At 38.5% G+C, this 129,059-nt stretch overlaps 3 protein-coding genes across 4 annotated transcripts in view; 1 reads left to right on the top strand and 2 right to left on the bottom strand.

Moving 5' to 3' along the window:
- Nucleotides 1–22,586: 22,586 nt before the first annotated feature.
- Nucleotides 22,587–78,839, bottom strand: BZW2 (basic leucine zipper and W2 domains 2). Of its 2 annotated transcripts, none has more exons than XM_043462772.1 (12): nucleotides 78,683–78,839; nucleotides 61,784–61,848; nucleotides 50,687–50,863; nucleotides 44,236–44,339; nucleotides 43,073–43,138; nucleotides 39,696–39,831; nucleotides 36,384–36,493; nucleotides 31,688–31,858; nucleotides 29,633–29,779; nucleotides 28,211–28,349; nucleotides 23,668–23,790; nucleotides 22,587–23,044 (listed from the first exon to the last, which is right to left on the bottom strand). In XM_043462772.1, exons 2-12 carry the CDS (start codon nucleotides 61,839–61,841, stop codon nucleotides 23,016–23,018), a joined length of 1,260 nt encoding a protein of 419 aa, XP_043318707.1. In that variant the 5' UTR covers nucleotides 61,842–61,848; nucleotides 78,683–78,839; the 3' UTR covers nucleotides 22,587–23,015. The 2 variants fall into 2 exon arrangements, with proteins under 2 accessions (XP_043318707.1, XP_043318708.1); XM_043462773.1 differs by having other exon boundaries at nucleotides 78,667–78,807.
- A 324-nt stretch (nucleotides 78,840–79,163) lies between these two features.
- On the top strand, nucleotides 79,164–117,919 carry ANKMY2 (ankyrin repeat and MYND domain containing 2). The gene is made up of 10 exons (XM_043462771.1): nucleotides 79,164–79,471; nucleotides 88,675–88,739; nucleotides 93,892–94,030; nucleotides 96,893–96,991; nucleotides 102,395–102,555; nucleotides 107,640–107,854; nucleotides 108,851–108,986; nucleotides 113,109–113,237; nucleotides 115,187–115,316; nucleotides 116,737–117,919. Exons 1-10 carry the CDS (start codon nucleotides 79,405–79,407, stop codon nucleotides 116,922–116,924), a joined length of 1,329 nt encoding a protein of 442 aa, XP_043318706.1. The 5' UTR covers nucleotides 79,164–79,404; the 3' UTR covers nucleotides 116,925–117,919.
- A 7,312-nt stretch (nucleotides 117,920–125,231) lies between these two features.
- LRRC72 (leucine rich repeat containing 72) overlaps nucleotides 125,232–129,059 on the bottom strand; it is a 145,726-nt gene continuing 141,898 nt past the window's right edge. Inside the window, exons 12-13 of the mRNA XM_043462769.1 lie at nucleotides 127,300–127,327; nucleotides 125,232–125,397 (exon numbers count right to left, since the gene is read on the bottom strand). Coding sequence (XP_043318704.1) covers nucleotides 125,232–125,397; nucleotides 127,300–127,327 — 194 coding nt within the window. The remainder of the gene's footprint in view (nucleotides 125,398–127,299; nucleotides 127,328–129,059) is intronic.

The following is a 129,059-nucleotide window of genomic DNA, read 5'->3' as shown; positions in this document are numbered from 1 at the left end:
TCTCACATTCAGTCATCAAGTTCTGCTGACGTCACTGTTAGGAAATCTGTCCACTTGTCTATACCTCCACTGCCTTTGCAATGCCCCACTCTGCCCTCCACCAATAACACACACACTCACACACTCGTTTTGCACTTGAATTACTAGGATGGTCTCTGAACCAGCTTTCCCTCTCCCACTCTTGTTCTCATAGAACTCATGTTCCACAGAAATTTGTTTATGACACACTCTTGCTGAATGATTTCGAGATCTTAGAACGGTGGTTACCAGGGTCTGTGTGGGGGAAATGGTGAGATATTAGCTAACAGGTACAAACGTCTAGTCATTAAGCTTAGCAAGTTCAGGGAATCTAATATTCAGCATGGTGATTATAGCTAATGATACTGTATTGTATACATGAAAGTTGCTATGAGAGTAGATCTTAAATGTTGTCAGCACCAAAAAATGGCAATCATGTGACAGGAAAAGGGCAAATAGATGGGGAAACAAGGGAAAAAGTGACAGACTTTATTTTCTTGAGCTCCAAAATCACTGCAGATGGTGACTGCAGCCATGACATTAAAAGATGCTTGCTCTTTGGAAGAAAAGCTATGTCCAACCTAGATAGCATATTAAAAAGCAGAGACATTACTTTTCTGACAAAGGTCTGTCTAGTCAAAGTTATGGTTTTTTCCGTAGTCATGTATGGATGTGAGAGTTGGACCATAAAGAAAGCTGAGCAGTGAAGAACTGATGCTTTTGAACTGTGGTGTTGGAGAAGACTCTTGAGAGTCCCTTGGACAGCAAAGAGATCAAACCAGTCAATTCTAAAGGAAATCAGTCCTGAATATTCATTGGAAGGACTGATGCTGAAGCCCCAATACTTTGGCCACCTGATGCGAAGAACTGACTCCTTGGAAAAGACCCTGATGCTGGGAAAGATTGAAGGCAGGAGGAGAAGGGGACGACAGAGGATGAGATGGTTGGATGGCATCATCGACTCAATGGACATGAGTTTGAGCAAGCTCTGAGAGTTGGTGATGGACAGGGAAGCCTAGCATGCTGCAGTCCATGGGGTCACAAAGAGTAGGACACGCCTGAGCGACTGAACTGAACTGACTGATGTGACAGGATGGAGTTATTAGCTAAGGAGGTAGTTGTAATCATTTTGTCTTATATAAATGTATCAAATTAAGACTTTGTAAACCTTGAATTTACACAGTGTTATATCTCAATTACATGTCAATAAAACAACTTGAAGGAGGAGGATCTTTCTTTTGCTCTAAGGATAAAGTCCCATTTGTTTACTTTGACCCACTAGGTCCAGACCACTTCTACAAGTTCATTTCCCACTCCCCTCCCCCACTAACCCTACCTTCATGTCTTCACTGATCTTTCTTCTTCATTTTTAGGCCACATCAAATCTCTGGTCTTCTGAAAGGCCGTCATGCAAGATCACTGTTCATCTTGCCTAAATTGCCCATTCTCACGTCCTTCCTCCCCCACCCCTCCCTACCTCAGATCTTTATACCACTTCCGTGTCATTTTCGGCCTACATCTTATGTAACTTTTAGTTCTCAAGCTAAACGTTATCTCATTCTAAATTAAGTTCCTTTCTTAAATCTATATCTAATCTAACATCCTATATTGTTCCCTCAAAGCATTTCCAATAATTGCAGTTAAATATTTGTGTATTTATGAATTTTTTTCCCCCAGTAGAATGTGAGTTTTACAAAGTCATGGATCAGGTCTGTCTTGTTAATGTGAAATGCCCACTGTGTATCACAATGTAGATCTCATAGGTCTCAAACACTAAATATTTGTTGAACACATGATTAAAATAGGAGCTTCCTTTTTCCATGTTAGCTGTATCCGTGGGATTCTCTTAACTCTGGACGACTCCTGAGCACCCATGATTCCCAGCTTGGCTCTCACAGGAAGAAGGTGAGGATGAGGAAACCAAGGTAAGAAGACAGTATAGATAGAATCTTAACTGGACAGGCTTACCACTCAAGTTTTCTAGTAATCTGTGCCTTTTTGCTCAGCCTTTGTTTGATAGATTGTCTTCCTTGATAAAAGCACATGCTTGCTTGCCCAACGGGTCCTGTTGGATTGCTGTCTTGCTGCTATTCTAAAGCAGAGATCTGGCATGCAGGATATGATGTGGCTCATGGGACATGAGCATGACAGCTTAGAGTGATACCTGGGTCAGCTCTGACAGCAGCTGAACTGGAGACTTCTGGTCACCGATACACCTCTGTGATTCCAGAGCCTGTTCAGCATTTTCAATAAATCTCTCTTCTGGAGGAGCTCTGCAGCCTAGAACTGTCTTTACCTTCCACTACATGGACATTTCTGAAGTTACTACACTATTTAAAATTTCTATCTAATTCATATGGTTGACTCTTTTCTGTTTCAGAGGCTACTCAGAGAAATATAAAATGCTTCTGCTAGTCTTGTTTTGGCCCCAAAATATATGTTGTCGTTCAGTTGTTAACTCGTGTCTGATCCTTTGTGACCCCATGGACTGCAGCACACCAGGCCTCCCTGTCCCTCACCATCTCCTGGAGTTTGCCCAGGTTCATGTCCATTGAATTGGAGATGCCATCCAACCGTCTCATTCTCTGTTGTCCTCTTTCCCTTCTGCTTTCAATCTATAATTTACTTTTTGATTTGGCAGTTTACCCAATCATCCAATTACCAATCAAAAAGCAATCTACTTTTTTTTTTAATAGTAATCAGTCAAAAAATATATAGTGAGATCCTAGTAGCTAGAACTGTGAAGACAGCACAGTCATAATTTCCTCCAGCCACTCAGCACTGACACAGTTAACAGGGCTCTAGATCTGACCAAGGAAATTTCTGGGGACTTCCAAAGGGATTACCCAGCAGAGGTATGCATAACCCTCATCCTTTCAGGCATCTGATACCATGAACTCATTTAACTGCACGAGGAGCTGCACTTTTCAAGTTATTCAGCACCTCCACTCAGCAAATACTGCACAGGAAGCAATCTTAGGGCAGTCAACCAGTAGAGTCATCCACAGTTTGGAAACCATTTTCTAGCGCCAGGGGATCCTAGAGAATGAGACTCAGGTCCTAAAGCACGGGTAGGCACCCCATGCAACACCAGTGACAGTAGCATTCTGGGTCTCTTGTCTTAACCTCCTGGGGGTGTCTCTACTGATAAATGGGTAAAAGTATAAAGAAAAAGAAGTTATTTATTGTCCTGCATCTTAATTCATTGAGCATAAGCAGAAGATTTATTACCATTCTTTTATCATTTAATGAACTATCAGTATATACCTGATCATAGCTCTTTACAACATAAATCTCTGTATTCATTATTAAAAGAATCTCATCTCATTGTTAACGTTATTATTAACAACTAATATGTAGTGAGGGTTGACTAAGGGTTGACAATGTGTTTAAGCATGTTATTTATTGATTATCTCATCTAATCATGACTAAAATTTTGGGAGAAGCTAGGTAATTTGCATATGAGAGGATCTGTATTACAAAATAAATTTTATCTCATTCAACTGTGACAGCAACCCTGTGAGATGTTAATAAAGTCTAGTAGGGACAACAGTAATATTAATAAAGGAGGTTAGGAAACATTTGTGGAAAAGTAATGGGTAAAATTTTTGATAAGTAAGAACAGAAAAGTTTGTTTTAAAGCATTTGGTAAGGAAAGACAACAGATTTTAAACAGGACATAAGATTAGAGACCTCTGTATTAAGATGGCACAAATATTCTAGTGAATCAGTCATAATAAATAACAACTTAAACTTCCAGAACACATTTTATTCCATTCTATATAATTCTTAAAATATGAGATGGAAAAGGATGAGATCCTAAGTAAGACCCTGTTTAAGAATCCAAAAGAAATAAGCATCCCACCAATGAGTTAGAAATGTTCTCTTTAGTTGTTTTTCTTTAGTTGTCTACTTAAAAAAATACTCACTGAGAAAATAAATATAGAGTTGATTCTTTAACAATGCAGCGGTTACAGGCGCCAACCCTCTGTGAAGTCAAAACTCTAAGTGTTATCTTTGTCTTCAAAACAAAGAAATTGATGAATGATTCACCCAAGGACAGGAAGCTAAAACACTTTGAATAAAATCAGAACTCAAATTCTAGTCTTTTTGATCCCACATATTGTGATCTCTAATCCAACACAAGTGCTTCCCCCACGTTCAGCTGTAAAATGAAAACACGAGTACTGACTATATTTATTGAAAAGAATCAAGGTGTAAATGGGTCAATGCAGTTTAAATCTGTGTTGTTCAAGGGTCAGTTTAATGTAATCACATAAAGAGCCAGCCTTTCAGATATAGAAATTCTAAGAGTAATTTCCATTTTAAAGTTTTTTATAAAAATGATAGACTTGTAAAATAAATTTATTAAAATTTGTATTTTGAAATTTATGCATTTTCTTTAAGGGTGGTATAGCATTTAAATACCCATACCCAGAAGACACACAATGACTTGTTATCTGTAAAAATTTGGATGAGTAACTTAGCTTTGCTGATCTGGTTAATCAGCTGTCTAGTCAGATTAACAATTGCTTTACCCTTTATTGTTTTGAAAACAATATTGTTTTGAAACAATTTGCTTTACCCTTTATTTACCTTTATCGTTTTGAAAATAAAAATTAAATTGATAATTGGGCTTTCGGGAATTAAGTATAATGACTGAAATGACAATTATATTTACCTAGTCACATAGAAGAAGTGGCAAGAATACACAGACGAACTATACAAAAAAGATCTTTATGACCCAGATAACCTTGATGGTGTGATCACTCACCTAGAGTCAGACATCCTGGAATGTGAAGTCAAGTGGGCCTTAGGAAGCATCACTATGAACAAAGCTAGTGGAGGTGATGGAATTCCAGCTGAGCTATTTCAGATCCTAAAAGATGATGCTGTGAAAGTGCTGCACTTAACACGCCAACAAATTTGGAAAACTCAGCAGTGGCCACAGGACCGGGAAAGGTCAGTTTTCATTCTAGTCTCAAAGAAAGGCAATGCCAAAGGATGCTCAGACTACCACACAATTGCACTCATCTCACACACTAGTAAAGTAATGCTCAAAATTCTCCAAGCCAGGCTTCAGCAATACGGGAATCATGAACTTCCAGATGTTCAAGCTGGTTTTAGAAAAGGCAGAGGAACCAGAGATCAAATTGCCAACATTTGCTGGATCATCAAAAAAGCAAGAGAGTTCCAGAAAAGCATATACTTCTGCTTTATTGACTATGCCAAAGCCTTTGACTGTGTGGATCACAACAAACTGTGGAAAATTCTGAAAGAGATGGGAATACCAGATCACCTTACCTACCTCTTGAGAAATTTGTATGCAGGTCAAGAAGCAACAGTTAGAATTGGACATGGAGCAATGGACTGGTTCCAAATTGGGAAAGGAGAACATCAAGGTTGTATATTGTCACTCTGTTTATTTAACTTTTATGCAGAGTACATCATGCAAAATGCCAGGCTGGATAAAGCACAAGCTGAAATCAAGATTTCTGGGAGAAATATCAATAATCTCAGATACACAGATGATCGCACCTTTATAGCAGAAAGTGAAGAGAAGCTAAAGAGCCTCTTGATGAAAGTGAAAGAGGAGAGTGAAAAAGCTGTCTTAAAACTCAATATTCAGAAATCTAAGGTCATGGTGTCCGGTCCCATCATTTCATGGCAAATAGATGGGGAAACAATGGAAACAGCGACAGACTTTATTTTGGGGGGGCTCCAAAATCACTGCAGACAGTGACTGCAGCCATGAAATTAAAAGATGCCTGCTCCCTGGAAGAAAAGCTATGACTAACCTAGACAGCATATTAAAAAGCAGAGACATTATTTTCCTAACAAAGGTCTGTCTAGTCAAAGCTATGGTCTTTCCACTAGTCATGTATGGATGTGAGAGTTGGACCATAAAGAAAGCTGAGCGCCAAAGAATTGCTGCCTTTGAACTGTGGTGTCAGAGAAGACTTGAGAGTCCCTTGGACTGCAAGGAGATCCAACCAATCCATTCTAAAGGAAATCAGTCCTGAATATTCATTGGAAGGACTGATGCTAAAGCTGAAGCTCCAATACTTTGGCCACCTGATGCGAAGAACTGACTCACTGGAAAAGACCCTGATGCTGGGAAAGATTGAAGGCAGAAGGAGAAGGGGATGACAGAGGTTGGATGGTATCACCAACTTGATGGACCTGAGTTTGAGCAAGCTCCAGGAGTTGGTGATGGACAGGGAAGCCTAGAGTTGCAAAGAGTTGGACACAACTGAACAACTGAACTAAACTGATGTACTTATTTGATTATTACGTGTTTTAATTTGGCAAATATCTGAATTAGCTCTGACTGGCAAGATTCCCAATACTGAAGCACATTAGAACACAGTTTACACTCATATTTAAATGTATTTGTTTTATTCATCTATCTCTAAAATTAATATCTGATCAATTTTTTGATGCTCAAAAATTTGACATTTATAATTATCTTCAATCTTTTAGAAGAAATTTTTATGTCACCTTGATTTCAGACACTCAGTAGGGCTATCTGTACTTCACATTCAACCTGGAGTTCCATGTTGGTTACCCAGTATGATAGTTGATGTCTTAGTCAGCTCAGGCTACTATAAAAAATGCAATAGACTGGGTGGTTTAAACATAAGACACTTCTTTGTCACAGATCTGAGCTTGGGAATCCAAGATCAGGGAGGCAGCATCCTGGGTTCTCGTTAAGGAATTTCTCCCCACTTTGCTGATTGCTACCTTCTTGCTGTGTCCTCATAAAGCAGAGAAATAGAACAAGAGAGTGTGAGCTCTCTGATGCCTCTTCCATAAGGATGATCATTCCATCTTGGGGCCCCATCTTCAAGATTTCATGCAAAGCTAATGACCTCCCAAAGGCCCTACTTCCAAACACCCTCACAATGGGCAAGAGGACTTCATCACATGAATCTTGAGGGATGCGAGAGTTCAGTCCATACCATTTGGCTAGGGTTGCCATGACAAGGTACCACAAGCAGGGTTGCTTAAACAATTTAAATATATTGTCTCACAGTTATGGAGGCTGGAAGTCTGAAATAAACATGTTGATAGAGTTGGTTTTTGCTGAGAGTCATGCAGGGGAATCTGTTCCGAGCCACTCTCTCAGCCTCTAGTGGTTTGCTGGTAACATTTGGCATTCCTTGACGTCTCTGGGTGTGTGTCTCTGCATGCAATATTCTCCTTCCAATAAGGACACTGGTCATATTGGATTAGGAATCCATCCTACTCCAAAATGACCTCATCCTAACTAATTACATCTGCAATGATCCTATTTTCAGATAAGGTCACATTCTAAGGTACTGGGGGTTAGAACACCAACATATGAATGGAGAGGGGCACGATTCAATATGTAATGCTTAGTTATCCTTCCTATCTATAAAGCATAAAGATATGAAGCATTTTTCTGAGCTCCTTAGGATATATTGTTTTTCACATTAATATAAAATGTTATTTAAAACATTACCTGGTCAATGTTTGACGTATTGGCCATACTGAAATAAAATTCTGAGCTTTGTGAATTAAAAAGGAACATTCATTTACAGAAGGAAAGTGAACCTATGTTTCATCTGAGAACACTTTACCAAATCAAATTTAGCAATTTGTTGAGTTTCCTGGTATGGTACTTTGAGTGTTTAAAAGTGTTTTCTCAATTAGCTATTAAAAAGCATTTAATTCCACATAAAGCAGATTTCTCTTCAGAACCTTAATTAAAAGTCAGTATTCAATTATTTATGTACCACTCAGGGTATCAAATGATTTAGAAGGGATAGCAAGTAACATTCCACAGATTTGGGCTCATTTAAAATATGACTGAAATAGCATATATATGATAACACTTAAAACATGGTTATGACCTTCCTTGTTTAGCTTTGTTATCTGTTGGCCTTTATAGAAAGCTGCCGGCTAACGTGGTCTCTGATGAGATCAGCAGCCAAGAAGATGCTGGAAATATTTTGAATACTCAAAACTCCAGAGAAATTTGAAGCTCAGAAAGTTGTACCAGCTTGCAGGAGGACAATTAGATTGAGACATCACTTTAAGAGCTAAGTAATAATCATGCTGAAAGAAAGAAGACTTGGTTACCTAATGTAAAAGGACAACTGCACCTCCTTGGTGACCAAGCAGGATCTGGGGGCATTACACTCCCCAATCTGGGGGCCTCCAGCCCTGACCAACTGCCTTAGACACTTCTGAAACAGCAGGAGTCTAAGGGCATTTCCATGGTTCCCCAAACAATGAGTGACGTAAGTACTCATCACCCCACTCTGATACCTTAGTATCTACTGCAGGGGACAGCTACCAAGGGTGACACTGCCCAGCACGGACAAGCCGCCCAGGGAGGAACTGCAAGAGTTGAATCCCAGATGGAAGCAAGTCAAGTAATTTCAAGTGATGCCCAGAGGCATAGTGAGACTCTGACCAGGGATAGCTAAATAGCAAAACCTTCTCTTTTTTAACATACGCAGGATCTCAAAAGTCTTAGTTCAGTTTTAAGTTTTAATATCTTCACTAGTATAGATGTCATAAACTTATAAAATCAGCATGATCTGGAAGACTAGCTGTACTTATTTAGTTTTTAAATCTTTGAAAAATTAATTTTTTGGTTCTGTTTTAGTTCATCTGGAGATGGCAGACACTAAAATAAAAAACTAAATTAAAAATGTATCCTTTGGCCAATAAGCATATGAAAAGATGCTCAAGTATCACTAATCATTAGGAAGATGCAAAATCAAAGCCACAATATCATATCACCTCATATACATTAGGATGGCTACTATAAGTAAACCAAAAATTAGCATGTGTTGGCAAGGATGTGGAGAAATTAAAACCCTTGTGCCCTGTTGGTTGGAATGCAAAATGGTGCAGTTACTATAGAAAACAGCATGGCAGTGTCTCAAAAGATTAAAAATAGAATGACTATATGATCTGGCAATTTTGATTCTGGATATATATCTAAAGAATTGAAAGCAGGGTCTTGAAAAGATATTGATACATTCATCTTCATAGCATTATTGACAAAGCCAAGAGGAGTTAGCAACTCAAATGTCCATCAACGGATGAACCAATAAACAAAACACGGTATATACATATAATAGAACATTATTCAGCCTTAAGAAGGAAAGAAATTCTGATACACGCTACAAAGTAGATGAACCTCGAGGACATTATGCTAAGTAAAATAAACCAGTCACAAAAAGACAAATACTGAATTATTTCATTAACACGAGTTATCTGGAGTAGTCAAATTCATCAAAATAGAAAATGGGAGGGCGGTTGCCAGGGGCTGTAGGAAAGAGAAAATGGGTACTTGTTTCATAGGACAGACTTTCAGTGTCCCAAGATGAAAAAGTTCTGGCAACTGGCTGCACAACTACAAATACCCTTAATACTAAACTGTACATGAAGAAATGGTTAAAGTGGTAAATTTATGTTATGGGATTTTTATCACAATAAAAATTTATTATTCAAAGTTTCTCAAAACTGTATGATGTGATAAATATAAATAATTTACATTTTCAATGTTTTTTCTTTTGAAGCATTTATACTTCTGAGATTATGAAAACTTAAGAACATCTAACACCTTTGAGATACCCTACGTTTGGGGTCTTCCTTCCATTTATGGCTGATGATGCATACTATTTGGTTTAGCCAAGGTGTTATATACACATGTTGTAAATAAAAGCTTTAATATTATTTTGAAAAGCTTGATATTTCAAAAGTTTGTATGGATTTGAAATCCATTTGCATTGTCAGAGAACTTTCAACATTACCAACATTTCTTTGGCAATGAAAGAAGTGAAGTACCATCAGATCTTAAAATATAATTTCAAATATATATTTTAGAATCATTGTAAGAACAATTCAAGTTGTTTCACTTTTAATTAAGAAAAATTTCAACTGTATTAAAAAAAGAACAGAGATGCTGGGAAAACTGGAGGCCTATGTTTAAGATTCAATTGCACGCTATTGAAAGTTATCAGAAGAATCAGAAGACTCATAAAACTACTATGTTATGAGAAATAAAGAATGGTGTTATTAAAAAATACCTACAGTTTTAAATGAAAATTAACTGTTTTTAAAATAAAAAAAGTGTTTACTTGCAAAATTAAATTTCACAAATAAGGAGACCATAAGGTACTCTTTTAATTTAAATGATCAAATTTTTCTTTATCTTTCTTTCTTTTCTTTTTGTTTTTAATTGACTGAGTTGTTTCCAGCAGATCAGTGAAGTCATATTGGTTATCAGGAGCCTGGTGAATAAATTCAACCTCCTGAAGCAAACACTGTCCACAACTTTAAGTGAATACTGTTCTCCAAAACAAATATTTTTAGAAACACTGTTTTCCAGAAAACAAAACAATTCTAAGGTCAACAATGCTTAGGGAATCTCTAATAAAACAAAAATAAAATATAAATATTAAAAGCAAGTTAGAAAATTGAAATATTGGTGGGAAATTTCCTTCCCATTTAGTAAACAGATGAAGATATTCACTTTTGGATGCTAAGGAGCAGACTAAATGTAGATTTAACTTACTTTTTATGGTTGATAAAGGGTAAATATTGTCCTCTATCTTTCTTTCTTTCTCTCTCAACATAAGACAATGACTAACCTAGCAATGTAAATTCATCATCAGTTGTTTCAGCACCTTTCTATTTCTCCATCTCTTTCACTGAAGCATTTTTGAAGAGAAGTGAAGTAAAAGTTGCTCAGTTGGGTTGAATAGGGACTTTTTCCTTTGACTTAATCAAGGCTGAATTAAAGTATCCAGGGCTAATAATTTTCTTCTCTTAGTTCTTTGTAAATGATTGACATTTTGACAATTGTTGTAGATTGAATGATTATCCCACACACTTAACTCCTGTAAGATATCCACAACCTCATCTCCAGAACTTGTGAATATGTTACTTCCATAGCAAAAGAGCTCTGCAGATGTAACTGAATTAAGGCTTTTGATATGGAGAGATGAACCTCGATTATCTGGATGTAACGCAACCACAAGAGTCCTATAAGAGGGAGACTAGACATGCATAGACCAGGGAATATGCCACTGCCTTTGAAGATGGAGGAAGGAACCACAAGCCAAGGTATGCAGGCTTGTCTAGAAACTGAAAAAAAGACTCCTCCTTAAAGCTTACACAAGAATACATCTCTGCTGATCCATGCTAGACTTCTGACCACCAGACAGTAAGATAATAAATTTGTGTGGTTTTAAGCTAGTACATGTGTGGTGATTTGTTTGCCAATGGGAAATTAATCCAACAATGGGCTGTGAGCAGCTTTCACTCATCTCTTTTGTGGCATCTACACCTGTTACCTCTGGTGTTGCTTTTAGGTGTGGTTTTGAAGCCAGCATCGCTCAAGCCTGCACCTCTGGTTGCTGTCCTAAAGGTGACTGAAACCCCAGGTGAATGGTGTTGCCTTAGCTGCCTTATAAAAAAGAACTCGGTCTCTTTGTGTGTGTCTACCTAAGATGTAGATTAGAAGGCTATTCACCATAACAGAAACACTAAATAATTAATTTTAAGTAAGATAGACAACCTAGAGGAAGATGCAAGGGAACATCCATAGTTAAGTCCAGTTAGTGACTCGAATTAGTAAGTGTTAGCCCTCCTTCCGGAGAAGGCCCACCCCAGTGTTCTTGCCTGGAGAATCCCAGGGATGGCAGAGCCTGGTGGGCTGCCGTCTAAGGGGTCCCACAGAGTCGGACACGACTGAAGTGACTTAGTAGCAGCTCTCCTTCATCACGGCTTAAGCCAATCTGAGTTTCTATAAATTTGAGTACAATAAATTCATCTTGAACCTATACTGTTCTGCCGTAAGGCTGGAGCTATCAGACCAAACTGATATGAAAAATGTTTCCTAACTGCAAGACCCTTATGCTGTTTAATTAAATATTGATCTGTGAGGCTTTCTCTGATTATCGTCTCTCCTATTTGGTTCAGAGCCCAGACTACCTGTGGTGTGCTTTGCTTCCATGTAGAATTGAGAATATCATTCGGTCTCCTTTCATTCTCCTGGGCTGGGTTCTGTGTTTGCTTTTACATCTAATCCCTCATTTACCTTGCAGGATAATAACTTCAGAGCTGCTGTATGTGTGTGTGTGTCTGTCCAGGTCTTCTAGCCTTTTCTGCTAAAATCCTGCTGAAAGACAGCCTGTAAGAGATGATCAACTTTTTAGAAAAGGCGGTCACATTTAGGTCACTCTGAATTCTGCAATTCTGAAGGCCAGCACCACCTCTAAACATTCCAATCCAGTTTCAAAAATTGAATCTTTAGTGCTATATGTTTTACTTTGTAAGTTCTTTTTCAGTGTTTATAAAGTGAAGAAAAGAAAACCCAATTTACCCAAAACAGATAGTAATATGTGCAGCATCTGCGGATAGTAGAGGGTGTAACTGCCTCCCCAGACAGACACTAAGAGGCCATATTCTTTAGTTGGCTATTGTGTTGGGCAAATCAAGTTGGTAACCTGAGTTTTTAAAAGCTGAAAGGTACAGGGAGTTATCTAAACTACTCCATATTTCTTAGAAAATAGGTTATTGATCTTTGAAACAGTACCCTGTTCTAAGGCCAATCCCTACCCGAGAAAGACAAATAGTAAGTTGGTCACTGAAACAAGCACTTGATTAAATTAGCCTCAATTCTTCCTTTTAATTCCTCCACTCTCTATACCCCGAGTTCCCTTTACTCTTCATTTTTCCATTGTGAAAATACAAAAATATGTCCAAGGGAAGGAGAAATGGCCCCCAGGATGAAAACGAGATGCTAGCAGGGGACTCTGGTGTTGACAATGGCACATCCACTCCACAAGAGCGGGCTGTCTGGCTATAATTATCTGCCTGAGCTACCTTGATACCTCTCTTTGGCAAGCTCTTGCCAGCTCCCTGCTATTTTTTTTTTCCCCAGAAGCAGCATTCTTTTGTGAGTTCTATGTAATTTCCCTGAATGCACACATTTCTAACATATTTTGCCGTTCAATCTTTAGCAGTGTCTATTTTATTCATATAGTTCCTAGCAAACCTTTCACTATTAGAATCATTCTTTATTTTCAGCGTGATTTTAAACAACAAGAATATTTTCCCTATATTTAAAATAATACAAAAATGGACCTCCAGGGAGTGTATTTACTTGCTTGAAGCTTTGTTAGTCATTGTACATGAAAAATAACATTTTTTAATATACAAGCAGAAAAAAATAAGCCTTTGGACTTCATCTAACTAACATGACTTTAGGAATCAATATTTGACTTACATGATTATTTTAATCCACAGGGTGGCAGAGGAAGGTATCAGTGGCTTTTATGAATTTGATTGAGCATGTAAAAAAATGTGATCTGTGGCTTTAACAAGTGTTACATTTTTCTATGACAATCATTCTTTTAGGGTGTCCTAAGAGCTTATTGATAAGGTTTGAAGAGGTCAGAAGGCAATTCTGAAGCATCTCCAAGAATTATGGAATCATAGACACTTAGAAAGATCTGTGCTCTTAGAGGTCATTATGCTTAACCCTCTGATTTTGCAAGAAGAAACCAACCAAGAGAAAATAAGAATGAAGAACAAAGGGACTGTGGTCTCTCTCTTTTTTTTTAAACTAAAAAAAAATTGAGACCATGGTCTTTTGAATCCTGATGCACTGGTTCCCAAAACCATGCTACCGTAGACTTCAAATGTAAACATCATCCCCTAAAACTATTCTAAGAATAGTTTGAAGATTTTCCTTGACAGTTTGGGCATTTTAATCTCAAGACCAACTGAATTCATACTATTTCTAGCACTTTAAAATGGAATTAAATAATACAATTTTATTATTTCATGTAGCTTTCATGCACAATAGTGTATCTATCCCCATGTATGTATATATATATGTTTTTGTCTATATTTATTGATATATCTCTATCTGTCTGTCTATATACAAATTCTACTGGTTCTATTTCCCAGGTAGAACCCTGACCAGTACAAGATACGGTGTCCTTATATCTTGATATACTTCAAGAGAAAACACTGAATCATGGAAGAAGTTCTGGTATGCAATGAAACCCACAGTCTATTTCTAAAGTGGTTTATCATCATTACCTTTAAGTGATTTGAACAAACTGCCAGTAGAGGTGGTATTAAAATTAACAGGAAATGTGTCAATATTTGTAATTTTGCTTTTCTCTATGAGCTAGAACATAAGTTATAATAGGTTTAAAGGTGTCTATAATGATATGAAACTATTGGAGACCTGGTAACTAAACCCTCCACCCCAGGTGTGATATTGATGCTCATTCACTGTGATATTAATTTTGTGATATAAATTATGACCTAAAGGCACTCTCTCCTCCTGTGGCAGCAATTTCCAGTCCCTGATTATTATTTATTCAAGAATCTGTTTCTGGTAGTGGCCGATTAACTTCTACAAGAGTATAGCTGCCTTCTTGATTAAGTTTTAATACAGATTTGTTTCCTAAGGAAACTACACTGGTTTTTACAAAACATTAGACTTCTCTTACTTCTGCCAAAGTAACTAGTAGCTGACAGAGCTGGTAATCTAAGGTGAAGGAGGATTTCTGGAACCAGAGTCTTCTCTTTGGAACTGTGAGCAGTCAAGTTAACCACGGGTTAACAAGACTCAGTTATGTTGTGAACAAGAGTCATACTTTAAATATAAATGTACAGATTGAGAGGACATGAATGAAAAAAGATATGCCATACAAATATTAATAGCATGCCTTAAGAGGGTGGAGTGGCTGTACCATCAGATAAAGCAGATTTCAACACAAAGATTATTACTAAAGGTAAAGAAGGACATTTCATAATGAAAAATTGGCCATCTCATGAGAAAGGCACATTAATCATAAATGTGTACACAATGGATAACAGAACTTCCAGATATATGAAGCAAAGTAAGTCAAATTAAAGAGAAAAATGGATAGTTTATAACCAAAGTTGATTTTAATATCCCTTTCTCAGAAATTGATGCAGCCACTGGGCAAAGAAATCATTAAAGAACATAATCTCTGAACACCATCAACCACCATGTTCTCATTGATATTTACAGAAAATTCCTGTAGATCAGACCTGTAGATCACACACTATTGTCAAGAATACATGGTACTTTCATGAAGACAGACCAAACACTGGACTGTAAAACAAGCTTCAATCAACTTAAAGCTGTGAAATCATACTGTACAAGTTCTCTGATCACAGTGAAATTAAACTAGAAAGTAGCAAACAATATCAGAAAAACAAATATCTGGAAAATTTTAAATGCACTTGTAAATAAGTTCATTGACCATTGTCACAGTCCATAATATTTCAGAAGTCATTGAGTAATCACTATGATGTGAACATGCTCTGATGTGAACAGAAGACTAGAGCCTGTATTGGGCAAAGTAAACACCTTTTCTATAATCCATGGAAAAGCTTTAAGATTTGGTGAAAAAAAGATAAATGACCAGACATTTCATTTGCAATTCTATCCTCAGCATTAATGACATTAGAATTTTAAAATCTTTGTTTACAAGCCAGTTAGCCTAAATGTAATCCTATCTAGACTCCTATATGCATGTACATACAAAATTCATCTTTCCCTCTTCTGTTGCCCCTACATTCCTATTATCCAGGAGTCTACTTTGAGAATACTCATCTTCCAATTCTATTGTATTTAGAAAAGCTGCTTCTCTTCTAAACCTATTTCTATGCTTATTGATGGTAAGCTACTATGAAGAAGAAAAACAAAAATCTGAATAACTTTTCATTTCACTGCTCAATAAGAAGATAAGAAATTGAGGGAAAAATAGTTTTTAGAAGAACTATAACTTTTCAGAAGGTGTTTATTCCCATGCACCTGGGTAATGCGTTCATACAGGATAGCAGCCACTTCCATAGCTTGGTCTGAGTTATGTAGTTACAGGGCATTGACATCCTCTATTCTCTTAAATCAGGCAAGAAGGAAAAAAAAAAAAAAAACAAAAACACCCACTTACCTGAAGCATAATGGGTCATCTTGCCCCCAAAGATAATCTCCAGTCTCTGATCCAGCCTTCAAAAAGAGTAGTGAACTCTATTGTTGTCCTAACCCCTTACCTTGTGCCAAACCTGCTCCTGCCTTTGTTCTAATTGTCCTCCTACCTTCATGTCTTTTATGGATGTGTTTCAAGATAATCTGGTACCTGATTTTAAGTTAGGCCAGTGGTTTTTTAAATCTAACGGTGGGTCAGAGTCACCAAAAGTGCTGGTTAAAATAGATTGCTGGGTTGACCTCTAGAGTTTCTGGAGTGGATCCTGAAATTTTCCATTTCTGCCTCCCTCCCAGGAGATTACTGCTGCTGGTGGTCTGAAGTCTACACTCAGAAAACCATTGGGCTTTCCTGTTGAAGAGGAAAGAGAATGCTAAGAAAGGTTCCAGGATTTCCTCAAAGGAGTTTTTGTATTGCAAGAAGTCAAGACTGTCTGAATTTAGATTTTTCAAACTTTCTCATACTTCTTAAGAACACTTAAGGATTCAGGGAAGACAGGAGCTTGAGAGAGCTAGGGAAGAAATTATACAAATTCAGTAGCTTTTGAGTTAGTCTAAATTAAAGTCCCATTCTGTGAGGCTGGGTTGCTTCAACATGCCTACTCCTAAGGGTAGCTAGCCCAGTGGGTCTCAACATATGGTCACTGGTTCAGCAGGAACAGCATGACCTGGGAACTTGTTAGAGAATGCAAATCCTCAGGTCTTAACCCAGGTGTACTGCGTCAGAGACTCCGGAGCTGTTGTTTACAGCCCATAATTAACAAGCCCTCCACGAGATTTTGAGTGACTAACACTCACTCTGCCATGTGATTCAGATGGTTTTCAGATAAAGTTTGAAAGCCAGTAATCTAGTGCAGTTAGAGCTTCCCTCTCTTAGACCTGTTGTAGGATGGAGAGATCGGGCTGAGGGGTTCACAGTTGGTCAATATCCACAATGTACTGGTGCAGATAGAGCCTGGTTAGACAATCCTCATGAGAAAGTATTTTTGCCACTTTTGGAAAAAATAAAAATAAACGACAGGGTCAGATCATTTGGTAAATTATGACCCCACATTTTACTGGCTCTGCTTCAGAGAATGCCACAATCAATAGTCGTGGATTTCTGTCTAGCTCATTAATTCAAATTCTTACTAAGTAGCAGTCAGACAGTGGCCCCAAAGCTGAACTTTTCAAAGAAGATATAGGAACACATTAGGATGAATTTATGACCAACACTTTAAAAAGGAATTCTTAATGCACATTTGTTCATTTATTCATTCAAACATTTTTTCAAACACCAACTTCCTGCAAAGGTATGCTGAATGGCAATACAGAGGTGAGCAAAATACAACCCACCTGCTTTATTGAAGACCTAGTGGACTGCAGATTGCCGCACAGGAGTGGACCTTGGTAACCATCTGGCTCTGTGGCTGTCAGTGTGGTCCTGACACCAGGGGAATCAAGGATCACTGAGAAGTTGTCCTCAGACCTTGCGCCACACCTACTGAGTCAGAAACTCAGTGGAGCCGGGAGGCGAGGTCAGCAGTTTTCAGTCATTTGGGTGCCCCTGATGCATGCTGAGATTTAAGAACCCACAATCTAGCCTAGTTATATTTTACCATTTTCAGGTCACAGACCTAAGAATCTGAGCATCTGATGAAAACAGTCTTACTTTTCACTTTGGATGTTGTGAACTGTGAGGGCCCAGTTTAAGGACTGATCTCGTACAAGCCTTTATTTTACAATTAAGCAATGTAAATAGCAAGAGTTGAGCAAACTCGGGGAGATAGTGAAGGACAGGGAAGCCTGGCGTGTTGCAGTTCATGGGGTCACAAAGAGTTGGACATGACTTAGCAACTGAATAAGTGACTTACTATTTAAGCTAATCAATTAATTAATGACAGAATGGTGCCTCCAGGCTCAAACCAACCAATTCCAAATTCATTTCTCTACTCTATTTACACAGAAGGAAAAGCCAAAATATGGGTGCAAAGACACCCAATTCCTGGTCACAGGAATCTATGATGTCATTAAAAAATCTATCCTGCCAATATAAAATGCAACTAGTCCTTCAGAGAAGGCAGGCATAGTTTTCTTTTTTTGTAATGACTACTATAAGGAAATACATGCAATTTCCAAAACGATCTCTGATGAGCAGAAATGCACCTAGGAATTCTTTTCTGTGCTAAAAGAAAACAGGGCAACATTTTGGCTCAGTAAAAAATAGTGTCCTTATGTTTCTTATGTTTTTGCTGAAAAAGCTGGGTATTATTGTCTGTAGATTGACAGGGTCCACTTAATCACATACCAGAAAAGAACTCAACATAGAAACTGACAACAAAACTAGGTAAAGTTGAACAAAAGAAGGCCTAAGTGAACCGATACTATATGCAGTCACTTCAAACACAGGGGAAGTGAACCTATGCTGTCAGAACTCAGGATGACGATCTACCTAGAGGAGGGAGAGGCGGAGGCTGGCAGGGGGCGTCCCCTAGGACTGTGCTCATGTTCATGGTCTTCACTGGAGCACTGCTCACACAGGTGTGCTTAGCTTCTATTCAGTCCACAGACTGCATTTTCCTTTCTTATATGTAAATATACAGTTGAAACACACACACAGAACAAGGTGTTTAAGGATGCAAAGATTAGCTCTAAAAAGTTGTTTTTCCTGGAAGAAATATTTTAATCCCATGGAGGTGTAAAGGCATCTATCAAGAGGAACCTTGAAGTTAGTAATTTTTCAGAAAAACTTAGTGTAAAGAAATAATTGCCTATAGCCATGTTGGACCTGATGGATTTCCAGACAGCTGCTTTTCTTGGCTTAAAAAAATATTCTCTGTATTGCCAATGCAGGGCACCCAGGTTTAATCCCTGGTGACAGAACTATATCCCACATGCTGCAACTAAAGATTCTGTGTGCTACAACTATGACCTGGTACAGTCAAATAAAGATTTTTTAAAACGCAAATTCAAAAGTAAGACTCCATTGTGTTAAAAGTATTCAAATCCCTTGACCCATATTCCATTTCTATTTTTTTCTGAATAACCATAGATGAACAAAACCTTATGTCAGAATATTTTAAATGGTTATTTTTAAAAGCAAAACATTTAAAGATGTCTTGAACATAAACAGTAGTAATTGAACTTACATTGAACATAAAGAGCATTATATTATGCTCCATCCATACCAAGGATAATTATATATATTTTAAAATCATGCACTTGAAGGATAGTTATTGACGTGGCAAAATGGTGTCAAACACTACTTAATAAAGAGCAGGATAAAAATGGTACAGAATAGACTTAAGTTTTTAAAGAATTAAGCAAAGCCATATTTGTAAAAAGCCACTGCACTGCCACGGCAGCCTGTGCTCTGGAAACCGCTCGCCACATGGAAAGATCCCACAGGCCCCAGTGAAGACCCAAGGCAGCCAAATAAACACATGTTATAAAAAGGATATTTCCCACATTGTCTTTTAGTGCTTTCATTAACATTAGTTTTAATCTATTCAGATTAAAAACTCTGTTTACATACAGTTTTCACCTAACTAGAAACTATTTTAGAATGTATTAATAGAGACATCCTACTGCGGTCACCAGCCTCCAAGAGCGCCCTCGACCTCCCCACTGTCTGGAAGCCACACCTCCTGTGGGCCCCTTCCACACTGTACCCGAGTTGGCCTGTGCCACCAGCAGAACCGTGACTATGGCAGGTCACTTCAAATACTTAGTTATCAAAGCCAGCTTCCTTCCAGGGCTGCCTTTCTCACACCACTCATTCTGGGGAAAGCCAGGGGTTACGCCGTGAAGACTCCCAGGCAACCTCAGTAGAGGACCTGTGGTTAAGGGACGCGAGTCAACAAGGAGCTGAGGTCCAACCCCTGCTTTGGGGCTGCACCCCCAGGCCTACAGCCCCACACTCACCCAGCCTCAGGACTGAACAAAGGGCTCCAAGGCAGCAACAGGGACATGAATGTTCTAACGGATGGGGGAGCTTCTTTGTCTGAAGCAGGATCCTGGAGCAAGACCCCACCGTGTCGGTAGACAGCAGCAAAGACACCAGGGCAAGACGCGGCAGTCTTTGGGACCAGGGGCAAAGGGAGGGTACCAGTTCCAAGGGAATTGACGCCAGGTGTGCGCATCAGTTACCAGGGGAACCAGCAGAAAGGCCGCCCCTTTTAAACCGTGGGAGTAGAGGGGTCTGATCTAATGATTAGAACAATCAGCCCCTGCGGCCTGGAGCAAGGAGGCATTTACTGGCTAGACTAAGACAGAAGGTGTCATGTGATGAGGGCACGTGGGAGGCAGGGACTTACTGAGCAGGCGTTCCCTGGGGGTGGCTCAGACATAAAGAATCTGGGACCCAGGTTTGATCCCTGGGTTGGGCAGATCTCCTGGAGGGCATGGCAACCCACTCCAGTATCCTTGCCTGGAGAATCCCATGCACAGAGAGGCCTGGCGGGCTATAGTCCATGGGGTTGCCAAGAGTGGGACACGACTGAGCCACTAACACTTTCACTTCCTTTTCCCCAATCTGGACCTGGCCACACGGTAGGAGGTGGGAGGCCAGCAAGCAAGAGAAGCTTCGTCTTTACAGCCACATGCTATTGCTCAGGTTACTGCCTGAGCTCTGCTTCCTGCTCAATGAGCTCAATAAATGTAACCCACTTGAATCATGCTGAAGCCCCACCCTTGCCCCCTGTCTGTGGAAAAACTGTCTTCCAGGAAACTGGTCTCTAGTTCCAAAGTGGTTGGGGAACTGCTAATGTAGACAGAGCAAAAGAGCAGGCATCTTGAGCGGCCTGATCTTAACACCACAGTCAGCTTGGAAGCAATGCTGCCTTCAGAGGGCTGCACACCCCACCAACAGCCTGACTGCAACCTCAGGAGAGGCCAAGCTGGAAGCCAACCTGCCGAGCTGCTCATGGATCCAAATCACACTGAGCCGATAAATGTCTGTTGTTTAAAGTTGCTAAATGAGGGGATAATCTGATGTGTAGCAATAGATAACTAATGCAATGAGTTTTACAATTAGGACAAGTTTTATTTTTAAGAAGTAAAAGAGACACTTGTCTTTCAGAGAAAGAAAGGGCTTTGGTTTGAGGCTTCCCTAGGTTTTTGCTGATAGGCATCCTTCCTCTCCCCATGACTGGGCATGGCTGCTCAGTCACGTCGGTCGTGTCCGACTCTTTTTGAACCCATGGACTGTAGCCCATCGTGTCCCTCTGTCCGCGGGATTTTCCAGGCAAGAATACTGGAGTGGGTTGCCATTTCCTTCTCCAGGGGATCTTCCTGACCCAGGGATCGAACCACCTCTGGCGTCGCCAGCATTGCAGTCAGCTTCCTGACTGCTGAGACACTTGGGAAGCCCCTCACCCATGATTACTTACCTGAAAATCACTATCTTAAGCTCTGTTTGGAAAAAACATTATGTGCTAGAAGACATTACGTCATTTATACATTAGAAAACTGACTTCCCGGATGTTTGCTCAGTAGAAGTGCTACTGAACCTTCTTGAAAAAATCTTCTGATTGAACTGTAGAAACATACATTTCATTATAATTTGACAGCAGAAAATAGGGGCAAAACGGCATAGGTGTGGAACTCAATAATGGGACTTTTAGTTCCATCTTGGTCACTAATTTGGTCACTAAGACCTAGGACAGTAGGTCTCAGGTGGATACTTTGGAAATAGTGGGGCAAAGTCAAATAGCTTCTTCACACATCTTACTCAAGATCCCTAAAATGACAGGGAACATGCTGATTTAAACTTAAATCTAAAATATATAAAATTTGACATATAAAATTGTTATTACAAATTGAATGTAATTTTCAATATTTTAATCTTTAAATATATCTGTCCAAACATCAGAGATGCAGATTTAATTTGCGGAGTGTGCCTGCCATGTATACTAATTGGCAGTCAGTACTCGTCAAATTAGTTTGCCAAGTTTGTTTTCAATAAAAATTATTCATTTTTTCATGTCAAATAAATACATTGACTATGCACTCTATGACGTGAATACCATTTAACTTCATAATACTTATTTTTAGATAAGCAGAAGGAGAGGCAGATGGAGGCTTGCCATGAATTAATAGACTGGAAGAAATAAGATGCAGGCTGAAAGGAAAAACCAGAATGAAAGAGGGGCATTTCCCAGGAGAACAATTTTAGGAAAGAATATATAAGCGCCCCCTGGGGTATGCCAGTCACTTCAAGGGGCTGTAAAGCTCTTTATCCTGTGACTTCTAATCATTCTTGGGTACAGTCATTCTTGTCTTTATTATTTCCTGCATAATGAAAATGACATCCTCGCACACAGATAATATTATTATTGTCAATTTATGGTATTGGTGCTAGTGTGTCTATACTTTCGGGTGGATTTCTATTACACTACAAAGGTCAGTGAAATATATTTGCCAAAGATACAAGGAGTAGAAGTGCTTTTTATCGACAAGAACCATTCAGCATTTTGGATGAGAAAGAAATCCTGACACTGAAATGTCATCTGTACAAGAGGTCAGGATAGTAAAGAAATAAAAGCGTTGAAAATATAAGCCCAGATTTTTAAAAAGCCATTTATTTTAAAAAACTGGTTTGTCAAATCACATACACGAGCAGATACACAACTACCAAAGTGGCCCTGTAACAGACACCAGTGGGGCGTTCACCACACAGTACCTGAAAAATACAGCTAAAAAAAGAGGAGTCTGTGGAGTATTTCGCCTCAGATACTGGACTCCCTGCTGAATGGCTTTAAGTTAGCGAATAGTGAGTGAGAGGTAGAGTCCCAAGTATAATCGCTGATGCCTCAGGGCTCCATTTAAAAACAAAACAAAACAAAAAACCATTTCCCCCTCGGCAAAAGGGAAGCCTATCCTATTTTTTTTTTTCCTTTGTGAAAAACGGAAGCCAAGTTTCTCTTCTCAAATGGCTCAGCATTCCCAATAAAAGTGTTGTGTGGTGACCTAGGTATTGTGCTTCTTGAGCCACCTAATTCTCTTCACCTTCAGATTCAGATTCTACGAGAGAAGAAAGAGAAAAGTCAGGTCGTTTCTTCTGAGACTGTTAAACAAGGTCAGGAAAGTTTCTACTCTTATCTCCCTATCCCCTAAAAAAAGACATTTTTGCCTGGGTGACCATTGACTAAGATAGAGTCACAGGGCAGACAGCCAACTTTTCTCCTTTTCGATTTTTAAATGAAATTGACTTTCTAAAAAGGCAACATACTCAGAAATATTATTGGTGACGATAACTACTTGTATGTTTCTGGATCATCAACTTCTCATGCCTAGTTGGATTAAGTCTCATCATTATTGCTCTTCCAACTTGTATTCCCATTTTAAGCACCAGTCAACCAGTAAAGGCGCTATAAAAAATTGATAAAATCCCATAAATGTAATTATTTTTTTCCTTTCACATCTGATTATTTCTTCTTCTTTGTCCTCCACTAGGGATAATTTAAGAGATTTTGTTTTGTATATCATGCAGATATTTTCATTGCCTTCATTTAGAAATGAAGGCTCAGAACTTCAGTTTTACAAAGCCAAAAAACACAAAAAAATCTGTGGAGGGAGGAGCTATTTTGAATTACAGTGAGAAAGGATCTGCTAAATGGCCACCACGTTGTTAAATACAATCATACCTTCTTCTGCGTTTTGTAACCATTCCACAAATTTCTTCATCTGGTCAAGGAAAACACTTTTGCCTTTGGCAACATGTGCTTCTTTGTACCACTTCAATATCGCTTCTTCACTCAGCACATCAGCTGCAATTTCAAATCAAACATCTCAAAGTTATTACATACATATCATGTTTTAAAGCAAGTTCATGTCTTAAGAGTTTAATAGAAAGCAATCACTTCAAATATTAAAACTCTGTTATAAAGAAACTCATATAGAAACTTACCGGAAGACAAGAACCAAGCTTGTTCCCACATAGCACAGTGGCCCGTGTATGTTAGTAGTTAGGGCGGTGATGTTGTTTAGTTGCTCAGTTGTGTCCAACTCTTTTGTGACCCCATAGACTGTAGCCCTCCAGGCTCTTCTGTTCCTGGGATTTCCCAGGCAACAATTCTGCAGTGGGTTGCCATTCCCTTCTCCAGGGGACCTTCCTGACCCAGGGATGGAACCCTTGTCTCCTACATTGGCAGGTGGGATCTTTACTTCTGAGCCACTGGGGAAGCCCAATAGATAGGATCATCAGTACTTTAGTGATGATGGTGGGACTGGGACTTGGAAATCTTACAGTGCTAATTTGCTGGGAGGAAACTGGGTTATTTTGTAATTCTGCCAATGAATCAGCAATTTCAACATTTCAGAATACCCTTTGTCCTGCCAGTTTCAAACACATCTTGATTAAGCAGTGACCTCAAATGACTGGTCTTTTAAGGCGATTTACTTTAGGAGAAAAAAAGGGCAAATGAAAAAAATATATATTGTAGATAGAATGCAATAATGATAATGTTAATGATTAAATATAAAGACGAGCTTCCTGGGTATACCATGGGACCAATATACATAGGATCCAAAGTTCTACATCACTCTATCGCTGTCCTAAATTTATTTTCCCACAATATCTAAATCACATGAGCAATGGTTTCCTTGTACACTATTCAGAGAGAAAGACGTGTTAGACTTCCTACAGGTTTTTAAGAAAAAGTGTTATCTATTAACTATCTACTACCTAAAAATCTAAATTCCACAAATATACCTTGATACCCTCAAGTTATCATTAATTTAGAATGTTAAGAATAGAAAGGGGAATGTGGAAACAATAGCCTACATACTTTGCCAATGTTCTAATGGGTTGTCTTTTGGGATTTTGGAATGTGAAATGAAATGGAAAACATATAAAAAGGATTTATTATTATCCCCAATGCCTGCCCAATCCATTACAAATGCTGATAAATCATTCTAATGATGTTTTTGTAGTTAAAATATACCTTTAACTTATAAAAACAAGAGAAATGATTTGATATTGTTTTCATTCATAACATCACTGATCTTTTCATAACAAAAGCCTTGTTTTTTAAAATTAATAACTGGCTCTCAGATTCAATTGAAGAGATTAAATTGACTAAAAACGCACATGATTGGTTTTAGAAAATATAAAAGTGTGTTTTATTTTTTATTTTGATCATTAAATACACTACGTTTTGCAAAGGAAGACAGAAATCTGGGTTTATTCACTTATAAGGACTAGACTTAGAAATTATAATCAGGAGTCCTAAGGAATTACTCTTAGCTTCTAGTCTTTTAGTTTCTCGTGTTTCCAGCTCTGCACTCTCCACTCCCAATAATGAAACAACTTTCCTACCTCTGGGCATCAAAGCCCAGTTTTCATAGCCGAAAGAAGATGGTTCACAACTCGAGGAAGTGATTTGTTACTGGGTAAGAACGCTTTGCAGAAAATTTCCAGGAACACTAATTATCTCAAACATGAATTTTAAAAGTCCCTTTTATAGAATTTGTTTTTATGACATCCTTAAGATGGCTGTGATTTATACTAGTAATTTCCAAACTGTTTTCATCATGTTCTCCTATCAGTATGACAATTTGGAGCACATACATTCCCAATATATGCATATTTTTTGGTTTATAAACTATATGCATGTACTAACAACTACTATTGTTAATGGTATAAAATAAAATAGAGAACTAAACATGTAAAGGGAAATTCTATTTTTTCTTCTCACCATAATGAATGTTATGATACAATGTATAGGTTGCTAAGGTGACAAAGTCTAGCTTAGTGACACTCTGTCTCCTGTCTTCCTTATGAAGGGTGCGAGCTCACTCCTGCGTTTGATTGCCCCACAGAGGCCAAAAGAGACCATGCAAGTCCTAGAATCCTTGTCGGTGACTGTGCTTGTGAAAAGCACTGTACATGACCGGTAAAACTTACCAGATATATCATCCACTGAAAAATCAGACCAACTTTGTGCAGAGCTGAGCTCTTTGAAGAATTTAATAATAAACACCTGTAGCAAGACCAAATTTCTAGGGAAATAAATAATAAAGAAGGGACAGAAACAATGACACAGGGAGACTTTGAGGCAAAGTGTGAATATCAAAAAGAAAGTTAACTGTTGTGCAGGAAAAAATCTAATCACAAATGGAAGGAGTTCCTTGACAAATGTAGGAGAGAGAGAACTTGTGTTTTCCACTAAGGAAAAGTAGAGAGAGGAGTTCATTATAACCGGGAGATGGAGATGACAAAGTGTTGGGATCTCTCCCAAATACCTACTAGGAACACAGAGGATCAGTAAAAGTGCAGTAAGAAAGGAGACATTCCACAATTGCACTAAGGCCCCTCATATTACAGTGCGTTTCTCTCCCTTCTACGTGGTCAACTTCTTCATCACCTCTGGGGAAAAAACTCTGGTCCCTTGAGAGCCTTCCCTTTTCCTTCACCAACTTAGCTTCAGCTCTGAGTTAGGGGCCCCTCTGCTGACATCCGTCCACTTCTCATCATTATTTATTGGTACCAGCCTTATTTTAGCCACTGATATGGTGATTACAGGAGAGGGAAATGGCAACCCAGTGCAGTATTCTTGCCTGGAAAACACCATAGGCAGTGGAGCCTGCCAGGCTACAGTCCATGGCGTCGCAAAGAATCAGACACGACCAAGTGGCTGAACACACACACACACTGTGATTATAATTTTGGGTTTTCTTCTATTCTCTGAAATCCAGGCAGACAGGGACTATTTTGTTCATCTCATTTCCAGCATTTAACATAAGACTTGGCAGCTAGTTTGCATTCAGTACATGCATAATAATGCATGCAAAATCTAAACAGGTCTCAATGCATAGAATTTCAATTCAAAATTTGGGTTTTCATGAGGGTCAAAGAGACAATATCCTAAGAGTGTTATGACAACTGCATTGGGTGATGTCAGTTATTCAAATATTTAAGTTGAAGACTATGTCACTTGAAACTTATTAAATTCAGTACTTTTTATGAGCAGTGTCATATAGGGACACGAGTCAAACATAATTTACCGTAAGAAAGCTGGGACCATATGTGAGAAGGTCAATATTATCTTTTAGAATAAGAAACTTCTTTTAGAAAAATGTGTGTGAGGAACAGAATTTAACCTAAGAAATATCTGCAAACAATAAAAGCCATAATAGAGATACTAACGGTACTTGAGGAGATAGTTTTATATTTTTCAGACCTACATGCTGAGAATACAGTACTTAGCTTTAGGAAGAAAAGAAGAAAGAAATTTATTTTAGAAAGTGACTGTAGCCTGCCAGGCTCCTCTATCCATGGAATTCTCCAGGCAAGAAAACTGGAGTGGGTTGCCATTCCCTTCTCCACAGGATCTACCGGACCCAGGGATCGAACCCGGGTTTACTGCATTGCCGGCGGATTCTTTACTGTCTGAGCCACCAGGGAAGGCCATTAATTTATATTTTAGTTTTCTTCTGTGTTATGCCATTTAAGATAGCAGTAATTTCTAATAAACATTTCACCATGTTCAAAATGTATCATTGTATAAGTGCTCCTTCCCCCCTCCCCATAAAACTACACAAAGCTAGACCAAAGAATAGTCTAGGATCATTTTTTAAAAATATACTATAGGTATGGAGATTGAGATCAGTTAAAACCCTAGAGCATTCATTTTTTAATAAACTGGCAGTACCAGTTGTCATGGCAACCTAATCCTATAAACACAAAGAACAGACAGTAAATGTGAAAATCTAAAAATAGTCATTTCCTGGCCAAACAGGAGACTGGGTGAGCCAAATAACTAAAACACAAAGTTTAAAACTAATTTAGAGCCAGCTTGATGGTATCTGAAAAGGTTTGAACATGCTTCTGGTGATCACTGTTGTTAGAACCAATCCTTACAATTGAAACACATACCTTCTTTTTAGTAATTACAGTCTTTTTCACCATCCTCCCCAACATCTCCCAAAATCAGAAGTTCATCACCAGTCTTCTAGCCATTTCCATCAATGAGAAGTGCACAGGGGCCTAATCAGACTGGGACCTGGGGCCACAGGCGTCTATGGGGTTTGTATTAATACCTTTTCTCTCCACATAATGCGGCTGCCTCACTAGAATTCAGAGATGAGCAGAAACCCATGACCCCCTCTGCATCACCCCTTACTCTGGCCCAAAAAGAGCTTCAACAAAGCACGGGAACACAGTGGCAGAACAACCCAGATACATACCTTTGTAAAAGAGAACCACAATCTTCTGAAAGGCTTTCATGAAATGGATGTTGTCGTAACAGTATTCCTGAACCTTCTGCAGAAGGATTAGCTCTGACTGGCCTTGGGAGCTGAACACAGCCAGGAGTGGAGCGTATTGCTGGAACAGGAGAGGGGAGGAAGACCGTTCACTCTTGTGGGAGGTGCGGGGCTGATGCCACTTGAAGCACCGCGGTCACCTGGAGATGTGCTTAGAAAACTTCCGCTTTGAGGATTATCTTATTATAATATTGTGTCCAACCAAAATGAATTTTTTACTCCTGCACCATATCAGATTTCTCTCATTGTACCCGCTAAAAGGGACCAAATAGGAACTCCTGACTCCATCAGAGACAATTGCTATGTTACTGTGTTTGTCTAATGGATATTGTGAAAATGAGACGGAGAGCCTAGGTTCTGAAGGCTCCCAGGACTGCTCTGATTCCTCCACTCCTGGAGGATGGCTCTGCCACTGGAAGATCCCCTCACAGAACATCTTTATGGTTTTGTTCAGATTGCTCCTCTTGTCTTAAATGACCTTGGCTTCTAGTTCTTGATGTGTGTGTCAGTCTCTCGTGACCCCATTGATCGTGGCCCGCTGGGCTCCCCGGTCCATAGAATTCTCCAGGCAAGAATACTGAAGTGGGTTGCCATTCCCTTCTCCAGAGGATCTTCCCAAACCAAGGATCAAATCCAGGTCTCCCGCATTGCAGGCAGATTCTTTACCCTCTGAGCCATCAGGGAAGCCCCTAGTTGTTGATGTTTGGCTATTATTTTCTCTAAGAGTTACTGAGCTCAACACAAACTCCTCCTTTGATCCTTCCCTGCATAGGCTACCCACTGCTCTGTTCTAAATATTGAAGAGCTATCTGATTTACATCCTGCCGAGTGTATACTACGTAGGTGTTCGCTTCCCAATTCAAGTGTAAACTCTGAAGGCAGGTTCTAAGTCTTCTACATTTCTTAATAGTTTTACAGGGAGAGGATGATAAAGGTAAACACGTATGTATCCCTGTACAAAAATATACAATTTATACAATCAGTTGGTTTCTTCCACCACTCACTTTTCAAATTCTAATGTCAATTTGTAGCTTACTTAAAAAACTCCTTAAGAATTTTTGTGAGGCAGAAGGAAAACTAACAGACTATATTTCTCTTTAACTAATACTGAATATATGACTATTCTGTGGATTTTCTGATGTTGTTTTTAGTAAGAACTTACCCTCAGGTATTTCACAAGCCCTTACATCTCAAACATTTCAGGCGGTGGCATATTTGACAGGAAAAACATCAGGAAATATATGTTTGGACTGAACCTGGGAGCATTATGCTTAGAACCCGCCTGTCACACTGTTGAAGCTGCAGCTGGCGGGCGGCCAAGACAGCCTTGCTGGGACCCTGTACCTTCAGGTGTTTGAGGGCCTGCTCCGCCACGAGCTCCTCCTTCTTGTTCCATTCCACAGCGTTCATTATACAGGTCCACAGAAGTCCAATCACTGCCGTTTCTGGAAGATCATTCCTTTTCATTTCTTCTTTAACATAGAGAACCACCTACATTTCACGAAGAAAAGAGTCAAAAGAGGAACAGGCAGGTGGGGAGATCCCCCTCTCTCCTGCTTAGTCAGTAAAAGGTTGGAGGCAGACAAATACTCTGCTCAGTTCCTCCCTTCCTGGCATATGCTCTCGAGTTCCAAGGCACAGGAGAACACAATGGTTTGTTCTCAGAGAGGATTTATTTTTAGTCTCCTAATTAATAGGCTTAGCTCTGGCCAGGAGCTGCTGGGTAATAGAAAATAACAGCGAATCTCGGTTTCTCAGGGTTAGTCTTTTACAGGCAGGACCCCTGTTGAGTCCAGCAGGACAAGGATTATTTAAGCCAGTCTGACTTTCTGGGCTTTGAAGAAAGCAACAGAGCTGTGAATGTCTACTCCAATCCTCAACTTAAAACCTCTTGATGAAAAAATGCCTTGGGTTGGTACAAGGCATTCTCTACAATTTATTCTTTAATTATCACTTTTGAATATCCTCATGCCTCATGTAAATAAATTGTAAAATTTTATATTAAACTTGTTTGAAAAAATCTTTCTCCTTTTGAAATAAAATCCCAAGTAGAGCTGAGGACTTCAGTGCATGCACGAATGCTAAGTCGCTCAGTCGTGTCCGACTCTTTGCGAACCCATGGGCTGTAGCCCACCAGGCTTCTCTGTTCATGGGGATTCTACAGGCAAGAATACTGCAGTGAGTTGCCATTTCCTTCTCCACAGGATCTTCCCGACCCAGAGACTGAATTTGCATCTCTTAAGTCTCCTGCATTGGCAGATGGATTCTTTACCACTAGCGCCACCTGGAGGGCTTAATAAGTAATTAAAAACCATAATGAATCTTCTGTACCACTCTGTGAGCAGTACAACTACTTTTCTTGCTTCCTTTTTAAAATGAAAGTACACTGCTTTCTTTCCTGCCAGGCTGGATTGCAGTGGGTAAAGCAGCCTTCAAGAAAAGAAGGAACTGAGGAGTCCCAGTCCTCCAGCTGACAGGGGGAAGCTGCAAAGAAATGTAACATCTCTATGCCAGGAAGTACCACAGTGTTAGTTACAGTTTGCTTTTTTCTTTTTTTCACCATGGAAAATCATGTTCAAGATTTTTGCTTGGATAAAGGTTACTGAATATATTGCTGACCTTAATGTTATGAGACTTGGGACCAACACCTCCACCTGCTGGTCAGAATCCATCTTGAAATCTCAAATTTTAAACCATACACAGTACCTTGCAAGGCTCTAGGCAAGCAGGGTGGTGAGGGCTTGGGACTTGAGAGTAAGTGGCAAAAGGAAAGGACTCTTAATGCAGCTTTTGAATTATTACATAGAAGTTTTTTTAAAGTTCAAATGGGAAGTTTTCTTCAGGCATGACTTAAAAAAAAAAAGATACAGCCATAGCCACAAGAACTATAGCTATACAAAAATATAGCATTTCCATTATGCAGATATTGTGAGTTATTGTGAGTGGGAGCCAGCAAGTCAATGGTCCAACTGGTCTTTATCCATGATGTGAATGCAAAACCGCCCCCTTTTTGTCTTAAAATCGAAATCTATATTATATACATTAAGCTAATACTTAACCATATTATACAATCTGCAATAAAATGGGAAAAATCACCTTAAACTGAGGTATAATGCTAGTGGATAGCAGTGGACAGTGAATCTATTAAGCAGATGAAATATTTTGACAAGCACAGCAACCTGGTAAATAAGTCCTTTGTGTGGAAATAATCATTATTTTCTGGAACATCCTGGAGGATGTTTTTGATATTGAGCTCATTTAAATGGTATGAAAAGGACCTCAAGTTCATAGCAAGGAACGAGGGGCAGTCTCCTTCACGGGAGGTAAAGTTTGTACTGCACAGTCTAGGATACGCCCCTCGCCCGTGGTTTTGCAGGGAAGTGAGCCCATGGCCCTCACCTCCTTGATCGGGCATTCCTGAGAAAGACGCTCCTGGAGTTCCTTCTGCAGCTCCTTCCTGGTGCCCAGGGACTGCTGGACTCGGAGGAAGTCGGAGAGCTCCTTCAGACCTGCATCAGTGAAGTATTTAGCGAAATGATCCACACTCTGTCTGTTAACTGGAAAGAGTTCCTGAGAGATAAAAGACGAGAGACTGTCATACAATAAGCCATTCACATTCAGCAAGCATAAAGAACAACGTTTTCATAGTAAAGTAGCGCTTAGACTGTCTCATGAAGAAAAGAGTAAGGATTGATTTTTCAAAAGAATACATCTCAAGGCATATTTCTTGAGCACTTGCTAAGACACCTTTCAAAATTATGCAATTTGACAAAGAATAAAAAATGTTAATCAACTTATATAAACCAGTTTCCCTCATTTGGAACTACTATTTACTTCTTTTACTTTAATCGAAGTGTAGCATATGCAAAAACTGAGGCAAGTTTGCTAAACTAAGTACAAATAAGGTGATAACTGAGTAAGGCTGGGATTATTTTAAACCGATAAGAAAAACTGAAATTATCAATCATACTGTTTCCTTAACTGTGAGTGAATAGACAAAAACCAGTTTTAGTAATGCTGAAATGATTTGAGATACTGTTTAAAAAAAACCCAATATTGACTACTATCATCTCATAGAGCTCGATTCACATTCTGAGAAAATGCTGCTATTAGTCTAAAATAGCTCAGAGCTACAGGGAATTTTTGCTGTATCTCTTAATGATGGAGGCTCTAAATTAAGTTCATGGTGAGATCTAATCTAAACCTGCCCCACCGCTCTTCAATCCATTATATAATTCTGTTGGAAATTTTTAAAAACAGCAGCACACCATGGCTGCTCTTACATTTTTACTCATTTCCATTTCACCTTATACAGCTTGGCAGGGGCTTAGGAACACTTAGTCATGTTCTAATCCTGTGTGACTCCCAACACTCAACCAAGAAAGCAAGGCAGTTTGCAAAGCTCTCACATTTTTCAGACCGTTGAAGAGTCTACAAAATAGATCCAAACTTTTATGATGGCTAGATTTGCATATATATATATTGGCCAATGGCTGTATGGGCTTCAATAAGAATCTTTGAAGAAAGATCTGTAATGAGTTTGCCACCAAGTATAGGGATGTAGCCAGATGGTTTCTGTCATGATTCAAATTTCAATACTCTCTGTACCATCATCCCATAACTGCCTTGAGTTGAGTCATGAGTTTGAAAATGTCAGAACAGAGTTGGTGGGAACAGCATTAAAACATACATTCATGTTAAAGCAAACATCTCAAAACTGACTGAAGTTCTGTCATTGATATTTGTCAAGAGGTCTTCTAAATTTGTTGGGGGCAGGGAACTAACTTAATTTTTAGTTTCTTCTATGAATCTAGATATGAGGTATTTTGCTAATAATTGTATACAATAGAAGTTTTACAGAAAAATAAACTGAACCTCAAGAAGGTTAGACAGCTAATTAGGCAGCTAGAAATTTGAGGACATGGATGCATGACTCCAAAGTCAATAATTACTTGTGCCAGCATTCTGTATTCAATTTAGGAAGAATGTGACTGCAAAGTCTGACCGCAAGTTATGTTCAGAGTAATACATCATCAAAAGTGATTTTTTTAAATTTACTTTTATGAACTATAACCATAGTCCTCATGAATGACACGTAATATCTTGAAAATTATTATTCTGAGCTGATCTCCACATTTCTGCTCCTACTAAAATTCTCTCTTTTGCTGTTCCCAACATGCCATGCCTCAAAGGCTTTGCCTGAAATGCTCTTCCTGGATATATCTAGATAGTTAGCTTCCTCACACACGTCACCTTATGGGAGGCCTTCCCACACCACACAGACACACCTCACTGTTCCCCTACTTGGTTTTCCTCTCAGAGCACTTTTCACTTTTTACTATGCTACACATTTAAATTAATTATTCAGTTTATTGTTCCCCTGCAGTAAACTATAAGCCCCATAAAGTCAAAGGTTGCTTGTTTGACTTTCTTCAATAGCTTCAGCTCAATATCTTAATAACTGTTCCTTTTTCCACTGATGGGAGAATGATATCTCCCATCTCCACTCTTCTGGGAGTTGCTATATATTTTTCTTGCTTCTGTGTTACAGAAGTAGGTGATTGCTAAACTTTGAGAATATGCTATTTTCCCCCCAAATGTGCTAACGCAGAGGGAATTTTGCTAAGCAGGTTAGTGAAACAAAAATTTCCTCCTAGATGGCAGAACTGACACTCTAGCTCCTCACTCATTTATAAGTCAGCAAACAGCATGTAGGCACGGTCTAAGACATAGCCACCCTGTCCTCATGGAGTTTCTGGTAGAAACTGCTGCCTAAGCTTTGCACGCTCAAAATATAAGTAGACAAAGAACCCTAGTAGGAACTATTAAATGATATGCGTTTCTCAAAAAGGAAATACATTAAACACTTTTAAAATGAAGTAACCTAATCAAGTTAACCAAGCTGTGCTTACTGGTGTCTTTAAGGAACCATACTTTAAGTTAGAAGAGCAGAGCTTTTTCAAAAGTTTAATATGGGAAAGAAAGGGTCACTTTTACCCCCCACCCCACACTCATATACAGTGCCTTGTAAAACACCTGATAATAAGCATAAAGTTGTAAGGATGAATGAATAAAACAAATTGGTATTAAAAAAAATAAAATGGATAACCAACAAGGACCTATTTGTATAGCACATGGAACTCTGCTCAATGTTATGTGGCCGCTGGAATGGGAGGGGAGTTTGGGGGAGAACAGAAACATGTTTTAGTATGGCTGAGTTCCTCTGCTGTTCACCCTAAACTATCATAACATTGTTAATTAGCTATATCTCAATACAAAATAAAAGTTAAAAAAAGAGAAAGAACTGAGTCTTCTGTGTTAAGTAGTAATCAATTGTATGTTTTTTCCTAATAATAATTCGCCCAGCTCTCCTTTATTTATTTTTTATTTTTTTTCTTTAGCGCTCAGTTCCCCTGCTGCCATCCACTACCTGCTGACGTGAAAGGTCCGGGCGTTGAGAAGCAGAATCCTTCCAGAGGGGCGAGGCGCCTTCCCCCCTCTAGGAGATTCAAGCTACAAAGCCTCGGGGTGGCCTCAAATGAGGCCTGTCTCCTCAAAGTGAGGAGTTTCCCGGCCAATGCACCAAATGTTATAGCCACGCTTTCCGGGAAACAAACTCACTCAGAAGGACAATGCAGATAGTGGAGTGCAGTTTATTACACTGGCGGGCCCAAGGCAGAGTCTCCTCTTAGCCAAGGACCCCAGCTCTCCTTTAAACAAGTGCTCAGTGAAGTCCCTCCTTGCTGTATCTGTCTTCACAGGTGGAGAAGTAGCCCATGAGTGGATTAAATCTTCCTACCCTGCTGGCAGGCTTCTCACTGACTTCTTTTGGCCAAAGAAGGCGAGCTTCTACACCACCAGAAGGGCTCACTTCGGTGTCCTGTATTCCTGTCCTCTGACATGGGGACAGAATGGCTCTGGTCGGAGCTGTTGCTTCCCCGTGGGTCCCAGAAAGAAAGGGCATGTAGATCTCAGTGGGCCTCGATGAGCTAAGACACAGCTACAGACTCAGGGATGAGAATGCACTCTGGCATATGAACTTCCACCAACAGCAGCAACCTATTCATTCGTCCTCAGTGACTTCCATACACCCTACATTGCGAGACAGTAGGTTCCACAAAGGCAGGAAACTTTTCTATCCTGTCTCTACTGACTCTACAATTTCCAGGCTGGAACCTGGCCAAAGCAGGCGCTTAATAAATACACGCTAAAATGAAAAGTATTATCAGTGGCAAAAATCAGCAAGAATCGAGAGCTCAATTTTTCTTCTTTATCAAGTTCTAAAGACTTCCAACACACCAAGGGAGCTATTTTAAGGTAAATTTCAAAAGACAGAGGAATTTTAAGTCATTGAAAATGCAAAAGTTTACAATGAGCCAGATTTAGACTTATCCCATGGATCAATACCCTTGCACAGTAGGACACGCTGGAAGAGAAAGCAGATAAGAAACTAGGTAAAGAGAACATGGCAAGCATGTCTTTCAACTTTAGACTTTGTCCTAAAATTGTAAAGGCAATTTCACTTGGAGCAATCTCTGTCACAGTTGTGGCTTCTAGCAGAAAGAAATTATAGCGGGCAGATAGAAATTATGAGAGCAAATATTTTTCTTGATTTTCTTTGAAAAATACAAAGATACAGAAGTAACTACAGTTAACTTGTTCACTTTCAGAGGTATCTAAGCATTTCTAAGGAATCTTGGTATAAACAAGCAATCTTGTTTAAACTTTTATTTTGTTAACAAACTAACCTGTATTTGAGATCAGTGTCATTCAACTATGACCCAAGATACCCATAAATGTCTAATTAGGTGAGATCAATGTGACCTCAAATTTCATATTAAAACTTTAAATTTCTACAGTTATTAGCTGCAACAGAGGTAATTCTGATAAATGTTATCACTATGTCAACAAACTTCCAAATTTGAAAGTCTCCATATTCCCTGTGACTCTTTAATTTTATCATTCCATTTATGCATGCAACAAAGATTAAATTGGAATTAGTTTCTATCACTTCATTTGTGTATTACATTGAACACACTGACAGAGCCATGGCAGAAGCATGAAACATATAACCCTTTGCCCAAATAACACTTACAAGCAGCCTTTTGTCTAAGTTGGCTTTTCTCAAAGAGGAGGTAACAGAGTTGGCATCCTTTTCTGCCATCCATGCTTTAAAAAGTTTGACAGCAAATGAGGCCGCAATGCCTGTTAAAAATAAAAGAGAGAGAGTAAACCTTTTATAAGAAGAACTGGTTGTGGTAATGCATAAGGCAACACTTCCCATTAGGTGTCCTGAAATGACTAAATAACTTAGAGACATGATTTGGTAGAAAGGAAACATGGAAAGCTCTCTAGGCTATTCATTACTCAAAAGAGAATATTTTCATGAGAAGGAAAAAAAGAAGTTATAGTACTTTTCAAACTTGGACTCCTGAATTCCAACCTGTTTTAACTGTAAGTTTATTTTTACCTTGGTTAAAACCATATTCAAAGCCAAGGATGTTATAGTGTTTTGCCTCTATTTCACTCTGCGGTTTACCAATATTCCATGTTTATAACAGTTATCCTGAGGTACAACAAATAAATCATGAGCCATACAACTGAAATGTCAACATGTCAACTAATCTGCCGATAAATGATGCCAGTGAAAGAACATCAGTAGTGACAGGTATAAATAAATAAAGTTATAGATGAACATGCATCACTTACTTTACAGTTTTACTTTTTGTAAAAAGCATTTTAAAATATTCATGAGTTAAGCTATAAAAATGTCAGTTCTGTTTTCAGCTGAAATCTTTTCTGGATATTTTTAAAGAGATTTTAAAAATTGCTATGTTAATCAGGAATCCACTTAATTACATACTCATTTATAATAGGATTTATTTCTAAATATAAGTAATCAGATAACTAATAGACAGCTTTTCTGTGAACACTCTAAATGTCTAAATTAATGTTGCATTTATTTAATGAAAAGTTAAGGAGTAGTTGATATATTAAACTGATTTTTCTGAATTGAAGGCTTCACTATTGTTGGTGGTCTAAACAGTCTCTAGTCCCCTTTCCTAAGAAAATTCCCATCTTACTCAGGCCAGCTGACTTCTAATTACTCTAAGCCCTGGCATGACCCTCCTTCTGTAATGATTAGTAATGGGGGGAAAATTTGAGTCCTGAATGATATTGCTGTTCACCCTGAAGTCTGTTTGACTTTTATGTATATTGTTACATAAGAAATAAATGCCCTTAAATGGGGGAGGACTAAATTAGGAATTATGGGATTAACATGTATCTACTACTATACATAAACCAGATAACCAACAAGGACCTACTGTATAGCACAGGGAACTATACTCAATATTTTGTAATAACCTATAAGGGAAAAGAATCTGAAAAAGAATATATATCTGAATCACTTTGCTATACACCTGAAACTAATACAACATTGTAAATCAAATTTGCAAAAAATGTAAAAAAAAAAAAGAAATGCCCTGACACAGAAATTTATGTCCTATCTTCCAGTTACTTTCAGGTAAACAAGTTCAACTAATACAGACACCAGTTTTACCCAATGTTTTTCTTTTGAATAGCAGAGAAACTAAGCCCCTCCAGCCTAAACTTGAGCTAGAGAATTTTATGTTGTCAACTTGTTGACCTGGATTTTCAATATTATGATTACTTCATAGTCAATATAAAATTTAATATAAACTTATGATTAAAAAATTTAAAAAGGATCTTGTAATCCTCATTGTAGGTAAAAGAAAGTATGCCTGAAACTAGAAGTCTAAAAATAATCAGGCTCAAACCTATCACTTTGCAATAAAAGTGGCTCCTGGTGGAAGGATTGGAGAAACTTCATACTTGAGATTCTGCAGAGTGGATGATTCCCCTTAGCCATTTGTTGGGTGGGAAGTTGGGGAAAAGGCATAATTTCATAACCCTTTCCTATTTGGGAAGAAAAAGTTTAAGACTTAGTTTCTAAAGATGGTGGAGTATTAGGAAAAACCATGTGACAGAGGCCCTATGTCACTTCTATAGCAAAAGTATTCTTTCCTACCCCTAACATTTTACCATAAAAAATTTCAAGAACTTCTTACAGAAGAACTGAACAAACTGAAAAATACTCATGTACTTCACCATCTTGATTCTGCAGCAGTTAATATTTTGCTGTATTTGCTCTATCACATTTGTCCATTTATCTTTCTAATAATTTAATTTTTAATACATTTCAAAAGAAATTACATCATTAAAGTTTTTAACACAACCAGAAAGAATTATTTTCTGTTAGAAATGCTAGGGATAAATCTGATATAATTAACATTTACTGTTTACATTTTATCTTTTTCTCCTAGTATAAAATGGCTAGTACCATAAATAAAACATGAAGGATCACGAATTCTCTTCAGGAAAACATTTTAAAGTGCTATAATATTTTAACAATATATTAATAACAATTAGAGAGTCTAAAACTATAGAGAATCTCTAAATAATATGATTTGACTCTTGATTTACTATTCTTTTCTCAGTTATAAGAAAATTATAACTCATTTCACTGCAGGCATGAATGAGGCTGGGACTTCACATCTGTAGGAGTAAAACCCAATTCTAAGAAGAAACAGATGTTTTCACAAAAACTCTTTTAATTTCTCTTTAAGAAAAAAAATAACTCTTTGTTTAACACTGCATTTAAAACTTGAATATCATTATCCTCCTACAAGAAAAAAAAAAAAAAGCCCACTTCTGTATTATTCTATAACCAAGTAATTGTATGTATGCCCATCAAACTCTTAATGCCTTAAAATTAAAGCAAAACTCTTAGGCAGTCGTCTGGACTTTAAAAACAGACATAATGAATACTTTAAAAATGTGATCATAATGAACATCGGAGCATAAGATCTTGAGGGGGAACAGTTCAGAACAATTGCCCAAACTAGTGAAGTAACAGTTTGGGGGGCCTTTAGGGATGTGAAGGGCCATTTTTGGCTGTTCTGCTAAATGAAAGCAAGTGTTTTAGGCTGGCATTCTGTTTCTGGGGGCAAAAAAAGGCTACATGTCCCACAAACCATAAAGAGTCCTGCACAATGAAGCACTGTCCCAACAAAATATGTCAGTAAGCATCTATGTTGAGAGTAACAGTTTAGAACCGATCAATTTCAGGATCTTTGACCTAGGCACTGAGACTTATGCCAAAAATTCTAGTTTATTATTATTCTTTAATTGTCTTTGTATAGGTGTGCATATTTCTCTCTTAAATTCCTACAAGAAACACATACAATCCTTTTATTGTTTGAACACACACACAGTCTCTCTTACATGGAGCATGGATGGCCCTAGAGAACACCATGAAGTGGTACTGGTATTTATCTTTGGCTTTCTTTTCCCATCTGACAGGTGAGAAAATGAACACGCGTACCTTCTTTGACCAAGCTGTCAGTGAAGAGACTGGTGAGGATGGTGGCAGGCAGGGTGCCACTGCCCAGCAGGATCCCCGACAGCATTGCCAACTTTGTCTGCTCGGTTTCGGAAAAGGCTTTAAGGAAGAGGAGAAGCTGTGGGTCAAACAAAAGAAACCATGTCTATAAAGCAAAGGACTAAAGTAGGAAAATAACAAACAATGCACATCCACGGCTAGATGGCTCATGGGTAGCACACTTATTCATTGAAGACACACACATATGTTCCATTATAAACTGGATGCTATAGAAAGGGACTTCAAAAAAAAAAAAAAAGAAAGGGACTTCAGCAGGCCTTGTTCCTTTCTCCTAAATTTACTTACAATTTAGCTACAGATAACATTCATGGGAAGGAAAAGAGTCATTTAGAGAACAGTGTAAACAGGTCACATGAATAAGTTAAATTTGACTGTATATGACAAAGGGTAAATATTACCAAGTGTTTCCTGAATACACTATTGCCTTTCATATGTGTTTCATTTCTTTGCATGCTCCCTTAGGGCCCACTCCCCACTGCACCCCCACCCCATCATACATCTATCTATTTTCTTTGGGTTATAACAAAAAATAAATGACAATAACAAAAAAGAAGTCAATAAGCTTTGACATCTAGCATATACTTCTCTGAGCCCACAGCATACTTTTTTAAAACAAGACTGGGTGAAAAAGGATTTTCAAGGTTCTTGATGCCTCTTTTTAAAATGGTGAGATTCAAACTAGGTATTTCTTAGATCACAGAGTTTTACCACCAACCCTGGTGATCAGGTAATGGAGGGTATAAGATAAAGAAAAGTTACGAACGGAGAAAAGGCCACTGCTGCGGGTTGGAAAGAACAATTGTAACGAGAGGGTGACAGTGCTGTCTGGGTCCTTCTGGGTCACAACACTGCCAACGTCATATCCCAGCAGCAGAGGAAGTGACGGAGCCGCAACCCCAGAAAACTTGGGAGGGAAGGCCAAGCAAAGCGGCTAAACCCCACTTGCCACTGTGGGTTCTGACTGTCCAGGCGTGTAGAATGCCCTCCTCTTTCCTAACCCTCCTCCACCTAGTGCTCTGACTGTACTGTATTTGTATTTCATGGCTACTTTCCTCTGTTTCAACAGACTTTAGGCATGTTACTGAGAGTCCCCAGGGCCCAAAATCATTGGAGCTCTGCAGTGATCAGCTGGGGCTCTGCAGACTTTTTCATTACCCTGCACCGATGAAAAAAAAATCACTGGCATAAATACAGACTTATTAAGTGCTTTATGGCCAATGAAATTCTGTTAACTCTGTGCAGTGAATAGGGCTATATTAATGTACCATTCCCAACAGTTACAGAATTATTACAGAGAGGTCATGTGACTCTCCAAATATTTATATGATGAGTAAGTGGCAGAACTGGAATCAAACTAGCCCATTTCACTCCCCATTTATGCCTTTTAAAGTCTCAATGATTTAAAAGACGTCACTTTCTAAGCTCACAAGAAAAGAGGGAGTGAGGGAAATTGGTATCAATGGTTAAAGCTCCAGGGGGCAGCAGGAATGGGGTAAGAAAAAAACTGACAAAACTAGATACTTTATATCAATCTGGCTTTTTTCTCATTGTCAAAATAAGAAAGATTCAAATAAATAATGAAAAACAGCCAAGATAAAAATATTAACACTATTTAAGAACATTACTATACTCATATTCATCAAAAACTCAATTACATTAGCAAAATGGTACAAAAGTTATCTTTTCTTAAAATTAATATCCATATTGCTCAATTATACGAACAGGTATTAAAACCAGACACTACATGTATTACAGCAGAATTTTCTTTTAAAAAATGGATACTCTGAAAAATAAATAATTCTTGAAAGCATATTCATCAAATGAATCAAGTGGAAAGTTCTCAAGATTCAAATGAACTAGGAGAAGAAAACATGACTGATATTATTAGGCAAAGTGGTAAGATGTTTATTTGAATGCTTTAATATCATTTTTTGGTCATATCTATCCCTGTATTTTAATGACACACTTCTTATTTTCCAAGCATCTAGCCAAATAATGGACCACTTTAATCCATTCAAATGTTTTTCCATGGTAAAAAAAAGTAATACATGCTAGTAGAATAAATCTAACATAGAATAATATGAAAATGTGAGTAATCTCTTTAACCCTATTTCCTTAGAGTAAACATTATTAACAGTTTGAGATGTGTCCTTTCAGATTCTTAAATGTACTTCTATATGCCTACACTTTATAAATAACTACATGTATACACATGCTTTAACTGAACTATACATTGATAACAGCTCAAATTTGCTGAGTGGAGCAGAAAGTTCTCTGAACACTTTATGTGTATATGACTATTTAACAAAGTCTTGATCCTCGTTTTCAACAAAGAAATCTGAGGCACAAAGAAATTAAATAACTTGCTAAGGTTAAACTTCGGCCAAATGGTTGCTCTTTTACTTAACAATTTATCACAGACATTTCCTCTCATCAATTCATGTGGTTATGCCTCATGCTTTAACTGACTGCATGCTATCCCACTGTATAGAGAGACCATGATTTAATTAACCTCTCTCCCACCATGAAAATTTAGGTTACGTCTCAATACTGTGATGAACATCTGTATGCATATATAGTTGTATGTTGCAAAGTAACAAAGTAGATGGTTTCTTTATTCCCTTGGTTTATAATTTAGGCAGATGTCTAAAATCAGAAATGATGGCAAAGCAGCATACAAATCTGTAACTGCCATATATAAATAAAGAGGAGCTACAAATTAGAAAGGAACATACTGCAATTTCTGAAAAGAGGGCTTCTTTAATAAGGTGCTATTGCTTATTTGGCTATTTATTAGAGGTCAATTACTGTGCTAAGTACCTTACAGCTCATAGAAATTATCCCTACAACAACCATACATAAAGTCTATACTTTTACTGCAGCTATTTTATAGACGAGAAAAACCAATGAGATTTACACCCAGATACTATTTCCAAAGGTATGCTTCTATCTCCTTTGCTAAACAGCATCTTCTATAATTAAAGAATTTTAGTGATTAATAGCTGCTGCGCTATGCTCTTTCATAAGCTTTAACTAATTATATATTCTATAAAAATATTCCTTTGAACAAAGCATGCTGGCTTACATTAAACATGAAGGAAAAATTCTAGGCTAATCATGTATTTCTTTCTACAGCTATTAGCTAATGATCTGTCATACTCATTTCTTCACTCAACTAGCATTTACTAAAAGCTTAAAGAGGTCTGTGGTACTCTGGACTACCACTATAAAAGCGAAATTTTCATCCCTCTTCATGTCATCATTTTAGCAAACAGAGTATATTACATTTGAATTCTTACCTTTTTCATCTCATCCTCAAATGCTTTTTCCAAATACTTATATCTCCTGATGAGTTTGTTGAAGACCTAAACATAAAAGAAACCAGTCACTATTATGTAAACAATTTTAAAAGGCAAACTCACCTCAACTACACGGGTCTACACTAATAAAAACATGTAGTTAAACATTCTCCTACTGCGATATGAGAACTACAAGCATTTCAAAAGAGTTATTATGACCTGGGGGATAAAACAGGATCAAAATGCACGTAGGAAAAAAAACAAATCCATTTGAGAATATAATTGGTGAGAAAACAAAAATGACTTTGATGAAAATAAAATGAATATAATTTTAAAACTGCGTGACACAGAGATGGAAAATATTAATACCTGAAACAAAGGGGATTACAGATATAATCACTGAGCTACATGATGGGAGGAGATCAGAGTTCCGGGGAGATTATACTCCAGGTGAAAACAAATATGATTTCAGCAGATGAGCAGTATAGACTACTGGCCCCCACAATCCAGTTAGAATTCTCAAGCAGGATTTCCAAGTGTGTCAGTGGAATCCTGAACCATTTTCTAAAGAGGAATGATGTTTGTCATGGACCGAACATCTGTGTTCCTCCTAAATTCATACACTGAGGCCCTACCCCCAAAGTAACTCTAACCTCTGAGCTCTAATGCCTGATGATCTGAGGTAGAGCAAATGTAACAGTAATAGAAACAATAAGTGTGATGCACTTGAATCATCCCTTTTCCTAATAGGCTGCTTGTCCTTTTCTTCTTGACTTACAGTTCTTTATTTAATCTGTATATAAATCCTTTATAGGCTTTATGTATTACAAGTATCTCCTTGCCTCTTTCTTTTGAACAGCTACCTGATATTTTATTAATATGAATTACCAAGCTCTACTTAATTAGTAGCCTGTGGATCAACTTATGGATTTTCATCCTTTGATGTTTTAGTTTTGAAGGATAGGGCTAAACTACTCTCCCTAAAGCTGGGACCAACTTATATTCCAACAGAAATTATGATTCCTCACGTCTCTTATGGATGAAAGGTAAAAACACTCTATCTTCCTGAAGTTTTAATGATCACTGTCTGAATCTTAACTTTTCTTGAATCTTATTTAAAGGTTTCCCTTTCAGCACAACAATCTCTCAGTGACAGGCTCTACCTGAGCGTAGTTTCGGATGGTTTCATGATCTTCATTTGCTGAAAACACACAGTGGTTGGTCATCTTGGTCTTGTCACCATCATCTATGCGTGTTCCTCCAGGGGCTAATAAGAGAATGGTTAATAACCATTAGGACAACATTGAAATCAGACGAGCATGTGTAGAAGAGATCAATTCTTGCACATCTAGGAAAACAGAAGTAGGTATCACATAAACGTTTATAGAATGATGCACATGTGTAGATACAGAGTATTTTAAGAAGATTATCACCTTAATAAAATTTTGTTCAAGTGGTTGTGTTTATTACAAAGGGCTAGTTAAACCTTATGAATAAATTGCATCAAAATAGACTCTTGAAGGAGTTAACTTTTCTAAAAACTAATTTAATTATAAAAGATGTTTGTATGGTTTGTGTTTTGGCTGTGCTGTGTAGCATGCAGGATCTTAGTTTTCTAAGCAGGGACTGAACCCATGCCCCCTGCATTGGAAGCAGAGTCCTGAACACTGGACCGCCCTTGTTTATACTTCTATCGTAATGCAGAATGGTTATTCGAATGTGTATTCCTACCATAGGGTATGAGCTTGTTGATCTACATACTTGACTTCACTGTACCCTAGAAGTCTGGTTCTTGCCAAAGTGTATCCTTAACCATGATAGCTAAACAATAACATTTATTAATTTGATTATTCTCAAAGTAGTTCCTGATGTTTCCCACATCAGAACATGGTTCACTTTCCAGGTTTGCTAACAATATTTTGCTGGACTCCAGTTCACCAACACTAGTACTACCCAGACCTGGCTTTTATAGTAGATCTTCATGGTTTCCACTTCAGTAGGTATCAAGAATGTTTCCTCCTCACTAACCCAGTTATCCAGTGTTGATCAGTATACACTCTGACCCCTTGTCATTTATATTTGATTACCCAGCAGTTGCACTGGCTAGGAAAGAGTGTATTTTATTGTTGCTCATCTTTGCCCCTATACCCTAAACAGTATCATGGAGGAAATGGACAAATAAATGGATTAAAACAAAGAATGCCTTTTTTCTACCACTCAACTTTCCTCATTCAAAGGGCTTCCCAGGTGGCACAATGGTAAAGAACCCACCTGCCAATGCAGGAGACCCAAGTTCGATCCCTGGGTTGAGAAGATCCCCTGGAAAAGGAAATTGCAACCCACTCCAGTATTCCTGCTTGGGAAATCCCATGGACAGAGGAGCCTGGCAAGCTACAGTCCATGGGGTTGCAAAAAGTCAGACACTCACGCACACATGCTCTATCAAAGGCTCCTCCTATAAGTTTCAATGGTGGCCACTACAAACATTGGTTGATTAGAAGACCAGAGTCAGAACACCAGGTAGTTTTGTTTCCTGATTTTACTTCATCAGAATTAGGGTGGAAATTTGACCAAGTCAAATTAGGTTAATAACTACTATACACTCAAATATTTGTTGAGTAGATATTTGTACAGGCCATATTTTAGTGTTTTGATTTGAGTCATATTTCAGATCTTTGGATGAGATGAGCTACAAATAGCCAATTGTCTCTTATAGTTTTGTAAGCAAACTTGTTGTTAGAAAAGTCAGCTCCTTCAGGAGTCTGTTCTCATGCAATTAATTTATGCACAATTCAATTAGCCCTTTATAATGAATACAACCACCTGGAACAAATTTTTTTGGGGGGAGGGGAACAAAATTTTATTAAGAGGATAATCTTCTAAAAACTCTGGACTATCCTATCTGATAGAAGTTACATAACTGAAAAGTCTGATTTGGAAACTACAGTCTTTTAAGAGGTAAAATTTTAAAAACTGCATTCTCTTACAAAACAAAATATTTGTTACACATTAGTAACATTGCTACACCTTGCTTTTTTCCCCCCTGATAGTGGGACCAAGTATTAATTGCCATTTCTAAAAATTTTGTGAAATTTTCTGTTTTTCTCAAAGTAGAAGTAGAAGAAAAGTAAAGTGTTTCTTGTATCTACTCTTCAACGTGTACAACTGAAAAGCCAAGACAACTATAGTCTCAAGAATAGTAGTGGAAGGTAAATATTTTTGTGGATGTGAAGAAAATTCTTACATACTAAATCAGCAAACAAAATGTTTATATAAAAAGAACGCACCTGGCTAACTATTTTCATTACATCATAGGTCTGGCCTCGGTAGATATCTGGGGTTATACTAACTGTGCTCATACCAAACATTTTGTCCTAGGCTCTTTTGGATGTATGAATGTGGCATGAAAACATGAATTCTTTTTTTCAAACATATGGGGTTATTAGGAAAAAAGCCTAACAGTGGAAAGGGGGAAAGACTGAGAAAGAGTGCTCAATGTGTGTGTCTATAAAATGAATGTGGTGGTGAAGGAATCTCCCCTTAAGCTCTGAGTTCTATGAGTAAGAGAGAGGCAAGATGCTACAGACCTTGTGATCCTGGTATAGGCTGCAGGTATAAACTTGCTGATCATCATTACGGAGATGGTAAATGAAGTCTTGAGATAACCAATGCAAAGCATATAACTTGGAACATATGTGAGGTGGCAGATATGGAAACCTATGAGCCCTATGAGAAGTGGTACTAAGAGAGAGAGTAGGGAGTCTAAATGGTCTATGGAAGGAAAGAAAGGAAAACCCTTCAAGGGTGATCAAAGGGTCAACAGTGCTGCCAGGAAGGTACTAAGAACTGAAAAGTGTGCCCCAAACTGACGGGTGAAGTCATTTGTGACTTTGACAAGAACCCAAACTGACCGAAAATTATCCTTGCATACAATTTACCAGTGTATCGGTAAAGGTCTATAATAGTTAAGGAAATTGAAAAAGCCAATAATCACAACAGGAAGTTTCAATCTCACTCTTAATTATGGTTTTCATTCTTTTTAGAATCGTTTAAGGTAACACTTATTATAGTAAGAAAGACAAAAACATACTACAGAGTAAATACAAAACAGCAGAGTTATTGTGTTTGTATAATATCATCCCATCCTCAAAAGTTTATGCATTTAGGTAAAGAAATCTGTAGAAAATAATTAATCAAATATTAACAATAGTTATCTCTGGGTATTGGCATTTAAGCACACTTCAGTTCAGTTCAGTTGTTCAGTCGTGTCCGACTCTTTGCGACCCCATGCACTGCAGCACACCAGGCCTCTCTGTCCATCACCAACTCCTGGAGTTTACTCAAACTCACGTCCGTTGAGTCGGTGATGCCATTCAACCATCTCATCCTCTGTCGTCCCCTTCTCCTTCTGCCTTCAATCTTTCCCAGCATCAGGGTCTTTTCAAATGAGTCAACTCTTTGCATCAGGTGGCCAAAGTACTGGAGTTTCAGCTTTCACATCAGTCCTTCCAATGAAGGACTGATCTCCTTTAGGACTGATCTCCAAGACTGATCTCCTTTAGGATGGACTGGTTGGATCTCCTTGCAGGCCAAGGGACTCTCAAGAGTCTTCTCTAACACCACAGTTCAAAAGCAACAATTCTTTGGCGCTCAGATTTTTTTATAGTTCAACTCTCACATCCATACATGACTACTGGAAAAACCATAGCCTTGACTAGACGGACCTTAGTTGACAAAGTAATGTCTCTGCTTTTTAATATACTGTCTAGGTTGGTCATAACTTTCTTTCCAAAGAGTAACTGTCTTTTAATTTCATGGCTGCAATCACCATCTGCAGTGATTATACTTGTTTTAAAACATCTACTTCTGCTTCATTGACTATGCTAAAGCCTTTGACGGTGTGGATCACAAAATGTGGAAAATTCTTACAAAGAGATGGGAATATCAGACCACCTTATCTGTCTCCTGAGAAACCTGTATGTAGGCCAAGAAGCAACAGTTAGAACTGGTCATGGAATAATAGACTGGTTCCAAATTGGGAAAGGAGTACATCAAGGCTGTACATTGTCACCCCGCTTATTTAACTTACATGTAGAGTATATCATGCAAAATGCTGGACTGGATGAAGCATAAGCTGGAATCAAGATTACTGGGAAAAATATGAACAACCTCAGATGTGCAAATGATACCACTCTAATGGCAGAAAGTGAAGAGGAACTAAAGAGTCTCTTGATGAGAGTGAAAGAGGAGAGTGAAAAAGCTGGTTTGAAACTCAACATTAAAAAAACTAAGACCATGACATCAGGTCCCATCACTTCATCATTTCATGGTAAACAGACAGGGAAAAACCAGCAGATTTTATTTTCTTGGGCTTCAAAATCATTGCTAACCGTCACTGTAGCCATGAAATTAAAAGACACTTGCTCCTTGGAAGGAAAGCTATGACAAACCTTTGTCGGCAAAGTGACGCCTCTGCTTTTTAATGACAAATGTAGACAGTGTATTAAAAAGCAAAGGTGTCACTTTGCCAACAAAGGTCCGTCTAGTCAAAGCCATGGTTTTTCCAGTAGTCATGTATGGATGTGAGAACTGGAACACAAAGGAGGCTAAGTGCTGAAGAACTGATGCTTTCGAACTGTGGGGCTAGAGAAGGCTCTTGAGAGTTCCTTGGACTGCAAGGATATCAAACCAGTCAATCCTAAAAGAAATTAATCCTGAATATTCACTGGAAGGACTGATTCTGAAGCCGAAGTTTCAATACTTTGGCCACCTGATATGAAGAACTGACTCATCTGAAAAGACCGTGATGCTGGCAAAGACTGAAGGCAGGAGAAGGGGACTGACAGAGGAGGAGATGGTTGGATGGCATCACCAACTCAATGGACATGAGTTTGAGTAAACTCTGGGAAATAATAAAGGACAGGAAACCTGGTATGCTGTAGTCCACGGGGTTGCAAAACTTGGTCACATGACTTAGTGACTGCACAACAACAGCAATTTCTGAGTATTGCGAGCACACGACAAAGCTTTTATACACGAACCTGAATTACCTACAGTGATAATGAGATTGTCATAAACAGTAGCGATAGAAATAAACTTGGCACACAGTGAAAACTAGCAGTTCAAATCAAAAGGGAGTCTGGAAGTGAATGGGGCCATGAACCAGAACAGACAGATATAAGAGCTCAGAGTGAAGAATTAAAGGGTAGCTCTACCTAGAAAGGGCTTCTCTGGTGGGTCAGATGGTAAAGAATTCACCTGCAAGGTAGAAGACCTGGGTTCAGTCCCTGGGTTGGGAAGATCCCCCGGAGGAGGGCAAGCCACTCCAGGATTCTCGCCTGGAGAATCCCCATGGACAGAGGAGGCTGGCGGGCTACAGCCCATGGGGTTGCAAAGAGTCATACATAACTGAGTGACGAAGCACAGCACTATCTAGAAAGGTGTGTATATACCCTGTCTTCAAGCAGGTTGGCCTAAGCAACGTTTCTCAGTGAAAGGCGCTCACAGCACGCTGTGCAGGGCAATTTTTGATTGCACAGATGTTCCTTGCATAGCAGAGGAGGTGGCATACCTGGCCTCCACTCCCAAGTCTTTGTGACAACCAAAACACTTGCATACATTTGCCTATGTCCTCCAGGTAGTTGACAATCACTGACCTGGGGATCTGATCACTTTCAGTGATTTATGATGACCACAGGAACTAGTTACGAAAACCAAGTTCTAAGAACAACTATGAGAGGAAAAATGAGTGGTTGTGATACCTAATAAACATTTAGGTAAACATACCAAGACACTTAAATAGTATTCCGAAACCTTTTCCCCTGATGCCCCTGCTCTGTAAGACATAGTTTTTATTTTGCTTTTTACCTATTTTTAATAATTTCCAAACTTCTATCTTTAATCCTTTTAGTTACATACTCACAATTATGAGGATTTTTAAAAAACTAAATATAAACTATATTTCTTAGACATTTTATTATTGATTGATGAAATGATATTTAGTGAAACACTTGGACTTCTTTTTAAATTTGTTGACAAAGTTAAATCTCACTGCTCATTGTACCAAAAAAAAGGGGTGGGTGAGACTAAAAAGAAAGGTGCTATGGCAATTGGGATTTAACTTGCAGGCAGATTTTATTGTCCGAGCCACGACGTAAGCCCCTTAAATATAACGGAATGATCTAGCTAAGTGGTCACCAACCTTCCTGGCACCAGGAACCTGGTTCATGAAAGACAATTGTACCACGGACTAGGGGTTGAGAACCCCTGATCTAGATGATCCCTGAACTATAATGCAGAAATTACGTCTCCTAAATCCACTCCAGAAACATTCAAAGATTAGGGACATATAGGAAAATTGGCTTTTAGCTACAGACAAGTGGCCAACTGTGTTGTCTGTCAACAAAAGTTCTCTCTTAACCAACAAACATTTCACAGCCATATCAACACCATTCCAAATCATAACCTAGGTAAAATTTTTATAGATTCCCATTTGTATTTTTTTAAAATCAACAATCATACATGTAAAGCTTATAAAGATTCTGTCTCATAAGAAAATATTTCGATAGAATTGAAAGTACATAATACTACAAGATGCTCTAGTATATGGCTTACCGAGCATACTGCCAGCCACCAGGATATCGAAGAGTGTGTCTGCATAGCGACGATAATCTAATCTTGAGCCTGTAGAGTCCAGAAACTTGGCTACAGCTTCAAGGTCATCACCAGCTTCATTAAGCCCCTGGACAAGTGTATCCCTGAAGACTGTGGGTTCGAATTTCTCTTTTTCATCTAAAATAATAGATAATACAATAGTTCTCTTACTTATACATCATATTACCAAATGCAACCATACATTTCCTTTGCTCACTGATTTTTATTTGATAGCATGATTATTTAAAAGTTGAAAGACAATTAAGATTTTCTACTAATTGTTCATGTTAAAGCCCTTGTTTAAATATTCATTTAAGCAACTGATTTCTGCTAAATGGGGCCACACTTTAACACATGAAAAAGTTGATGATCAATCATTTGTATCACTCATAGGACAGGCCAATGTAACTATTAACTCTAACCCTCTAGTAAAAAATAAAGTATAACAATCAAAAGTTTAAAAAATTTGTTCTATCCAGGATAGAAAAAGAAAATGACTCAGGGAGAATCACCTAAGAATAAGGGAAAATATAAAAACAAACAAAATAAAGACTGGGAGGGAGGGAATAAAGAGGGGTCAGTTCAGTCAGTTCAGTCGCTCAGTCGTGTCCGACTCTTTGCGACCCCATGAATTGCAGCACGCCATAACGAGGGGTACCTCTTTTTAAAAATTTTTAATTGAGATATAACTGATATATAATAATAATGATTTGATATCTGTACATATTGCAAAATGATCACCATTAAGTCTAGTTAACATTCATCACCATACGTAAGTCATAAATTCTGTCTTGTAATGAGAACTTTTAAGATCTTACTTCAAGTATGCAACACAGTATTATTAACTGTAGTTATCAGGCTGTACATGACCTCCTCATCACTTATTCTACAGTTGGAAGTTTGTTCTCTTTGAATACTACCTTCACCCACTGGCCCTCCTCTCCATACCCTCTCCTTTTGCAACCATCAGTCTGTTATCTACGAGCTTTTTTGTTGTTTTTATTGTAAAGATTTCACCTATGAGATCATATAGAATTTGTCTTTCTTATTTCACTTAACATAATTCCCTCCAGATCCATGCATGTTGTCACAAACAACAGAATTTCCTTCTCTTTATTGCTGAGTAATGAAAACTTAGGTTGTCTCTATATCTTAGCTATTATAAATAATGCTTCAGTGAACACTGGGGTGAATGTATCTTTTTGAGTTAGTGTTTTCATTTTCTTCAGATAAATACCCAGAAGTGGAGTTGCTGAGTCATATATAGTTCTATTTTTAATTTTTTTTATTTTTAATTTTTTAAAGGAACCTCCATACTGTTTTCTATAGTTGCTGCACAAATTTACACTCCCATCAAGGGTGTTCAAAGGTTCTCCTTTAACCACATCCTCACCAACACCTGTTACTTCCTTGGAGGGATATTTTTTTTTTAACAAAATAAATTATTCCAGAATATTTAAATATTTAATAAATATCTGAACTATATGTTTATAAATCCAGCTTCAGAGAAGACGTTGTCAACCCTCCTGGTTGCAGGACCCCTTAAAAACCTTCAAAAGTACTAGATTCCAAAGAACTCTTGTGTTTATGTTTAACACGTTATATTTATGTTTAACTCTTGTGTTTATGTTTAACATCCAAGGAAACTTATTTTATAGAAATAAAATTAAAAATATTTATCACATGAAAGATATTAGTGAGAAGAGAGGCACTGTTTTACACTTTTGCATTTCTTTAAAAGTCTGGAGTAACGGCAGGTAAACAAATTAAACAAATTCTCAAATGTGTTGCCTGCAATTTGTTGCAATATTGCACATCCTGAAACCACTGTTAAACTCCTGAGAGAATGTGTGAAAGGGGCAAATATTATGTCGGTATTTTATTATGAAAACAGTTTCAATTTTGTAGATGCCCTGAAGTATTTCAGAGGATTTAAGGATACAGATACTATGTAACTTTCTCTCCTCAGCACACTCTAGAGAGACTTCTTTGTAGAAGGTCACTTTGGAGGAAACTCTTGAACAAAGTAAGGATCACTTGAAAAAAAGATAAACTAGATAACAGATGAGGAGTTAAAAAAAAAAAAAAAAGACTAGATAAGACAAAAATTCTAACATTCAGTTCAAAGAATTTCACCTTTTCCCCCTTACAAAGACTGAGTCTGCATAAGGGGAAACGGGGCAAAGGATGACATCTCCCCAAAATATTCTATCATAAATGTCTTTAGAGAGAGAAGTAGATATTGCAACTGGGTTTTTTTTTTTTTTTCCCTTTAAGGGAAGAAAGAGGAGGAGAAGAGAATGCTATAGAAAAAAGAAACATTTCATGAATAAAAGAGTTCTTAGAAATGAAAAATATGATAGAAAAACTTAAGAACGCAATTGAAGAGTTAAAAGAGAAAGCAGAGAGTATCTCTTAGAAACTGAGAGAAAAATCAAAGACCTACGTAAAAGGAGTGTAAAGATAAGAAAAAGAGCAGACTAGGCAAATGTCCAAAGTAGTGAATAAAAAGATAATTTTCTTTAAAAGGGAAGGATTTTAAACTTTAAAGAAATTTCAGTTTTAAAGGAGACGTGAGTTTCCCAATGAAAGACTATCTGTGGACACAGCCAAGGTCTGAAAGTGGATCCACAACGTGCATTCATTACTGTGAAACTTCAGAATAAAGCAACTCTCTGAAGTCTTGGGGCAAAAAACCAAATCACATACAAGCTATCAAGAAACAGAACAACACTGAATTGCCCAACAGAAATACCAGAAGCCAGAAGATATTCCTTCAAAACTCCAAGGAAAAACAATTTTCAACCCAGAATCCCAGTGTTTGCTCACTCTATTAATTAAACATAGTTCAGTGGAATTCAGTTGCTTAAGGCAAGTCTGACTCTTTGCGGCCCCATGGACTGCAGCACGCCGGGCTTCCCTACCCATCATCAACTCCTGGAGCCTGCTCAAACTCATGCCCGTAGAGATGGTGATGTCATCCAACTCTCATCCTCTGTCGTCCCCTTCTCTTCCTGCCTTCAGTCTTTCCCAGCATCAGGGTCTTTTCCAGTGAGTCAGTTCTTCGCATCAGGTGGCCAAAGTACTGGAGCTTCAGCTTCAGCATCAGTCCTTCCAATGAATATTCAGGACTGATTTCCTTTAGGATTGACTAGTTTGATCTCCTTGCAGTTCAAGGGACTCTCAAGACACTTCTTCAACACCACAGTTCAAAAGCATCCATTCTTTGGTGCTCAGCTTTCTTTATAGTCTAACTCTCACATCCATACATGACTACTGAAAAAACCATAGCTTTGACTAGACGGACCTTTGTTGGCAAAGTAATGTCTCTGCTTTTTAATATGCTGTCTAGGTTGCTCATAACTTTTCTTCCAAGGAGCAAGGGTCTTTTAATTTCATGGCTGCAGTCACCATCTGCAGTGATTTTGCAGCCCAAGAAAATAAAGTCTGTCACAGTTTCCATTGTTTCCCCATCTATTTGCCATGAAGTGATGGGACCGGACCGGACACCATGATCTTCACTTTTTGAATGCTGAGTTTTAAGCCAGATTTTTCACTTTCTTCAGGAGGCTCTTTTAGCTCCTCTTGCTTTCTGCCATTAGAGTGGTATCATCTGCATATCTGAGGTTATTGGTATTTCTCCCACCAATCTTGATCCCAGCTTGTGCTTCATCCAGGCTGGCATTTTGCATGATGTACTCTGCATATAAGCTAAATAAGCAGGGTGACAATAGACAGCCTTGACATACTCCTTTCCCAATTTGGAACCAGTCTGTTGTTCCATGTCCAGCTCTAACGGTTGCTTCTAGATCTGCATACAGATTTCTCACGAGGCAGGTCAGGTGGTCTGGCATTCCCATCTCTTGAAGAATTTCCCACAGTTTGTTATGACCTACACAGTCAAAGACTTTGGCATAGTCAATAAAGCAGAAGTAGATGTTTTCCGGAACTCTCTTGCTTTTTCTATGATCCAATGGATATTGGCAAATTGATCTCTGGTTCCTCTGCCTTTTCTAAATCCAGTTGAACATCTGGAAGTTCTCAGTTCATGTACTGCTGAAGCCTCACTTGTAGAATTTTGAGCATTACTTTGCTAGCATGTGAGATGAGTGCAATTGTGTGGTAGTTTGAACACTCTTTGTCATTGCTATTCTTTGGGATTGGAGTGAAAACTGACCTTTTCCAGTCCTGTGGCCACTGCTGAGTTTTCCAAATTTGTTGGCATATTGAGGGCAGTACTTTAACAGCATCAACTTCTATGATTTGAAATAGCTCAGCTGAAATTCCATCATCTCCACTAGCTTTGTTCCTAGTGATGCTTCCTAAGGCTCATTTGACTTCACACTCCAGGATGTCTGGCTCTAGGTGAGAGATCACACCATTGTGGTTATCTGGATCATTAAAATCTTTTTTGTATAGTTCTTCTGTGTATTCTTGCCACCTTTTGAGTTGGACTATAAAGAAAGCTGAGCGCCGAAGAATTGATGCTTTTGAACTGTGGTGTTGGAGAAGACTCTTGAGAGTCCCTTGGACTGCAAGGAGATCCAACCAGTCCATCCTAAAGGAGATCAGTCTTGGCTGTTCATTGGAAGGACTTGTGTTGAAGGTGAAACTCTAATACTCTGGCTACCTGATTTGAAGAGCTGACTCATTTGAAAAGACCCTGATGCTGGCAAAGATTGAGGGCAGCAGGAGAAGGGGACAACAGAGGATGAGATGGTTGGATGGCATCACCGACTCAATGGATATGGGTTTGGGTGGACTCCGGGAGTTGGTGATGGACAGGGAGGCCTGGCATGCTGCGGTTCATGGGGTTGCAAAGAGTCGGACATGACTGAGCGACTGAACTGAACTGAACTTTCTTGATATTTGCTGTTTCTTTTAGCCTTTTTTTTTGTCCTTTATTTTTGTCCATTTTTGTCCTTTCCTGTCCCCATCTTTATGTAAGAGCAGATTAAGCATATATGAAAACATTCAAGGCCTCAAAAATTATGTTTCTCATTTACTCTTTTTAAAAAGCAATTGAAACAGACACTCCACCAAAATAGAAGAATAACTCATGATTTCACGATCTTATTAAGTTGTGAGATCCCAGGAAAAAGAGAAAAAAATCTAAGAGACAGACAATAGTACTTTTCAGGATAGTAGGAAAAGGGACATTTCAAGCTGTACTGTTAACAGCTGGACCACTGGCCTAAAGAACAAACTGAATGGAAGAGGGTTTTTCAATACAATCATACAGTATGAAATGATACACAGTTAGAATTCTTTCAATAAAATCTCATTGTTAGAATTCCAAAAGTGCTTGTATGAAGAGATTTACGTAGCAAAGGAAAGTGTAGTGCTGCCTAGTTTTAAGGTACAGAAAGCTAAGCAAAATATATATATAAATAAAACCAATTACTATTAAACTCATTTAATCCAAAGAGAAAACAGTGTTCAGAAAAATAAATAATAGTTTAGCCCTGAAGAAAATGTACCAGGTCACAATGAAATAACCTCTAATCAGGAGGCTAGCTAAAACTGATAAAATGAAAGAACACAGAACAAGAAGAGGTTTGCAGGTGGGTGGGGGCATGAAAGAGATGAATCCTCATCTCCCACAGCAGGAATTGCATCCATAATATACCTCTCCAACAGAAACATCAAGAAACAGCCACGTAGAAGTGTTATGTGGCCACAGGAATGCAAATGCTAAAAGAAGCAGTTAAAGGTTAGAAAGAATACTGCTGGCAAACAGACTTGCTGCTGTTACATGTTTTGCAGAATGGTTTGACTATTTAAGCCATGTATGTGTTGACTATTTAAACCATGTACGTGCATGACTTAGATACAATTAAAAATTACATTTAAAACCAGACAGCAGCTATCTGGTTTGTACAGACTGCCTACCTATGGTCTAACAGAAAGGATGTGTTCTAAGAGGTTAATAGCACAACCTCAGAAGCAGAGAAGAATGGCATTCCCAGTACCAGTCAGAGTCACGCAGCATAAGATTTCACGAAGACAAATGTAAATTAACTTGAACACTATTCGTCATGAACAAGAGATAAAAGTCCCTTTGATTCCATAAGCAAAACATTATGCAGACAAGAACATGCAAATGTTGACTGCAGGGGCGGGGGAAAACATAATTAGGGTCTTGTTGTGAAGCGGGGGAGGGAGAGAATGGCCACCCTACAAGAACAGATCATGGGGTGTGGGAGGAGCAGGCAACTGTGACCAGAAGGACAAACTCATTGGCAAGCATCATCCCCCTACGGGGGGCGGGGGGGGGGTGTGTCTAGCTAAAGGGTAATTCTCCTCCCGCCTTGGGAAAAAGTTCTGTTTCCTTTAATACAAAAATGCGAGAAATAAAAAATTTAGACCACAGGTTGCTTACTAAGTATTAGTCACTCAGCTGTGTCCAACTCTTTGTGACCCCATGGACTGTAGCCAGCCGGGCTCTTCTGTCCATGGAATTCTCCAGGCAAGAATACTGGAGTGGGTTGCCATTTCCTGCTTGGGTCTCCTGCATTGCAGGCTGATACTTCACCATCTGAGCCAATAGGGAAGTCTATTAAGCTTATTAAAACTTGTGACCAGCTCCCAAAATCAACTGAGGCCACCCACATAATGGCACCGCTACATACTAGGATGTTGACTCAGGTGGCAGAACAGACTTTTTGATGGTTTGAAAATTACCAATTCGAAGCACTGGAAAATATAAGTTGGTCAATAAGGTACAATCCAGACCAGGCTACAAATAGGGACAGCTTTGTTTTGAATCTAACAGACAACTTAAAAACTTTTGCTTGTGAAAAGGCCTTCACCCTCCAGCTATACTTTCTCAAAAGACTTGCTAAGGGAGAGGGAGAGTACAAGGAGGAAGGCAGTATGTTACAGCCAGAGATATTTCAACAGTAATAATGCAGTAGGTCAAAATGCTCACGTATAGCTTGGGAATCTTAAAAAAAAGTCATGACGGCCTGGGAGGATCAATAATCCTCCTGCAGGATGAAGAGCAGAACTCCCACGTGCTAAGCCAAGTGTCCCTCTGCAGGAATATAAAATTCCTGTACAGGAAAATGGCAAGAACCTTAATGGAAGTTTGGGGAAACAAGACAATACTTTTATCCAAACGTTCTTTTTCACCTTAAACCACCAACAGTAAATATGGTATGTATTTCATTTGAAGATAGTGGAGCAGAAATATCAGCAAAATTCTAACAAAAATATGACATTGCTCCCTTGAGTTTCCATTTGGCAGGTTAAAGCTCCCTTGAGGTGGGAACATTTAGGGTCTGATGTTCATACTGTGTTGGTGAATCACAAGTGGGACACTGAGGAGTTAGTCATAATCACCCTTCTATGACGCAGAGAGAAACAGGCCTATTTCTGACGTGCCTATAAGTTATCTAAATACTATTGCTTTCTCAAAGAACTACGGTAACTGGGAAGATATCCCAACACAGTGACAAATAACATAAGCTACATCTTTTTCTGCAGGTCACTGAGGTATAGTAAAAGAAGGCGAAGTATCATGCATTTTCTAACCATACACACAGATTGACTTTCAATATATATTACACCTTAAATATATATTTAAAGATTTACTTCATCAGTTCCTAATACCATTTATTACAAATCTAAGAGTTATTTAAAACCGCCAACTCAGATCTAAAGCCTCAGACAGAAACCTGAGTATGTGGTCACTCTGGATGCCTGATGTTGGGTCACTTTTTCTCACTCCTATTTTCACTAATTTTAATTGTATTTTTCTACAAAATCTAGAGGGGGGCCACTTGAATTATTAAACATTTCATCTCGCTCATTTCATCTAAGCATAACAATGGCTCAGGCGAGAAGTGTTCGTCCTTCTCAGATTCCCAGAAGTCACAGTAGAAAACATAATTTCTTTGGAGAAAATATGCATATGTCATAAAGGATAAGTTCTATATGACATGTCCTACTATAATGTTTGGGCTTCCCAGGTTGCGCTAATTGTAAAGAACCCACCTGCCAATGCAGGAGACATGAGACAAGGGTTTGATCCCTGGGTTTGGGAAGATCCCCTGGAGGAGGGCATGGCAACCCACTCCAGTATTTTTGCCTAGAGAATTCCCAAGGACAGAGGAGCCTGGCAGGCTACAGACCACGGAGTCACAAAGAGTCAGACACGACTGAAGCAACTCAGCATGCACACACCATAATGTTTTATTTTGATGTTAAGCAAAAAAAAAGAAAGAAAAAAAAAAGAACAAAACATTTTTAGACTAACTTGGCAGGGAAGAGCATTAGCTGTGCTAGGGAACAGTTACAAACTGAAAGTAGCCTATTAAAATGACCTTGAAATATCCTCTGCAGATTTCTTTTCTCAGCTCTATGAAATTGCCAGCCATTTATCTGAAGTCAGCCCCATCATAATAGCAAAAGAAAAACCAAAGCACAATGAATTGTCAGGAGGCAGTTCGCTGTTATGAAAAGCAGAAAATGAGGCTGACTCCATTTTTTCCCCCCCAGTCAGCAGTTTGCACAAAATTGCTCAAATGCAGCTTTAAATCCCCAACAGACCTGAGTTATATAAATCCAGATCAACTGGCAAATTATAGATAACATATTTCTGGGTGGCTCTCTGTGCGTACTCCTGAAGCAATGAGACGCAGGCACGATCTTGCCCACCAAATGAATCAGAGGCAAACCAGTTCAGTGTGAGAGGCAACCTTTCTGTTTCAGAACTGACTGAGTGTAAGGGCCAGTATACTTGTTGATTCATGTTTGCTCTTGTGCAATCCATCCTAAGGCCCTCTGCTGGCGTTGGAGCTCAGCTACCGTGAATCAGCGTCACGTTAAGAAAGCTGCTTGAGCTGAAGATCCAGGTCTGAGATTAACACGTCCCCTCAGTGGGCAGGTGGTGGCAAACCTTTCTTCACCTCACAGTGGGGCATACGTTAAATATTATCACATTACCAGGAGCAACAATACCTTAACTGTGACTAGGTTTCTGATTAAGCCCTTTGGAAATCATCGACGTCATTTATTTTTTTTTTTCTTCCAAGACTGCTTTACACAATGAGACAAAGAATGCATGCTGGTTTCAGCACCTTGCATGGCTATCTGCTTCCAGATTTCGATCCTCATTGTGTAAGCGGGGACACAGTTTCTAAAAGGACTAAACACAGCGGGTGGTTCAGGCTATACTTGCACTTCGCTTATGGGAATGAGTCAAGGATGCAAAAAATAAAAACATAAAAATAAAAGCACATAAGACAGAAATACTGTACAAAATAACTACTTTTTTGGCTTTTAAAACTTTTTTTTTTCCATTTTTTAGAGAGAATGTGAAGTTTTTTGGCAGGCAGCATTTATAGTTAAATTTAGCCTTACTGCTACTGAGTGATTCTTATAATCTCTTCTTATTCAATTGACCCACCGTATTGAGAAATCTTTTCATTCTACATGACCACACTTGGTCGCTTCTTACACAGACAGCACTACAAGAGAACCTCAGCTACAGACACTGGTGGGGAATGCCAAAGGCATCTGACACAGGTTAACAATTCAACAATTGAGTGCTCGACGACCATTACATGGCTTCTGTTTCATAATCAGCAATGAGGCCTTCACAAAGATATTCCATCATCCTTTCTCTTTACACACGATCCTTCCTCAAATATTTTTCAGTCACTCTCCTCAGTGTTAGTCATACCACGTTTCCTATCTTAAAAAGTTTCCCCATCAAGTTTTAGCTCAACTATTCTTAAATCCAAGAGGATTTCTGGATAATTATGCAAAACTGGTTACATATTTAGAATACTTAAAAATTCTTTACACAGAGAAATGGTAAGATGAACATGAAAGGAGTCACTCACATACAGATGTTTTAACAGCCACCGTCAAAATGGCTTCATCACTACTTTTCCCACAATAAAAGACACTTGACAATATCATGAATTTTCAAGTTTTAAAGATATTTAGGTAAATTTCATTCGATTTTCTAAAATTCTGAAACGGTTACAGCTCTGATATCTCTTTCCCTAATTTACTCTTCTCTTAGTTTTACTATCTTCACATATGAACATTTTCTTAAAAACATAAAGAAAGCAAAAACCAAGTGCAAGTGTCAAAAATAGTAAAGTTTATCAATTGCCTTCACAGACTCACATGAGACTAAGGCAACCTGAACAGACATAATTACCCTCATTTTGTAGCTAAAGACACAAAGCTCTCAGACAAGTTAAATGACTTGTTCAAAATCAAACACCTAAATAACTGGCAGTTCTGAAGCTTGAATGCAGAACTTCAGATTTTACAGTCAGAGCTCAAAAGCCAGGAATTAGTGAGGTTAGGTGGAAACAAAGATAATTCTTTATGGAGTTAAGAAACCTCACCTAGAACTAGGCTTCACTGGTAGCTCAGCTGGTAAAGATCCCCTGGAGAAGCGAACGGCTAGCTACTCCAGTATTCTGGCCTGGAGAATTCCATGGACTGGTCCATGGGGTTGCAAAGAGTCGGACATGGCTGAGTGCCTTTCACTTCACTTCACTTCAGCTACAACTGGAGTCCAGACATGCCTGTAGGGGGAGCTCTTACACCCTCACATGCACCATCAATTATTCCAAACAGGAAGAGACCTAACGCCTTCATCTCTAGTCTCCAACAGAAAACTGTTGCCTACTTTACTATCCAGACAGAAGAATAAAACTTTTCTCCACCTAACCACAGCCCAGCCAATCAGAGAGTGTACCAGTGCAACCTATGAGAAGCCTCCCTACTTTGGACTCCCAGCTTCCTAATGTGACTCTTGGGTTATTACAGCCCCTCCCAGCTTCCCTCTTTTCTCTACAAGAGCAAGTTCCTCATCCTTGTTCTGATTTGCCCCATAGTTCAGATATCCAGAATTGCAATTTCTTTGGGCTATTCCTGAAGAAACTGGCTTTTGCTAGTAAAATAACTGGTTTTATATTGTTAAATTTGACTTTCTCCTAACTTACATATTGATTAGAACTTTAAACAACAATCCCCACCTCCCTGCCCTCCTCGCCCCTGCCACACACACACAAACACAACACAGCTTACCCCTTTTCCGAGTTTTGAACCGCTGGCCTGTTAGCACTGGCTTCTGATGCTTATTCATAAAATTTCTGAAAACAAAAAAATAAAAGATTATGTGCTTCAAATAAACAGTCCATATAATATATTGCCAGTAAGTATATGTTTGACTTTACTCATCTAAATATACTTCTCAAAATGAGATAATTGTAACTACTGAACTAGCAAAACTTTTGAAGTTTAATAATATCTAGTGTTGACAAAAGACACAAGGAAAATAACCACAGACATAAACTTTGGCATAAGGGATAAACTCCATGCAATACTTTTGGAAAGCATTTGGTGAATATAAATATTTACATGTACAAAACCTATGGTCCAGCAATACCTTTACAAGGAATTTATTCTAGTTATACCCATATAAGTATGTAAATATATGCATGTGTATATAAAAGGATTTAGTTCCAACATTTGTTGGATGCATAAATAAATGAAAAAGTCAAATGCCCATAAACCTGTATCTGGTTCAATAAGTTATAATAAGCCATTGAATGGAACTATGAAGTGTTACAAAATAAATTAGATCCAAATGTACTACATATGGCCCTGGCTACCTCTCTGATTTAAGTTTCCTACACCTATCTTTTCCCATTACTCACCCCTCTAGTCACCCTGCCCTCTGCTTTTCCCACTGGGCCAGGGAAGGTCACTTTTCTTCTGGGAAGACTCTTTCCCAAGGCATTCATGTGGCTTTACTCTCTGCACACAAACACCGCCTTCTCAGAGAAATTCCCAGACCATCCTGACTAAGAAGGCTCCCTGTCTTTCTCTAGCTTTATTTCTCTTCATTGCTCATAGCAGCCCCTGGCGTTTTTTACTATTTGTTTGCCATGGTCTATTCCCCTGATGACAATGTAACCTCCCTGTGGGCAGGGACTTCACAGGTTTTACTCAAAATTGTATCTTTAGCACCTAAAACAACACTGAGAGCAAGTATTGAATAGATAATTGTCAATAACCTGTCATACTGAGATGGAAAGATGTTCTAGGTAAATTGTGAAGGGAAAAAAGCAAATTGAATAAAAGACTGCAAAGCATAATTTTTTGGTTAAAAGGGGGTTCATGTAATATTTGCTTTTCTAGGCAAGGAACATTTAAGAACTAGACAAGAAACAGTTTTTCATGTGTTTACTTCAGAGGATGCATGTTTGGACTTTTTAATTCTTCTACTGGATTTAATAATTTAAAATATCATAAATTATCTTTAAAAAAAATGAAAAACCTGCTCTAAAAAGAGTTTTTACAAACTGAGAATAACCTTGCTGACATAAATATCACAATCTGAAAATGTATATAGATTGCATAAGTTATGAGGACCGAACAATTCAAGATAATGTCAAGCAAATTATTTCTCTTTCAAAGTTTTTTAAAATTGTAATTTAAAAAATTCTCAAGAATGTGGAAAAATTACTATTCAATTTATGTACCAAAACTTTCTTCCCACCCACCCCATGAAAGAAGAGAAACATCTATTTTCACATAGAAAGCAATCTATTATTCATGGAAAACTTGAATCACCATTTCACAAGTGAAATTCATTAAAAATAAAGTAACAAAGCCCAGGAGTAATTTCTTTCATGGTTAAAGAGAGAGAATTTTTATCAGTCTTATGAAGTGAACTTACTACATTCTGCTTTTAGATATAAAGGTGACTTAGCTAGATTCCAAGCCCTCAAAGAGTACAGAGTCCAGCAGAGATAAAATACAAACATTTACAGTACAATGAGGCAGGTGAAACAACAGTGCAGCTCACCTAGATCAGGAGTAGAGAAGGGATTGATAGATGTTCGTGTATGGGGCAGCAGCTGCAGAGTGAAATAGTTGCAAGCGCAATAACCTTAATCAATGAAATCTTATTTCACTTGAGAGGCACTGGAAATAGAGTTTCTAATGCATTATGTATATTTACAGAAAAATTCTTTCATTCAGGATTTTCCCTGTTGGCATTTTCAACAGATTCACTCTAGATCAGCAAACATTTCCACTGGGGCACAAGTAATGAATATACCTAAGTGTGCATGTGGTTTCCTTAATGTTTCCATACCTCCCCAAACACAACAAATATCACACAAAATATTTTCTTGTGTTAGCAAAGAAAAAAATACCTGTTAAAGGGTTTGGGTCTTGTACTGAGATACAAAACCAAAAATAGAACCTGAAACTTCTCCAGTATCTGAACGTCTAAGGAAGGCATTACCCTTTGTCAAAGATGTTTTTATTTCAGAATTTTAAAATATTTTGAAAGTGTGTGCCCCTTCTATTAGCGTCTACAGTATAAATACATAGAATTCTCTAATTATCTTAATATCTTATTTCTATTTTCCTGCTAATGGAGAATTACCAGCAAACACAACGTACCTAGGAGTGAATTACTCTATTTTAAAAATTCTTTAGCTCCACTTATAATACTTTCTTTAGGTTTAAACACGAAAGTTTGTTTCTTCCAAGTTCAGTTATGTGGGCTTGTTTTATGCAAACTGAACATATTCTATGTGGAAAATAATGTAAGAACACATAAATGTTTTAAAAAAGTATGCAAAGATTTTTGACATAGACAACATCAAAAATTAAAATAAACACACACACACACAAATAGAGATTCACCTAGTGGTATTGAAAGACTAAGTGAAGATATTCTGTTCACTAAAAGTCTCTATCACTTAGCTGTTACTATTTGGAGCAGAGGCTTGGCTTTTCTCTAAATTTAGCTCTGGTGCTACATTATAATCTGCTCCAGAGAGGGTCAGCCTTTAAAAGGCATTCACTGAATCCTGGCCGAAGAGGAGCAAGGGCGCATAGACTAAGAAACTGCACTAGCTTAAACCTGGGCAAGTCACGGTAGAAGAGCGACAACGGCAGTTCTCTTAGGCCAACCTCAAAAGCTCGCAGTTATTAGATTGCATTACAATTTATAACTTCATTTCCACTAACTAACATCATGATAATTTGGCTTCCATTCAAAACACTGTAACTCAAACATTCACAGAGAAAAATAAGCTCATGTCCCACCAAAATGGAAAAGCTCCATGGTTTAAAACAGTACGTATTTTTTTAAAAAATTGTATGTAAAATTGGAAATGTTAGAAGATAAGGTCATAAAAATACTAAAATGATCCACTCAATCACCCATTAGAGACCAGGTACTCTATTAATGAAATAACAATTTAAAATCAATTTCTATCTGAGCCTGAATGGCTAACTGATCTCGTGCCCTTTTCACGTTCCATCTCTCACTTCCAACCAGACTCTGGGCCGCAGTGTGACAAGGGGCCCGCAGCCCTGAAGGGTCTCATGGCTGATGGAGACTAATTCTGCCACTTGCCCTGCCCGCCTTGAGTAGACTGACAGCTAGTGTGTTGCCTTCCCTTATATTCTTCTTCTTTAATTCTCTCCATTTTGGTAAGTGTCTGATCAATCAGAGACAGACATATCCTCCAGTTGTCCCTCCTAGGGGAAGCCTGTTCTCAACTAGTTATTAAGAGATCTGGCCTGATAACACTGTTCTTGCCTGTCCAGGTCTGGCTCATCTTTGAAGTATGATAACCTACTTTATGTAAGGCATTTAATACCACTAATATAGTCTACACATAAAATAACTGCTATTCAAACAACCTCGACGTTATGAATATGGATACTCTAAAGTGGGGTCACAATCTTTTCCTATAAAGGGAAAGAAAGGAGAGATTTTAGGCTCTGCGAGCTACAAGGTCTCTGTTCTAACTCTTCAGTTTCGCGGTTATACCCTGAAAGTAGCCACAGGCAAAATGCAAAGAGGTGGTGACGGTTGCATTCCAGTGAAACTTCATTTACGAAACAAATGGTGGCTCAAAATCGGCCTCCAGGCTTGTAGTCTGCCAACACCCATCCCGGAAAGGTGTACCTAACACTACTGTCTGTGAAAATGTTCTTTATTTGCACTGTCTAATATGGTTGCCACTAGACACATGTAGCGTCCTTGAAGTGTGTGTGGCTAGGGTGAATGAGGAAGAAAATGTTTAATTTTATTTAATTTTTATTAATTAAAACTGAAACAGCCAACATGCCTAGTGGCTATCATGACCGGCAATCCAGTTCTAAAGCATTCCCCATGGCTCAACACACAAACTTGATGAAACTTGGTAAGAAGATGAAAATATACTCAAAGAAAAGCGATTTTTTACTTAGCATTTTTCAAATAAAGTAACTGCAGAGCATTTTGCCCAAATTTCAAAACTACGTGTCTATGGCAAGAAAAGAAAAGAAAAAGTACCAAACTCCAAAGGGAAACTCTCTGTGTACAATCAATATTACTTAAGACAATGGAAAGGAAAAGACTTCCGATTCTGATACTAAAAATTATTTTTGCTGTTGTGTAGTTGCTAAGTTGTGCCTGACTCTTTGTGACCCCATGGACTGCAGCCCACCAAGCTCCTCTGTCCATGGGATTTCCCAGGAACACTTTATTCTTTGGGTATAATATTGACAAAATTATACCCAAAGAATAAAGTGTGTTGTAGAGATGCAATAACACCAGCACACAAAACTCAAAATATAACTGAGCCACTTCACTGCAATATTCTAGGGAAATACTCTGTGTTTAGGAGCAAGTTTCAAGAATTACCTTTTATTCTATCTTCCAAATAGGGAAAATAATTTCCATAAAAAGAACTAAAAATATGTCCATAAACTATTCTCCCTTCCATTAAAGCTAATACGGCAAGAACAAACATCATAAAATCTTGTATAAAACATTGTCTTGGGATCATTTGGATTGATAATATTGCAGCATCATTCTCTCAAAAGAAAAGAAATTAAATTGCTCTGTGAAACCTTAAATTATGAACATTCTAAGCAATAAACTAAATATATACCTATAATAATAAGTTACAATTTTGTTACCCAGCATAACATTAGTTTGGTCAATATCCTTATCATGATTCCTCTCTGGAATCAAAATCACCCAGCCTCTCCAACAAGCTTCATTCTATCTCCCATCAAATTCTATGTAAGTTTCAGTATTTATTATAATTGAAATAACATTAAAAATTTAAAATAAGTAGCCTACCTATAGAAGAAAAATGTTTCTAGTCAAATATTTCTTTCTTTAATATAAATATTGTTATATTCATATCCTCTTCACTTTTATAATTAATAATATCAAAGGACAAAAATATTTATCTTAGAAAGTACAAAACAATAAACTATAGTTGTCTTCTCAAAGTTTTACAATAGTTTTCAGCCAGGAACATTAACAGTTGGAACTTAAATTGTGCTAAGTAATGATTTTATAAGAAACAGGGATCAAAAGCCTAAGGAATTGTGCTGTGAAAAAAAATACACTAAGAGTTAATTATGTTCATCTAAATCTTCCTTAAGGAGACATAAAAGCATCATGATTAAATTTTTATTATAACATTTCCAAACCTATTTCATGTCTTAAACTTTATCTGGTTTTTGAATACTGGATTTTTGCTTCCCTTCTAATAAAAATATTTCAGAAATTACATTTTAAGTATCACTGTACAACCTCTTCACTGAAATAAGATGATTACATAATGTCCCTTATTTCATCTCAATGAAGTTATTTTCAAAAACTCCCAAGAAGTATAAATAACTCCTAAATAGTTTCACTCTGCTTATCCATTCATGCTATCTATTTAACGAACTCTACAAAAAGTCCCTGGGGCAAGCACACCTCCTTCTCTGGGAGCTTCCACTTTCCCCAGATGCAACCTCTCCTGGGCCTGTCCCTTCCCCCAGCAACTGACCAGCCCCTCTCAGCTTCCCAGATGGCCTAATCTTGCTGATGTCATTCTTATGTCTCAACACTCTGAAAAACACAAACACACCTTCAACTACACACAATGTATATACTTCAGCTTTTAGAAAAGCCATCCCGCAAACATAACATCTCAGGGTGTTTTAATAACAAAATGTCCTAAAACCTTTGTGCTAGATGAGACCCTTAGAATTTTTATCTACAAGACAAGAGGATGGTGATAAGAGCTGCATACCTACTACTGCATACTTCAAGCTGTAAATTCGGAGAATTTAGAGGAAATGGTGGCATGAAACAGAGAAATATCCAATGGTTCAATGTCTAGCTGTGGTTTAAACATATTTATCAATTTGTCACGTATTTGGGGGGAGCTTACTGTGTATATTAAAAAGCAGAGACATTACTTCGCCAACAAAGGTCTGTCTAGTCAAGGCTATGGTTTTTCCAGTGGTCATGTATGGATGTGAGAGTTGGACTATAAAGAAAGCTGAGCGCTGAAGAATTGATGCTTTTGAACTGTGGTGTTGGAGAAGACTCTTGAGAGTCTCTTGGACTGCAAGGAGATCCAACCAGTCCATCCTAAAGGAGATCAGTCCTGGGTGTTCATTGGAAGGACTGATGCTGAAGCTGAAACTCCAATACTTTGGCCACCTCATGCAAAGAGCTGACTCATTGGAAAAAACCCTAATGCTGGGAGGGATTGGGGGCAGGAGGAGAAGGGGACGACAGAGGATGAGATGGCTGGATGGCATCACTGACTCAATGGACATGAGTCTGAGTAAACTCCGGGAGTTGGTGATGGACACGTAGGCCTGGCGTGCTGCGATGCATGGGGTTGCAAAGAGTGGGACACGACTGAGCGACTGAACCGAACTGAACTGACTACTGTGTATCAAGCACCATGCTAGAGCAGTGGCTTCATTCCAGGGTTAATTTTCTTCCCCAAGGGACATTTGGCAGTGTCTGCGGACATTTTTGTTTGTCATGCTGGGAGGATTGGGGTGCTACTGGAATTGAATAGGTTGAGGCCAGGGATACTATTGAACCATGTATAATGTTGTAGCAGAACCCCCTACAGCAAAAGCTCATCTGGTCCAAAATTTCCAGTGTCCAGGTTGGAAAACCCCACACTAGAGAGGAGAAAAGGCAAGCAAAGCCAAAGATGGGCCTTGCTCTCAAGAACTGAAAACTGTACACATATCAGAGCAGCAATCAGGCAGATATTTCCTTGAGTGATTTATTTTTGTTTGCCAAACAATAATGTCAGTTTTAGACAAAACAAATATATCACTGGTAGCTCTGGTGAGGAGTGATGATAATGAGGAGGCTATGTATGCGGGCAGAGGGTATATACGAAATCTCTGTACCCTTAACTTTGATGTGAACCTAAAAAAACTAAGTTTAAAAAATCTGCAGGGAGTGGTGTCAAATGCCAGAGTGCAAACCAGTTGGTTTAGGCTAATTCTGTATCAAACACAAAAGTGATGGGAATGTTTATGACTATCAGTACAAACAGAAGATTAGATGGTAAGTTATTATGGCAAGGGGAATTGAAATCTGTTCCTCTCTTAGCATTTTAATCAAGGAGGAGAAGAAAACAGAATTCTCTGAAAAACAAAACAAAACAAAAATACTAGACTGGTAACTAGTGGGAGAATGTTACTTTAGAGCAATGGCTTAAAAAACATGAGAATGGACCTTCAGGAAGTTCAAACGTGGTGGTGGGCAGAAGCCCAAATGTCTTCTCACTTGTGAGTTCTCCCAGGAGGGAACCTGCCCAAGCCTGTCTAGCAGAGGAAGCTTTATTTGAAGAGTTGCACACATACAAAAAGTTACACATGCCTATTTCACAACAAGGAGAGCATAAACTGGATAGAAATATCCAATCTTAGCCTGGGACTTATGGGACACAGCACACTGATATGAGACTGCATTCCCAGGTACAATTTTAAAGGGGTGAATTATACAAACTCAAATTAAAAGGAGGAAAGACGACCAGAGCACAATTACAAACTCTCATGTATACTTTCTTAAAAAGCCTAAACATATAGACAATAACCCCTTTGCATTCACTCATTAAACATACATTTTTCTGTGCTGTGCCAAGTCACGTCAGTCTTGTCCGACTCTCTGCGACCCCATAGACTGGGGCCTGCCAGGCTCCTCTGTCCATGGGATTCTTCAGGCAAGAATACCAGAGCAGGTTGCCATGCCCTCCTCCAGAGGATCTTCCAGACCCAGGGGTCAAACCTGAGTCTCTGACATCTCCAACACTGGCAGACGGGTTCTTAACCACTAGTGGCACCCGGGAAGCCCTATCTGGTACTGGGCAATAGGGATGCAGTGGGAACCAGACAAGATGCATAGATAAGATGCATGGTGCTCTCCTTCTAGCAGGTGGAGTTCTGACCAAGCGCTGCACAGAATTACCTGGAAGTGTGAGTTAAGAAGGAATGGTCTCTCATATGTTAAAGTCCATCACATGATGAATTTGAGTTGCAAATTATGTTTATTAATGCTTTAACAATTCGATGTGTGCTATTGTTGTTGTTTTTTACTTTTTAACTTGTAATGGCTATCCATGAAGCTTGGAACACTTTGAAACCCGAAGTACTAAACCTAGACCCACACCTCACACTCTGATAAGACTCTGAGATGGCATGCCACTTGTCTGAGGCCATGCATTCCATTCTAACCTTGGTGATAACAGCAGAGATCAAAGAGGAAAAATCAAACACAAAACAGCCAGGGCCAGAACCCATCAACTGTCTCCTCACAGTGCACTTCCTCCAAAGAACCAACCAAAGTTGTTGGGTAACAATTTACACGATCCTTGACGGCAGCTTTTTCATTATTTGCCTCGTGGATTTTATGGGTTTAGAGTTAGAGAGAGTGAAGCATAAATATTAATTTTAATGTCTAGTTCAGCACTTGGATAAACTAAATTAGCATATGTTAACTCCAAAATGCCAAATAGTTCTCTGTGGAATTCTAGTAAGGAAAAACACATTCATCTTTAGCGAGAGGATTTAACAGAAATCCTAACTCTTACGGACATGTAAATAGTAGGAAAGTTATGGCTCCCTGGTTTCTGGTACTACGGGAGCCAGTGCTCAACTTGCTTCCTGCAGAGGCTCGACCCTAATGTAAACACCATCTTCACACTCCTCCACGCCGAGAAGTGGCATCCTTTCCTCTAGCCAGCAGCTTCCTCTGTACCAGCAACATGGGCTTCTTCCTGTTTACAATAACCCCTTTCTATTACCTTGTATACTGAGAAGAACGTATGTCCTGTTCTTTTTTTTTCTTAGAAATGGTCACAAATCCAGGAAGCCATAGAGGTTGGTTTGAAAACCATTCAAGTCTTTTGTGTGAATATGAGAAAAAGTATGACAGTAGAATATTGTAAAATGGCACACCCCACTGTGGCTTGTGATAAAGTCCCCACAGTGCTAAGAGCTACTATTCATTACTGTTATCCTTCTCTGCCCACTGGCTGTCTTCAGATTTATTTAGAAGTCCTCAAAATAACAGTGCATCTAACAATTATTTTCTGAAAGTCTTCATGTAACATAAAAATAAGTTGGATTATGAGAAGAAGAAACATAATTCTACATCTCTCACAAATTTGTTATTATTGTTTTCCTATTAATATATTATTTCTGTAATTAAGACAATTAAAGATAACAAAACAAAAAATACCAAAGGCTACACCTGCAATTAAAAAATCAGGCAAGAACAATGAAAGCACTCTCTTTGGTGTTTGTCAAAAGAATGGGTCATTCAGTGAGTTATCTAAACCTTTTATTTTCAAAGTAGTTTACAAATATGACTATCAGAACACTTTTTGGCACTCTTCACATGCCAAATTTAGAACAGGTCAGTTCATTCTAGTTGGCATTTAACTGCCCAAAAGATACTTGCTAAAGAGACCCATGGCCTCAGCACAGACATCAGAGTGAGTTAAGAATGAAAAATATTCTTGTGTACACTGCTAATAGTGATAGATTTTATATTTTAAAAAATTTAGAAATTATTTTAAATTATCACATATTTTTTTCCCTAGTAGATATAAAGGGAAAAATGTTGTGGAAACTCCTAATGACAATTACAATCCACCATTAAAATGATTCACATTAATCTGATTATTAAATCCCTGAGTTGCATCTGTCAGGTTTAACTGTTTCAGTCTTTATTCCATTCAACAGTAAAAGTAGAAAAAAAATCGGAACAATCCAACTGGGGAAAAAAAGTCAGAGAATAAAATTCTTTAAAGGCACTGTATAGATAAAAACAGGTTCCATGGCTTATATTTCATTTGCAAAATAAATTTCATAAACAATTTCCTACTCATTTGATTGTCTAGCTGTTTTGGCTATTGATATTTTAGCTATTTTGGATAATTTTGAATCAGTTTGTATTCAAGGACACAATATCCTAATGAGTATATGATTTTTTCTTCCACTGCTTCTTTTCATGTCCATTATTAACTTTCCTGCTACCAACAATTCTAAAGATACTGCTTTATAATTTTCAGTTTAGTCGAAGACATGTGATGTCATAAACTACTTGAGAGCAAGAACAAACCTAGCGTGTTTTAAAATATAATCTACCACTTCTATGACTTAAACATTTCTAGTTCCAAGATGGTCAGACAGAAAATTATAGGCAATATTTATTTTATAAATATTTATGTTATAGTATCTTATGGAGTTGTTTTCTTAGGGGGTTGTTCTCCCTGGAATGTTTTTCATTTTCTGGCTCACCCACCCAAATTCACCAATCCTTCCAGACTCTGTTCAGAATCTCATTTTCTCCGACCCTCCCACTGAGCTCCACCCATTCTGGAACCTACACATGCGGACTGTATTGCTCAGGTGAGGCGTTGGAGACGGCTGTTTGAAGGAGGAGGTGAGAAGAACTGGAGTAAAATGTGATGCAGAAATGGGTGGAGGAGGGCATTCTGGGAGCAGGAAACCTGTGGGTGGATAGGGGAGTAACCACATTGTTCAAATTGAAGTTGAAAGACTGGAAGGAGCCAGACAGCCACTTGAAGAGGCAACAGACTCTAGTCCTTATTGTTTCAGAGACCGGCAGGTCTCCTAGAGGACAGTGGAAGCCTCCTGCGGACAAAGATCACATCTATCACTTGGGATTTGCTGAAAACAACAGATACACACCAAGATCTTTCTTATTAATATATATATATACATATACATATATATAATGCTAATCCTGAGATAGAGTTATTAGAATTATATCTTTTATGAAAGTCTCTCTTGAAAAACAAATCTCTTCCAAAATGTAGGAAGAAGGGCTTATATGAATACTAATTTCTATACAATTTTACTTTAAAATGACTTCTTACCTAGGCCTACAACTATGTTATTCATCGACTTCTCAACTGTAAAAACAGGTAGAACCGGCCCTAAAAATATCAATTAGTTTTTATATAACACTTTATAGTTCACAGGGCATCCTCAAGAATCCTCAAAGTCACCAGGTAAGTTTGGTTACCATTCCTGTTTTATATATGAAGAAAGTGAAAGCAAGAGAGATTGCCTTGGAAAAGCCACCTCATCACAGAGCCTTGGCTTTGCCGCTCTAATTCTCAGGGCTATGGCCGTGCTTGGCTGTCTCCCAGGGCTCATCCATAATCGTTTCCCACCAGGTCAGAAGAGGCTACTTAATGGGACTGCTATACTCCACAATCAACGGACCAGGAAGGGATTTTACTCAGAGGCTGATGAATGTAGTTTTAAGGGCTGCTTTCTCTGCTGGGTTTTTCTAACTACCCAGCAAAAGACAATTAAATATCAAGACATAAAAACACCGATTTTCTACCTTAAATGTATTTATTGGGAAGGCAAATAGTACCTTTCCCTTCTGATGCAGAAATAGCTTTCTATTTTTAATTATTGGAATTGCTTTACTATACTCAGAGATAAAGAGGCACCAGCCTAGAGTTTTAAATTCCACAGTGACCTAGCTAATATAAATACATATGAGTTGAGGTTGGAAGCACATGATTGTGTGCTTCAACATTACCTGGCAATGAGACTGGATTGGCTGCATTGCCTTAGATATTGTGAAGGCTTGGCTTTGAAGCTTAATTAAATATGCTTTAAAAACCCTTCCAAAAAAACTGGAAGATTATAAATGATACCAAAATATTTCATGTTGGCCTCTGGAAATATTAACATTTCATAAGTCCAAAGCATCATAAAAGAAACGTAAACATCAAGACACTCAAGTTATAAAGTTTTAACAATTCAGAAAGCAGGTGTTGAAATGAGCATTTAGTTAAGCAAACCCTGAGGAAGGACGTGGCAGGCACATCTGAGTGTGGGCCTCATTTTCCTACATTGAGATATTTGTTCTAACTACACTGATACTGCTCACAACATTACCAAAGTACTCCTTCTTTGGAAATGTCTTCTGACGTGGTTTATGAGACACAGAAGAAAATTGGTCTCTCCACTTCATTCATATCTTGATTTTCTCAGTTAAACTAAATATATTTGCACCCCTTGTTCAGACTTGTCTGCAAATCACTCTGTCAGAGTTCAAAAAAGATGAAGATTAACTGACAGCAGGATATTCATAAGCCTGTGACGCAGCACTGAGATATGCCACCTACCCCTTCTTCATTTGGGGGACAAGTTAAAATGTGACATGAACAGTTTACGGAAATGCATTGTTCACAAGACAATCTTTTGCAGATTTAGGTGTAACTGTCTTAACATTAAGTGTATAACTGCATAAGCTAAACTCCAAGGACAGAGAAAGAACATTGGTATCCATATTGCTTTATTTTTTTAAACTGAAACAACAGTTTCTTAAGAGGCTGTAATACTTTCGAACCTTCCTTTTTATTTCTTTATTTTTTAAAATTTATTTGGCTGCACAGGATTTTACTTGCTACATGCAGGCTGCCTTAATTGTGGCATGTGGGTTGTAGTTCCCTGACCAGGGATTAAACCTGGGTCCCCTGGATTGGGAGCACAGAGTCTTAACTACTGGACCACCAGGGAAGTCCCAAACCTTCCTTTTTAAAACTTCATTACAGAAAAATCTCAAACATATCAAGAGCAGAGAGAATAAGCCTAACGAAGTCAATGTACTCACTGCCTACTTTAAACTGTTAACAGCATGGTGAGTTTTGTCTCATTAATATTCTTACTCAGTTCCTGCCCCTCACTGTCACAAAATTAGATTAAAGCCAGTGTTAGATATCCTATCATTCCCGCCTTAAATAATTCAGTACCCATGTCTAAAACATAAGGGATATTTTAAAATATAACCATAATATTAGTTTCAGACCAAAAGGAAAATGAAATTCCTTAATATCATCAAATATCCAACTCAATCAAGAAGTGTACCTAAGACAAAAGGAAGTCAAATGTCAAGGAAAACATTATCCCCAAAGTTACAACACTCAAAAATGAGCTATTCCCCTGCAATAAAAAGCAAACAGCATTCTCTTAAAGCAGAGTTGGAAGTCAAGGGTTTCAAAGAGAATGGTGTGCAGAAATGTGTGCAGAATGTGCAGCAATGGTGTGCAAAATTTGTAACATGTACATATGAGCAATTTTTTTTTTCTTGCTTGATAGCATTCATAGAATGTCAAGCAGCTAGAGACTGAAAACGTTTAAAGACCTTCTGCCCTTGGTTACGACTGTGTGTGCTTACTGCGACATCCCCTCACATTGCCAGGAAGGATTAGTCAAGTAGGGAAATAAATCTACCTAAAATAACTTAGAGATCAAGCTGAATTCAACTCAGTATGCACTGAGCACATACGAGGTGCAAGACACTGGGTCACGGTCTTGAGAAGCAAAGGTAAGCTAATCCCAGTTAATTTACAGTATAGAAGGAGAACGGATCAAACAGATTAACAAACACTGAACTAGAAAGCCATGAAAAAGGTGCTGGCTTTAGGTTATTTTCATGGAGCTCCAGATGAAGAAGCAAAGATGTTAATTTACGGGTGCGGGGAGGGATCAGGGCTCATAAGCAGATAGGAGAAAATTAGAGGATGTCAGCAGTGTACCAGCAACTCATGAGGAAAGACTGTCCTTATCGCCCTTGCTGATGGACAGGAATAAACATGTTTACTAGGGCCTGTATTCCCCTCCTGGATAGGGTAGAAGAAAGTTTCTTGAAAGTTGACACTTGATCAGATCTGAGAAGGAGAGAAACAGTAAAGAGGAAAGGGAGGTCATTCCAAGAAGAGAGAAAAGCAGAAACAAAGGGGTAGAAGTTACTGGCATGTTAGGGAATCAGCAGTGAGGTGACCTTACAGCAGAGTGTGTGGGAAGGGCTGGCTAACTGGAAATGCTGGCTGGGACCAGAAGTCAGAGCTTCCCAGACCAGACTTGGGCCTTCTGCGGCTGGTGGAGAGGAACTGGAAGTGGAGACCTCCAGCCCAGACCAGACCAGAGCCTCTCCTCTGCGGCCAGTGGAGCCAAGGACAGGTTTTTAAGTGAATCAGTTCTGTCTTTACAAAGTATGTCTCATCCTTCAGTAGATGATGGGTGCTCACTATCGGCTGAGAGGTCCAGGGTATTAGGAGTAGGCAAAGGGCTGACAGGGACACATGTAAGAATTTCAGAAATCATTTTTCTTTTCAAAGAAGAGGAAAGAAAAGCAACATATAAATTCCATTACACAGTGTGCAACAGTGTGTTAGCACACTTCTCATTTGTTTTAAAAAAAGTGGAAATACACCTGCAAGTTATAAACACATACAGTTTCTCAGTAAAAGTATGAGAAAAATAGACACTATGGGTTGTAGGACACGGAGAAAAACTGGGAAGAGGCTGGAGAGTTTTTTGTACCTTTGTCACATTGAACCACATGAACATGTTACCTATTAGCTAAAGAATACATACTTTCCCTCTTACTTCTAGCCATGTAGATAGAGAATAACGCAGAGAGAAAAGGTTTTGGAGACAGATCTAGGTTCCAGTTGGGGTTGTGATACTTCCTAACTGTAGGGCTGTGGGCAAATTAACTTCTTTTTGTTTCTGTCCTCTTATTTTCAGAAACAGGGGTAATATTGGCTAATTCCTGGGTCATTACAACAATGATTAAACTAATCCTATACAAAGCTTCTGGTGGACTATCTGGTGCCGACTAAGTACCCAGTAAGCAGTAGCTATTTTATTACCAACAAAACTTCTTTGATGTGAACACATTCTTCATACAAAAAAGTTCCTTGAACAAGTCTAAGGTATGCTCATTAGCTGGTCCTATTCCTACATTAAATATTAACACTGTACAAAACAATGAATGTAACCCATATGATAAACACTACCCATTACATTATCTAGAAATTTAAAATTAACATGTTATTTACATGCATTTCAAGGCAGATGTTAGCTGCTTTATTTCTAGTTGCCTAAATTTACTGAATGAATGTAGTCACAGAGAACTAAATACCATCAAGGCACCAGGAAAACAGATAGTAAGTTGCTATCTTTCAGAAACTGACAACCTCAGTGAGACAAACAGGTGTGACCTTCAAGTAACCATGGCCCCAATTTGGCAGAAGAGATGGAAATTCTGGCAATGAAGTACCCAATTCTGTAATATCCCTTATAGGATGTTAAGTCACATGGTAAGGAAAGGTTACTCTGTAAGCATTTTCTTAGCTTTGTGGGTTGCTCCTTCATGAGACTGTGTTTTCAATCAGCTGTAACTGTGGCAATAGCAGCATTCTAAGTGTTACAAAAGATGGGTCACTCAAAAGCCTTACTACTTGTTTGAACAGTCACATCATTATTAAAGCATCCCTGAACAAAAGTTTCTTTGTTATACATTGAGTTGAATAATTTCAGACCATTTTCATGTGAGATGTTCTGGCTCAGATTTGCCCCAGCCTGCAGAGATGAAGCCTTAGACAAGGAAACATCTGGGACTCAGGGGGGAAAAATTTTTTTGGGTTAAAGGCAGGAAATAAGGGTGAACATCTTCCAGGATTTCATAAGTGTTAGTGAATGCTTCCAAGAAATGAAGGTGTAAGGCCAGAGGAAAATACATTTCACTTCATATATGGCACAAGAGGGGAGAAAGAGTGGTGGGGAGGGATGCTTAACAAAAAAAAATCGACATAATCATTCAAGTATTTCTCTTGGAAGCAAAAGGGTCTTGGGAGAAACAATACTAGACTGTAGAGAAACAGTAAACACTAATTTCTAAAGAAGCTTTCACCAACGCTGTATATGTTATGGATAAGCACCCGAGAGGAATGACTGACTTTATATTAGCAAGCAAGTCTTGTGGCTGAGCCACAGGAGGGTGCACACTTGTATTTATCCCCTAGCTTCCCATAGTGAAAGCTTGAGGTTACATATTACAGTTGAATGAAGGTTGGATTAAGAGGCTAATCTAATGCTATATATAGACAGCAACACCAATTTAATCTCCGCCCCTTCCCCCTCCCCTCTCTATTTCCATAAATCTCAAGATCTGAGTTACAAAGAGACTGGGAACTCTAGCAGAGTGAAGAGCCTCTTCCTCTGCCCTCCCCCTTGACTGTCTCTCCTAAATCTAGTATTAGTGCACGTGTAAATTGCTTCCAAACACGCTTTACAGGCACACAGGGCGATCAGATCCAGTTTTCTTCTACAGCTTCCACAGGGGCCGGAGGAGATGACAAGTGGGGGCGAGGGGTAGGTTGCCAGAAGAGACTTATTGTCACATGCTTTCACCTCGCTTGTAATGGGGAGCTCTCCTTTCCTCCCCACTCGTAGTTCAGAGCCTCAACCTTGGCTTCCCCCGGAGTTGCATCTGGCGGTGCCACGCACGAGACGCTGCGCACCCGCCACTTCCCACCGCGTGGCCGGCCCCTGCCCGCTCTTGGTCTCTCGGGGCGGCCAAACGCGGCGAGTGGTGGGTCTTTACTCTAGGGCACCGATACGCTGTAAAAGCGATGGTAATGGGGTGGAAGGGAGGCTTCCCCACGGAGAGGCAGGAAGCCGCCCGAGCAGGCACATGCTTCCTCCCAGCCAGTTTCGGCCGGAGGGGAAGCTCACAGTCGGGCTTTGGCTCCGGTGGTCTAAGGCTTGCCGGCTCTCCCCTTCCCTACCTGGCTTGCTTCTCACCTGTCCGAGGAGGTAGCGGCGACGCGCGAGGCTGGGGGCTGCGGCGATCCCGGCAGCGGCGGTGGCAGAAGCGGCAGTGGTGGTGGCAGACAATGGAGGAGTGAAGGACAGACACATTGACATCGACACACGGAGCTCGGCGCAGCCCCGCCTCCCACGCCGCCCCGCCTCCCAGCCCGCCCCCGGCCCGGGCCGCTCCACTTCCAGGGAAATAAAGGGGGGATGTATAGCGAGAGCCAGGGAGATGCACGCCCCAAGAAGAAATTTTCGAACACAGAAGCTCCAGATAGAGAATTTAATTATTGTGTGTCCTTAAATATCTGAGCCGGAAAGAGTGGCTTGGGGGAAATCTGTAAGAAGCATTTAATTACCCCCCAGTGATTTTCTCCGTTTGGTTCTTCCTCCCCAGGCTCTTCCAATGGGACAGCCTCGCTGCTGCCTCCTGCAGCTCCTCCTCCCTGCCGGGCCAATGAGGCGCGGGGGGCGGGGACTACCGCTGGACCTGGGGAGACCGCCCGCTCGGCTCGCCCGAGCTCGCCCGCTGCTCGCCCGCTGCTCGCCAGCGCCTGGAATGAGGCGAGAATTCGAACACTTCCACGGTTGGCTACTTAGAGTCCTAATCGCAAGTTGCCTAACATTGCGGCTGGCTTTCGTAGTACAGACACGTCGTTTCTTTTTAGTGCTCCCGAAGACACAGACTAGCCGTCAAGCTGGCGGAAGCAATGGTTCACATACAGAAAGGCGAGCTAACCCAGGAGGAAAAGGAGCTGCTGGAAGTCATCGGAAAAGGTGTGGGTGCTGGGCTGCGACCGGGGCTCTGCCTGCCTGGCTGGGGAGGGAAGAGAGGGGCGTGGCGGAGCCCGGGCGGCGCCCCAGGCCCGGCTGACCCCGGGTTGCGGTTTTACGAGGTTGACACCCTACCACCGGGAAACAGCGCTCCTCCCTTTGGTCTGGGACGAGTTGCGGGGGCGGAGAGGTGGGGAGGGAGAAGCGCAGCTGGGACGACATTCTGCAACGGAGGTTGCAGACATTCGTCCTCTGAATCAGCTTTTGGAAGGCGGCACCTTTCCGGGTTCCACATCCGATGATAAAGAGCCTCCCGGGGGTGGGGCCTCAGAATGTGCATTCTTAAAAACTCCTCAGGTGAATTGACCACAGTCCGCCTGGGCGATAGTGGCCGGAAAGTTTCAGGCTCTTAGACCGGTGTCTACAGGGCCATTTCGACTTCCGGAGGCCGAATGATCTGGATCCCTTGGCTGTCTCCGCCCCCTTTTGAAGGAGGGCGGGGTGGAGAGAGCTCCTAAGGAGCAGCGTTCTTTATAAGGGCACAAAACGACATCTGTAACTTGCGCATTGAGGCTTCTGCCTGCAAGGCCTCCCTGGCATCCTTCCAGAAGCCCCCGACCGCCGCAGAAACTCGCGCTAAAGCGAAGGGGTTGAGGAGGCGTCCACACCGCTTGGCGCGCTTGGCAGGGCTGCGATCTTGTAATCGCTCTCTGCGCGCATTCTCTTCCGTTCTCCAATGCGAGTCCCACTTCCACCGCTCCTGGTGCTAGGGAGGGAGACGCAGGCCCCGGGGACGAGCCAGAAGCCGTGTGTCCCCTCAGTCCCCCAGCGGATATCCCAGAAGAGTTTGCTGCTAAGTCCCGTTACCTGGCAGTTGACAACAGCATGAATACGTGGCTTCTGCACTGTCAGCAAGCGGGGATGGGGATGCGTGGGAACTGTGGGCGTTGTTCCCGTGGCTGCTTTAAGCTCAAGGATCAGCTTGCCCTCGATCGGGATCGGCAGAGAGGCTGGTCATAATAACATAAAAAGCTTCCCAATTTCCAGTCTTTCTTTCTAAGTAACGTGGCTCAGATCTGGACTTAGAGAAAGGCAAACTTTCTACTGACAAGGAAAAGAGAGAAAAGAGAGAAAAATCGGGTTGGAACTCAACAGGTGCTGATGAGCTGAGCTCACCCGATGTGACCTCAACAATTTTAAGTCAGTCACAACTGTATGTTTGTCATGATAAGTGTTCTTTGCCCAGAATTTGTGGGACTTAGAGTTAGATCAGTGTGTTTGTTCAGCATGGTTCTCGCTGACCTATTTGGCATGCGGTCTTTCTGTTCTGTCTGTCTCTGTTTAATTTCTCCGTGCCTTTGGTGGCTCTGGGATTCGGTTCACCAACCATGTGAGTCTCAGCTCTGTGCCAAGTACAGTGCTGGGCAAAAAAGGCGACAAAGGATCAACTTACAATCCACCAGGAATGCAAATGCTGTTTTTAAGCAGTCCAGGGCTATCACCTTCTCTCAAAAGTGTAAACAAGAGAGCAGTTTTGTAAAGTGGGTCTCTGAAAGGCGTAGGGGTGTGTGTGTGTGTGTGTGTGTGTGTGTGTGTGTGTGTGTTGGAGGGAGGGCAGGGAAGGGGAAAGCTTGGATACATTATTGGGTGTCCACCAGTTTTTATTTGTAAAGATTAAATGAAACAGTTGATGTGAATTTAGCCTGGTTAACACTGTGACTTCTTTTTTTTTTTTACTGGGCTCACATTGTTCAACAAATTACATAGACCCTCTTTCAGCTATTTATTTGGTGCAAGCTGATGAGAAAAGAAGTGAGATGGACTTAGTATGTGATACATTCTTTTTTTTTTTTTTAGTTGGAGGCTAATTACTTTACAATATTGTAGTGGTTTTTGCCATATGTTGACATGAATCAGCCATGGATTTACATGTGTTCCCCATCCCGATCCCCCCTCCCACCTCCCTCCCCATCCCATCCCTCTGGGTCTTCCCAGTGCACCAGCCCTGAGCACTTGTCTCATGCATCCAACCTGGGCTGGCGATTGTTTCACACTTGATAATATAGACGTTTCAATGCTATTCTCTCAGATCATCCCACCCTCGCCTTCTCCCACAGAGTCCAAAAGTCTGTTCTATACATCTGTGTCTCTTTTTCTGTCCTGCATATAGGGTTATCGTTACCATCTTTTTAAATTCTATATATATGCATTAGTATACTGTATTGGTGTTTATCTTTCTGGCTTACTTCACTCTGTATAATGGGCTCCAGTTTCATCCATCTCATTAGAACTATGATACATTCTTGTCAAGTGAAGAATATGGTGGGACATCACCATACTCTTAAAAAAGAGTAATGAGAAAACTGTAGCCAACCTTTACTGACTATTATCATGGGTCTGGCATAATTCTTAGCACTTCACATGTAACCGTGCATTTAATCTTCGTAAGCTAGGAATATAGACTTCTCTGTAGCTCAAACGGTAAAGAATCTGCCTGCAATGCAGGAGACCAGGGTTCAATCCCTGAGTTGGGAAGTTCCTTTGGAGAAGGGGATGGCAATCTACTCCAGTATTCTTGCCTGGAAAATTCCATGAACAGAGCATCCTGGCAGGCTTCAGTCCGTGGGGTCGCAAAGAGTTGGACACAACTGAGCAACTAACACACACACATAACACTGCACAACATTTTAAATGAGTTAGTGTATATTAAGTATTTAAGATACTGTGTTGGCTATGATTATGGTAAATATGGCAGTCTCTGTAGATAGATAACAAACCAAGGAATTGAAAAGTTAAATAGCTTGCCCAATGTAACCCAGGTAATAAGTGGCAGAGCAGAAATACCATCTGGTCCACAGTTGTAGAAACATGCTGGACTTGAAAACAAACTAAACAAAAAAATGAAAAAATGAAATCAGCACCATAGCAGTCCATACCATATCTTACTCACTTTGAAAGGTAATTGCATTAAAATATTATCCTGTCAAGTTAAATTAATTATAATTGTAAGGGATTTTGTAGTTTTGTGTGTAAGTGGCTCAGGGGTGAAGAATCTGCCTGCCAAGCAGACAGTGGGTTTAATACCTGGGTTGGGGATATCCCTGGAGAAGGAAGAAGCAACCCACTCCAGTATTCTTGCCTGGGAAATCCCATGGACTGAGGAGCCTGGTGGGCTACAGTCCATGGGGTCCCAAAGAGTTGGACATGACTTAGCAACTAAACAACAATTTGTAAAATAGTTGTTGGCTTATAGCCGAACAAAGGTCATAAACAGAGTTTATATTTGTGCTCATAAGAAGCATTTTTTTTTTAAAGAAAGGAGTACAGTTCTGATATTTTCCCCCCTTTTGGTACATTTCTCGACTTTGAGAAGCACTGGATTAGTCAGTACTACTCTGTGAAATTAACAATAAGTTTCTAGCCAAGTGTGACCTGTCACCTTAGCCAGTCTGAAATAAGCTGAACAAAGTTTTGAATGTCTCCATCCTGCTAATCACTGCCCTCCAAAAGTTAAGCAGATTGTAAGGGGGACTTAGAGCCCAGAGAATACTACATATGGCAGTGGACACTTTAAGAACAATTTCTTCTTTTGACTGAATTCATATGCTAGCTACTCTACAGGTTGTTTATTTGTTGGAATGCCAAGAAGTTGTTCCAGATGAAACTGAGAAGCTGTTTCTCACATATCCATTTAAATCATAGTCACTGACAGCATCCATTTCACAGCATTTCAGAAGAAAAATGAAATCACTGAAGCACAGTTAAGTGGCTTATATTACTTGTAGATTGAGCCATTCTTCCAAGTTCCGATATCTTTTTCACTAAACACTGAGGAAGCACTGTTTCAAAATAAATGAAACCTCCTTTAAGAATATAAACCAGAAGGTCTTTCATTACTTATCTTGTTTAGTACTTGAAATCCCTGGAGTCAGTGTTGCTGATTTCACAAGAAAGTAATGAACTTTCTTTTCTTTTTCTCTTTTTCCATTATTGGTATTAAAGGAGCTATGAAACAGGCTTGAACAATAAGGTTTATTTTACCGGTCTTACTGGAGTATAATTTAAGTATGATAAACGATGCATATTTTAAATGCACATTTTTAAAAAGAGAGTTTTGACATAAGTACACATCCATGAAACCTTCATTGCAATCCACACAGTGACCAGTTGCGTTACCCCAAAAGATCCTACATGCCTTTTGTAATCTGCCACTCCTTCCAATCCTGTCTCCAGGCAAAGAGCAATAGGTTTCTGTCACTATTGGTCAGATATATTTATTCTAGAATTTTATAAAAGTGGAATTATAAAATAAATACAGTAAATATTCCTTTTTTTTTTTTTTTGCATGACTTCTTTCACTCAGCATCATGATTTTGAGGTTCATCTATACTGTACCAACAGCTCTGTTTTTTATTTTCTTTGTTTATTCCCCGTGTATGGATGTATCATTATGTGCTTATCTGGTCACACTTAGGGACATTTCGGTTGTTTCCAATTTGGGACTGTTAAAAGATCCTGCTCTAAGGTCCTGTGGAGTTAATATGGTTATTTCTAGTGCCCCTGGTATATAGAAAGATTCAGTTCAGTTCCGTCGCTCAGTCGTGTTTGACTCTTTGCGACCCCATGGACTGCAGCATGCCAGGCTTCCCTGTCCATCACCAACTCCCAGAGCTTGCTCAAACTCATGTCCATCGAGTTGGTGATGCCATCCAACTATCTCTGTCATCCCCTTCTCCTGCCTTCAGTCTTTCCCAGCATCAGGGTCTTTTCCAGTGAGTTAGTTCTTCACGTCAGGTGGCCGAAGTATTGGAGTTTCAGCTTTAGCATCAGTCCTTCCAATGAACACCCAGGACTGATCTCCTTTAGGACTGACTGATTTGATCTCCTTGCAATCCAAGGGACTCTCAAGAGTCTTCTCCAATAGCACAGTTCAAAAGCATCAATTCTTCGGCACTCAGCTTTCTTTATATTCCAGCTATGGAAAAACCATAGCCTTGACTGGACGGACCTTTGTTGGCAAAGTAATGTCTCTGCTTTTTAGTATGCTGTGTAGGTTGGTCATAGCTTTTCTTTTAAGGAGCAAGCATTTTTTAATTTCATGGCAGCAGTTACCATCTGCAGTGATTTTGGAGCCCCCAAAAATAAAGTCTTTCATCATTTCCATTGTTTCCCCATCTATTTCCCATGAAGTGATGGGACCAGATGCCATGATCTTAGTTTTCTGAATGTTGAGCTTTAAGCCAACTTTTTCACTCTCCTCTTTCACGTTCATCAAGAGGCTCCTTAGTTCTTCTTCACTTTCTGCCATAAGGGTGATGTCATCTGCATATCTGAGGTTATTGATATTTCTCCCGGCAGTCTTGACTCCAGCTTGTGCTTCCTCCAGCCCAGCGTTTCTCATGATGTACTCTGCTGCTGCTGCTAAGTCGCTTCAGTCGTGTCCGACTCTGTGCGACCCCATAGACGGCAGCCCACCAGGCTCCCCCATCCCTGGGATTCTCCAGGCAAGAACACTGGAGTGGGTTGCCATTTCCTTCTCCAAAGCATCAAAGTGAAAAGTGAAAGTGAAGTCGCTCAGTCGTGTCTGTCTCTTCGCAACCCCATGAACCGCAGCCTACCAGGTTCCTCTGTCCATAGGATTTTCCAGGCAAGAGTACTGGAGTGGGGTGCCATGGCCTTCTCCCTGATGTACTCTGCATACAAGTTAAATAAGCAGGGTGACAGTACACAGCCTTGATGTACTCCTTTTCCTCTTTGGAACCAGCCTGTTGTTCCATGTCCAGTTCTAACTGTTGCTTCCTTACCTGCATACAGGTTTCTCAAGAGGCAGACCAGGTGTGTATTCTCATCTCTTTAAGAATTTTCCATGGTTTGTTGCAGTCTACACAGTCAAAGGCTTTGGCGTAGTCAATAAAGCAGAAGTAGATGTTTTTCTGGAACTCTCTTGCTTTTTCGATGATCCAGCGGATGTTGGCAATTTGAAATCGATTCAGGTTTCCTAATAATCAATGATAGCATAGAGTTCAAAAACAAATTTAAATTCAAATATATAGAAACCATTAACTATATGACTGGGCAGGTTTTACAACCTCTATAGGCTTCATTGTGTTCATTTACAAAACAGCTCCTTTAGATACTATTTTTTTTAATGCAGTGATTCATAATCCTAACTTAAGGACATTTGGTTACAAAGTCTAAAAATAGATATGAGTAGGAGAATTTAGAAACTTCACACTTAAACAGATTCAGTATTTCAAAATGCATGTTGTAGTTAAAAGTCTATTTAAAAATATATTTATAACTATGTATCTATGATTAAATCTGTATCCATGTATTATTTTTAAATCCAGACACTTTATTTTATACATGATTTTACTTACACATAAATGTTATAGCAACTAACAAGCGAAATAGTTTTTTTAAATGCTTAACTTTGATATAGATTCCTCACAAAAAGACATTCCTTTTGGAAAGTGGAGTGAAAGTCATTCAGTCATGTCTGACTCTTCCAGGCCAGAATACTAGAGTGGGTAGCCTTTCCCTTCTCCAGGGTATCTTCCCAACCCAGGGATCTAACCCAGGTCTCCTACATTTCAGGTGGATTCTTTACCAGCTGAGCCTTCAGGGAAGCCTGAAACTCACACATACCCAGATCTCATGACCGTCTGATGGATTGCTGGAAACAGAAATGTCATGTTTGTTTCTCCCTTTTTGTTTGTTTTGGCTACTTCTTGTCCTCAGTGAGACAAGTCGTCCCAAACTAGAAATTAGGAGTGTCACAATAAATTTTATTATGCTGCTCTAAATACAAATAACAGGAGTATGTAGTGTGCATGGAAGTTGTACTCTCTGTCCTACACCAAGACAAGCCCTTAGTCCTAAGAGCCGTATGGGATAGATGTTATTATTTCTGCTTCACCGATGGGAACACTGAGGGTTTTATAGGACTTGTTCATTTTTGTAGTGCTGCTAAAAGGCCCGTGGTGTGGTATAAGAGAGGGCAGTAACAGTGAGAACATCACACTTATCATCGTCTCTTTTCTGCTAAAATGCTGGTCCATCCAGACAAGTTATCAATCCCACCCTAATGGAGCAGGTTAGATTGTGTTTTCTTCTCTGGAGTAATTTGGAGAAAGTCTCACAAGGGAACCAAATCATTAAATATTGTTTTCATCATTATAGGTCTGTTCATTTTTGTCTCCAATGAAATGTCTCATTTCCTATCCCCCTTTTAGTATCACATTTCTTCATCTTAAGAGTTTGTTAACTGAGATTTAATACATTTCTTTCTTGAGGAAAGCAATTAATCTTTTAAACTTAATTTCAAAATATTGTTTGAGAGTCTCCTATATGCACAGTGAGGAATGGAAAAAAAAAAAATCCTTCTGCATTAACCATGCGTTTCCCATTTCCATGCTGTTGACTTGTACAGTTTCCTACTAATGTCATTAAATTAGGAACACCAAATTAGAAATCATCAGAAGTTTCTCTTCTTGGGGGTATTGTGCTCATCTGTTTTCCAAAATCTGTTTTCATTCTCTGAATTCCCAAACCGTCTTAGAAAAATTTTCTAACCATGGTCCCTGCATTTCAAAAGACTAACTGGTATTCCATGGCATGTGAGTGAATGCCTCATCTTTTTTTTTTTAATTGCCCTGTGACTGGACAGATTTAACATGTATTCTTAGCCCTTGGGCTCAACGTTTATAGAATTATCGGCCTGTTCCCTAACATGAGCCAAGTGTTTATGACTGTAATTCCCATCCTTCCCCTAACATATGGCAGGCTTTGGCATGATCCCAGTCCCTATAGTATTCTTCCTTTACTGCATAAACATCTCTTGGTTGATGAAAAGTAACTTCAGTTATTCCTCAGTGGATAATGAGGTTCAACTGAAGCATCTTCCTCAAGTGAAATTGGGATGCTGGATTTTGTTCTAATTCCAGTGTGTGAGTCTCTGGTGAGAAACCATGGGTATGGATAAGCTTCTGTACAGAACCTGCTTGCGTGATTGAAGGCTTTCCCCTCTCCTCTGTAGCTATAGCCATTCAACCAGTGATAACAACTGCCCCTCAGATGGAGTGCAGGATCAGACAAATGAACTATTGCCAGGATAGCTGTCATGGTCCAGGGCCTTGTAGATCACTCACTTGACATGTCCTCAGCTGAGCTATTGCAGTATCAGTCTAGGAGACATTTCTGTGTCTCCCCTCTGTTGGTGAGGAGCACTCAGATTATGTGCCTAAGAAGCAGATCAGGTAGAAAGAAGCAGGCTAAACTCGATTCTGCTTTCCACCTTTAACTCTGGAAAAACTGCAGACTTTAGCATATTCTTGAACTATAATTCTAAATTTAAAAAGAAGAAGTAATTCCTCATTGAGAATGCTTCAGTTCTTCTATGTCCTTTCAGAGGAGAGGCTTAGCTCATCCTTTCTCCCTGAGAACGTGCAATTTCATTATCCTGTTCCCCTTCACACAAGAAATTTTTTGGCAGAACATGTGGTTGGCTTCTACTGATGATGATAATAGCAACATTTTCTCCTGAGACTACTTGCTTCTGTCAGCATGTGTTATAGACGGCTGGAAAGCCTGACAGTTGTGGCCCAATTACAGCTTATTTACAAATTTACAGAAACTGACCTTTAGCTTTTTATCAGATGACTTTCAGTATGAGAGTCTGAATCCTGGCCGTAATGGCACTTTTATATAGTACCAGGCTTTAAAGATAACGTCTACCTCAGCGTTTCCAAACCAAGAATTCTATTACAAGCATGCCATCAATTCACAGGGCCTAGTGGCGACAAGGTATATAAATACTGACTGTATTTTGAACCCCAGTTATTACATTGACTGCAGTTTAAGCTTTAGATGGGTTGGATTAGATGCCCTTTAAGATTTGTTTCAGTATTAAAAGTCTTATGCCTTGTGGTTTTTGTATTACTGCCAAAAGGAAAATGCAGCCAATTTAATATACTCTGAGGCCAGTGGAAGTAAAAGCAAGATGGAGCTATTTTAGTCTCTATGAGTCTGTTCTTGGGAATAATTACTTTGTGGAAGAAATACTGTGTGATTGATGTTTTATTTCTTAACAACCTAACCTGACTCATCTTAGTTTCACAGATAATCCGTTAAAGTTTGTTTCCTTGGTGGTAGATTCTTTTCTAAAGATAAATAAACTTTGCGTTTTCTTCCTTTCTTTTTTTAAGGTACTGTCCAAGAAGCTGGAACATTATTAGCCAGCAAGAATGTTCGTGTCAACTGCTTGGATGAGGTAAAATTTAAAATGTTTAATAAGATGTTTTACTTCCTATGAGAATAGATAATGTATAAAATCTAATAGTAAGAGTTGTTTTCTAGCATTTGTCCTCAAGTTATATTAAGCTCTGAAGCAAATATAGCAAGACAGGTTGCAAAAGACAAATAGCATGTAAAAAATGTTTAATTTTACTGGTAATCAAATAAGTGACAATTAAACCAATACTATATCATTCTTATGAAGTATGGGAAACACTGGACTTGTATATGCTAATGGATTAGGTATAAATTGACATCACATTCTGGAAAAAATTTTTAGAATATTTCTTATTTTTAAACATGCATACCTTCAATCCAGCAATTCTCCTTCTAGGGAAGGTTAACTGAACCTAAACTCTACATTATACAACAGTTGTATCCAAAATAACTTTCTGAGATGATGGTAATTTCTCTTCCAATCTGTCCAGAATGGCAACCATTAGCCATGTGTGGCTAGTAGCTACACTATTATGCAGGACAGTTCTAGTACTATAGACAGTTAACTGAATTTCTGTTTCTCATGCATTAAAGCAAGTGTTTTGTTAACCCTTTACCCACACATGGATAGCAAAATTAATATCAGACAAAATAAAGCTAAAGCAAAAAACAAACAAAAAAAAGATGAAGACTCTTTGTTATATGTCATTAATAATCCTCCAAGAATATGACAGCATTAAGCCTTCACTAATAAGCCTATAGCTTTGAGGTTCATAATGAAAAAGATGGAAATCAAAGGAGAAATTTGTAAGACCACTAAAACATCTTCTGGTTAAGTAGGAGTATACAAGGGTTAGAAAATTGGATAACCTAACAGTCTCTGCACTGTGCATAAGACAGAAATAGTACATCTCCATTTTATGTGGAACACTGATAAAAATTTGCATGTGAATGATACTAATTTGTATAGGAAAATTTTAGCTAATTTTGAACAAGGTTACCAAATGTAATATAACACTGAAAATAAAAATTTGATCCAAATAATAAAACATATAACCCAAATGCTTGTTAAAATTCTGAATAATTCTTAGTTAATGGAAGAAATAGAAGTAAAAATTACCTACTATTTATAGCTGAAAGCACAATATTTATCAAAAGCTACTGTTGATCAAAAACTGGTGTCATGTGGCCAAAATCATATTCAGAGGAAGTTTTGTAGCATTTATTATTGTACTTTAAGTCTTTGTGGTGTTCTGAGCTTTCAACTCATGAAATTAGATGAAAAATAGTATACTCAGAAAATGCAGGAAATGAATTAAGAAAAATAAAATAGAAATAAAAAATTTAAAAAGTCACTAAACATAAGCAACAAAAGAAAAAACAAAAATGAAAACCTTTGTACTTCACACCATCCAAAAAAGTAAAAAGAAAACCCACAGAATGGTTTTACAGATCCTATCTGGTAAGGGATTTGTAACTGAAATGTGTTAAGAACCCCTACAACTCAATAATAAAAATTACAAATCACCCTATTTAAAAATGGGCAAAGGATCTGAATAGACATTGCTCCAAAGAAGACATACAAATGGCCCATGAAAAAAGGCTCAAAATTAGCTGCCAGGGGAATGCAGATCAAAACCACAGTGAGAGGCTACTTTATACCCACTAGGATGGTGAAAATAAAAGAGATGATAACAAGTATTGGTGAGGATGTGGAGAAACTGGAACCCTCATGCTTTGCTGGTGGGAATGTAAAATGGTGCAGCTGCTCTTTAAAAATGGGTTGACAGTTCCTAAAATGATTAAACATAAGAGTTACCATATGACACAGCAATCCAGGTGTATAACTAAGAAAAATAAAGCATATGGCAATACAAAAATTTTGAACATGAATGTTAATAGCAGCATTATTCGTAACAGCCAAAGTGCCAAAGGTGGAAACAGTTCAAAACATCCATCAACTGATAAGTGGATAAACACAGTATGTGTATCTATGCAATGGAGTATTACTCAGCTATAAAAAGGAAAGACATCTTGGTGCATGCTACAACATGGTAAATGTCAGGTAAAATTCTGCCAAGTAAAATAACCCAATCAAACAAGATTGAATATTATATCATTCATTTATAGGAGAATTCAGAAATGAGCAAGTCCAGGATACAGAAAGCAGATTCGTGGTTGACTAGGGCTGGGTGATGGGATTGGGTGGGGGCCAACGGGAATGATGTCAGTGGGCATGGTGTTTCTTTTGGGTGTGACAGAAGTGTTCTAAAATTGATTGTGGTGATAGTTGAACAACTCTTAAAATACTAAAACTTATTTAACTGTAACATTAAATGGGTAAGTCATATCACAATGAAACTATTAACAAAGAAAAGATAAAACAAAGTTATCAATTTAAGACCCCCAGCCCCCCCCCCCCAAAAATAGACAATTCTGAAAGTAGAAGCAAGAAAATTATATGTATGAACACCGAGGAAGTAAGTGAGAGCATAACCTGCAGTGAGAAAAAAAAATTGTCATAAATTTTTTGTTTAAGCTAATTCATTTGAAAACCTATGTGAAAGTAGTGATTTTGTAGAAACATTAAAATGAACATATTCATCTCGTATAGAAGTATAAAAATGGAAAATAAAAGATTTGTGTAAATGTATTTAACTGCCAACTACCTTTTAAAGCTACAGACCTGAGTAAGTTTTACAAAATGTCCAAGGACCATTTAATTCTCATTTTACACAGATTGTACCATTAATTCATAAAAATATGGGCAGATGCCCAGCTTATTTGATAAAATAATCCTAATGCTGATTCCAAAATAGGAAGAAGCCCAAGCAGACTATGGGCTCAGTGCACTTTGTAAATAAGGATTCAGAAACACTATATAAAATACTAGCAACTTTATACAGTGGTGTATCAAAAGAATAATAAGACTTAACAAAGTAAGGTTTCTCCAAGAATGACAGGATGATTCAGTTTAGAAAATCTTATGTAAATCACTATTTTACAAAGTAAAAGAGAAATGATCTGTAGATCATCTCAATAGATATTATAATATATTTGATAAAATTTAGCTACTGAGGGTAAAAACTCTTTAACAGATTAGGGTAGAATGGCTCTTCTGTAGCTTAGTAAAAGAATGAGTTTCTGGAAACCCTCCACAAGCACTGGCATCCTATTTAATGTTTAAAACATGAGACACACTCTTATACAATACTATCCTATATATGTTTAAACCTGGAGAAGGAAATGGCAGCCCACTCCAGTATTCTTGTCTGGAGAATTCCAGGGACAGAAGAGCCTGGTGGGCTACCGGCCATGGGGGTCACAGAGAGTCGGACACGACTGAGTGACTAACACACGCTAGGAGCACTGGGGTCAAGACAAAGAGGTCCTGGACTCTGTGAGCGAGCTGCACGCAGATTTGGCCTCCTAGGTATTCCTTGAACACAGAACACCAAAGAGTTTTACTCTTGCAGTCTCTTTACTGGAACATTCTTCTCTGTTTAGTTGCTGAGTTGTGTCCGGCTCTTTGCAACCCTGTGGACTGTAGTGCCCCAGGCTCCTCCATCCATGGGATTCCCAGCAAGAACACTGGAGTGTGTTGCCATTTCCTTCTCCAGGGGATCTTCCTGACCCGGGGATCAAACCTGCATCTCCTGCTCTGGCAGGAGGATTCTTTACCGCTGAACCACTGGGGGAGCCCATTCTTCTTCTAGTTGCTCAATATTTGCATCCTTCCTCCAGGGCTTTGTTCAAAATGCCACCTTGTCAGAGGGATATTCTTTGACTGTCCTTTTAAAAATACCAACCTCCCCTAACCTTCTGGCATTCCCTCTCCCGCATACGCAGTGTTGTCTCCCTAAAGCACTTACTACCACCATCTGCCTTGTCACCCCTACTAAAATTTAAGTGCCCAGGACTTAGACCTCAGGGGTATGGCTTTGTTCATTGATACCCACTGTGCATAGGTTTGTCTGACATAGCTTAGGCACTCGTAAGTATTTGCTGATTGAATGCTTTTTTTAATGATAATAGAGTTATAACTTAGTAGACTAATATTGATGAATTCTTTAAGAGTTATGGGAGAGAAACTTTATTTTTAATGTCATCATATCTAAAGTTTTTAAAACTACTCCCTTATTATTTTCCCATTACTGCTGTCAGGAAACTTTGACTGCTTCTACTAAGTTGCCTCTTGTACAACCTCCTAATAATTCTCATGTCAACATACCTCTGATAATATGGAGTACTATGTTCATAAAAATAGTCTAGAATCATTAAAAACAATTCAATTATGTTAGTATTCTAAAATTTGCCAAAAACGCGTTTATATATTTTAGACAGGTTTTCACCCAAAACAACTGAAATTCCAGCACTCACAGAGTCTCTTTTCTGGGTTCTGAGAAAATTTACTTATAGGAAACAGCTCATTTATTCATCCACCAAATGCTTTTAGATACTTAACATATAAGGTTGTATGTTCATTGGATATGGACAAAACATGTGGAGACTAAACACTGTGGCCTGGTGTAAATACTACTGATCATTTCTCCATATAATCATATATATGACCAAATCATATTTATAATTAAAATATAAATGTGATTTGAGAATCATTGTTTTAAAAATGAGAGCATTCTAATATACACTTCTTGCATCTTGTTTTTCTCATTGGCAGTAGTAATTCGTGAAAATTTCTTCAATTCAGTAGATACAGATGAATTCAATAAGTATGTAATAATATTCCATGCTATGGATATACCATATTCAACTTTCCCCTTGATAAGCATTCTATTTATTTTAAGGTTTTTCCTTACTTTTTTCTTTTCTTTTGTAGTGCGTTTATGTCTGCTTGTTCCATTTGTTTCTCCAAGAGCTACCTGTAGGGGAGATGAGAGCTCTGATAAATTTAGTTTCAGTCTTGCCCTGGCCATTTTATTAGTTAAGTGAGGTTGAGCAATTCTTCTCTGAATCTGTTTGCTAATCTGTTGAACAGCTGAGGTAATGAAACTATCTTTTTTCCTCAGCAGTTTATAGAAGATCCAAGTGAGAAGTGAGTATAAAAATGTAGATTATAAAGATGATTTTATTAATTCATTTTATTTTGTGTTCTAACTTAATTGCATAAATTGTTCGTAGGTGGGGGAAAGGTAAATAAGTAAAATTAATATTTTTTTCCCTTTCTCTTAAAGAATGGAATGACTCCTCTAATGCATGCTGCATATAAAGGAAAACTTGATATGTGCAAATTACTTTTACGGCATGGAGCTGATGTAAATTGTCATCAACATGAACATGGATACACAGCCCTCATGTTTGCTGCACTTTCTGGTGAAGTTTTAGCGTTTATTCTAATACATTAATAATAGTCACCTATAGACATTTGTTATATGTATATTTTTTAATTAAGTGCATTTTTGTTGTAGTAATTTTAAGATCATGTCTTATGGAAAGACGTGATGCAAATTGGTTTTGAAAAGGTACAATGTATGAAATATGTTATATAGTTAATTTGGTGATGTTTCTTTAGTTATTTAAATCACCTGATTCTATTGATGGTATGCTTTGTTTAGTCATGAGGCTTGATCTGTTATTCTTACAAGTTTGATGTTCTATAGATGTATATTTTGAAGTAATATTGAAGCTTCTTTGTTGTTCTCTTAACAAAATAGCTGCTATGATACAGCAATTTGCTTCACTGACATTTCTGTATGAAATAGGATGATCTGTTTAGAAACTTACTCTGATTCATGTTTCTTATAATTTGTTAAATGAAGACAATTTGGGAAGTATCTAAAACTAAGTGGAATTATCTGTACTTGTTACAGTTTTTAAGAAAATATGTAATATAATATTATCATGCTTTGAAAGCAGTAATCTGTAGTTTTTTAATCTTGGAACTGGAAGGCGTTTCTAAACAAAACATAAAATATAGACTTCAAAAAGGGCAACAGTGCCTAATTTGATTACATAAAATCTTAATATTTCCATATGTAGAAAATACCTTACATAGAGTTAAAATATAAATTAAACAATATGGAAAATAGTTATTACATGTCTCAAAGGGTGCTCAGTTCAGTTCAGTCACTCAATCGTGTCCGACTCTTTGTGACCCCATGGACTGCAGCACGCCAGGCCTCCCTGTCCATCACCAACTCCCAGAGCTTACTCAAACTCATGTCCATAGAGTCAGTGATGCCATCTAATCATCTCATCCCTTGTCGTCCCCTTCTCCTCCTGCCTTCAATCTTTCCCAGTATCAGGGTCTTTTCCAGTGAGTCAGTTCTTCGCATCAGGTGGCCAAAATTTTGGAGTTTCAGCTTCAACATCAGTCCTTCCAATGAACACCCAGGACTGATCTCCTTTAGGATGGACTGGTTGGATCTCCTTGCAGTCCAGGGGACTCTTCAAGAGTCTTCTCCAACACCACAGTTCAAAAGCATCAATTCTTCAGTGCTCAGCTTCACATCCATACATGGATACTGGAAAAACCATAGCTTTGACTAGATGGACATTTGTTGGCAAAGTAATGTCTCTGCTTTTTAATATGCTGTCTAGGTTGGTCATAGATTTTCTTCCAAGGAGCAAGCATCTTTTAATTTTATGGCTGCCGTTACCATCTGCAGTGATTTTGGAGCCCAAAAAATAAAGTCTCTCACTATTTCTATTGTTTCCCCATCTATTTGCTGTGAACTGAGGACCAGATGCCATGATCTTCGTTTTCTGAATGTTGAGTTTTAAGTCAACTTTTTCACTCTCCTCTTTCACTTTCATTAACAGGCTCTTTAGTTCTTCGCTTTCTGCCATAAGGGTGGTGTCATCTGCTATTTGAGGTTATTGATATTTCTCCCAGCAATCTTGATTCCAGCTTGTGCTTCATCCAGCCCAGAATTTCTAATGATGTACTCTGCATATAAGTTAAATAAGCAGGGTGACAATATACAGCCTTGACGTACTCCTTTCCCGATTTGGAACCAGTCTGTAGTTTCATGACAGTTCCAAATGTTGCTTCTTGACCTGCATACAGATATCTCAGGAGGCAGGTCAGATGGTCTGGTTTTTCCATCTCTTTAAGAATTTTCCACAGTTTGTTGTGATCCACACAGTCAAAGGCTTTGACATAGTGAATAAAGCAGAAGTAGATGTTTTTCTGGAATTCTCTTGCTTTTTCTATGATCCAGTGGATGTTGGCAATTTGATCTCTGATTCCTCTGCCTTTGCTAAATCCAGCTTGAACATCTTAAAGGGTGATATCATTATATATATAAGGTTCTTATAAATCAATTGGAAAACAACAAATACTACAGTAGACAGTTAGACAGAAAATTGAACAGGAACAAAAGAAATACAACTGAATAAAAAACTCAAAACTGCTCTCATGAACAATCAGAGAACTTCAGATTAGGACAACAAATGATAGTTTTTCACTTACAGTATTGGCAGAGGCTAAGGAGGAGTGATGAAGCCCAGCACTGGCCTGGGAACTTTTGTGTATTGTTTTGGGGAGTGCACATGAGCCTAACCTTGCTGGGAGGCTGCCTGGTAAAATACATTTAAAATATACATAACCTTTGATCCTACAATGTTTTCCAGGAACTGTTCCTAAGGAAATCATAATTCAAATTTGCAAAAAGTAATGGAAAGTGCTATTCACTGAGTATAGTTTATAATAGCAAATGATCTGTAATGATTCCTATAGTCAAAGAATGCAAATAAAATAACTGAATGTTTAAACAGGACAAAGCGTAGAAAGATAGGTCCTCGGCCGTCAGCAGTTCTCTCAGGGCCTCTAGGAGTAAGGGAGGGGATGAATTAGTAGACATTAGTGAGGACTTTGATTCATTTTCTTTTTTCTGTCTTTGTTTTTTTTTTTGTTTGTTTTGTTTTGACTTTATCCTAAGCAAGGAAAAACATCCTTTGTCTTGTTTTTTTAAAAAAGTGATATTCAAGTCTGTGCCATTTTTGTACTACTTCATGTTTTCTATTCTTTTCTAGACAATAAGGTTGATTTCTCTGTGGGTTCTGTCGCATTTTATTTTTTACTGTAGTTATGATAAATATTTTGGGAAAAATGAAAATATCTACTAGATAGAAACCTGAAACTAAGTGGGGAAAAAACAGTATGGATTATTTAAAAGGCAGTATTTGAATGAGCATTCCTTATTTTTAACAAATATTTCTTTTCAACTCTAGGTAATAAAGACATCACGTGGGTAATGCTGGAAGCTGGTGCCGAAACAGACGTTGTCAACTCTGTCGGAAGAACAGCCGCTCAGATGGCAGCCTTTGTGGGTGAGTTTTTAGGGCAGTGTTACATTAGATTATACCCCAAATTTCCCCCATGGAAAAAAATGCCCCTTTGCTTCTCAGAGTGTAAATACTGCCATGTTTCCTTTTTAAAAAGCAAACATTTACAGTTTTGTCTAACTTAATGAAACACCGGATGACATTTTGGAGAACATGAACAAGCTTTTTCAAGCTTCCACTCTGAGATAGTGTGGTGAGGCCTTTCTGTTGCAGTCAAATGCTTGAATGAGAATAGTTTACTCCTCTAAGGAAGTAGTTAAACCTAGTATTTAAGAATAAGACTGTGGTGTCAACTATCTGGGTCGACATTCTGTTTGCACCACCTAATAAGAAGTTATTTAATGATTCTGATCTTCAATATAATGGTTACATGATTATTAAAAGGATTAAATGAAATGATGGACCTTAAGAGCTTTAACTGTAGCTCTCAATGAAGGCCATCAGTTATTCCTATTTATAATAATTATAACAATGATATCGAATGAGTATTAGTGATAATACAATATACAGCTGTTTCAGTATCATCCTCAGCAACCGTAAACATTTATTCTGTGTGTCCAGTATTTCTTGGTATGTTAATCCTGTTACTTGATATAGGGGGTTTAGAAGAGAGTGGGAATGAATATTTGATGCTAGGTATTTTGGCCCCACTGAGTTGGCAGTTAGCAGAGTCCACTGATAGAAAAGCAAAAATAGAAACATCTTATTGGGAATACAGTAAATAGCTTTGTGAGACCTAATGATTCATGAAACAGATACTTAACATTCACAACCTATAGATCAAGCATCACTCTAGATGCTTTGGTGAATAAAACAGGATGTTTGTGTATTTATGGCACTAAGTGGCTAATAGGAATAACTGTGTGAAAATATACTCCAGCGGATGACTTAAGGGTTCCATAGAAATACATCAAAGGAAGGGATCTTCTCTCCCATTCCAAGGGAATTTCAAGAGAGAAATTACTTTTAAGCTGAGATATAGGGGGAATTAATCAGATATGGGGGACAGTTAACTATATATGGAATTAAAATTTATTATTGTATTACTTAAAGCTACTCATAGTAGGTACAGTTGATTAAGTCAAACAGTCACAGAGTCACTTTTTTACAGCTCTATGAAAACAAATATTCTTGTTTTATTTTAACTCAGTTTCAGGAAGATTTGAGAAAGGTATGACCTTGCTGGGCAAATTGTAGAGAAATATTTGTCTCCCATAGTTAAGGGCTCCCTGGTTGCCACCACCTCACCTCTCAGCTAATTTTGAGGGTGTCAGTGTAGTTAGAAAAGAACATTAAACTAGGAATCATGAGACTCATATTTTAGTTCATATCTGCTCCTAATTATTTCCAAGATCATAGGCAAATCCCTTCACTGCCACATCTTCAGTTTTCTGATACGCACAATGATGCCAGGGAATTAGATGATCTGAAATTGTTTAACTCTGCAAGTTTTCATTATGTCCACGATGTAATGAAATAGAGCTCAGATAGAGGTTAAGTATCTTTCCCCAGACCACAGGGCTGAAAGTAGTAGAGGAGTTTGTGTTTCAACCATTAATAGAATAGTTTTTAAAATCTAAGGTACAAATGTCTGCATTTCCATCCTAGAGTGAGGGTAATGTTTTCATTCCATTTTAATCTATTTAGACTAATTTCATAGAAAATTACATTGCAACCTTTCAAGTTGACATTATATTTTCCTTATACTTAGTAATATTAAAAACTCGTTCTCCCACTTTTACGTCCCTCAATCAGGTCGATACATATACATTTGTACTCATATGTGCAAGATTTTTTTCATCTTTTAAAAATATGGTCATACAAATATATTCTTGTGACTTTCTTCACTTTCCAGTACACCATGGAAGTCCCTTAGGTGATGGTTTGTGTGTTTTGATGTATTTCCTTAATGTCATTGACTTATCCTTGTTAGAGTACATTTCCTTTGTGTTTTTATTAACTTAAAAAATCAAGAATGCTTTTCTGTTCCACTAGTACGTACTCTCCTATTCACAACGTTCCCAGTTAAACCTGTATTCCTTGGTTATTATCTAGAAACGAACAAAACTGTACCCTGTACCCCACCCTTAAGGTATTGTATTTGTCCATTTAGCAACCCCAACAGGATGAAATCATTAAAACTCAGTTTATTTCTCCACATTCTCTGTGTTTGCCTTGTCAGGCATCAGGGCTTTCCTTTCCTCCTCCACTACTGCCACTGGCTGTGGCCTTGGCTGAGACAGTCTAGAATTTTTAGTACCAATATATTATTAGAGTGTCATCCACGGTGTGTTCTTTCTCCTTTAGCAGTCCCCACCATCTAGTATATAATTTCTCTGTCGTGCTGTCTCCACCCATTGGGATTAACTGTCTCTGCTACCAAGGGCGGCTGTTCTTTCTCCACAGTCTCTTTCCTCCTTGCTCCATCTTGATCATTGTTCTCATTCAGTTTCTGATGATAGGACCTTCTCAGATGGTACATAGGTTGTACATGGTTTGAAACCCATCAAAACCAAAGCTATCTTTTTTCTCTGAAATGCAAGCCGTGTCTTGGCTAGTTTCATGATTCTTGTATCAGTGCTCTGTTCTCTTATATGTAGACATTACTCCACAGTTTTCTAAATCCTGGTTTTGCAAGTGAGAATGTGATTTGTCTTTGTCAGCTTTTCATTTCTTATGCTGGAAGTATGTTTCAATTTCAGTTTATCCTTGAAAGTGAAAAATTGTACTGGATGTGTCTGATTGTATTTATGTTCTCATTAATCCTGCCTAGGACTGACTCAGTGAGCCCATTTAGTCTAGAAGACTCGAGTCCAGTGACCGTAATGATGGGACTCAAAGTGGTCCCCACCCAGCTCCCACTCCCAGCATTTATTTTCTATGTTAATAGTACTGTTTTTTTTGCATGTATTCTCAATTCATAAATTAAAAACTAATAAAGCTAAATATTTAACAATTTCAGTTATAAAAAATTAAATATACATTAAGAACTTGTAAAGATAAATTTTAAATATATATGTATATCACTCCTACAGAAATTATTGATGGATTATTTAAAATATCAGAATAACCTAAGCAATATCTAAAATGAGAAAGATAAATCTTGGAAAAAAAAATAACATATTTTTTTCCTTCTCCCAAAGGTGTAATTTTAAAAAACTCCTAGTCTTGTGATAATGTCATTGTTATATAGCCATTATTTTTATGCACAGATATTTCCAACTGCTAACAAGGCTTTTTCTGAGTCTACTAATTAGGGGACTGATGAGAAGACGTAGTTACAAGCTAAGTCTATGTTTTTCTCTCTCTGATTCTTTTAACTTCAAATTTTCCTAGGTCTCTTTATATGTTGAGAAGCTTTTTCAGAGTATCTTTTTTTTTTTTAAATCGGGAACATCTATTTTTTTTATTGAAGCTGGATGTGTTTTAGAGCTTCCCTGGTGTTTTGAATAAGCAGTGCAGTTTGTCTTCATCTTTAGTTTCTTCATATACAGTTGTAAATTCCTGCACACTGTTACCTGCGTTCATTTTGGTGTGGTCATGTTTACATGCTGCTTGCAATATATTTGCTTGATTGTCATTTTCCTCCCTTCTTGAAAATTATGTAGGTCAAAATGATCTTTCCAAACAGAACACTTTATATTTTTAGTATTTCTTGTGACTGTTTGACTTCTCAAGATTATATATAATGGAGATTTCTGGTTTAAAAAAAGAATAAGAAAGTGATGTTTCAGTACTTAAAAATAGCATCAAACACCAAAAATGATACATGATCACTACTAAAATATGCTTTCAAATCATGATTGTGTTGTTTTATCATTTAATTATTAATTCTCCCTCCATTTCTTTTCTTTTCTTTTTTTCCCTGGATCTCGTTTTTTTCAGCTCTCTCATCTTTCCCGTAGTGATTTCTATATCCTAATTTTTATCTCTTTTGAGATATTTTATCTACTTCGTCTTCTGCATTACTATTTTAGTTCTCCATTGTAACCAGGATTACCTTTCTCAGTTTGTCTGTTAACTTTTAAAAATGGAATTTGTCTGTGGTCCATGAGAGTCTCTTTACATACAAAAATTGATCTGCTTAAGTGATCTTCGGTGGTTGTCTTTAAGGTTTGGTTGTGGAGTGGTTGTAGTAGATGTTATAGTACATGTTCCACAGAAGAGGCCCTCTGTTGGAGACATTGCATAGTCTTCTGTGATTGTATCCCCTTGGGTCTGCATCTCCTAGGCAGTCAGGTAAAGCTGACAGGGTCATGGAGCCATGAAGGGCTGTGCCGTCTCTCTATATTATGGGCCCAGGGTCAACAAGCCAGGAAATATTTCAGCCTCTGCTGAGACACAACTCTTGGGTTATCCTCGAACTCTTGGGCAAGCTCAGAACTTGACCAGCCTCAAAGATCCACCTGGCCCACAGCACAGTTCCCCTGCAAGTCACCTGCTGTCAGCAGGATTGAGCAGATGCTCCCTGGACCGGTACACAAGTGGGCAGGGGCCACACGGGCCACCCAGAGCAGACCGCTGTCCCAGAGCCCCGGCATCTGGGTCTGCTCCGCAGGACTCTGTCACAGGTCCCTCAGCCCTCATCAGGCAGAAAGGAGGAAGAAGTCTGTCTTGCCGAGATTCCTGGAAAAGCCTGCAATTGCAGATGTGCCCTGCTTGTCCAGAGGGGCCACTTCCTTGCTCCAGAGAAGCAGTGGAGAGGGAGCCAGTGGGCGGGAAGCAGCAGGAACACACAGTCAGGCGGCCAGCTTCCCCAGGGGAGGTTCTGCTTTCCTAGAACAGTTTTTACCTCTGGTTATGGCTTCCAGAAGTGGCACAGGGATCTGTGAGGAGACACAGTGTGGATTCCAAGCTTATAGAAGCAAAAGCTTTTTCTCTAATTCATTTCACCAGAAGGTGAGCTTTTCTCAAATCCAAGGGGAGGAGGGATTAGCTTAACAAAATGGGTAGTAATTATAATGACAATAAGAAACTTAATACAGAATAAACTTAAATTTTGTGTAAAGAAAGCCAGATGTGATTAGGGAAGAATGAACATCATTTGTGTAGGAGTGGAAGAAGAAACATTTAAATTATGAGCAATTTTTATTAAATATTTAGGGTCAGTTTTAAGTAGAACACTGCTTTTTTATTATTGTTGTTGTTATCCACATAATCTTCTTATGTCTTGTAGATTCTGTGTCTTAAAAGGGGATTATTTCTTGACTTCGAAAAGCACGCTTATGGATGTTTCCTAAAACATTTTACCTCTCCCCTTCCTCCCCTACTCTCCTAAAAGTTAAGGACATTGATGCGTGTTTACTTCAGAAAACAGAACAACATAATTAAAAATTGGAAAATGTCTTATTTTGAATGATAATACATTTCCTATTTTCCTATTAAAAGGTCAACATGATTGTGTGACTATAATCAACAATTTCTTTCCTCGAGAGAAACTGGATTATTACACTAAGCCCCAGGGACTGGATAAAGAACCGAAACTGCCCCCAAAGTTGGCAGGCCCACTGCACAAAATCATCACTACAACAAATCTTCATCCTGTCAAGGTACTGTAGTTTATTATATTTGCTTTCTATTTAAATTGTGTGTGTGTGTGTGTGTGCGCGCGTGCGTGCTTAGTTGTGTCTGACTCTTTGCGACCCCATGGACTGCAGCCCACCAGGCTCCTCTGTCCATTGGAACTTTCTAGGCAGGAATACTGGAGGGTTGCCATTTCCTTCTCCAGGGGATCTTCTCAACCCAGGGATCGAACCCCAGTCTCCTGCATTACAGGCAAATTCTTTACCGTCTGAGCCACCAGGGAAGCCCATTTATATATTGCTTTAGAATTTAAACTGCTCTTAGTATATGGGGTCCTGATTGTCTTGGGTTGCTTTTTGTTGATGTCACACGTGTGATAGGCTCTCCCGTTCAGTTGATACACTGAAGTAGTGCTCTCGTTTGAAACCTACAAGAGAGTGAGGGCCACAGGCCAGAGCCAGAGGAAGAGCAAGGCAGAGAGGTGGGTTCAGCCAAAACCCAGCTTCCGCTTGTCTCACAGTGAGCTCCGTTTATTAGCGGCTCCAGAGAGGCAACGAAGACAGGCTTTCCTCTATCAGTATGTCATGGCTGACGTCTGCCCCCGGGGGGCAAGGACAGCCGCCCAGATGGTGCCAAGTGAGGTGGCTCTCTCTGGATGAAGGGAGTTCCCCGAGGAAGGAGGCAGGTCTGAGCCATAGCAGCCAAAAGTCGCAGTCACGGGAACCTGGTGTGTGGGCCTGGTAACGAGGATCTGGGTGAGGGACCAACAGCATCCAGTACAATAATTACCTTCCAGGCAGTGTTCGGAAATGTAATCATGAACACATTTCTTTCATCCAAGTAGGTATCTGATGCATTTAAGTAGTACGGTTCTTCCAGTAAATAGTCAAATCACACAGATTTTCAAACTTTGTGAACCAGCTCGGAAGTTCACATAGCATACCTGGTAAACTTCAAGGGTTATCCTGAACTATTCCCACTGCTGTTTTCTTCATATTTTATATATGACCTTTTTGTTTATAACATGATTATGTTTTAAAAAATTAATCCAAAAGAATATAATTTTTTCCATGAGTCATCTCAGGAAACAGCACTGACCTTTTTCAGACTTCAGTGTCTGCCATATGCCTTCATTCATAATGTGTAGATTTGATAGTAATTCAGAGCTATTTGGGGGTTTCTTTGGTTTGTTTTTTAATATTTATGTATTTATTTGACTATGTTGGGTCTTAGTTGCGGCATGTGGGACCTAGTTCCCTGACTAGGGATTTAACCCGAGTCCCCTGCATTGGAAGTGCAGTCTTAGTCACTGGACCACCAGGAAAGTCCTGAGAACTATTTGTTGAGCAAGATGTATGTTGGGTCAAAAACTGAAGTTTTCCCTTAGTACAAGGTGTTATTATAATGTACTGAAATGGATTTCCTTAATATGTTACAAAAGAAAAATCTGGAATATACTGATCATCATTAGAATCAGTGGACAGCTCTCATGAAGTAACTCTTTTGAAGACTAACACACACTTAAAGATATAAGTTATAAATTATATATATAATATTATTACTTTATTACTGCATCCCTTGGCATATGGTCTTTTGAAGTTTGAGGCACAAACAAACAAATAGCTTTCATGTGGCCTTTCCCCCAAGTTTTAATAATGTTCTGGACCATCAAGAGAGATGGCAAAGTAGCAGATCCTTTCCCACACAACAGACAAGTGCAGTCTATTCTGTTTTTATTTTTCAAAACTCAAATGTATTACTTAACATTTTGAAAGAACCACTAGATGAAACACTTTTGATCCTCGCCAGGCAAAAAAAGAAATTCTGCCATGGAACAGGTGTTTGTGTTTCTAGTGGAAATTTTATAGGACTTAGAATTTAACCGTTAGAAAAATACTTAGCCTCTTCTGTTTCAGTCTTCTTTCCCTCCCAGCACATGCAGAAAAGAGAGAACTCCTGGAAATGATGACATTGTCTCTGTAGTATTCTTTCTTGGAGTGGAGTGGGCGGGGGTGGGAAAACAGGAGTTCCTAGGCATACAGCATCTCTCAATGTAGAGCACGTGTGTGGTTTTATAAGGCCTTCATCACTCCCCCTCCAGTCTGAGCGTGACTCAGGGGTCCCCAACATCTGGGATCTAATGCCTGATAATCTGAGGTAGAGCTGATAATAATATTGGAAATAATATTAATAATGGAAATGAAGTACACAATAAAGGTAATGCACTTGAATCATCCTGAAACGAACTCCTCCCCAATCCCCCTCTCCCCCATGGAAAAATTGTCTTGCACAAAATCGGTCCCTGGTGCCAAAAAGGTTGGGGAGCACTGCATTACAGGATATTTTGGGTTTGATTTATTTAAAGAAGTTTTCTCTATGTTTCTGATTCAGTGTGTCTTATGTCTGTTTCCACCCTTTGAGATTGCAGTAATTTCAGTTATTGTGACAGTTGGGTCTGTGGAGTAATTTTTGATGTTTACACAGAACCTAGTCTCTCAGGGTTAAATATCTCAAGAATTATTGTACCTGCGATTATCTTTAAAGGCACATGTTTTGTGTAAGTTAGATTAAGGGTATATTTATACAGACAAATTGTAAACTAAAATAGCCTACATTTTATTTTTTAGAGCACTTGGTTTTATGAGAGACTACTCTATGATTATAGTACCTTCTTTCAGACCAGATCTTGCCTTTTGTAGATATAGTCTATTTGCTTGAAAACCTTTTTTTATCCACACTTTAGTTAAAAGCTGCCCAGTTGCTTTGGTTATGGCCCATTTTCATTGCCTTACCCCTTTTCAAGCTGGTGTGGGTCTTCAGAGGGCATATTATAAAAAAGTAACTAATAGCCACCAGTCAAATAAAAGGCCTTTAAAAATAAGCACAGTACAACACTTGACCCAACAGTGCACCTTTTGCTCAGTGTACCTAACACAGATACGTTGGTGAGGAGGTTAAGTGGCTGCTATAGCAATAAGGATGTTTGTTTTCAGCAGGGACTTAGGGAGTTGTGCTGATGCCCAGGATATAGACGTCTATAATGGAGAAAAACAGAGGCAGGAGGAAGAGTGACAATAGAGGTTAGCAGGGTCCGTAAGTGATCAGGAGATAGATGTGTGCAAGTGATCCTGTTTTTTTATTATTAACATGATTCTTAAGCAGAATTTATTTATTCATCCTCAGTAATTATTAATAATAATGTTTCCCTTTGTAATAAATATCCCTTTATAATGCTTCAGAGACTAAAGGAGGGAAACTAATTCAAGTATTCTTTCTTTTGTGTACAGCTGTGATAAATGCTTCCATGAGCTCATGGTTGAGCTGTGGATATATATCATTTTTTCATTGTGTTTGGGCTTCCCTGGTGGCTCAGATGGTAAAGAATATGCTGGGTTCAATCCCTGGGTCCAGGAGATCCTCTGGAGAAGGGAACTGCAATCCACTCCAGTATTTTTGCCTGGAGAATTCCATGGACAGAGGAGCCTGGCAGGCTACAGTCCATGGGGTTTACTGCTGAATATTATAAAGTAAATAAAGTCTAATGTTTTAAACAAAAAAATCATTAATCTGGGTTCTATTTGGGTTGTTTTTTTTTTTTTTAAAGAATTCTCATATGCAAGTTTAGATCCTATGCTTTGATTCGTAATGTATACAAAATATTGAGCAAATGGCATCAAGTGATGGCAGTTAATAGGAGAAATATGAATAATTAATGATTCTTTTCTTCTCTGCCACAAGTTAACTTTTGAATTATATAATGGTAGGGGAAGTTGTCAGCAAATTTATCAATAAGGATTCTGATTATACTTATTTCATGAAGTCTAATTTATTGTTGAGTGCTATATTTGAAGTAAAATATTGGGCTGTGTATCAATTTAGTAGGGTCAGAAATAAGTAAAAGTCCTATTTTAATTTAACAAGAACATTTAGTTTATGTTAAATTTTCACATAGGAGGCTTGGGCATGGATTTCTCCTTAAGTTAACAATTGCCTTACTCCTAGTCTAAAGAAAAGGATCTGATTCATGAAATCTGCCATCTGTTGTTTCCTAACTTTTCGGTTACCGGGGATAGGTATTTTACTGTGACACATAGGTTAACAAATACTGAATGACTTTCTGCTCTGAGAATACAGTTGTGCCTCTGTTTCCCACATATTTATATTACTGTTGTCATATGGATTTGTACATGTGTCCTATACAATCAATAAAGAAGAAAATACTCCTTCTTACACTGAATTTGGGCTTAATCTGTGCATATTTGGGAAGTGTAGGACTCATGCATAATATTGGATAACTCTCTAGTTATCCCCTTTTTAAAGCTATTTTTGCTTTCCTCTTTCATCTATTCATATTAATGATTAGAAGCATATTAGGAAAATTTCCACAGAGAAATATAGTTAGTAAGCAATACACCTTTTATTTTTAGACTTCTGCCTGTAAAAAACCTCATTTCCTTATAATTAACAAGAATGAATGAGAATTGTGGTTTTCCTAGCCATGAAATCCTAACACTCAGTAATGTTAGCTAAAAGTAATGATTGCTCTGTGATTTGTTTCTATATATAAAGGGTGTGCAAATATGCCATGCTTATCTTTAGTAAGAGAGCTTCCCTAGCTCAGGCGATAAAGAATCTGCCTGCAATGTGGGAGACCCAGGTTCAGTCCCTTGGTCGGGAAGATCCCCTGGAGGAGGGAATGGTTACCCACGCTAGTACTTGCCTGGAGAATCCCATGGGCAGAGGAGGCTGCAGGGCTACAGTTCATGAGGTTGCAAAGAGTCGGACATGACTGAGTGACTAACACTTTTATCTTGAGTAAAAGTGCTTTTAACAGATATAGAAACCATGATTCCAAGTGGCCAACTAATACTTAGTTTAACTGGAGGGCAAATCACACAATAACTTTGATACTCAGAGTTCAAAAGATTTCATGATGTTCTTCTGTTATTAGTTTTACAACTTGATCAGTGGCAATTTGCATTCTTATTTGAATTAATATAGTAAATATGTGACCATGAGAAAGACTTTATTTGGTAATCAAAACTGACTGCCTAAATTGAGCATGGAAAGTCTCTCATGGAATTTCTAAGCTCACTGGGGTTTCTTCTAGATTGTGATGCTTATAAATGAGAATCCTCTCCTGGCAGAAGAAGCAGCTCTGAATAAATGCTACAAGGTGATGGATTTGATTTGTGAGAAATGTATGAAGCAAAGAGACATGAATGAAGTACTGGCTATGAAAATGCATTACATCAGCTGTATCTTTCAGAAATGTATTAACTTCTTAAAAGACAGAGAGAATAAATTGGACACTCTGATCAAAAGGTACAGTTTTTACCATGTCATGTATAAAAAACACTCAAATGGATAATGTTTTATTATATGAAATCTCGTTATGGCTTTAAAAATTAAACATTTTAGCAGCAGCTGTTATTGTTGAGATCACATTTAATCTGTCAGAAACCAGGGGCCCTATTAAAACTAGATTGATTATTCCATTCTGTACTGTTTACAACATTTTTGCCATCCTAAATTATGGGTGAGGAATCTGAAGTTTGGGGAGGTTAAAAAGCATTTGTAAAATCATACAGCTAAAAGGTAGCCCAAGTCCAGATTTGATGATAGGTATGCTATGCCATAACTGCTGCTATAGGCTGATACCAGCCCTCAGTGTATCTGTGTTCCTGTAACTGGCAAGGCTGTGTGTTGGCCTTGTTCTCTGACTATGAGGGGTCAGGTTCTCATGATTTTACTAAGAGAAGAGAACTAAGTCAGAAGGGTGTGACTTAGTCAGAGTTTACATTCTTTGTTCAAATAACTGCCGTGGTAATAAGTAACTAGCTAATCTGATAAATGTCTAGTATGTTTTACGTCAGGGGTCACCTTTTTAAATACATCCCTGGGCGCCTAAACCTGATAAGACCTGGCCTAATGGGCAGGTGGAACAGCAATTTGAATTGAATCGATCCTCATGATGTGACTACACTGTGAAAATCTTAAGCAGCAAAGAAAAGTGAAAGTGTTGGTCACCCAGTTATGTCTGACTCTCTACAACCCTGCGGACTGTAGCCCGCCAGGCTCCTCTGTCCATGGAATTCTCCAGACAAGAATACTGGAGTAGGTTGCCATGCCCTCCTCCAGGGCATCTTCCCAACCCAGGGATCAAGCCCCGGTCTCCTGTACTGCAGGCAGATTTGTTACCCTTTGACCTACCAGGGAGGCCCAGGGAGCAAGGAAGGAACTACTCCAACTTCATGTGTTCAGCTGGGAGGAAATGCTTGATAATTCGATTCCAGTTACTCTTTTAAAACTATCTTTCAGCTTGTTAAAAGGCCGAGCTTCTGATGGCTTTCCAGTATATCAAGAAAAGATCATTCGAGAAAGTATCAGAAAATTTCCTTATTGTGAAGCTACTCTCCTCCAGCAGCTGGTGCGAAGCATTGCTCCTGTCGAAATCGTAAGGCTCTTCCTAACTAGGTTAACTCCGTTAGTAGGACCTAATTACCATATTTTATATAATTAGAGGCATGTTCTCCTTAGCATTATCTAGTTACCTAATAAAGGCATAATTATCTTAAGGAAAATTTCAGAAACAAACATGGAGATAAATTTGCCCACTAACACTGTTTCTGTTTATGCGTTTTCCCTCTGTCAGTCCTCTTCTTTCATTTATATAGTTCATGGTTTAATACACAGTATTTCCTTAGGTCAGAATATAGATATTATAGTTATAGTGGATACTTACCTTTTTAGTGAGTTGGTGAAACCTCAACGGTGGGATCACACCCAGTACGTAATACAGACCCACGTTTGTTTTCACATGTAGCTTGTGAAAAACCAGCATAAAATCCCGTACTAGATGGAAAGTAGGAATTGAATGTCTACCTTGATGGTTTCCTGTCGGGGGGATGTGAGAGGATGAGTTATGGGAAAACTCACTGTGTATCCTGCTAAACAGTGTTAAAGTATGTCCCGCTTCTTAGATCCTCCCTTAATGCCTCTGATTTTATAAATTTTCCACACATTAAAAAAAAGTCTCTAATTTATACTTATCAGTTATGGGAAGTAAATTTGAACTTTATTATCTGCTCTTTACTTACTTTCGTCATGTATTTATTTAAGTGGTAATAAAAACACTTCCTGCCTTCCCTATTTTGGATAGCTTTCAGATCACCTTATCTATACCAGTTATGCTTTTATACATTTCAATGGAATCGCTTATCAGCCTTTGTGTAATAGGCAAGAAACTGATCCTGACACTGTTACCATCCATGCCTTCCTCCCTCCCTCTGACAATGTCTGCTCTTCTCAGCCTGAAAAATCAGGGCAAAAAATGAGTTCCAGGTGCTCCTTTTATACATTAAGATTTCATCCACTCAGAACCATTAAAGAAGAAAAACCTCAGCAGGCAAGATGATTTCATGAAGTTCATGCATTGATTTATTCCTGGGAGTTCGCCATGATTTCACATAGAGATTCTTTCCGCTTGCTCTGTAATATGCTTGGCTATTTGGTGTTTACGTTTTTTGGAAGTTTAAAGTTAGCATATTACGAGGGTAGCTTATCAATTATGAAATGTGTTTTGGCTGTGCATGTCACACTCCAGCCAACCATGAATTAAATAGATAAGAGCGTATTTAATTCACATATACTCAGAAGCCCACAGGTAGGCAGACCCAGTCTGGTACAGTGGACTAGGGACCCAAATCCTTTCCCATTTTCCCACCCAATATTCTTTAGCCATATGGATTATCATGCACATGCTAATGACCTCACAGTTGCAAGGCATCTTTCCTTCAAAATCATACCCTTCTAACTCATATTCCTGTCCTAGGCAGGCAAGAAAATGAAATTGGTCTGGAACTGGAAAGCATAAGCTTATCAGAGAAGCGATTAACAGTGGCTGCTGAGTGATACCCAGTACTAAGTGTAGCTGACATTGTATCTTCAAGGGAGAAAACAGAAAAACTAAAAATAGCAGGTCGGAGTACTTTTTAAAAAGTCAAAGCAGGTCAGTGTAGGACTCAACAATCCATCTTAGCCCTATATCATAGAACAGTGTAGTTAGAGAGGATAGTGTTTGATGTTTATCCTAGTGATCTGAGTCATCAGTAATCAAGATAATATTTATTTAATGCATTTTAGAAACATTTCTCTCTTTAAAAACTTCTGCTGTCTTGAAGACATGATCTGCAATGCTTGTGGCTGTAAGTGTCCCAGATAGCCACTGTTGACTGCCTGACAGATTCCAGTATTCTGCAAGTTCAGAAGCCTCTGAAACAGTATTAACCTTGTCCCATGACACGGTGGTTCTCACGGTCGATGGTATTTTCTGACAGTGTTAGTGCCTGAGCCCAAACCGCTGTCCGTCATGGAACTCTGGCTTCTGCTTGTCACAGAGGTCAGCAGGAAGTGTGAGGCATAGCCCTATTTAAGAAATGCTCCCCAAGCATTGTAACATGAGACTGTTGAAGATATTTTGCTTTATCATTTGAAGGTGTATATTTTAACTTCTGGAAGGCTAGCTGAGGTCTCTGATTTTATAGGGTACATATTTAACAAAGTAGATGACAAGGTTTGGTATGGTAAGAAAGAATTCTTATCACTCAACTGTGACAAGAAAGATTTCACATGGTTATTCTGCTGTACCATCAATTTTTTTCTGAGGCAGTAGTTCACATTAATAGCCATATTTCTAGCAAAAAATATTTTAGTTTTACTTCTGGTATATTTGTGAGAATATCATTGTTTTGTGACTCCTACAAAAGTCCCATCTTGGGAAAGATTTTGAACATGTCTCAGTCTTGATTTTTTTTTCCCCCCTTAATTTTTATTTATTTATTTTTAATTTTTGGCTGCACTGGGTTTTTGCTGCTGCAAGGGCTTTTCTCTATTTGAGGCAATTTTTAACAAGCTCTCATGCACGCCCTCTTTTCAGCACAACTGCCATAGACATTCATTCTGTGCAAATATTCTGCAGAGAGTGGAGGCTACTCTGGTTTCAGTGCACGGGCTTCTCATTGTGGTGTCTTCTCTTGTCGTGAAACACAGGCTGTAGGCTGTGCGGGCTTCAGTAGTTGCAGCACATGTGGGCACTGGGCTCCAGAGCACAGGCTTATTATTTGTGGTGTACGGGCTTGGTTTCTCCGAGGTGTCTGGGATCTTCCCAGCCCAGGGATTGAACCCATGTCTCCTGCATTGGCAGGCAGATTTCTGTACTGCTGGGCCACCAGGGAAACCCTGTCTCAGTCATGTTTATGAAAAGAATATTTGAACATGAACATGTAATTGTAAAAACATTTAAGTAACAGTAATTCTCAAACTTTAGTATGTTTCAGAATCACTTGTAATAATGCAGGTACATGGACCACATCCTTAGAGACTCTAATTTAGAAAGTATAGATTGATCTGAATTTTTAACAAACTATCTGATACACTATCATTTCAGCACAACTGCCATAGACATTCATTCCTGATGAAATCATTAACTTGTAACTAGTATCAAGCTATTATTTCAGCTCTTTTTTCTCACTGTTATATTATCTTCATTCCAAAAGAGAATTCTTAACTCTTGAACTAAAAAGAAACTTAGTAATTATTTGTTTTCAGGAGGAGTAAAGTGGTTTTGAAATGAGTCCAGTGTAAAACAGTGTTCCAAGGTGGTTATTTGTTATGTATAACTGGTAAAATAAATATTCTTAGAAAGGAAAAGCAAATAAAAAAAATATATAAATTATGAAAATGTCCACATTTTTAGTTAGGAATAAAGAAGCAAATTTGAAAAACTCAGAAATGAGAACTGTTGTGAGTAGGTATGATAGCTCCATACCCTGTAATTGCTCTAAGTAGATCTTAATAGTATTATCCCAGGCAGATAAATATTTAAATAGTTCTTAATAGCATTACCCCAGGCAGATAAATATTTGCCCTTATAATTTCCTCTGTTAAGAAATTTCATAAATCCTCTTTAGCAAGCCATTCTGATTTTCAATAACTGTATAATTTTCATATTTTTGGTTTTTCTTAATAACCTAATGCAACCACATGTATAGCTCTTTAATCTTAAGAGTTTGGAGCATTTCAGTGATAAAGGTGATAGTTTTATCTATTAGAATTGCGGATCTACATCAAGTAAATAGTTTTAAATAGACAAGTTCTTTAAAACACTTAAATTGCATTAAACTTTTAAGAACTATGATAAACATTTGTGATGTATCCTATAAATTGTCCCTCAGAATATGTATTATATATTGTCTTAATTCTCAGAAGGAAATTCCACTCTGAGTTCACTGTCCTATATCTGAAATCTTTGTATGCTTACTGAATAATCCCAGTTGAAAAATACGTTTATTCTAGAATAGAGCCAAATTTTTTCTTTCTGAACATCTGGATCCACGACTTACCTGCCATGTACTTGGTGCAGAAAAAGGTGTACTCAGAAAGGTGTATGTGCCATGAAGTCTGTGCAGGCTCTCTCTCGCCTGAATCATTTTGTCTTTTTCTGGAAGTGTCTTCTCTGTAGTCTGTCCATGGTGATTTCAGAGTTTTGTGTTTTTTCCCCTCTTCTTACTTCCTCTAGGGTTCTGACCCCACTGCATTCTCTGTGCTCACCCAGGCCATCACTGGTCAAGTGGGTTTTGTGGATGTTGAATTTTGCACTACCTGTGGAGAAAAAGGAGCAAGTAAGAGATGCTCAGTGTGCAGAATGGTAAGAGTGAAGTGAAGTTCATTGACATCTGAATGGTTAGGTTTCATTGAAGTTGATAACTGAGTTTTAATATTCTATAAATGTAATAGTTGGCATTTTTTTCTAATACTAATATATAAGATATGAAGTATTGAATCTAATATTTTAAAATAATTTTGAAAAAAGAACTGTAGGATACATGTAGTTCTGTTCCCTCTTCTGTCCAGCTCACATGTTGGCCAGCTTCTATGCTGACCACACCCAAAAAAGAGAGTATGAATGAATGAATGGTTATGAGAAAACTTATCCACAGGGGACTGAGACTGGTGCATATATGAGAACCTACAACGATTCATAAATATGCAGTCTTAAATCTTCCAGTGTGGACTTCAACTACTCTCTCTTCATCAGCTCTTCCTTGTAAAGCTCTCACTCCCTTCTGACTGTCACCAATCTTTAAGCTTTCTGGACTGCTACCCACTTGTGCCAGAATTATGTTTATAAAGAGCATATCTGAATGGATTCTTCTCACATACAGATACTACCCACATGCATGCATCTGTACGTTCACTTTACCCTGTAGATCATGTTAATTTCCTATTGTTTTTAAGGTTGAAATTCTTCAGCACATTCTTCTGCAACGCATCATGTTCTGCTAGAAACTTCTTCTCCAGTTTCATTACCTTTAATTACTTACCTCTCTGAACCTCAGTTTCCTTTTGTGTGAAATGGGGCTAGAGTTGTGAGAACTAAATGAGACCATCTATATTGATTAACTATGGCCACATATAAAAACACTCCAAAATTCATTACTTAAAATGAGTCTTTGTTTTTTTAAGTTTTTCTCATGTTTGTGGTTGGCTGGGGCACATCTGTTCCATGTGTTTCTCATCCTCCTTGGACCAGCAGGCCGGGGTGAACATGTCCCCATGATGATGGTAGGGCTGTAGATGATGTAGGTGATGTAGTAGGCAAGTAGAAACATACAAGGTCTTTGGAGGTCCAGCCTTGAAATTGCCATGCTGTCTCATTGTTCTGGCCAAAACAAGTTGCCTGGCTTTATTTAAAGTTAATTCTCCTCCCCTTCAGAGAAAAGAACTTTGAAGTCACATGGGAAAATGTATGGGTGCAGGGAAGAGTGAAGAGTTGGGGCCAGTAATACAATCTATAATACCTTCTATGTATAACAGCCTAGCCCAGTGCTTGACATATAATTTTACAAAAATCTCAGCTCTATTTACACAAATTTACTGCTGTCCTAAACACAGCATTCACTTTCCTATTCGTACATTTTTGTACAAGATATTCCGTCCACTCGGAATGCTTCTTCCCTGTTTCTCTGTCTACTGACTCCCTCTATTTAGAGTGAGTCATTGCTTCCTCTGTGTTCCCATTGCTGTTACGTCCTGTTCTAGGATATAAATCATGTTGCTAATTATTAGCCTCCATCCATGCTACCCCATCCTGCTCTAGCTTCCTCTGGGACAGCAATTGTTATTTTCTTTGTCCTTGTACCGTATCAATTCTGGCACACAGAAGTCTCTCAAATAAATCATATGTTAGAGTCTTTGGTAGACCATGTGTTATATATTCATTGTTGTTAAAAAGTGTAAGCTAAAAATTGCAAAGGTAAACAATACATATTCATACATCATGGTTTTAAAATAAAGCACATTGGGAGTTAGTCACTTAGTCATGTCTGATGCTTTGTGAGCCCTTGGACTATAGCCCGCCAGGCTCCTCTGTCCATGGCATTCTCCAGGCAAGAATACTGGAGTGGGTTGCCATATCCTTTTCTATGGGATCTTCCCAACCCGGGTTTCCTACACTGCAGGCAGATTCTTTACCATCTGAGCCACCAAGGACGCCTAGAAAAGTTAATATTTTTACAGCACAGTACTTGATTTAATGTTGTAGTTGAAAAATCATGTGACTACACCTCTTGAAAATAAACCTACAATTGCCTTCAGGTAATATACTGTGATCAGACCTGCCAGAAAACACACTGGTTTGCACATAAGAAAATCTGTAAGAATCTCAAGGACATTTATGAGAAGCAACAGTTGGAGGCTGCCAAGGCAAAGAGTGAAGAGGAGAACAGTAAGTGTATAAAAACCGAGACCATAATACTTGTCAGTAGGAAGAGGAAGGATCAATTATATTAACACAGGACACACAGGAACTGCGTCTTCTCAGGGAACCAAGGAAGACTGGTGTTAACAAACATCAGGATTACACTTAAATATATCCTTCTTTTGAGTCTCTGGGATAATGTACAGACTATAGTCAGCCTAGATAGCGCTAGAAAATGAAAAACGTAAAGTTCTGAGGAATGGTGTTTATTCCCCTTTCTTCTTTGTGATTCATGAGACTGCTCTGGAGCCATGTGACTCTTAATGAGTAGTTTACTTATATTTTGCTCACAAAGGATTTTAAGGTCTTTGAATAAGGAAATAATTAAATTTCCCCTAATGGCTACCTGAAGATTTTTAAGATTGAAAGCCTTTAAATTTCTTAATTATGAAACTGCAGGTAAAATTATGGAGTAAATTTATAAATTACAAGTTAACTTGCACAGCTTAACTTTCCACAAGTGTGAGGGTAGTGAGTTCCATATTATTTTTCCTCTCCTTTCCTCATAAAGTGTATGACTCATTTTCATCAGAAACAGTGAATTGCTTCGGCAATGATTCACATATTGGAGAAGAGAACCGCCCACACTCTTACGTCCAACCCCAGAGGATATAGGATATGTATCACACATTCTGGGAAGTGATAGGTTGCCAAAAGGTTACCTGGGTGATTCTGATACTAAGCATGCTCATCTCTATTCCTCAAAGGACCATGTCCCTTTGCCACCTGGTGGAGAAACATATTAATGGAAATGGATGATTTGTAGAAAACTGCAATCATACCAAATAAACTGGTATAAATGGATTATTAATAGGATAGTCAGGCTTTCTGACTATCTTGCTTTCTTCTGTTTGCTGGACTAAACCTTTATATCCTGTGTGTTGAAAGCGGTGTATAACGGCTGGTTACATACTCAAGAAGCTGTATGGGAGGGTTGTCAGTGGATGAGAACTTCTGGTTGTTAGACATCAGTTCATCCCACACACTATTGTACTCCTTTATTCTCCACAAATGTGCAATAGGCTTTATTATCCCCGACTTTATAAGGAGACAGCCTTGGATAGGCATTTTACCTAACCAAGCATGTCAAGCTAATTCATGGCAAAGCCGTATTCGAATGTGGATTTTGCTTGTCTGCAATCCTGATTTCAAGGCCTGGGTTCAAATACCAGTTCTCTTATTTTCATTAGCTGTGCAGCTATGAGCCAGTTAACCAACCCCCGCTCTTCTGTTTCCCCGTTTGTAAAAGAATAACGCTGATAAAAAACTCCCCCTTGTGGTTGTTATGAGGATTCAATGGTTTAACACACAAAAAGCACTTAGAAGAGTGTTTGGCGCATGGTAGAAGCCAGATGACTTTTTTTTTTCTTCTTCTACTTTTTATCAGATAGCAAACTTAATGTCAATTCTAATTGTGTTGGTGAAGAGCGGCCGGAGGAGGCTGAAACGACAATCTGCCAAGAGGATGACAGTCCTAAGAATTCTGAGGAAGGCAAGAAAGAATCCCTGCAGAGTGATGCTGGGCTGGAAGGCTTACACGAGGCTGCTGTAGGTCCGCAGGTGTCTGAGGAGTAAGGGCCAGAGCAAGTGTCTGAGCAAGCGCGGACCGTCCTCACCTGGCAGGTAGCTGGGAACTCACATGATTGCGTCCTCCTTGGCTTCACACCTGCCTGCCACTGTGGCGGGATTCCACATTTCACAGAAAACGTGCTCTCCAACAAGACGCTGTCCACCACGCCCTGACTTCATACTGATTCGTTCTATAATAGGACAGATATTCCTAGAGAGAAAAAGTTTTTTTTTTTCAAAATGCAGGAGAAACATTTCTATTCCCTTTCTGAGGCAGGCTTCCCAGCAGTTGTTCTCAAAGGAAAATAAATTTCCTTTTAAAAAAGAAATATATGTTCTTGGGAACAAAGAGGCAAGCAGAACAGTTGTAGGAGAGGAGATTTTCAGGAAAAGAAAAATTTTATAGCCATACAGATGGGTAGTTAAAAGAATCATAACTTATATGTAAATAAAATGCTTTGTATAAATAGCATTTATGGTAAAGTGCTACTCATTAAGATGCAATGATATGAAGAAAAGCTACATGTTAAAGGAGCTCTGACATAGTTCAGCTAATGGTAGTTTTCTATAGAATTTATCCTGAGCAGACTGAACTTTATGTAGTTCCTGCAGTGACATTTTATCTACAGTATTTGTACCTTCAGAAATGTCAAATCCCCCAGGAGGAACTAAGGTATAGCCACAGTTATCTCAGCATGTGCATTAAAAAAAGATGTTTGATGAAACTGTTGGTTAAACAAAGGCTGAACATACTGTGTCCACAGTTACTATAAAGCTGATTCATGTGCCATTTTCCACTTGAAAGGCTGTGACCTTCCTGTAAGCTTTTCATGGGGTGCTTCTTGTCCACAAACTGATTTATAACTGTCATTTGTAAGCTGTGCTGGCATCGGTTTTTAGTGTCTGAGTATTTAAATTGAGCTAGAGTGAGATTTGAAGATAGTGCTGTGTTTCAAAGTTCCCGTGTATTGATTGTAAAATAAATTGTGCCTACTTATAGAGCCAATTTAAATCTTTTTTCATAGTTTATTGCTGTCAGGGGGTGGCAAATGGTAAAGAAATATTAGAGAACGTAAAACATTTTAGGAAACAGCAAATACTGGAGAATACAGTAATAATTATTTTAATATTTACAATTGTGAATCAGAATGACAAGAACTCTCACCTCACTTCACTGATCAGATCTTCTGTCTTGCTGCTTTTTTTCTCCTTTACACTCAGTTACTTTTCTCCCAGCCCCAACGCGTACATCTTCTGTTAACCCTGTAGCGTGCTGCTGTAGGAAGACTTCTTGTGAGTAAATCACTGTTTAGGGTTAAGTGGGTAGGAATTCAACAGGCAGATTTTTCCTGCACTTGTGAATCATGACAAGCCCCCCTTCTCCATTGAAATCCCTCAATCTACACACACTGATGAACGTTTATCTTTGACTAGAAAAATGGCTCTCCCAGGCCTTCCTCTTCCACAAGTAAATTTTTAACCCGAGTTCACTGATTTTAATTACTTTTTGGGTATGTGGTATCATCATGGTCCCTGTTTTTGGATAGCATGAAAGGTTATGAAAAAGCTGAAGGGAGTGGGAGAATTGAGATGTGGCAACATAGAGGTACTTTTCTCTTTATTGAGATGAATGCTAATATGAGTCAGAACTCCAACAAAACTACAGCTGACATTAGCAGTAACTTTCCAGTTGGACAAAGAGGACTTCAGATATAAGCCATGTCAGTATCAAAAGTTCTATAGACATATTTCAGGGAAGGGTTGGTCAGAAAGTGGAGTTTTAGAAAAATGAGGTTGGTTCTGATGGTATTCTTTGTCATAAATAACCAAAAATAGATGATTCCATTATAACACCATTTGACCACCATCAAAACAGGTGGTCATCCAGCTACCTTTTCTTTCTTTTTTTTTTACCGTATTGAATTATTTTCAATATGCCATCAAGAAACTTTTCTCAAAAACAAGACCTAAAGGATTAGAATAGTCTTACTATTGTAATATGTCTTGTACTCAGAGCTGATATGATAGAATATTAAATTAGCCAATGGGTTTATTCAGAAATTGGATTGTGCTTTTTGACCTAGTGGTGGTTTAGTTGCTAAATTGTTTCTGACTCTTGCAACCCAATGGATTGTAGCTTGCCAGGCTTCTCTGTCCTTGGGATTTCCCAGGCAAGAATACTGGAGTGAGTTGCCATTTCCTTCTCCCAACCCAGGGATCAAACCCGGGTCTCCTGCATTGCAGGCAGATTCTTTACCAACTAGGTAATAATAATAGCTAACACTGAAAGCTGCTGTATCTCTGAAGTTATTTTAATATTCACAACAACCCCATGAATTAGGCTTCATTTTTATCCCCTCACAGCACAGATAAGTAAGTTAAAGTCTAAAACGGCCCACTCAGTCATCCAAAAGTACAGAGTTGGAACTCAACAAGGTCTGCAGTTTGACTACAACATTGTACACTCTTCATATGTTACCACTGCTGTAGTTTCTCTGCAGACATGAGATAATAATAGAGCTCTGTAGACAAGCCATTATTTTATAGGATGTGGTGGGTAACCCCTCAGCCTTTAAAAAGATGACTGATTTTAGTCACCCATCATGTTTATGAGTTTACTTGAGTTTTAATGTTATTGGATATTAAACTTAACAGAAATACTTAAGTGGTTCTGCAGTGTTTTTATCTTCTCAGGGCCATCTTCCCTGCTTCTGAAGCAAATCAGTTTCCCTTCTTGAGTGGGAGATAGATGTCTTCCTAATCTCCCAGTTTTATAACAATCAGTAGTGACCTGTTTCATTGGCCACGAGGCCCATCAGAGTACCTCTCAGAGATTTTACATTCCTGAAGCCAAAGAAGAAGGGTTTTTGTTTGTTTCTCCCTTGGGATGATCATAAATTATAGGGATTCAGTTCAGAAGCTGACATGTGGCGGTACCTAGGAGAATGCAGCCACTGAGTACATACAGATGAGAGAGGGATACAAGGAGGGAAGGGTGTCGAATTCACTGGGTTCTGACATGGTCCACGCTGGGTTTGCTTCGTTTGGTTACATGAGCAAATTTCTCACTTGGCTTTCTATAAATCAGAAGCAAAGAACTAAGACTTTATTTTGGGGGGCTCCAAAATCACTGCAGATGGTGATTGCAGCCATGAAATTAAAAGACGCTTACTCCTTGGAAGGAAAGTTATGACCAACCTAGACAGCATATTAAAAAGCAGAGACATTACTTTGCCAGCAAAAGTCTGTCTAGTCAAGGCTGTGGTTTTTCCAGTGGTCATGTATAGATGTGAGAGTTGGACTGTGAAGAAAGCTGAGCGGTGAAGAATTGATGCATTTGAACTGTGGTGTTGAAGAAGACTCTTGAGAGTCCCTTGGACTGCAAGGAGATCCAACCAGTCCATCCTAAAGGAGATCAGTCCTGGGTGTTCTTTGGAAGGACTGATGCTGAAGCTGAAACTCCAATACTTTGGCCACCTGATGCGAAGAGTTGACTCATTGGAAAAGACCCTGATGGTGGGAGGGATTGGGGGCAGGAGGTGAAGGGGACGACAGAGGATGAGATGGCTGGATGGCATCACCGACTCGATGGACATGAGTTTGAGTAAACTCCGGGAGTTGGTGATGGATAGGGAGGCCTGGCATGCTGCGATGCATGGGGTTGCAAAGAGTGGGACACGACTGAGGGACTGAACTGAAATGAACTGAAGACTTCCTTGAAAAACTTAATGGAATCAAATTTCAAAAGTTAAATGTATATAAATATAATTAAAAGGAAAACGAAGGCACATAAAGTTCTGAGATTATATGCTCTTAGAAAAAGCACAAAGGCAGGTCAAGTTTTGGATTACAGTTACCATTTGGTTGGAAAAGCTACCACTCCAAGGTGTTTTTGCATCTCTTAATGTTTATTTTGGAAAAGCATATCTGTTTGCAATTGTATAGAAATTAATATTGTTTATGTAAGCTGTGATAATATTAAAGCATCACTTGCATGGACAAAAAGCAAGATCTTAATTTAGTAAAAACAACTTTCTTCTTCCTGCTAATAATGATTGAATACTTTAGCAGATAAATAGATTTTCCCCCAAAAAGGTGGCTCTAGTTTCTATGTCCTTTAAAGACAAAATTCTAGTTTTATAAATCAATAAAGGCATCTTTTTAAATGGTGATCTTAATTTGTCTGTGATGAATCAGGTAGCTATGTAATTGATCAGTTCAGGGCAGTGTAGCTAGCAAATTCATACCCTTACGTAAAACTACTTAATCTCAGGGATGATGCCAAATGACTAATTTTAAATGTGAAAAAATTGTCAATTCCAGAAGAAACCATGAATGAATTCTTAGTGACTTTGGCATGAAGAAAGCCTTCTTAAATGTGACACTAAACTCAGAAGCCACAAATGAAACTAGTTCAGCTACATTTAAAAAAAAATCTGAACACTTCTGGGAAGATAGTGTATATATACTTTTCCTTATTCCTCTTCCTAAGTAAGACTGAAAACCCTGGACATTACATATAAAACAAACAAGAAGGCAGACTGGCTAGGCCCCTCAGGACCAGGCAATGATACTTGGTTTTTTTGTCTGTTTTCTTTCTGCCTCATATATCACAGATTTGAGGCGGGAGAAGCCAGTAACATGGAAACAACAACCAGAGGCAAAAATAAGCTCCAACAAACAAATGTCTGCTCTGTGGATTTGGGACCCAAAACTGAAACATCAAATCATACCTGAATTTCAAGTCTGCACCAGCCTACCCTATAAATTTTGGACTTGCCAGCCCCGTCCCCAATGGCATGAAGCAATTCCTTAAAATAAATTGCTCTCTGTAAATATGCATGTACCCAATTGATTCTGTATCTCTAAAGAACCCTAATAGACCGCATGTCCTAGTTTGAGCTGCTAAAACAAATTACCATAGGTTAGCGTAGTTTAAACAGCAAACATTGACTTCTCACAGTTCTGGAGGCTGGAAGTTCAAGATCTGGGTGTATAAGCATGGTCAAGTTGTTGGTGAGTGTCTTCCTGGTTTACAGAGGGTCACTGTACTGTGTCCTCATTTAGCAGAAAGGGCGTGCTAGCTCTCTGGCCTCTTACAAGCTTGATAATCCTATTATTCATGAGGCTCCGCCCTCATGACCTGATTGCCTCCCAAAGGCCTTACCTCCAAGTACCATCACACTGGGAATTAGATTTCAATGTGTACATTTTGAGTGAACACAAACATCAGTCTCTGATGCTAGGTATAGTTCCTAAGGGGCACAACTACTCTTGAACAACACAGGGGTGAGGGGTGCCCACCCTCCCAGAAATCCAAGTATAACTTTCCAATCTGTCCTCTGTATTCGCAGTTTCACATCTGTGAATTCAACCAACTACAGAGCATGTAGTACTGTGCTACATATTGGGAAAAAATCTGCCCATAAGTGAATCTGTGTAGTTCAAACCCAAGTCGTTCAAGGGTCAACTGTAATAGATGACATATATTGAGCACTTTGAGAAAGCCACTCTACTTAACACGTCACATACATGATCTAGTATAATCCTTGCAACTCTATGAAGTAACATTATTTTAAAGAAGAGGAAATTAAAGCCTCTATAGAAATTAACTAACTTGTCCGAGTAACACAACTGGTGAGTGGAAGAGCTAAACTAGATTATCCAATTATAACCACAGCCCTCCACAAATCTATGTATCAGTGTTTTCTCTTCCCCAGTTAAAAGATCAAGTGATGCATCCTGAAATAAACGTGCTTCCTCTCAGACCCACTTGAATGGGTCTTTGTTGTTTGAAACAAATAACTTAATTAAAGACTCTCTCAATTGTGCATTCCATTTTGGTAGAGTTATAGATTATTTAGGTAAGGATCATGTATTTATTTTCTCCTTCTCTCCAGATGATATTTGATGTAATGTTTTCCTGTCTTGGAACTAACCGGCCTTCATTCTTGAACCAGAAGTACCTGGTATTGAGGAGTGCATTTTAAAACAAATCTTTTTCATACAAATGAGATATATTTTCCATTAGTTCTCTAAAAAGATTAAGTAAAATTTGTTAGCCATATTTTTGCAGTTGGAATAAATTTTTCTTCCTTTTTAGAGATTGTGGGATTAAAAATAACTTTTTTCTTTTTTTTTTTTTACTATTCTTTTAGTGGTTAACCTGAGTATTGCAATACCCCATCCTCCATTTACTGCAATCTAATTAAAAAGTAATACTGCTTGTGCAGTTTATGAGCCATCTTAAATCTGAGCCAAAATACACCATTTCCATCCTAAAATAGATTGTTGCTCTGCCCACCCAACATTATCGGTTGGTGGGTCTCATGGTACTCAGTTCATGATGAGTTCAGCCCAGGCTCCCAGTTCTAGAATGAATGCAGTACCAGTCCTCAAACTGATCAGTGACTAGCTCTCTGCTGCTGATGCTATGACCCTTGAAGACCGCACTGTAACCCCTCTCAGCTTCCCAGAGGCTTCACAAGATATCGTTACTTACAACAAATACTTCTAGCATTATAGATTAGGCTGGGTATTGTGTTACTTGGGGCTTCCCAGGTGACTCCATGGTAAAGGACCCACCTTGCCAATGCAAGAGACACAAGAGATGAGGCTTCAGTTCCTGGGTTGGGAAGATCCCCTGGAGGAGGGCATGGCAACTCACTCCAGTATTCTTGCTTGGGAAATAACATGGACAGAGGAGCTTGGCAGGCTACAGTCCGTAAGGAAAGAGTCGGATATTACTGAGCGATGGAGCACACACACACACACACACACATTGTATTAATTATCTATTACTATATAGCAAATTATCCCAAAGTTTATCAGCTTGAAGCATCAGTAAGCATTATCTCATGAAGTTCCTGCAGGCCAAAAATAGAAGCAGCTTGATGGTGTGATTCTGGCTTGGAGTTTCTCAGGAGGGTGTTACGAAGCTTTCAACCAGGGCTACAGTCCTCTGGGGCTTAAATGGGATCTGGAAGGCCCACTTGCAAGGTGGTTAACTGGGTCTGGAGGAAGAATTGTAACTCACATAGTTGTCAGCAGAGGACTTATTTCCTTACTTACTTCTGGAAGTAGGTCTCAGTTCTTCACCACGTTGGTCTCTCCAGAGGACTGCGTTTAAGTGTCATGACATGATAGCTGGCTTCCTGCAGGTTAAGTGAGAAGGAGAGAGAGGAAGAGAACATTTTGATTCTTCCTGTGAAGTAATCTTGGAACCCACCATGCCATCATTTTTGCCTTTATATCAGCCACTCATGAAACTCTTTTTCTTTTCTTCAGCTGTAACCTCCTGCCAACCACCACACCAGACTCTGCAGATGCTAGCTGTGCACAGAATCATATGTGCCCACAGGTAAAAGGAGGCCACAGATGCTTGGCGACGTTCACTACTCCCTCTAGGGCTTTCATTTCTTGCTTTTGATTTCAGCCCCACTTCTACAGTGTGTCTGTGGTACAGTGTGACAATGTCTAGGCACCATCAGATAAGGGGACATGTTGCTCTGCTTTTTATCTAGCTTTCATCTAGCTCTTGAGCTTAGCTGGAGAAGATCAGCAGTATATTTTGGGTTACCTTACATGTCCAGTTTTGTGTCTCAGCACCAGGCAATTGCTGGAAACTTTTCTGTTTTTGCTTCCCTCTTACGGAGCGCTTCTGGGTAGGCCAACCACAGATCATAAGCTCACACCCAGAACTGATAAATGCCTCCAAAGGTGAGGGTGAAAGTCACACCTTGTGTCATGGTCATACAATGGAATACTATATATATCAATGAGCACAACAGAATTATTGCTACTAGCAACAACATGGGTCCATTTTACAATGTTGAGTAAAAGAAGCCAGAAAAAATAATTCAGCTTCTATGGTTCCATTTATATGCCTTTCAAAAACATTAATATATGGTTTAGAAACCATATTAATATATATTAATATCTAATATATGTGTTTAGAAACACAATACATGGTTTAGAAATCAGGATGATGTAGTAACTGGTCATTGGACTGGTAACAGGAATGAGGAGGTTTCTAGACTGCTGGTAATGTTCTGTTTCTTGATCTTGGATGATAGTTACATGTACATGTTCATTTTTTTGAAAATTTGTTAAAACTTCTGATTTGCGTATATTTCTATATCCATGTTTAACTTCAAAAGAAACTTAAGAGAAAATGTAGGAGTTATTTTTCCTTGGTGTTTCTGTTTACATTCTAATGTTTCAAATAACACCACAGTAAATAAAGAATATGCTAATCACAGAAAAGTTTAATATATGACTGAAAACTGCTAAGATTTCTAGAAACACCAGGGGCTATCTCAGTGTGACTGTAAGCATTTGGGCAGGCCCTGTGTCTTTCTCTTCAAGGTATTTTTCCCCTCGTGTTGGCACCGTGTCCCAGTTCAGAGAGGTGATAGACATTGCCGATCGCTTCATGGACCTTACGAAAACAGCATCTTCTGGGTCATCAAACATAGTTCTGCAAAAATGGCAATAAATTGTCAGGAAAAAATCAATTAGACCAAAACACATATTTAATTTAAAGGCATCAGTGCCATATTTTTCTGTTATTTGTAGTATAGTACCACTGACAAATGACTTTAGAGCCCTACTGACAAATGACTTTCAGGACAAGTAACACTGTTTTTATTGTATATTTTAAAAATACAATGGACATATTTGGTATCAGCTATAATAGATGTCAATATAGATGTGACTATTCTTGCATTCATGTTTAAAGTCAGTGGTTAAATGAAATGATTAAAATATTTATAGCTATGTATATATGTGTATATATATGTATATGCATATATACATATGTATAAGATATGTATTAGTATCTTATATACAGTTTATTGAAACATTATTATTTCTCTGCATTATGCTACATTTTATAAAAAGTGCTTGGAGATAATATTTTTCAAGACTGAATCCAAAGAAAAAATTCCTTAGTGCAAAATGAAAAAGAATGATGATTTTTAAAATTTATCAATATTCATAAATTAAGATTTTTTTCATAGTTATGAACTGTTTCTTTTAAAAATATAAATTCCAGTGCATATAAAATATTAATAATTGTGCTCACTGAACATATTTGGGGGAAAAGTAAAAAGGAAGTAAGGACCTTCATTTTTAATATCAGGTAATTCTTAAGTTTTATTTTTTTATTGTTACTTCTAAGATTTTGTGTTTTTCTTTTTTAACTTTTTTCCTAACTTCTCCCTCCACCTCACTCCACCTCTTCATTTATTTTAGGTTATAATAAGAATATTAAAACCCCTAAATATATCAAATATAAATACATAGCTTGAAATCATTCATCACAGGAAGACAATGTGATTTTTCCTATCAAAGAGTGAGTCATTTTTTTTTTTTTTTTAAAGTAAAAATTTTTATTCTGATTGATTTCTCAACGTATAGTTCAATATAAGGCCAGTTTTTAATGGCAGAGATTTGGTTCCACGGAAACTCCATGATGCTACAGAGAGCTACTACTTTTTCCAGGAAGTAGGTAAACAGCTGGAAACAGAAAGCACTTTCTAGCAGCATGGCAACTCATTAAACTGCAGAGTGACCAGGTCTGCAACTTTTATACTAAAAATGGCGCAAACATTAGCTGGTGACAGAAGTGAGAAGTGGGGAGCAAGATGTGAACATTGAAAGGAGCAATATGTGTCTTGTAAAGATGACAAAAACCCAAGGACAGCTATAAAGATTTGAAAGGATAATTATAGAAAAGGGAACCAAATATTTTACCCAAATGTTTTTTAGAGCCTTTCTGTAGAGATACAAATATATATAAAAATATGTTTTATACAGATAAATGGTTTCTCAAATAAGGATGGAACCAAAGCTACAGTTATAACATAAAGCACTGTCTTTTGTAAGACTATTTATCCACCTGAATTTTCAATTTGAGGTTAGTTCATTAAATATTTTCAAATATTGACATCCTTTTCATGTATATAAATCAAGGAGGCATTATTTTTTAAAAGGGTTTTCAGGTTAAACAGTATTTTTCTAAGATCCTGTGCATATCAAACTTATGACAAGCCCCATTAAGAATCATTATTTAATAAACATATCAAAAAGGGCTATGGTCAAATTTTCTTCTTTATAGGAAACATTTAATTTTCTGATTTCCAGTTTACAAGTGTTGAAAATGCACAAGAAAGCTATTACTTCACAAGTACTTTTATGTTAAGATATTTTGATTCAATATACATGGCAATATATCTCCATTCCCTAAATTATTCCCATTTCCCCAAATGAATTTTAATGAGTCATTTTTTAACTCATTAAAATTCATTTGGGGAAATGGGAATAATTTAGGGAATCACCACAATTATGAAATAATATAATAAGTTTAAAAATCACTTACTTGTCTACATTATTCGCAAATGCAAAGTCTGAAAAAGAAATTCTAAATTAGTATTTTTCAAATGTTTATTCAGCATTTTAAAACAATGAAATAATGCTATAAAGGAAAAAGTCTAGAGCATATGTTTCTGGGTTTTGAGCAGTCATTCAGATAAACAGTTAATAGTAAATAGATAGTAGTAGATAGTAGATAGATAGTAGTAGATTGATAGTAGATAGATAGATAGTAAATAGATAGATAGATAGTAAATAGATAATAGTAAATAAATAGTAAATAGATAAATAGTTCAGTTCCCAACCCCAAACTGAAATTTTCTCTCAGATATAGAACCTTAGGTGTTTCTAATGTCTTGAGGCAAATTCTTTACTACAATACATGCCTCAAAACTGAGAACAAAATGCTGTATCAGTTTGGTTACCAATGGAATCCATGTGGGGATTTTTATAATTAAGATACTGAGTCTCATGTGCAGAAACGGAGCCTTTTTCTTTTTCAGATAGACACATGCATCTGTAAATGGACTAATAGACCAAATGTTGAAAAAATATTTAGGGCAGTTTAAGCCACTTGGATTCTTGGCATTAACTTCAAAGAAACAGAATAAACAAATCCTAGGTCATATACATCTTCCCTAGCTTTGGAGCTCAAAGGCTAGTCCTCAAAGCTTGGATTTCCTATGGTATCTTCTGGAGACTGTCATTGCTTTGTTTATTCCTCTCCAGAGGCCCAGTGCCAGGCTAGGGATGGAATGTACCAACACCTGTTGGACCAGCAAAGCCCACAGTCTGGGCTCTTGCCAACCCACAGGCAGCAGGGACACTCTGCCTTAGGAGAGGGGTTCATGGCATCATTCCCATTACAAGTGGCTGGTGCAAGTCTTCCATTTCTTTGCTGATCTCCCCAGACTCTGTTTACATTTTCAATTACAAAAAGCTCACATTTTGCTTATGATGAATATAAACAAAAAAAACAGTAAAGTCAGATTCCCGTTTGACCTTCCCAGTCCCTCATATCAGTAGTACCATTGTTGAGTGTTTTGTATGTATACTTCCAGCCTCCTGTGTGCGTGTACGTGTGCACTCACATACATACACAGAAAGATTTATTTGCTGACAGAATTCTAATTTTGTCATTACTCCGCATTATATTGAACTTCCCTGGTGACTCAGTTGGTAAAGAAACTGCCTGCAATGCAGGAGACCTGGGTTTGATCCCTGTGTTGGGAAGATCCCCTGGAGAAGGGAATGCATTATATTACTCAAAATGCGGGGGGGTTTTTTTGTGCTCAAGATATATCATAGAATGATTCTTTAATCCAATAGTTTGTATTGTAAGGATGTGCCATAAGTTAACTTTCAATGAGTGACCATTTAGACTTTCTACTGTTTTTCTTTTACAAAAAAAATGTTTCAGTTAGCACTTTATACATATATCTGTTCATGTGTGTGCAGATACTTTTGTAGTAGAGAGATTTCAAATTTAGTTGCTGTATTGAATAGGTTGCATATTTTTTAGGTGCATGGGTACTGTCACATTGCCATATGACCTTGCAAGAAAGTTGAACTAGTTTACACTCCCACCAATTATGTATGAGTTATGCTTTTGTCTCTGCTCCACTTCACCAGCTTTTCCAGCGTTTGCCTAACTGCAGGATGAAAATGGCATCTCATTGTTTTAATTTGCACTTACTTGCTCACTAGTGAGGCTGATTGTTGGATGTCTTATTTATTTCCTTCTATAAATGTCCACATCTTTTGTCA

This window comes from Cervus canadensis, chromosome 3 (genome assembly GCF_019320065.1).
Source record: "Cervus canadensis isolate Bull #8, Minnesota chromosome 3, ASM1932006v1, whole genome shotgun sequence".
Taxonomy (NCBI): domain Eukaryota; kingdom Metazoa; phylum Chordata; class Mammalia; order Artiodactyla; family Cervidae; genus Cervus; species Cervus canadensis.
Note: the sequence above shows the minus strand (reverse complement) of the source record. Positions and strands in the feature narration are given on the sequence as shown.

Excerpts from the sequence above, each read along its gene's own strand:
- BZW2 (XM_043462772.1), bottom strand. The coding sequence starts at position 61,841 with ATGAATAAGCATCAGAAGCCAGTGCTAACAGGCCAGCGGTTCAAAACT. Across the intron at positions 39,832-43,072 it reads TTGAGGATGAGATGAAAAAG|CTTCTCCTCTTCCTTAAAGC; the intron begins GTAAGAATTCAA and ends TTTGACCCACAG. Across the intron at positions 31,859-36,383 it reads ACTTAGACAAAAGGCTGCTT|GAACTCTTTCCAGTTAACAG; the intron begins GTAAGTGTTATT and ends TTTATCTCTCAG.
- ANKMY2 (XM_043462771.1), top strand. The coding sequence starts at position 79,405 with ATGGTTCACATACAGAAAGGCGAGCTAACCCAGGAGGAAAAGGAGCTG. Across the intron at positions 88,740-93,891 it reads GTGTCAACTGCTTGGATGAG|AATGGAATGACTCCTCTAAT; the intron begins GTAAAATTTAAA and ends TTTCTCTTAAAG. Across the intron at positions 108,987-113,108 it reads GCATTGCTCCTGTCGAAATC|GGTTCTGACCCCACTGCATT; the intron begins GTAAGGCTCTTC and ends TACTTCCTCTAG.